This window comes from Cervus canadensis, chromosome 30, assembly GCF_019320065.1.
Source record: "Cervus canadensis isolate Bull #8, Minnesota chromosome 30, ASM1932006v1, whole genome shotgun sequence".
Classification (NCBI taxonomy): Eukaryota; Metazoa; Chordata; class Mammalia; order Artiodactyla; family Cervidae; genus Cervus; species Cervus canadensis.
Genome location: NC_057415.1, coordinates 5223137 through 5367315, shown reverse-complemented (window position 1 = coordinate 5367315; position 144179 = coordinate 5223137). Strand labels below are relative to the sequence as shown.

The 144179-nt window shown below is 38.5% G+C and overlaps 2 protein-coding genes and 1 pseudogene across 2 annotated transcripts in view; 1 reads left to right on the top strand and 2 right to left on the bottom strand.

Moving 5' to 3' along the window:
* The window catches only part of ADAMDEC1 (ADAM like decysin 1), a 22012-nt gene extending 3017 nt beyond the window's left edge, over positions 1 to 18995 (bottom strand). Inside the window, exons 1-13 of the mRNA XM_043453766.1 lie at positions 18835 to 18995; positions 18484 to 18602; positions 17612 to 17688; positions 16132 to 16210; positions 13930 to 14006; positions 12530 to 12716; positions 12242 to 12304; positions 11496 to 11567; positions 10311 to 10480; positions 9867 to 9948; positions 8753 to 8883; positions 7782 to 7956; positions 2641 to 2724 (exon numbers count right to left, since the gene is read on the bottom strand). Of these exons, the coding sequence (XP_043309701.1) occupies positions 2644 to 2724; positions 7782 to 7956; positions 8753 to 8883; positions 9867 to 9948; positions 10311 to 10480; positions 11496 to 11567; positions 12242 to 12304; positions 12530 to 12716; positions 13930 to 14006; positions 16132 to 16210; positions 17612 to 17688; positions 18484 to 18602; positions 18835 to 18883 (1362 nt within the window). The 5' untranslated portion in view covers positions 18884 to 18995 and the 3' untranslated portion in view covers positions 2641 to 2643. The remainder of the gene's footprint in view (positions 1 to 2640; positions 2725 to 7781; positions 7957 to 8752; positions 8884 to 9866; positions 9949 to 10310; positions 10481 to 11495; positions 11568 to 12241; positions 12305 to 12529; positions 12717 to 13929; positions 14007 to 16131; positions 16211 to 17611; positions 17689 to 18483; positions 18603 to 18834) is intronic.
* A 17124-nt stretch (positions 18996 to 36119) lies between these two features.
* Positions 36120 to 36195, top strand: LOC122432142 (annotated as a pseudogene).
* A 9730-nt stretch (positions 36196 to 45925) lies between these two features.
* Positions 45926 to 118324, bottom strand: ADAM28 (ADAM metallopeptidase domain 28). Its single transcript, XM_043453489.1, has 21 exons — positions 118206 to 118324; positions 110342 to 110445; positions 104848 to 104924; positions 103344 to 103422; positions 101754 to 101830; positions 99805 to 99994; positions 95366 to 95437; positions 94037 to 94108; positions 88758 to 88927; positions 86327 to 86411; positions 81085 to 81215; positions 77694 to 77871; positions 75836 to 75925; positions 65888 to 66083; positions 63905 to 64007; positions 61329 to 61488; positions 60311 to 60391; positions 59431 to 59509; positions 51129 to 51237; positions 50104 to 50182; positions 45926 to 46158 (listed from the first exon to the last, which is right to left on the bottom strand). The coding sequence occupies exons 1-21, from the start codon at positions 118255 to 118257 to the stop codon at positions 46138 to 46140; spliced, it is 2205 nt and encodes a 734-aa protein (XP_043309424.1). The 5' UTR covers positions 118258 to 118324; the 3' UTR covers positions 45926 to 46137.
* Between the last annotated feature and the right edge of the window lie 25855 nt (positions 118325 to 144179).

The window sequence follows — 144179 nt, the reverse complement described above, 5'->3', positions numbered from 1 at the left end:
AATCTTGAGAAAGAAGAATGGAACTGGAGGAATCAACCTGCCTGAGTTCAGGCTGTACTACAAAGCCACAGTCATCAAAACAGTTTGGTACTGGCACAAAGAGAGAAATATAGATCAGTGGAACAAAATAGAAAGCCCAGAGATAATTCCACGCACCTAATGGACACCTTATCTTTGACAAAAGAGGCAAGAATATACAATGGAGAAAAGACAATCTCTTTAAAAGTGGTGCTGGGAAAATTGGTCAACCACTTGTAAAAGAATGAAACCAGAACACTTTCTAACACCACACACACACACACACACACCTTAAAATGGATTAAAGATCTAAATGTAAGACCAGAAACTATAAAACTCCTGGAGGAGTTTACATAGGCAAAACACTCTCTGACATAAATCACAGAGGATCCTCTATGACCCACCTCCAAGCATAATGGAAATAAAAGCAAAAATAAACAAATGGGACCTAATTAAACTTAAAAGCTTTTGCATAATGAAGGAAAGTATAAGCAAGGTGAAAAGACAGCCCTCAGATTGGGAGAAAATAATAGCAAATGAAGCAACTGACAAAGAATTAATCTCAAAAATATACAAGCAACTCCTGCAGCTCAATTCCAGAAAAATAAACGATCCAATCGAGAAATGGGCCAAAGAACTAAACAGATATTTCTCCAAAGAAGACATACAGATGGCTAACAAACACATGAAAAGATGCTCAACATCACTCATTATCAGAGAAATGCAAATCAAAACCACAATGAGGTACCATTACACGCCAGTCAGGATGGCTGCTATCCAAAAGTCTACAAGCAATAAATGCTGGAGAGGGTGTGGAGAAAAGGGAACCCTCTTACTCTGCTGGTGGGAATGCAAACTAGTACAGCCACTATAGAGAACAGTGTGGAGATTCCTTAAAAAACTGGAAATGGAACTGCCATATGACCCAGTAATCCCACTGCTGGGTATACACACTGAGGAAACCAGAATTGAAAGAGACACGTGTACCCCAATGTTCATCACAGCACTGTTTACAATAGCCAGGACATGGAAGCAACCTAGATGTCCACCAGTAGATGAATGGATAAGAAAGCCACGGTACATATACAGAATGGAATATTACTCAGCTATTATAAAGAATGCATTTGAATCCATTCTAATGAGGTGGATGAAACTGGAGCCTATTATACAGAGCGAAGTATGTCAGAGAGAAAAACACCAATACAGTATACTAACGTATATATATGGAATTCAGAAAGATGGTAATGATGACCCTATAATATATGCAAGACAGCAAAAGAGACACAGATGTAAAGAACAGAATTTTGGACTCTGTGGGAGAAGGCGAGGGTGGGATGATTTGAGAGAATAGCATTGAAACATGTATATTATCATATATGAAATAGCTTTCCAGTCCAGGTTTGATGCATGAGACAGGGTGCTCAGGGCTGGTGCACTGGGATGACCCTGAGGGTTGGGATGGGGAGGGAGGTGGGAGGGAGGTTCAGGACAGGGAACACATGTACACCCATGGCTGATTCCTGTGAATATATGGCAAAAACCACCACAATATTGTAAAGGAATTAGCTTCCAATTAAAATAAATAATTTTTTTAAAAAAAATCCAAAAAAGATTCAGGAAATTCAGGAAAGGGTGGCAGTTGGTAAGAATAACTCCATTCATATATTAATAATTTGTCCAAGTCTTTCTCCTTTTCATAATTTTTGTTTGTTGCTGCCATTTTCAGATTTGGAGACTGGTTTTACTGAAAGGAATATATCAAAAACAATTAGGTCTCCTAGCCCAACTTATGTAGGAGTGTAAAATACAAAAATAATCCATGAATTATGCATTATTGAAGCGTTTTGTTTATTTCAAAAAAAAAAAAAAATCTTTTGGCCATGCCACACAGTTTATAGGACATTAGTTCCCAGACCAGAGTTTGAACCCAGGCCTATGGCAGTGAAAGTACTGTGTCTTAGCTACTGGACCACCAGGAAATTCCCTAGGCATTTTAAAAGGAATAAAATTGTCAAATCTTGTAGTGCATTGTTAAATTTTATCTTCTGACTACCTTTCAATTTCAATGATCAGCACTTAAACAAGAAGAGAATTTGCTCATCAATTGAGGTCTTTGCTTTCCTCATGGTTCAGCTGGTAAAGAATCCACCTGCAATGCAGGAGACCTGGGTTTGATCCCTGGGTCAGGAAGATCCCCTGGATCTACCCACGCCAATATTCTGTCTTGGAGAGAACTCCAGGGAGTGTATAGTCCATGGAGTTGCAAAGAGTTGGACACGACTGAGCAACTTTCCCTTTCACTTTTCTGTTTGTCATATTACTTTATATTAAACTCATTATTACCTTTCAGAATTTCATACAATTTTAGCACAGTTTTCAGAAGTCCTAGTTTCATGATGACAAAATAGCTACTTTTCTCCTTAGTGTATTAGTATATACACAACTCTGAGCTATTTATGTTCATAATGGTGACTTTTTTTAATTTCTGAATTTGAGTCATTTAAAAAATGTAAAATGAAATAAATTGAGTTTTAGCTTTGTTGAACTCAGTGTCATATCTATCTTGAATCACATAAAAATATGAAAATGTTTGAGAACAAAGAAAGAAAAATAAAATCTTACATGTTACTCGTCAGTCTCTTTTCCACAATTAACTTCATGTTTTAACATACAGGTCATGGCTTCACAGCAAGGATTGGTACATTCCTTTAAAACACACACACACAATGCAAAAGTGGGTTCAAGCATTTTTTCCCCTATAGACTAGGTGCACAGAATTCTGGTATAAGATGACAATGAAATTTCACTTTTTAAACTAAATTACTCTGCTATACAAATTCGAGTTGAAATGACCAAGGAAATTTAATGATAGAAAAAAAATGCTGAGTAATGAAAACCATCTCTTAAAAGTACAAAAATAGAATAATCCAAACACTTTCCCAAATAAATTCACCTGGATGGTATTACATGTATGTTAATTTAAAATTCAAGGGAGAATATTTCTATTCTCTTCAAACAGCTTGATGATAGAGAAAAAAAATTTTTTTTTAATCCTCAATTCATTTTACCAAGCCTGCATAATCCTGATAATGAGAACTGGTAATGAATATATACATCATACCATTCTCATTTGTGAGTATTAATACAAAAACTTGAGTAAAATATTAGTCAAACACTAGCCTATTAATATAATAATTCTCCATTACAAACTCTGCAGAATATTTTGTCACCAAAAATGCAAGGGTGTCTCAACAGTACAAAATAAAGTAACATTATCCATTATATTAAAAGACTGAGGGAAGAAAACAACTAATACTAATGTGATAGATGGCAAAAATTAGTACAAATTAGGCAAGCATTATTTAATTAACAAGTGTTAGTGAACTATGAACAGTGTTTTGATCATCATGATAAAGAAAATCTATCGGTGAATAGTAAAAGCACATTCAATAAAGTATAAAACAAGAATTATTTTTATGCTATATTATTATGTTAACTCTGATAAATGCTATAAGACAAAAATATATTAAAGCATAATAATCAGATATATAATAATTATTATCTATAAATAATAATAATTATGTTTTCACTGTTTATACATGATAAAATTCTTGAGCTAGAAAAAAAAAGAGGATCAATTTCCAAAAACATTCAGTTAGTCACTAAGATAGCTGTTTAAGATAATAATAAAATAATGTCAAGAACAGTAATAAATGAGAACCTAAATAAAAAGTAAACATTATATGTACTAACAGAAAAAAGAAAAAAGTTGAAAATATTTCAAAATAAACTTTCAAAATATGCAAGAACTGCATGCAGAATTTTTTATTTAACTTCTCTGAAAAACTTCAAAGGCAACTTATCTTTTAAGACAATACTTAATGTTGTGAAAATGCCAGTGGCCTTTAGAGTGAATTGTGAATTTTACAAATATCAAACTGTATTTGCAGGTAAATTGACAAAATAAATAAATAAATAAAACCAATATATTTATGGAAGAATGAACACTGAATAATTACTATGAAAACACAGCAAAAAAAATGCCAGTGAAGAAATTTTCCATTACTGATATTAAAGTGTGTTACATAGCTGGATTCATTAAAATAGCATTATGGTTGTTTGATAATATCTAGACAGAATGATTATTTTTACTAAAAATAATAAAATAGCATATAAGATCCTGGAAAATGGATTTTTCATTAAAGAATTCTGTATAAAGTAAATATACTACTTTTTAGGTAAAAAACAGCTATTTAAAAACTCACTTGTTCTTAAGTTTAGACTCTCTAGATCTCTAATTTTATTCAGCTACAGAAGAAGAAAATCAACAAGATATGGAAAGAATATGGGAACTGGATGATGTAGTTAAAGAAAAGAAGATATTAAACACCGTATAATAGTAGTTTCTCCTCTCCTGTTCTCTTCCCTCTCTCTCTTGTGTGTGTGTGTGTGTGTGTACTGAACACGCAGCATTTTACCTGTTGAAATTAGAAATACCAAGGATTGTGAACAACTTCAGTTATCCTCCACTTGAGAAACCATATGGGAATATAAGGAGTAAGAATGAGATAAACATAAATCTAAATTATTGTAAAGTGTCAAATCATTTGTATAATTTCATATCTCATTATAATTAACAGAATATTTACATTATTCTTTGTGAATAATTAAGTTGCACCATGTAAACTTATAATTAAATAACTTAAATTTTTTTTTGTTTTGTTTTTTCTTTTTTGATATACAGGCTTAGTTCCTTCATGGGATCTTCTCAGATCATGAATGGAACCCATATCTTCTGCATTGGCAGGCAAATTCTTTACCACTCAGCCACCAGGGAAGCCCTCAATAGCTTAAAATTTCTGAATAAATAAACAGCATAGAAAGATTATATGTCTTCCTCATTGTCACAAAGCCTCTTAAAGTAATGGATACATCTTGGGTTGCAACAGGTTTCACCAATTACTAGCTTTGTATCCTTGGATCTAGTTACTTAGCTTTTCTGAGTCTCACTTCTTTTCTAAATTGGGAAAATAAACCTGTTTTGTAGGTTTGTTGTGAGTAATAAAGGAGATTGTGATTATAAAAGCATTCAGCAGATTGACATGTAAAAAGTCTCTTCAAATCATAATTCATTTTTTTAAATAGAACACTTTCTTTTAGAAACCTACTCTGAGACTGCTAATGAACATTCTATCAGAGATATTCTTTAGGATACACTGATGTCTTGAAGGGATTAGATTTTTATGAAGATTTAGCCAGAAGTACCGTAATTATCTTAAATGTTCTATGTTAATCCATCTTCTACAGACTTGTGTGATTTTTCTTTTTCCTCTTTACGTTTTAATTTCTCCTTCTCATTTACACACTGCTTGATGACTGTCTCAATGGAGAGAATTTACTTCTGGATTTTCAATTGTTGCATCTGTGTGTAAGTACTTAGTCTCTCAGTTGTGTCTTACTCTTGGCAGCCCCATGGACTGTAGCCCACCAGGCTTCTCTCTCTCTTGCCTGAGATTTTCCAGGCAAGAATACTGGAGTGGGGTGCCATTTCCTCCTTCAGGGGCTCTTCCAGACCCAGAGATATAACCCACATCTCCTGCATTGGTAGGCAGATTCTTTACCACTGAGCCACACGGGAAACCCCTTTTAAATTGTTATTGTTCAACAAAACGATCAGCTGGGAGTTTATGTGATTTAGAAATCTGACTAATATATTTAAGAAATGTCATAAGTGACACGTATCATTAAGGATTTACTTTTTAAAAGGAAGTACACTTGCTTTATAGTGTGTTAGTTTCTACTGTACATCAAAGTAGAATATAGTAGAAACTATATGCTCATGTATATCCCCTTTTTATTGGATTTCCTTCCTATTTAGGACACCACAGAGCACTACAGAGTTCCCTGTGCTAGACAATAGGTTCTCAATAGTTATCTATTTTCTGGAGAAGGATATGGCAACCCACTCCAGTATTCTTGTCTGGAGAATCCTGTGGACGGAGGAGGCTGGTGGGCTGCTGTCCATAGGGTCGCACAGAGTCAGACATGACTGAAGTGACTTAGCATGTATGCATGCATTGGAGAAGGAAATAGCAACCCACTCCAGTATTCTTTCCTGGAGAATCCCAGGGACGGAAGAGCCTGATGGGCTGCCGTCTATGGGGTCACACAGAGTTGGACACGACTGAAGCGACTTAGCAGCAGCAGCAGCAGCAGTTATCTATTTTATATATAATATCAATCGTGTATATATGTCAGTCCCAATCTCCCAGTTCATCCTATACCCCTAGCCCCTAGAATCCATACATCCATTCTCTATGTCTGTGTCTCTATTTCTGCTTTACAAATAAGTTCATCTGTACCACTTTTCTAGATTCCACATGTAAGTGAAACCATATGATATTTGTTTTTCTCTTTCTGACTTACTTCACTTTGTATGACAGTCTTTAGGTTCATCCACATATCTGCAAATTGCACAATTTTGTTCCTTTTTGTGGCTGAGTAATATTCCATTGTATATATATGTACCACATTTTCTTTATTCCTCCACCAATGGACATTTAAGTTGCTTCCAAATCCTGGCTATTGTAAATAGGGCTGTAATCAACGTTATGATGCTTGTATCTTTTTGAATTATGGTTTTCTACAGATACATGCTCAGGAGTGGGATTGCTGGGGCATATGGTAGCTCTGGGGGCTTCCCAAGTGGTGCTAGTGGTAAAGAACCTGCCAACCAGTGCAGGAGACTAAAAGACACGGGTTCAATCTCTGGGTTGGGAAAATACCCTGAAGGTCATGGCAACCCACTCCAGTACTTTTGCCTGGAGAATTTCATGGACAGAGGAGCCTGGTGGACTATGGTCTATATGGTCGCAAAGGGTCAGACACCACTGAAGCGACTTAGCACACACACACTATACTATGTTTAGATTTTTAAGGAACCTCCATACTATGCTCGATAGTGACTGTACCAATTTACATTCTCACCATCAGTGTAGGAGGGTTACCTTTTTTCCACATCCTCTCCAGTATTTATTGTTTGTAGATTTTTTAATGATGACCATTCTGAGCAGTGTGAGGATAACTCATTATAGTTTTGATTTGCATTTCTCTAATATTAAGTGATGTTGAGCATCTTTTCATGTATTTTCTGGCCATCTCTATGTCTTCTTTGGAGAAATGTCTATTAAGGTCTCCTACCTATTTTTAGATTTTTTTTTTCTTTTTTTTACATTGAGCTGAATGAACTGTTTGTATCACAAGGGAGATTAGTCCCTTGTTACTTGTTTCTTTTGCAAGTATTTTTTGCCGTTCTGAGAGTTGTCTTTTCACCTTAATGATTTACTTCTTTTCATTGAAGTTCTTATAAAATCATATGATAAGCGTATCCTGGCTTTCAAAATGCTTTTCAAAAGATGACTAAAGTCAGTACTGAAAACAAATACAAGCCTACTTTTTACTAAGATGCCAAGTTTGTCTTTAGAAAGAACTTCCAAAAGTGCATTTTAAAAGAGAAAAAAAGAAAACATTACGAACAGCACAGGGAGCTCAGCCTGGTGCTCTGTAATGACCTAGAGGTGTGGGATGTGGCTGGGAGTGGAGGCAGGTGCAAGAGGGAAATGATATATGTACATGTCTAGCTGATTCACTTTGTACTTCAGAAACTGACACAACATTGTAAAGCAATTATACTCTAATTAAAACTAAAAAGAAAGCCACAGTAACTCTCTAGTAAATTTTTCAGACCACAGACATTTGCATACCTCAGGAGAGCCACAATCACAGTCTTCACCTACTTCCAAAAGTTGGTTCCCACACACTGGTTTTGTCATATTTTTAGGAACCAGTGCTTGCAGTAGGCATCTTGGCTTTTGAGATAGCATGTATTTTTTAAAATGTGAGCGACTGCGTGTACTGAAATCCTTTGGGAATTTTGAACTGCAACCAGAAGAAAAATGAGAAATACCATGTTATATACAGTGATGTTAACATAAGAATGTGACTTGTCTAACTAGTTCAACAAAAATTCCAAATTTAGTATAAATGAACCATGTTATATGTGGAGTGTGAAAGAGCATGAATACTACTGTCATTGGAAAATTCTTTTTCTAGATACCCAGTTGTAGGAGTTTGAAGAATTTCAATTCCTGTGCAGATTTAATTCTGCCCTAAATGGCAGCAGTGATAAGCTTCACCATTTGTTATCATTCACTCATCTCACTATTGAGGGCTGAGAGGTAAGTGATAATAACAATGAATAGTGAAAGGAAATAATCACAAACATAGAGGTTGAGGGGAGATACTTAACTTCCTATTTATGAACACTTCAACAGTAAGATATGTTTATTGATTTTTCTATCTCAAGTCCTTGCAAAGTGTTTAGAATTAAAAGGTAACATTAATAAAATAAAAATGAATGGATTGGTGATAGGGATTTATAAGGATGTTCTCATCTTAATTATATAAATATTTTTAGAAAAGACTGCTTTAAGCTAAAATTATTTTAAGTTAGAGTAACATGGTCACTATACTTATAAACTCTACCTTGGCATATTTGGAAATCTTAAATAATGAGTTCTGCTAGCTGGTAAATTCTGTGCATCAAGAAGCTAGAGCACGAATTAGTTGGAAACACAGCCATTACATTAAAAAATGTTCATCCAATTATACAGGCTGCATCTGAATTCTGTAAGGTTTAAGAATTTTTTTTTTCTCTAGAGTGACAAGGTCTCACCTTAGATATTCATTCATCACACAACTCCCAGAGGGACACTTGGTGTTATATGGAACATCAGGCATACCGAGGACATGACCCAATTCATGTGACATCACTCCTACAAGAGAGACACTGTTCTTTCTCTTACCCTGGTGAAAAAAAAAATAGAAATATCTATTATTTGTGAATTTATTCAATTATTTGTTCATTATCATTGATGTTTGGTATTACAAAGAATAATAGTTTGACATGAAAATTATTGAGTCATTGAGCTTCTTCCCCTGTCATTGGTTATTGTAAATTGTAGACATTTGAGACAACTGACAGGACATTGTAAACATTAAAAATGTTTACACTTCAAACATCGAAAATGACATTGTAAACATTTGAAATGATTTGCTATTGGAAATCTAACTGCTGAGCCAGTGCTCAATCAATATGGATTATTGATAAACCATGGTTAAATCATGATAATTCCGTTATTCATTGTTGTTGTTTAGTTGCTAAGTGGAGTCTGACTCTTGTGACTCCATGGACGGTAGCCTTCCAGGCTCCTCTGTCTATGGCATTTCCCAGACAAGAACACTGGAATGGGTTACCATTTCCTTCTCCAAGGGATCATCCCAACCCAGGGATAGAACCCTCATCTCCCACACTGGCGAGTGGATTCTTTACCAACAAGCCACCAGGGAAGCTCGTTCTGCATAGGAAGTACTAAAAGATATCACACTATGTACTCAATTCTAAAAAATATTGCTATGGTGACTATGACACTGGCAGTGTTGGGCCGTGTGACACTGACATGCACTTTGTCCAACCTCCCTGGCCATAGATACTAGCGACGATTAATTTGAAGTTACCTCAAATCCCACAGGGCACCTGGATTCTCTTTTTGTTCTGATCTTCCTCTTCTAACTCCCTAACATCAACTAAAGAGTGAAAGCTCTGGGAGGGTCAATGTAAAGAGATATTCTGTTTCATAATCCAAGGAATCCTCAGTGTAGTGATCTACTAATTCAGGTTCATTTCTACTTTTATTTACTGATTCAGCAAATGTACATTGTGCTAACTCTAAATAAGACATTGTGCTTGTCTTCATAGAGGTTGTAGAACCTCCTATATGTTTACAAACCTCAATAACAGCAACGGACGATGGGGTGCACAAGGAATTCGAGGCCGCCAGTCCTGTAATTCGATCTTTGAAGCCAATTCCACTGCGTGAAAATTACAGGTATGTTGTCACAATCTGAGTCTTTTGAACCATCAGCTTCTGTCAACTCTGTCTGAGACTTTCCTAGTTCCCCTACCCTTTTCCTATTCATGAGGTCCCAGAAAAGCCACTGCTATTCTATAGCATTAGAATGACCGCAGATGGTTATCCCACATCCAAGAGTCAATTTTAGTGATCTGACATGGGTCTGCAACAATCCCACAGGTGAGTTGCTAATAACAGAACTTTAGGCTCTCTGATCACTGAACAGGGAGGTAGAATTGAATAGGAATCTCTGCCAAGAAACCTTTGGGATAATTATCTTCTCTGTCAAAACAGTCCTGGCTCTGGCCAGTGTGTGCTTACCTGAGTAGCTGAGCATGGTCATGGGTCTTCATTTTTCCCAGGTTAGAACGATGCCAATTCATAAATTTGTTAAAGGTGGCACGTGTGTTGTGTACCACCTTTATCTTGTCACCATTAGACCATATTTCCATACCTACCAAGGACACTTGAACATCTATGGTATTGTAAATCTGAGGGAAGAACATTTTTCATCATGAAAATGTTTTATATTTCTTTTTTTAAAAAATTATTGAAGTATAGCCAATTTACAATGTTATGTTAATATCTGCTGTAGAGCAAAGTGACTGAGTTTTGTTTGTTTTCAGTTATACATATGTATATATATACATGTTAGGCAAGTGTACGCTCCTTGATTCTGTCTCGTCACAATAAAGATTTGGAGTGACAGACATTAAAGCCCTCAGCGCTTCACAGCTTTTGGGTCTTGGGCAGACTGTGTTATAGCTCTCAGGTCTCAAACAGACTGTGCTATAGCTCTTAGACAAATCAGTGTTACAGCTCCGTGTTACAGCTCTGATTTATTTAGATACTAGCAGGAAAATCCATCCTCGAGGTATGAGGGCCTGTCGACCCAAACACGCGAAGAGAAGAGCGCCCCAGCATGCGGGAGAGAGAGAGAGAGACCCTCCGCCCTTTGGCTTTTCTTTTTATATGTTTTCCCCACCCCCCACCCCCGGGCCTGCCCTATATAAATGGGGCTAGCCAGGAGTGTTGTTTGTTCTACCTGAGGTCCTCACCCCGGTCCTCGGACCTTCCTTTGTTGTATTTTCGTGGGCTTTTCCCTTCCTTATCTTCTAGCCACCACCATTCTGCACTCCTGTTTTCTATTCTAACTATCTAACACATATATGTTCTTTTTCATTCGTCTCCATTATGGTTTATCCTAGAATATTGTATGTAGTTCCCTGTGCTATACAGTAGGAAAGATTTATTTAGTTTTTTTTTAGATATTTCATCGATTGCAAGTGATGGATAAATGTAACCCGTTTTGAAAACAGAAAACCCAGAAGTTGCCTTTCCTACAGTATACAGTGATTTTTACCTTGATGTTAATCCTTGTCTACCAAATTTCCCCAAACTGCGGACTTTAAGCCATTGTAATTCTCCCAATTCTTATTTGCTTAAAATATAGAAAAGCCCTAAACTCCTATGTGGAAACGTATGTTTATAGAACAAATATCTTACCACATTGAGCAGGTTTATCACATCAAACACAAAGCTTCTTATCACAGTTATGTTCTCATTATACATCTTATACTGTAAAATACAAAATGCAAAGAGTAATTAAAATCACAAATTAAAGTGAGAAAGCTGATGGGGATTTTATAGTTTAAGAAAACTTACACATTTCGATGTAAATAAATGTCTGTTCATTCCACATCTACCTTATCTAAGAATCTGTTTCAACAAATTCTATTTCAAATGTAAGATGTTTTTGGCAAAAGAAAACTTAAGTATTCATATAAAATATCAATTCAAATTAAGTTGAATACATCATATTAGTTTTAATGTTTTCAAACCAATTTAATATTTTAAAAATTTGGTTATGAAGCATAAATTCTCATTTATTATAATATATGAATTAATAAATTATATATAATTTTATATCTATTTTATATTTACATGTTATAGTGAGAACTTTAAAAAGATATTAATAACCAACTCGTTTATGTTTCTAGTTATTGTGGTTGTTTTACTGTTGCTATCTGCCATTAAGTATATTTCCCATATCTGAATATTTTGGCTGCAGATGAATTTTAAAAGAGCGGGAGTGAATGAAAACTATTTCTGACATGGTAGGTAGAACAGATAAGACAATCATGTGGAGAGGCTTTGTATTTTTCATGAGAATAGTTTATTGTTTGCACCTGCTTGATAAGAAAACTGAAAAGTTGACTTAACTACCCAAGAAGAGCTCATTTCATACTCACAAAAGCATTATCCAGCACCAAAAGCAGATCAATGTATTTCTCAGCATGAAGAAACTCTTCTCCCTTAATGAAGAATGAAAGAACATTGTTAATAATATCTTCAACCTGAGAGATTAAAAAGCTCACAAAAAGATTTATTTATTTATTTTCCTTCAGAGGAAAAGTAAATTGAAGAATAAGTAAATAAGGGTTGGACTTGACTCACACAAGTGATTTCTGGATACACCAGTATTTCATGCATCATTACTGGGTCAGTTGAAATGAATGATGGTGGGAAACTGCACTCACCTCTGGACTTTTGAGTGACCTTGAGCTTCGAATAAGGTCCTGTTTCCTGCCAACGTTTCTTACACCACAGGTGTGATTAGCTGGGTTGAGCTCCTCCTGGTTGTATGTGACTACAGCGTGTTCTTCTTGGTCTGTGCTTTTCAGAGGCTTTATCATGTATCTTTGATCATGATGTGTGAAATAGCCCCTGTGAGACACAGAGGTTAGTATTTCAAGATTTTCTGCCAGAGTCACACTCGCTGGCCAGAGTGAAGGTATTCTTCTCCCTCAATGCCAAGTTCACACATGGTTTTCATTCATATGTCTTGCAGCTAACTTTTGCTAATTTAAGTTATAATCAGTGTTTGCCAATACAAAAATAGATCCTATTTTAATTACCCAGGGCATTCTGAACAAGAAGTACTAAGATGAAGCTATTCCCCCAAATTTGAAATTTACACCGTGAGCTCAGTAAATATTTGTCCATAGTTTATTTTCACATTTAGCAAATATTTCTTGGCAGATCCCAGGAATATAAGGGAGAATGTAGTAAAGGAGTAGATACCTTTCAAAGGATACCTTGCAAAGGAGTAGATATCTTATAGATACCAAGAACCCCAAAGAGAAAGATTGATGAGCAGATCAGCCAGAGGAACAAGTTGGAACTAGTAGTAACTTAAAGATTTTCTCTTCTTAGAAGGAAAATTAATTCAGAAATACATAGTGAAACTGTATGATGAAATATTAGAAAGCCAACACAGCTGTTAAAAAAATTACATCTACAAAAGCACTGTAAGATATGGGAAAAGGCTTTTGATGTCATGTGGTATGTCTCATGTTGGACAAAGAATCATGTATTTTATTTTACATTTCAATCATATAAATGATATTTTTGTTTATCTGTATAAAAGACTGAACCGTGATCAAAAACTAATAATAGTGATACTCAGAGGTAAAACTTTTTGGTGGTTATTTTCTTATTTGTGTTTTCTCACCCTTTACAAATTTTCCCTAACTGGCAAGAATCACCTTTGTAAACAGAAATACCACACAGATACACAAACACACTCATACACACAAACTTCCAAAAATTATGTTTAACGTGACAACTGCAGGGTAGCATCTTGGTTTCAGGGAATGAAGGATGGATGGATAATAGATATGAAAGTGAATCCAGATGTCATCATGCTCCCGAATATAGTACTTGTTTAAAAATTGCTAACTCTAACTTTGACTAGAAGTGCAGATAATGATAATTGCAAAGATGATACATTATTCTTCACTTTAACCATGTAGATTCAGCATTTTATCAATGGAAACAATTTTACCAAAATAGTAAGAAGACATGGTGTCCAGGAAGACTCAATATTGTGCAACAAAATAGTGCTTGATGTTTAATATTTTTACAAGTTGTAGCTCACCTCAATCCATCACAAGTACTAATGCTGGCAACAGAGTCCTTTTCATTTAGGATGTGTCCTTTATAGTAGCAGTGTTCCTAAGGTTGGAAAAAAATTTTTTAACTACAAAAATAAATATATCACAGTTGTATTGAAAACTTATCTTGAATATGTAGGAATGTTCTTCAAATAGTGGCTGTGACCAGACTAGCTCCCACAAACAAAAACATGGAGATTCTCAGTAGTTTTATGGACCTCTCCATCTATGACCTTGGGAACTCTCCATATTTGGTGGTTGAGCTGTCTTTGTGACACTAATTCACACTAAAGAAAAGTCCAGGAAATTTGAACCTAAATGGACTCATGGCAAGAGTAGACAATGCAATTGAGAAGTAACCAGTTGCTTTATGTAGTCTATAGCACTCCCCAGGAACTCTCATGTTCAAGTGCCAACTTTGGAGAATTTAGTATCTCTGTGCAAGCTCCACTATGCATTACATATCAATAAAATGAGGTATTCATTTTTCTAAATTCTAGAGTCCTCAAGAGGCCATACCACCATGTCTGAGACCCTGTGATTTACGGGTCAAATTCATTTTTTTTTTTTAACTGGTGTGTTAGTGGTAGCCCTTTATCAGCCTCGAAAGCCCAGAGAGTTTGTCTATAACTAGAGATTCAGACTGGCTTCCCGGGTGACTCAGAGGTAAAGAATCTGCCTGCCAAGCAGGGAACACAGATTGAATCCCTGGGTTGGGAAGATCCCCTGGAGAAGGAAATGGCATCCCACTCCAGTATTCTTGCTTGGGAAATATTATGGACAGAGGAGCTTGGTGGGCTAGAGTCCATGGGGTCACAAAGAGTCAGACACGACTGAGCGACTAAACCACCACACAGAGATTCAGATATGTTGGCACTTCATATAAGCAAAATAGGGGGTCACTTGTGTAGAACAGTCCAAGAAAGCTAATGAATAAACTCTTGTTCAAAACAAACTGACTTTCTTCAGGGTCTGACATTCCATCTGTGTCTTTCTTGCCTTTACAAGAAACCTTGTCATTATAACATTTTCATTATAAAAATGTCATTAACATTTTCTTGTAGACGAGCTGGAAAAGGTACCACATTAAGATGTCACTGGCCATTCACACTTAAGTATGAACTAATTTATCAGATACTTTCCCCACAGGTCAATGTTAGCAAAAATCCAGATGCCCTTGAAATAAGAAAGTAAGAAGGGAACAAAGGGCCATTCTGTGGCCAAAGTCTTGTTTGTTTTTTTACAGAGACATAGATGTATGGGACACCATGGAGGGTGGCTCTGAGAAATGCTCTAGCTTGATAATACTCATGACTGAACCTTTTTTAAAAATTAAATATATTTATTTTTAATTGAAGGATAATTGCTTTACAGTATTGTGTTGGTTTCTGCCAAATATCAACATGAATCAACCATAGGTATACATATGACTCAGCCTTTTTATGTTCTCTTCCTATTCTTTTCTTGGCCTTGATCCTCTATGTCTGACACCTACACCTTGGCATGATTTCTATGATGGTGGTTTAACCGGATAAAAATTTTTATTAGATAAATAATTGATATACCATTGTGAATCTCAGGATAAATGCATTTACCACTAGAAACTAGTAAATAGTGACATACATTTTGAGTACCTAGGAGAGAATATTTCTAACCTGGTGATAAAATGGTTTAAGGGAAAATAGATTTTTAGTTTCTTCTTAAAATGCAACACTTGAGGGACTTCCCTGGTGGTCCGGTGGTGAAGAATCTGCCTTGCAATGCAGAGGTTGTGGGTTCACTCCTTGGTCAGGGAACTAAGATCCCACATGCCGAGGAGCAACTAAGCCTGGACACCACAACTAGAGATTCCATGCACCACAACGAAATACTGAGCATGATGCAGTGAAGATCCTGTGTGTCACATTTAAGATCCAACACACTCAAATACATGAATATTTTAAAAAAAAATTCTTTAATGCAACACTTGAGAGCCTCCTACTACTTCTATCTTTTAAAAAAGATATAAAAAAATAAAAAATAAAAAAGATATAATTCTTTTTTTCACCTGTTGTCTCCTTGGTCTTAGATGAGCCCCTCGCTTTCAAGTCCTTTGATTTTTTTTTTTAAGTTGACCTTGGACTTATAAATCTCATGATGTAAGCAGCTGATCCAAGTTAAGAGTCCCAGAAAGCATTCAGACCTACCATGTTCTGAGGTCTTGTGGTGATTTCTTCTCCACCGGGTGAGTAATATGTTTCAGTGTAGTCTGGTCCCAGGAGATGCCTGTAGAGAGCAGAAAGTTGAATACTCTCATGGTGACAATTAAGACAATATCCCTGATCCAATCTTGAGCACTAAAGGAATGATAATGTTTATGGTGAGAAAGAGCTGATCTGATGCACTGATCTTTTTCCAATATTGTGAGTCTGCTCCTGAAGCAAATCAAACATTCAGTTATACCTCTTAGATCTGAGGAAAGAAATGTCTTCCAATATTTTACTAACACAAAAATCAGAGAGTGATTTTTCTAACTTCAAATATATTATTGGGATTCTTTGCACCAAGACCACAGCCTCTAAGCAATCTCAGAAGGATGTTGGGTCACAAGTACACATCAAGGACCACTGTATTCAGGGAGAAGTTTACTGGCTATTATAGAACTTGGTGGAACCCTATTCCCTGAGATCTATCTCAAGGCTGTGTGCCCCGAATGAGCCTTAGATATAAAAGCAGAGACTTTACTTTGCTGACAAAGGTTCATCTAGTCAAAGCTATGGTTTTTCCAGTAGTCATGTATGGAAGTGCTGAAGAATTGATGGTTTTGAACTGTGGTATTGGACTTCTCCCCTAGAGAGTCTCTTGGATTGTAAGGAGATCAAACCAGTCAATCCTAAAGGAAATCAGTCCTGAATATTCATTGGAAGGACTGATGCTGAAGCTAAAACTCCAATACTTTGGCCGCCTGATGTGAAGATCTGACTCATTTGAAAAGACCCTGATGCTGGGAAAGATTGGGGGCAGGAGGAGAAGGGGACGACAGAGGATGAGATGGCTGGATGGCATCACCAACTCGATGGACATGAGTTTGAGCAAGCTCTGGGAGTTGGTGATGGACAGAGAAGCCTGGTGTGCTGCAGTCCATGGGGTCACAAAGAGTTGGACATGACTGAGCGACTGAACAAATCTGAGCTGAAGTGATATATCAAATGGATAACTAATGAGAACCCACTCTATAGCACAGGGAACTCTACTCAATGCTCTGTGGTGACCTAAATGGGAAGGAAATTAAAGAAAGGGGTTATACATATACGTGTAGCTGATTCACTTTTCTGTACAGTAGAAACTAACATAATATTTCAAAGAAAATATACTCCAATTAAATAAAAGTACTGGAAAGTCACATCAAAGGTTTGAGTTTATCTGGGTAAAATATATTTGCAGCAAATTCCAAAATTACCAAGGAAGAAAGTTGTTTGTGCAGCTTCCTTTGTTTTATACTTTGCATATAATTTGCTAGAGAAACATCAAGCTTTTTCTATAACATTAATATAAACTATTAGCATCTAATGCTCAATATGTTTCATGTCTTCTTTGTGAAATTATACTATATAGAGTTTCAAGATTTATTTTCCTACATTTTTTTAGAATAATCCAGTGATTAGACTTGCAGAAAATACAACTTACTCAGCTTTTTGTAGGGAAAGAATGACTTCTTCTCCATTTAACATCATCTGATAGTGAAGTTCAGGTTCATATCTTTCCTAAAGATATTTAATAATATAATGATAATTTACATTTCTGAATCTATCTAAAATAATTATAATGATATAGGTAGCTGTACAGAATGATAATTACAAATGCATGTAAGATAAAAGCAGTTCTCATGCTTCTAAAATATGTAAAAGGAAACAAATTTTACACCAAAATAGATTTCCAAAAAGTACAATAACATGGTAATAATACAGATTACACTCACTCTAATATGTAAGATATGGACTTATCATTTGCTGTAACGTATGGTATACAGTGACTGACTGATGGTATACAGTTCTGTACCCTAATGGATCCTAATAGGGTAATAATAAGGCATATATTTTTACTGCTTTAAAGCTAAACCAAATATACTAAAAAAGCTCAAACAAAAGCATACTAAAAATTAAAATAAAAATTATAAAATGAAGAAAATATTTGCAAAAATGTAATAGTCAAAGAGTATCTTCAACACAGTAAAAAAAAATCTTGTAAATTAATGAGATAATTTTATCTCATAGAAATGGCTGCCATTCCTGTCTTCCTTTATTTTGTTCTTCCCACAAACTTGGAGAAATGTCCAAGCTGCTTTATTCTTTCTGATCCAGAGAGTCAGTTAACTTCCTTCCTGCTGCTTCAGGGCAAAAGCACTTAAAGAAAACCTATGCCCTCTCCAGGGCAAAGGGGAGCTTTTGTATAAATGGATTTCAAAATTAAACTATTAGATGTTGACTGTGACATCACTTCTACTAGTAAAAGGTCCTTACTCTCTCACTAGATGACACCATGATCAATCCACTGCTTACCTCTTTGCCATGCTTCTCTGTTTGGTTATTCTGTATCTCTCTTTTGTGTAAAATGTGTAGTTTCTTAGGATGAACTACTTCATACAGCTCTGATTCAAGTGTTTGTCTTATGGTCATTGCTAGAGAAAGAGACATAACATTGATATAAAATATGTAAATGTTTTTGTTGACTGGTTTGTTGAAATCGCATGGAAGACAATTCCCATTGAGAAGAGAAACACTGAGAAGAATAATTTCCTTCTACCTAAGCTTTGATAACAAAGAATTTTTCTTTAGCTTTCTCTCCCTATCCTGGAAAGACATGACAATGATGAAATAATTCTTTGAAATTGTCAGTATATTAGTGCTTACCTTGAGTCTGAATGATGAGCCAGAGGATGGAGAGCAGGACCAAAGACATGTTGGTACTGCAGGTAGCTGAGAAGTCCTACTCAGCACAAAGTTGTGATCTCCCCAGTTGTCCAGTTTTATCTCCCCTACTTCACTGTCCAGCTTTATCTGCCCCCTACTTCTCTTTACAAATTGAAAAAAAAAAAGTTTTAAAAACCTCAAGCCTTCTTTGGAAGTTTAGGGAATGTTTCCTAATGGCTTTGGAAAGTTGCCAAGACATTGCACTGTCAAGATCATGAGAATGTTCCTCATTTCTGAGAGGTATTTATGTCTGTGGTTACATCTTGTTAAGGACTCACATCTGGGCAACTGCTTGGCCCTGGTGCTCCAATAGCATGGGAAAGTACCTAATGAGACTGATATCTGTATATATATTTGCACACACATTTAATTCAGCCATCACTCATGCTTTTCAGTAATCTTATAGAAATTAATCTATATATTTAGAAAATCTATCAGTCTGTACATGTTTTGAAAAAGTGTGTTGATCTTCTGGACTAGCAAAAAGATATAAATGCTTATAGAGAAAACTTAAATTGAGGGAAAAATAGTTGGTCACCCAATGGCCCAACATTATGTTTATATTTCTTTGATTTCAGATGACTTCCTTTGGATAAAATGCTAGAAACAGTATTATTTAGCAAAAAAAGGTAAAACAAAGTGAGATTCTTGGTATCCATTGGCCTGGTATTTCTCAGAGTTAACTCTAAATTATATTCCTATTAGTAGAGTTTTCTCAATCTAAAAATCTATGCTCTTTACCTACTGAGTTTATTTTTTACTGATACATTTGGGAGTTTGCAAGCATCGGATTGGAAGTTTTATAGCAATCTCTCCATGTCTATGCTTCTCTTTGTTTTTCTACATTCTTTGGAGTCATTTAAGTTTTCTCTATAATTTTCTTTATCTTTTGCTGGTCTAGAAGATCAACATTCTATATGTATCCTATAGTATGCATGCATGCATGCTAAGTTGCTCCAGTTGTGACCGACTCTGTGTGACCCCATGGAGAGCAGCCCATCAAGCTCCTCTGTCTATGGGACTTTCCAGGCAAGAATACTGGAGTGGGTTGACATTTCCTTCTCTGATTTAATCGCTAAGTCATGTCCAACTCTTTGGAACCCCATGGACCTTAGCCCACTAGGCCCCTCTGTCCATGGGATTTTCCAGGCAAGAATATCAGAGTGGGTTGCCATTTCCTTCTCCCATATCCTATAGTAGTTACCACTAAAATTTAGCAAAATGAAATCTTAATAACATCTAACTACCATCAAATAATACAAGACCCTGAAACGGTGTAGCCCTTCTCAGCATCCCGTCCGTAGCCACCTTACATGTTGTAAGGTGTTTTAATTCCACCATGATTTCATCCCCTGGTCATTATAGTTAGTTCTGTGTTTTATACAGATGCTATTTGAAATTATTTGTAAGAATACCATCTTCTTTTCTCCAAGATTCTTTTTTGTAAAACATATTTTCTAACAAATCATCTCTTAGAGTAAACAGTACTGTGTTTTAAAATTCTTTAAAATTCCCAGGAGACTATATTTATTTCACTATATTCTTTAATGGTAGTTAGGTGGGAATACAGTTTTAGGATGACAATAAATGTATCAGCATTTGGGAACTATTTTACTGTTTTTTGGGGGGGGGCAATTCATATTACTGTTGAAAATTCTTTGACTATTAAATAACAAATTATTATTATTATTATTACTAATTTTTCTATTTATGCAAATAATAGGGCTTCCCAGGTGGCGCTAGTGGTAAAAGTACTTGCCTACCAATGCAGAAGACATAAGACATGCAGGTTCGATCCCTGGGTTGGGAAGAGCCTCTGGAGGAGGGCATGACAATCCACTCCAGTATTCTTGCCTGAAGAATCCCATGGACAGAGCAGCCTGGTGGGCTACAGTCCATAGGGTTGCAAAGAGTCGGACTCGACTGAAGCAACTTAGCAGCAGCAGCATACTGCTAATATTTCAAGATAAATTAGATATTTATTGAGATCACGTTAATTTGAGTTTACACTAAATTAATACTACATTTCTGGGCATTTCAAGATGACCCTGATACTATCCTTGAAAATGAAAGCGTAAGTTGTTCAGTGGTTTCCAATTGAACACCAGTTCTCCCGGATTGTCTGAGCCACCAGGGAAGCCCAAAAATACTGGAGTGGGTAGCCTACTCCTTCTCCAGCAGCTCTTCCTGATCCAGGAGTTGAACCAGGTCTCCTTCATTGCAGGTGGATTCTTTACCAGCTGAGCTACCAGGGAAGCCCAATGGTATCCTTAGTATTCCTATAATAAAGTCTAATAATAGAGATTAATCTACAAATAGATACAGTTTATGCAAATGGTAAATATTGTGACCGAGGCTTGTGCATTACATTCAGGTAGATTTTAGAATACATCATTTGGTGTGGGTGCAGGTTGGGGGAGAGAGTCAGAATATTATTAGCTAGAAAAGAAATAGTGGAAGGAGTATTCTGGTAAGAGAAAACTAAGTGAGAAAAGCCAATGGATATGTAGAAAACACAAATGTTTGTGTAACTACAGTCCGTTTCCATGACTTGAATACAGCATACAAAGTAAGTATTCACCCCACTCTGGCATTCTTGCCTGGGAAATCCCATGAACAGAGGAGCCTGGCAGGCTATGATCTACAGGATTGAAAAGAGTTGGAAACAACTTAGCGACTAACCAACAAAAAGCTTATGGAGAGACAAATATTAAAGGCCTTAAAGACAGTGGTGCATATTCGTACATATCTTAGAAATAGTTAGCTCATAAAATGATCACATTTGCTAAATGATTGGATGTAGCAACTAAGGGTATAGAAAAATCTTCAATGATTTTTTTTTTTTTTTTGGTCCATGGAATTCTTTTATTTTATTTTATATTGTAGTGGTTTTTGCCATACTTTGACATGAACCAGCCATGGATTTTTAAGGTGAAATTTGAGCAACTGTATGAATTTTACAGATGTCATCTTCCAATTTGGTTAGTTAGTGGGAGTTGCAGTTTAGTTAAAACTCTTAAAGGCAGGATATATAAATCCTGGTGTGTCCTTCAGGAGCACAGTACCCTGAAGATAACAGATGTTTGAAAATATGGATGTTCAGTGAAAGAAGTTTGTTAACTGCACTATCTGCCCGAGATACTGGAGAAGGCAATGGCACCCCACTCCAGTACTCTTGCCTGGAAAATCCCATGGACCAAGGAGGTTGGTGGGCTGCAGTCCATGGGGTCGCTAAGAGTCTGACACGACTGAGCAACTTCACTTTCAGTTTTCACTTTCATGCATTGGAGAAGGAAATGACAACCCACTCCAGTGTTCTTGCCTGGAGAATCCCAGGGACGGCGGGGCCTGGTGGGCTGCCGTCTACGGGGTCGCACTGAGTCGGACACGACTGAAGTGACTTAGCGAGATATTGATGCTGTTTGTTAAGAGAGTTGAGTATCAGTCTATAAATTAAAGCTGGGGAAATAACAGTGAAGGGGTTGTTTACTTAATGCATCTGGAGGGAATGAGGAATGATATATACATGTACCATTCTGAATAAAATATCCAAGGAATTACTAAACATAGGGCTTAATTTATGATGATAAAACTAAGAAATCATGGCAAATATCCCGACCACAGAGAATTTCGTTCCCATAAAAATCAACAACTTAACAGTAATTGGAAAGTTTCATGATAAAGTATACTTGATGATTAGGGAAGTTGTTTAAATACTGTTTAACTAGAAATAAAACAGCAACATGAATAAAAATGACAAAAATCCTTTAAAATGTAAGTATTTTGCATGCATTCTTTTATTTGGTAATTGTAATAGATTTAAGTCATTGTTTCAAAGGTTATGATTCCCAATTTATAGATGACTCAAAGATACTTAGTACAAATCATCCAGAAGGTATGTAATATCTGTCTCTTAAGTCACTGACATAGAAGAGTTGCTTGATATGAGAACTAAAGTATTTCAAATATTTTATTGAGGGAGATATCCATGATGGCTTCAATTGTTTCAAAGAAGAAGCCTATTTTAAAAATATGAGAGGATAGTAATTAGTGGGTTGTGTGAGAGGTTTGAGATGAGAAGAGAGGGTTTAGAATAATTAAACATAGGGGTTGATACGTATACACTATGGATATTATGTGTGAAATAGATAACTAATGACAATATACTGTATAGCACAGGGACCTCTACTTAGTGCACTCTGGTGTCCTGAATGGGAAGGAAGTACAAAAGGAGGGGATATATGTATATGTGTACGCACATGTATGGGCTTCCCAGGTGGTGCTAGTGGTAAAGAACCCACCTGCGAATGCAGGAGATGTGAGAGACCCAGGGAGATTCAATCCCTGGGTCAGGAAGATCCCCTGGAGGAGTGCAGGGTAGCCCACTCAAGTCTTCTTGCTATAATTAAAACCTATTCATACTCATCAACAAAATTACAACTATTTCTCCCCCAAATATAAGTATTCACTTGACTCTCATTTTCCTTACTCTTTCCCAAGTCCTACATTGTGTTGATAGTACCTAGACTTCAGTTCAGTTCAGTTCAGTCTCTCAGTCATATCTGACTCTTTGCGACCCCATGGACTGCAGCACACCAGGCCTCCCTGTCCATTGCCAACTCCTGGAGTTTACTCAAACTCATGTCCATTGAGTTGGTGATGCCATCCAACCATCTCATTCTCTGTCATCCCCTTCTCCTCCTGCCTTCCATCTTTCCCAGCATCAGGGGCTTTTCCAATGAGTCAGTAATTCACATCAGGTGACCAAAGTATTGGAGTTTCAGCTTTAGCATCAGTCCTTATAAGGAATATTCAGGACTGATTTCCTTTAAGATTGACTGGTTAGATCTCCTTGCTGTCCAAGGGACTCTCAAGAGTCTTCTCCAACACCATAGTTCAAAAGCATCAATTCTTTGGTGCTCAGTTTTCTTTATAGTCCAACTCTCACATCCATACATGACTAGTGGAAAAACCATAGCTTGACTAGATGGATCTTTGTTGTCAAAGTAATGTCTCTGCTTTTTAATATGCTGTCTAGGTTGATCATAATTTTTCTTCCAAGGAGCAAATGTCTTTTAATTTCATGGCTGCAGTCACCATCTGCAGTGATTTTGGATCCGAAGAAAATAAAGTCTGTCACTGTTTCCACTGTTTCCCCATATATTTACCATGATCATGAATCAAGGCAAAGTGGAAGTGGTCAAACAGGAGATGGCAAGAGTAAGCATTGATGATTTAGGAATCAGCGAGCTAAAATGGACTGGAATGGGTGAATTTAACTCAGATAATCATTATATCTACTGTTGTAGGCAAGAATCCCTTCAAAGAAATGGAGTAGCCATCATAGTCAACAAAAGAGTCCAAAATGCAGTACTTGGATGCAATCTCAAAAACAACAGAATGATCATTGTTCATTTCCAAGGCAAACCATTCAATATCACAGTAATCCAAGTCTGTGTCCTGACCAGTGATGCTGAAGAAGTTGAACGGTTCTTTGAAGAACTACAAGACCTTCTAGAATTAACAAATTAACACTCAAAAAAAGATGTCCTTTTCATTACAGCGACTGGAATGCAAAAGTAGGGAGTCAAGAAATGCCTGGAGTAACAGGCAAGTTTTACCTTGGAGTACGGAATGAAGCAGGGCAAAGGCTAACAGTGTTTTGCCAAGACAATACACTGGTCATAGCAAACACCCTCTTCCAACAACACAAGAGAAGACTCTACACATGGACAGCACCAGATGGCCAACACTGAAATCAGATTGATTAAATTCTTTGCAGCCAAAGGTGGAGAAGCTCTATACAGTCATCAAAAACAAGACCAGGAGCAGACTATGGCTCAGATCATGAACTCCTTATTGCCAAATTCAGACTTAAACTGAAGAAAATAGGGAAAACCACTAGACCATTCAGGTATAACCTAAATCAAATCCTTTATGACTATACAGTGGAAGTGACAAATAGATTCAAGGGATTAGATCTGATAGACAGAGTGCCTAATGAACTATGAATGGAGGTTTGTGACTTTGTACAAGAGACAGGGATCAAGACCATCTCCAAGAAAAAGAAATGCAAAAAGTCAAAATGGCTGTCTGAGGAGACCTTACAAATAGCTGTGAAAAGAAGAGAAGTGAAAAGCAAAGGAGAAAAGGAAAGATATACCCATTTGAATGCAGAGTTCCAAAGAATATCAAGGAGACATAAGAAAGCCTTCCTCAGCAATCAATGCAAAGAAATAGAGGAAGACAATAGAACGGGAAAGTCTAGAGATCTCATCATGAAAATTAGAGATACCAACGGAACATTTCATGCAAAGATGGGCACAATAAAGGACAGAAATGGTATGGACCTAATAGAAGCAGAAGATATTAAGAAGAGGTGGCCAGAATACACAGAAGAACTGTACAAAAAAGACCTTCGTGACTCAGATTACCACGATGGTGTGATCACCAACCTAGAGCTAGACATTGTGGAATGCATGTGAAGTCAAGTGGGCCTTAGGAGGCATCACTACGAACAAAGATAGCAGAGGTGATAGAATTCTAGTTGAGCTATTTTAAGTCATAAAACATGATGCTGTGAAAGTACTACCTAGAGTTACACTGTCTAAAAAATAGTCACTAGCCACACGTGACTGTTAAGGTTAACATTAATTAAACTAAATACAATTTAGACATTCAGTTCCTCTGTCACAGAAGTCATATTTCAAGTACTCAATAACTGTGTTGCTGGTGACTCCTGTGTTGCAGGGTAATGATATAGAAGACGTCCATCAAAGCAGAAAGTTTTCTTGGATAGAATTACCTAGATTTTCAATACAGGGAAATTATGAATACACTTTTTGGGGGGAGCTATAATAATTTTGTTTTAGGATACATACATTTTATCGAGGTATTTGATCATCTCTGTTTTATACATCTCTTGTGGTATACTCTGGATTTTCTTTTTTCTTATTTATTAATTTATATAAAAGGCTTTAAAGTGGGTCTTTATGTCATTAATTTTTATAACCTCTAATGCTTGAGAATATTTTTGAATCAAACTCTGATAATTGAATAAAGAGTTCAGTTGTGCATAAAATCATAGTTCTAAGTTCTTTTCCTTCAATATTTTAAAATTGCTATTGTATTTCCTTCTTGCATCTATTACAGCTGTTGGAAAATATGGTATCAATATAATCTTGGTTGTTTTCTGTGTGATATACTATTTCTCTTGGACTCATTGGATTTTTTTTTCTTTGTTTTAATGTTCCTAAATTTTCTATAACTAGATAGGGACACAATTTTTTTTTTAATGTTTTGCTTCTCTTCTTCTTTTCATTCTCCATGGTTTTTCTCACACCATGCTCTTTTCTCTTTCTTAACTCTGGGAAATTCATTTCCATTATTCAAGTTATTTCTTTATTTCTACTTTTTTGAATTTTCTGTCTTTGGGGGATTTCTATTATTTGAATTTTAACATTCCTACTTCTGCCCTCCATAATTTTTGGCTCTTCCTTTTTTTTTTTTTTTCCATTTATTTTTATTAGTTGGAGGCTAATTATTTTACAATATTGGCTCTTTCTTTTTTTAAAAAAAGATATCTTTTGTTACTTTTTAGTTCTTTCTGGAAAAATTCTTTATTGATCTCTGCAATTTACTGATTTGTTTCTCTATTCTATCTATGTTATTCAGTATTTCAACCATTAAGTTTACCTATGTTTCATATTTCCCCTGATTCATTTATTTATGTTTTCCTGTTCTAGTTTCATATTTGAACTATCTTCCCTCCTGCCTATTATTAATAGTATGTTTATTATTATTTTTGTCCCCTTTCTTCTAATATTTCTGTCTAGGTTGAAATCTGTAGTCCAACATATCATTTACCTTCAGAAATGTTTGCTTTCTTAATGTGTTATTTTGGGGTCAGCTATCTCATTTTTACATGACTCTGTTGCTTATTCTACTAAGCAATACATGTAGAAATGGACAGCCTCAGATATTGTCAGCTAGAAAAGCTAGAAAGTGGGAAGCTTATGAGTCTCCCGCAGGCTGAAAAACCTCAAAGACCAGGAAACAAGTCAATTACTCAACACTCACAGACAGTTCTCAGATCTTCACCTTTTGCACCTAGAGAAATAGCACTAGTAAGAAAAAGTCGTTAGTTGTTAACTTCCTCTGTCAGTTTAGAGCTGGTGGAGTGAGAAAACAACTTTCAGGGATTAGTCTCATTTCCTCTGAATCCTTACTGTTCATGGTTTCTCTTTTGCCCTGATTTTATCCCTGAGTCTGCCAGGACTTATCCCAGCTGTGGTAGGTATAGTAGACAACACTGCGTAGTCAAGGCAAAGCTAGCAAACAGCCAGAGGAGCACGATACATCCTGTTCCTCTCTTATTTACCCTCTCACAGACTTGCCCAAGCTGCCTCCTGATCCAAGCCAAAACCACACACAGAAAACTAAAAACAAGCCCACAGTCACTCCCACATTATCCAAGGAAGTCTTCCAGTTGTCTTAAGTTCTTCTTGTACTAAAGAAATAGTCAGCTGGGCCACATCAGCTCTTTGCTCTAAATCCCTAGATGATTTTTAAATATAAGCAAGATAGGCATATTTTCTTTCCTCACTAAATTTGCTTAGAATTAGATCATTCTGTTGAATGAGTCCCTCAAAACCCCTTTCTAGTTATAAAACCGATTCGTATTAGTGTCACGTCTTTTTTCCTATTTGCTTCTCTATTTAGTGTTTCAAGAAAAAAGCAGAAGCCTAAACCAAACAGCTCATGTATCTTTAGTTGTGGGACCCACACATTGCTAATGGAGGTATTATTTGAGGTCACTTGAGCCACTGCATGTGGAAGATTTACCATCTCAAGAGAAATTAGAAGACTCAAATGTGAGTTTGATTATGGCATTATCTTCAGTTACAACAAAATAAAAGGTGCCTGGATGAGTTCAAAAGACCATGTCTGGCAAATAAGCATATGAAAATACTCAACATCATACATATATCATTAGGATTTGCAAATTTAATCAACAATAAGATACCACAGTTTTTGAATGTTGAGTTTTAAGCCAGCTTTTTCACTCTCTTCTAGACTGTCTAGTCCAAGCTATGTTTTTTCCAGTAGTCATGTATGGATGTTTGAGTTGGACAATAAATAAAGCTGAGCACTGAAGAAGTGATGCTTTTGAACTATGGTGTTGAAGACTCTTGAGAGTCCCTCGGACTGCAAGGAAATCCAACCAGTCCATCCTAAAGGAAATCAGTCCTGAATATTCATTGGAAGGACTGATGCTGAAGCTGAAGCTCCAATACTTTGGCCACCTGATGCAAAGAACTGACTCACTGGAAAAGACCTTGATGCTGGGAAAGATGGAAGGCAAAAGGGAAAGGGGCGGCAGAGGGTGAGATGGTTGAACAGCATCACCAACTTGATGGACATGAGTTTGAGCAAGCTCTGGGTGTTGGTGATGGGCAGGGAAGCCTGGCGTGCTGCAGTCCATGGGGTCGCAACAATTCAGACACGACTGAGTGACTGAAATGAACTGGAAATATCACTACACACCTATTAGAATGGCCAAAATCCAGAGCACTGACAGCATCAAATGCTGGGGAGGATGTAAAGCAATAGGAGCTCTCATTATATGCTAGTGGGAAAGCAAAATGTTTCAACCACTTTGGAAGACAGTTTAGCATAACCATACAGTCCAGCAATCACATTCCTTGGTATTTAGCCAAATGAATGAAAACTTAAGGTTGTGAAAATACCTGGATATGAACAATTAGGCAGCTTTCTCATAACTGCCATAAATTGGAAGTAACTAAGATATCCTTTAGTAGTTGAATGGATAAATAAATAGCAGTATATCTAGAAATGGAATTTTATTCAACAGTAAAAATAAATGAACTACTGAGAATGAAAAGACATGGAAGAAGCAAATGCATATGGCCACGTGACAGAAGCCAATACGAGAAAAGTTACAAGCCTTTTGATTTCAACTGTATGACATTCTGGAAAAAAGAAAACTTTGGAGACAATAAAAGGATCAATGGTTTCCAGGGGCTAGTGTGTGGGAGGAAAGAATCTGCAGAAAAAAAAGGCAAGTACCTTACAAATGCTTCCCAGGTGGCTCAGTGGTCAAGAATCTGCCTGCCAATGCAGGAGATGCAGGTTTGATCCCTGGCTCAGTTTGATCCCTGGGTCAGGAAGATTGCTTGAAGAAGGAAATGGCAACCCAGCAACCCACTCCAGTATTCTTGCCTGGGAAGTCCCATGGAAAGAGGAGCCTGGGGGCTACAGTCCATGGGGTTCCAAAAGAGTCGGACATGACTTAGAGACTAAACAATAACAACCATACAAATACTTTGTCTAGTACTCTAATGGTGGATATATGGCATCATTGTGTGTTTGTCCAATCCCTAGAACACATAACACTAAAAATGGACCCTAATGCGAATTAAGGCTTTTGAACTGTCATGATATGTCAATGTGGTTTCATCTACTATGACAAATGTACAGCTCCAATGGGGAATGTTGATAACGGGGAAGGTTGTGCATGTGAGGGGCAGGGGGTATATGGTAAATCTCTGTACCTTCCACTCAATTTTACTATGAATCTAAAACTGCTCTAGAAAATAAAATCTTTGTCTCTTCTCTTCAGTCATGGGAATGAACCAAAATAAAATGAGTGAACCATGAGTGTTTGCTACAGCTAATCAGATCATCCCAATTGCTTTGGTTTCTGCTATAGTTGCATGTAGGCGTCCCTGGCTGTTTAGTGGTAAAGAATCTGCCTGCAATGTAGGAGTTAGATTCCTGGGTCAGGAAGATTCCCTGGAGGATGGCATGACAGCCCACTGCAGTATTCTTGTCTGGAGAAACCCATGAAGAGAGAAGTCTGGTGGGCTGCAGTTCATTGGTTCACAGACTGAAGTAACCCAGCACACATGCACACATGCATAGTTGCATATATTTTGTTGCTTATACTTGATATCCTTATACAAACTTCTTTTTCAGCAATTAGCAAGATAAATACAAGCATCTCAGATACAAATATTGCTTGTTCTTGATTCTTTACAAGTTGTTTCTATGAATTTTTATAGTCCATGCTGTGTACTCAGTAGCATCAGTCATGTCCGACTCTTTGTGGCCCAGTGGATTGCAGCCCACCAAGATCCTCTGTCCATGGGCTTCTCCAGGCAAGACTACTGAAGTAGGCTGTCATGCCCTTCTTCAGGGGATCTTCCCTACCCAGGGATCCAAACTGCATCTCCTGCATTGCAGGTGGATTCTTGACTGCTGACCTGCCAGGGAAGCATTTGTATGGCACTAGCCTATTTATTCTGCAGATTCATCCCTCCCACACCCCTAGCCAAGCAGGAAGAATTGTGTTCCTTCTGAATCACTGATTTTTTTTATTTGGTTGGCTGGTTTGTTTTCCCAGTAGTCATGTATGGATGTGAGAATTGGACCATAAAGAAGGCTAAGCGCCAAAGAATTGATGCTTTTGAACTGTGGTGCTGGAGAAGACTCTTGAGAGTCCCTTTGACTGCAAAGAGATCCAACCAGTCCATCCTGAAGGAAATCAATCCTGAATATTCATTGGAAGGACTGATGCTGAAGCTGATGCCCCAGTACTTTGGCCCCCTGCTGAGAAGGGTGACTCATTAGAAAAGACCCTGATACTGGGAAAGATTAAAGACAGGAAGAGAAGGGGACAACAGAGGACAAGATGGCTGTGGCATCACCGACCTGATGGACATGAGTTTGAACTAGCTCTGGAAGTTGGTGATGGACAGGGAAGCCTGGCATGCTGCAGTCCATGCAGTCACAAAGGACTGAGCAACTGAACTGAACTTAGCTGGCTGGCTTTGTTCTGTTTATGTAATTTTATTATCCTTGTTGATAGTACATTAATTTTACTTTATGGATGCTATAAATCTCCTATTAATCTTGTTTACTTCTCTTGTTTGTTTGCTTTTCTGTTTTGGAAGAGAACTTGGAGCACATACTTATCAACCATGTAGGCTGTTATGTTTTATATTTCACTGATCTCATCTTACCCATGGCTTTATGGTTTCTGGAACATTCTTCCTTTTTTTCCCTTGGTGAGATTTTTATTTTTTTTTTAACTTTTTTATTTTGTATTGAGATATAGCCAAGTAACACACAATGTTGTGAGAGTTTCAGGTAAACAGAGAAAGGACTCAGCCATATATACTCATGTATCCAGTCTCCCCCAAAATCCCCTCCCACCCAGACTGCCACTTAACATTGAACAGAGTTCCCTGTGCTATACAGTAGGTCCTTTTTGGTCACCCATTCTAAATATAGCAGTGTGTCCATGTCCATCCCCAAATCCCTAACTATCCCTTCCCTCCATCCTTTCCCTGGGCAACCATTGAAATATCTTGTTTGGCTTTCTAATTCTCTTGTTCCTTTTATGCTTTTTGAAACCTGCTCAATTTGTGTGTGCAATATATATAAATATATAAAAAGATTAAAAAATAAGTAAATAAAATGCTTTATTTCAGTCTAACCTTGATAAAGTTGCTGAACCATGACTTTTTACATGCTATCATTGAATTTCATTATCTTCCTAGAATGTCCCTTTCTTTTTATTTCCTTTATAGGCCTGACAAAGCTACTATTTTAAGGTTTAAATGGCAGCTTCCTGAGAAACTTCTCATTCTCTTCTTTGACAAATATTTCCCATGAGCTCCCTTATGCTGTTATTTTAGCAAAGATTGTATTTCCACATTTATTTATGTCATTTTTTAGAATGAGGCTGTGAGCCCTGGGACAGCATGGAAAGAGGTCAATCTTTCTATCCTCAAGGTCAGCATAATATAAATAAACTGACATTTTTCTAAATGTTTTAATTAAAGAACAAAAAACACAGGTAAGTGTAAGTTGCATAATGCATAAATCTAGAATCTGGACAGAAGACTTCTGTTAAGGACTTGTTGAGTATATAACATTTTCCAGACCCTTTGCTAATCACTAGTGGCCAGAATGGAGAGAAAAAGTAAAAGGTTATTTTCAGAAGTAGTGGACAGCCAAGAGACATAAGATTTGACTTCAACATCAGATAAATTTTCACTAGTAATATTGTAGAAAAGAAATGATAGCTGGAGATAAAATGAAATTTCCATACTTAGTACTGTAACATTAAATGTGCTTTCCTATGCAAGATAGTTTTGCTATAGACAGTTCGTGTAGAAGGAACTAAAATCTTAGAGTCAGAAGAGTTGGGTTTGAGTCCCGATTTCAACACTTCTTAGCTTAGTAATCTAGAGAAAAATAATCTATTCTCATTTTATCTTTGTTTTCTCATCTGTAAAATGCATGCTTGCATGCTTAGTTGCTTAGTTATGTCTGATTCTTTGTGACCCCATGGGCTGTAGTCCACCAGGCTCTTCTGTCCATGGGATTCTCCAGGCAAGAATACTGGAATGGGTTGCCATTTCCTTCTCCAGAGATTATTCATGACCCAGGGGTTGAACCCAGGTCTCCTGCATTGTAGGCAGATTCTTCACCATCTGAGCTACCAGGGAAGCCCCAATGAAGAGAATGTTAGAAGAATTAAATGAAGACATCTGTGCACACATATATACACAGACTTGTATAAATCATATTGCATTCTACAACTGTAGATTTTTACACTACCCTATGGTATTCTAACCTTTAAAAAAAAATCATCAAATTTACAGTAAGTTTTAATTTTGCTTTTTTATAAACGTTTTATGCATTCAGTGCTTGTTGATTTCCCCCAACTATCATTTCAGGGTCATTTCACATGGCAGCCCCGAAACTAGGACAGTGTTCAGTTTAACCCAGAAGTTTTGGCTGAGATTTAGATGTACTGGAAGAAGAGGAATATGAATGAGGATATGAAGCGAATTCTAAAAGCACTTCATAGGCAGAATAAGCACAAAGAAAAATAGAGTCTTACTGATGAAATATCTACAAATAATAAGTAACTCGGCCCCACTTCCTTCTCAAAAACATGTGAAACAGTAGCCTGTACAGAGAGGGCCACACCTTTGACAAAGCCAAGAATGCAATTATCTTATGGGTAGATACTTGACATATGGACATTATCTGCCCTTCTACACAATGGACATTTCTCTTCTTTTCTCTTTTTCTTTTTATGTCTTCATAGAAAAACACATGTCCCCCCCCCCCCCAAAAAAAAAAGAAGAAGAAAAACACATGTCTTAGAAAATCCTATTTAGATATTGGCAATTTATGAATTGTTCATTGCATTTCATAGGTGTGGAAATTTAAAATGCCCACAGAGTTCAAGTGATTTACTAAGTCTAAAAGCTTAGTTAATTGTAGAACCAGGGGAACTGTCTCTGCTTTTATCCCTGTGTGTTGTATATTTCCCCCACATAGCATTTTTGTTGTTATTGTTGTTCAGTCACTAAGTTGCATCCTCTTTTTGTGACCCCATGGACTGCAGCATGCCAGGCTTCCCTGTCCTTCACCATCTCCTGGAGTTTGCTCAAACTCATGTTCATTGAACTGGTGATGCCATCCAACCATCTCATCCTCTGTTGTCCCCTTCTCCCTCTGCCTTCAATCTTTCCCAGCATCAGGGTCTTTTCCAATGAGTTGGTTCTTTGCATCAGGTGGCCAAAGTATTGGAGTTTCAGCATCAGCCCTTCCAATGAATATTCAGGGTTGATTTTATTTAGGATTTACTGAGTCTGATCTCCTTGCTGTCCAAGGGACTCTCAAGAGTCCATACCAGCACCACAATTCAAAAGCATAAATTCGTTTTTAAAAAATTTTTCCTGATTCTTTTCTGTACATTTTCATTCAATTTTCTCTTGACTTTCTCCAGTTCCCCATCTGACACTTCAGCTTTCCACTAGATCTGCTCAGCCTGCTATTGGAAAATAGGACCAAAGGAATGTCTGCCTAGAACTGACTCCTGTGGACACCATTCCAGTTATAGTTACAACGAGTCCCCAGAGACACACAAATCACAGTGAGCTACTTCACAGTAGTTGAGTTTACAAAGCCAGACTGGTGACGGCGCTTTGACTTAGACGGGAAAATGTTATGAGCTGAGTCGTAACACTTGGCCTGTGACTCAGGGTCCTTGTCTATGAAAGTGTTAGTCACTCAGTCATGTCCGACTCTTTGCAACCCCATGGACTGTAGCCCTCCTGCCAGGCTCCTCTTATCATAGAATTCTCCAGGCAAGAATACTGGAGTGGGTGGCCATTCCCTTCTCTGGAGATCTTCTCAACCCAGGGATCGAACCCAGGATTCCTATATTGCAGGCAGATTCTTTAACATCTCAGCCACCAGGGAAGCCCCTTCTCTATGAGAAATGCAACAATTTTTTTGCAGTCGAGGGGCTGAGAGCCCATTCCTCAGAAGTTACTAGGATGACCAGATGGAGACAATTATCTATAGTCAGATTATTATCCTGTTTTTAATTTAGACAAACTTACGGGCTTTCTTTATTTCCCCATTAGGATTTCGACACTAAGTTCACATGAATGCTTGGTAAGGCTAAGAAAACAACCTGAGTTATGGTTCTTACTAAGAAAAGACTAGCAAGAACTTTGCTTTAAAACAAGGTTCTCAAATACTAAGACTAAAGTGAGTAAAATTATCACTTAAAAGCACAGTCACCAAGAAGCAAAATGTAAAAAGCATGACTGGGTTAGGAAATGAGAAAGTCTGAACACAATGATAGTGTGCATGAGGATGTGGACACCCAGAGTTTGTCTCCAGTGGTTTTAAACAGAAAATATATTTAAATGATATTAGGGGACTTCCCTGGCAGTGCAGTGGTTAAGACTTCACTGATCATCAGGGAAATGCAAATCAAAATCACAATGAAATATCACCTCATACCTGTTAGGAGGGCTAGTATTGAAAAGGCCGGAGACAATGTGAGTTGGCAAGGGTGTGGAGAAAAGGGAAACTGCACTGTTACTGGGACTGTAAATTGGGACACCACTATGGAAAACAGTACAAAGATTTCTCAGAGAAATTAAAAATGGAACTACCATATGTTTCAGCACTTCCATCTCTGGATATTTATACAAAAGAAGTGAAATCAGGATCTCAAAGAGTTATCTGCAATTCCTTGTTCATTGCAGGATGCTTCATAATACCCAAAATGTGAAACAATGCAAATGCCCATCAATAAATGAATGAATTTTTAAAAATAAGGTATATACATACAATGGAATATTACTTAATCTTTAAAAAGGAAGGAAATCCTGTCATAGGCAATAGCATGGGTGAATTTGGAGGAAATTATGTTAAATAAAATAAATGAATCACAGAAGGACAAATATTGCATGATTCCATCTATATGAGGTATATAAAATAGGCAAACTTATGGAAGGAAAGCACAAAATTGTGGTTGCCAGGTACTAGGGGTGGATGGGGAATGGCAAATTGCTAATCAATAGGTATGAAATTTCCATTTTGAAAGATGAATAAAAATAGAGAGCTGCTATATAATATTATACTTATATTAATAGATAACTATTTTATTGTACATTTAAATATCTGTCAAGAGGACAGACGTTATGTCAAATGTTCTTACCACAATACATTTTTAAAATTTTATTTAAAAAAAAGAGTATGGATGAAAGTGCAAGATGGTGGAGGAATAGGACGGGGAGACCACTTTCTCCCCTACAAATTCACTGAAAGAACATTTGAACGCTGAGCAAACTCCACAAAACAACTTCTGATCGCTAGCAGAGGACATCAGGTACCCAGAAAAGCAGCCCACTGTCTTCAAAAGGAGGTAGGACAAAATATAAAAGATAAAAAGAGAGACAAAAGAGTTAGGGATGGAGACCCGCCCCATGAAGAGAGTCTTAATAGAGGCAGTTTTTAAACACCAGGAAACCCTCTTACTGGTGGGTCTGGGGGAAGTTTTTGAATCTCAGAGGAGGAAAAATAAATAAAACCCACAGATTACATGCCTAAAAGCAACTACCAGCAGAAAAGTACCCCAGACGCTCACGTCCACCACCAGCAAGTGGGGACTGAATGGAGAGAAGCGGGCGGCATTGCTTAGGGTAAGGACCAGGCCCGAATGCCCTGAGGGCAATTGGAGGGAGCTATCCTGAGATAGCAACTTAAACTGTGGGATAGCAAGAGAGAGAGAGAGAGAAAATTAACCTGCGAAAAGCCCTAACCGAACAACACTGCCGGCCCGCCCGTTTGCAGAACAAAGGAAGGACTGAGAAATTCCATGGTCGATGATGACGTGACCACTGCGCAATCTGGGAACTAGGTGATGGAGCGTGTTCTGAGAACGGACTGAGACCGGGTGAAAAAAAAAAAGGAAGGACTGAGAAATTCCAGAGAATAGCTAGCTGGCTGCGGACAGGTCCATCCCCCGCCAGAGGCAGGAAGAAGCGGGGAGGGGAAAGGGGCAAACTCGGCCCCAGAGATGGCATCCCCTACCAAACTGCAAACAGGCTTCCAGTTTCTAACCAAAGACTTCCTGAGATTCTGGACAGTTGACATCTGCCAGGAGGGTCGCGGCTAGAGACCAGCTCCCCAGAACAGACACAAGGCGCACCCGACCGGCGGGCGCAGAAACTGAGGCTGGGACCACGGAGGGGGTAAGCCGCACCCCACCCTGGGAGACTGCGCCCGTCAAGCTCCTGGCTGCCTGAGCTGCTCGGCCGGGGAAGGCACAAAATGCAGCCCAACCGAGTCTGCGCTTTTGTGGAGTATCTGAAAACTGGAACCGCAAGCAACTCAGGGCCCGCTCCCTATAGAGCAGCCTGGAGCCTGAGCAGTGTAGATGGGGAAAGCACACATGCTGTGAGCAGGGACAAACCCAGTGTGGCCGGAACACTGCGAGTGCTCCCCACACACGCCAGTGACATTTGTCTGCAGCGCCCCTCCCTCCCTGCAGCAGGACTGAACAAGCGAACCTGAACAAGAGACCACCTCCGCCCGCCTGTGTCAGGGCGGAAATTAGGCACTGAAGAGACCAGCAAACAGAAGCCAAATAAACAAAGGGAACCGCTTCAGAAGTGACAGGTGCAACAGATTAAAATCCCTGTAGTTAACACCGGCTACACCAAAGGGGTCTATAGATATCGAGAAGTGTAAGCTGGAACAAGGAGCTATCTGAAACTGAACAGAACCCACACTACCTACAACAGCTCCAGAGAAATTCCTAGATATATTTTTACTACTATTTTTAAAAAAATATTTTTTTTCTTTTATTTTTTTAAAGCCCTCTATTATTCCTCTATTACTCCTTAATTTTCATTTTCATAACCCATTATAACCTTGCAAAAAAAAAAAAAGACCCTATTTTTAAAGCGAACTTCATATATATTTCTTAAATTTTTTGTGTTTTTGTTTTTAATATTATATTTTCAAGAGTCTAACCTCTACTCAAGATTTTTAATCTTTGTTTTTCAGTATTTGATATCAATTTTGGGCATTTAAGAATCCAACTTTCAGTACCCATTTTTACTCAGGAGTGTGATGATTACTCTCTCCCCCTTTTGACTCTCCTTTTTCTCCCCCAGATCACCCCCTATTTCCTCCCTCCCCCTTCTCTTCTCAATCCAATTCTGTGAATCTCTGTGGGTGTTCTGGGCTACAGAGAACACTTAGGGAACAGAGTACTGCGTAGATCTGTCTCTCCCCGCAAGTCCCCCTTTTCCTCCTCCTGCTCATCTCTATCTCCTTCCTCCCTCTCCTCTTCTTCATGTAACTCTGTGAACCTCTCTGGGTGTCCCTCACTGTGCAGACTCTTTTCACCATTAACCTAGAAGTTTTATTATCAGTGCTGTATAGTTGGAGAAGTCTTGAGGCTACTGGAAGAATAAGACTGAAATCCAGAGGCAAGAGGCTTAAGCCCAAAACCTGAGAACACCAGAGAACTCCTGACTACAGGGAACATTAAGTAATAAGAGACCATCCAAAAGCCTCCATACCTACATTGAAACCAACCACCACCCAAGAGCCAATAAGTTCCAGAGCAAGACATACCACACAAATTCTCCAGCAACGCAGGAACATAGCCCTGAGCGTCAACATACAGGCTGCCCAAAGTCACACCAAACACACAGACCCATCTGAAAACTCACTACTGGACACTCCATTGCACTCCAGAGAGAAGAAATCCAGCTCCATGCACAAGAACACTGATGCAAGCTTCCTCAACCAGGAAACCTGACAAGCCAATTGTCCAACCCCAACCACTGGGAGAAACCTCCACAATAGGAAGGAACCACAGACCACCAGAATACAGAAAGGCCACCCCAAACACAGCAATCTAAACAAGATGAAAAGGCAGAGAAATACCCAGCAGGTAAAGGAACATGGAAAATGCCCACCAAGCCAAACAAAAGAGAAGGAGATAGGGAATCCACCTGAAAAAGAATTTAGAATAATGATAATAAAAATGATCCAAAATCTTGAAAACAAAATGGAGTTACAGATAAATAGCCTGGAGACAAGGATTCAGAAGATGCAAGAAATGTTTAACAAGGATCTAGAAGAAATAAAAAAGAGTCAATTAAAAATGAATAATGCAATAAATTATATCAAAAACTCTCTGGAGGGAACTAACAGTAGAATAACAGAGGCAGAAGATAGGATAAGTGAGGTAGAAGATAAAATGGTGGAAATAAACGAAGCAGAGAGGAAAAAAGAATCAAAAGAAATAAGGACAACCTCAGGGACCTCTAGGACAATGTGAAGCGCCCCAACATTTGAATCATAAGAGTCCAAGAAGAAGAAGACAAAAAGAAAGGCCATGAGAAAATACTCGAGGAGATAATAGCTGAAAACTTCCCTAAAATGGGAAGGAAATAGTCACACAGGTCCAAGAAACCCAGAGAGTCCCAAACAGGATAAACCCAAGGTGAAACACCCCAAGACACATATTAATCAAATTAACAAAGATCAAACACAAAGAACAAATATTAAAAGCAGCAAGGGAGAAACAACAAATAACACACAAAGGGATTCCCATAAGGATAACAGCTGATCTATCAATAGAAACTCTTCAGGCCAGAAGGGAATGGCAGGACATACTTCAAGTAATGAAAGAGAATAACCTACAACCCAGATTACTGTACCCAGCAAGGATCTCATTCAGATATGAAGGAGAATTCAAAAGCTTTACAGACAAGCAAAAGCTGAGAGAATTCAGCACCACCAAACCAGCTCTTCAACAAATGCTAAAGGATCTTCTCTAGACAGGAAACACAGAAAGGTTGTATGAACGTGAACCCAAAACAACAAAGCAAATGGCAACGGGACCATTCTTATCAATAATTACCTTAAACATAAATGGGTTGAATGTCCCAACCAAAAGACAAAGACTGGCTGAATGGATACAAAAGCAAGACCCCTATATATGCTGTCTACAAGAGACCCACCTTAAAGCAAGGGACACATACAGACTGAAAGTGAAGGGCTGGAAAAAAGCATTCCACACAAATGGAGACCAGAAGAAAGCAGGAGTCGCAATACTTATATCACATAAAATAGACTTCAAAATAAAGGCTGTGAAAAGAGACAAAGAAGGACACTACATAATGATCAAAGGATCAATACAAGAAGAAGATATAATAATTATAAATATATATGCACCCAACATAGGAGCACCGCAATATGTAAGGCAAATGCTAACAAGAATGAAGGGGGAAATTAACAATAACACAATAATAGTGGGAGACTTTAATACCCCACTCACACCTATGGACAGATCAACTAAACAGAAAATTAACAAGGAAACACAAACTTTAAATGACACAATGGACCAGCTAGACCTAATTGATATCTATAGGACATTTCACCCCAAAACAATCAACTTCACCTTTTTCTCAAGTGCACACGGAACCTTCTCCAGAATAGATCACATCCTGGGCCATAAATCTAGTCTTGGAAAATTCAAAAAAATTGAAATCATTCCAGTCATCTTTTCTGACCACAATGCAGTAAGATTAGATCTCAATTACAGGAAAAAAATTGTTAAAAATTCAAACATATGGAGGCTAAATAACACGCTTCTGAATAACCAACAAATCATAGAAGAAATCAAAAAAGAAATCAAAATATGTATAGAAATGAATGAAAATGAAAACACAACAACCCAAAACCTATGGGACACTGTAAAAGCAGTGCTAAGGGGAAGGTTCATAGCATTACAGGCTTACATCAAGAAACAAGAAAAAAGCCAAATAAATAACCTAACTCTACACCTAAAGCAATTAGAGAAGGAAGAAATGAAGAACTCCAGGGTTAGCAGAAGGAAAGAAATCTTAAAAATTAGGGCAGAAATAAATGCAAAAGAAACAAAAGAGACCATAGCAAAAATCAACAAAGCTAAAAGTTGGTTTTTTGAAAAGATAAACAAAATTGACAAACTGTTAGCAAGACTCATTAAGAAACAAAGGGAGAAGAACCAAATCAACAAAATTAGAAATGAAAATGGAGAGATCACAACAGACAACACTGAAATACAAAGGATCATAAGAGACTACTACCAGCAGCTCTATGCCAATAAAATAGACAACTTGGATGAAATGGACAAATTCTTAGAAAAGTATAACTTTCCAAAACTGAACCAGGAAGAAACAGAAGATCTTAACAGACCCATCACAAGCAAGGAAATCGAAACTGTAATCAAAAATCTTCCAGCAAACAAAAGCCCAGGACCTGATGGCTTCACAGCTGAATTCTACCAAAAATTTAGAGACGAGCTAACACCTATCTTACTCAAACTCTTCCAGAAAATTGCAGAAGGTAAACTTCCAAACTCATTCTATGAGGCCACCATCACCCTAATTCCAAAACCAGACAAAGCTGCCACAAAAAAAGAAAACTACAGGCCAATATCACTGATGAACATAGATGCAAAAATCCATAACAAAATTCTAGCAAACAGCACCCAACAACATATTAAAAAGATCATACATCATGACCAAGTGGGCTTTATCCCAGGAATGCAAGGATTCTTTAATATCCACAAATCAATCAATGTAATACACCACATTAACAAATTGAAAGATAAAACCATATGATTATCTCAATAGATGCAGAGAAAGCCCTTTACAAAATTCAACACCCATTTATGATAAAAACCCTCCAGAGCAGGAATAGAAGGAACATACCTCAACATAATAAAAGCTGTATATGACAAACCCACAGCAAGCATCACCTTCAATGGTGAAAAATGGAAAGCATTTCCCCTCAAGTCAGGAACAAGACAAGGGTGCCCACTCTCACCACTACTATTCAACATAGTTTTGGCCACAGCAATCAGAGCAGAAAAAGATGTAAAAGGAACCCAGATTGGAAAAGAAGAAGTAAAACTCTCACTGCTTGCAGATGACATGATCCTCTACATAGAAAACCCTAAAGACTCTACCAGAAAATTACAAGAGCTAATCAATGAATATAGGAAAGTTGCAGGATACAAAATTAACACACAGAAATCCCTTGCATTCCTATACACTAACAAGGAGAAAACAGAAAGAGAAATTAAGGAAACAATACCACTCACTATTGCAACAAAAAGAATAAAATACTTAGGAGTATATCTACTTAAAGGAACAAAGGACCTATACATAGAAAACTATAAAACACTGATGAAAGAAATCAAAGAGGACACAAATTGTTGGAGAAATATACCGAGTTCATGGATTGGAAGAATCAATATTGTGAAAATGAGTATACTATGCAAAGCAATCTATAGATTCAATGCAATCCCTATCAAATTACCAATGGTATTCTTCACAGAACTAGAACAAATAATTTCACAATTTGTATGGAAATACAAAAAACCTTGAATAGCCAAAGCAATCATGAGAAAGAAGAGGAATTAACCTGCCTGACTTCAGGCTCTACTACAAAGCCACAGTCATCAAGACAGTATGGTACTGGCACAAAGACAGAAATATAGATCAATGGAACAAAATAGAAAGCCCAGAGATAAATCCACTTACCTATGGACACCTTATCTTTGAGAAAGGAGGCAAGAATATACAATGGAAAAAAGACAACCTCTTTAACAAGTGGTGCTGGGGAAACTGGTCAACCACTTGTAAAAGAATGAAACTAGAACACTTTCTAACACCATACACAAAAATAAACTCAAAATGGATTAAAGATCTAAATGTAAGATCAGAAACTATAAAACCCCCAGAGGAGAACATAGGCAAAACACTCTCCGACATAAACCACAGCAAGATCCTCTATGATCCACCTCCCAGAATATTGGAAATAAAAGCAAAAATAAACAAATGGGACCTAATTAAACTTAAAAGCTTTTGCACAACAAAGGAATCTATAAGCAAGGTGAAAAGACAGCCTTTATAATGGGAGAAAATAATAGCAAATGAAGAAACAGACAAAGGATTAATCTCAAAAATATACAAGCAGCTCCTGCAGCTCAATTCCAGAAAAATAAATGACCCAATCAAAAAATGAGCCAAAGAAGTAAACAGACATTTCTCCAAAGAAGACATACAGATGGCTAACAAACACATGAAAAGATGCTCAACATCACTCAGTATCAGAGAAATGCAAATCAAAACCACAATGAGGTACCATTACATGCCAGTTAGGATGGCTGCTATCCAAAAGTCTACAAGCAATAGATGCTGGAGAGGGTGTGGAGAAAAGGGAACCCTCTTACACTGTTGGTGGGAATGCAAACTAGAACAGCCGCTATGGAGAACAGTGTGGAGATTCCTTAAAAAACTGGAAATAGAAGTGCCATATGACCCAGCAATACTACTCCTGAGCATACACACCGAGGAAACCAGATCTGAAAGAGACACATGCACCCCAATGTTCATCGCAGCACTATTTATAATAGCCAGGACATGGAAGCAACCTAGATGCCCAGCAGACGAATGGATAAGGAAACTATGGTACATATACACCTGGAATATTACTCAGCCATTAAAAAGAATTCATTTGAACCAGTTCTAATGAGATGGATGAAACTGGAGCCCATTATACAGAGTGAAGTAAGCCAGAAAGATAAAGACCAATATAGTATAGTAACGCATATATATGGAATTTAAAAAGATGGTAACGATAACCCTATATGCAAGACAGAAAAAGAGACATAGATATATAGAACAGACTTTTGGACTCTATGGGAGAAGGCGAGGGTGGGATGTTCTGAGAGAACAACATCAAAACATGTATATTATCAAGTGTGAAACAGACCACCAGTCCAGGTTGGATGCATGAGACAAGTGCTCAGGGCTGGTGCACTGGCATGACCCAGAGGGATGGGATGGGGAGGGAGGTGGGAGGGGGGGTTCAGGATGGGGAACACATGTAAATCAATGACTGATTCATGTCAGTGTATGGCAAAAACCACTACAATATTGTAAAGTACTTAGCCTCCAACTAATAAAAATAATTGGGAAAAAAATAAAAAAGAGATGAAAAAGAAAAAAGAAAAAATGAGAAAATAAAATAAAATGGATAACCAAAAAATAAAATAAATAAACAAATAAAGAGTATGGACTTCAACACTATGTGTGATAGAGAAAAGAGCTAAATTTTTTTTTAAGATTTTTTTTCATATGAACTATTTTTAAAAGTCTTTATTGAATTTGTTACAATATTACTTGTCTTATGTTTTAGCTTTTTAGCTATGGGGGATCTGGCATTTTAGCTCCCAGACCAGAGATTGAACCTGCACCTCCTGCATTGCAAGGTGAAATCTTAACCACCGGACGGCCAGGGAAGTCCCAAGAGTTAAATTTTAACAAGAGATGCTTTCATAGTAAATTGCATACCATAATTTTCTCCTGCTTAGGGATTTAGAGGTTTTTAAATCCAGGGCTAATTGTTAAGCAATGTCTAAATTTGTCATTGGCAAAGCAAGGTCTTTTCCTGAAAGCAGTATGTGGCAGTGATGATGAAGAGGAAAGCATGTATCCTAATAATAGAAGCAGTTACTTTATTAATCAGGATGGCCTCTGTGGCAAGTAAGAGGAAATCTAACTTGACAAATTTTATTGGTCATAAACAGAGGTCCCAAGAAAGTGCACGATGACTCAGGCAGTTATTAATCTACCCTTCTATGACAGCATTAAAAGACCAGGTTGTTTTCTTTTCATCTTTCTGCTCTATCTTATCAAGTCTATCATGTCCTGAAAGAACTAGGATACCTTTCTTAGAAGTTCCCTAACATATCTCTAGACTTGTCCCATCAGCAAAAAAAGGTGCCGTGTTTGTTTTGTTTTTAACATTCCTTGGTCCAAAGCCTGCTTCAATGCAGCTACCTCAAAAAGAAGGATAAGAAGACAATAATAAAAAAAAAAAAAAGAGTAAATGATTAAATGGAATTAAACCACTAAGAAAAACACAGTTTTTGTTTTAGGAAACTCTGCATATAAAAATCCTTAATAAATGCTTTTCAAGAGTGATGTCAGCATCATGACAATGTGAGATGTTCCCTTTGTCTATTTCCTTCAATCTACAAACAGTGAAACATCCATAACTCAAAGGTGTCTTTGTCCAGAGCATTCCACATAGCTGTCTTTCTAAAAGGTGGGTGGACTAGAAGACAGAGGAGGCGAAACCAGGGAAATAGCAGATGCAGTGCCTGCCATCCTGGATCCCTCCAGCTGAGCCTACAGCTTCAGAGAACCAGGAAGAATCAGGAGAGGCAGTTCTATACATTACTGGCCTCCTGGCTTCAGGAGATGTTTGTGGCCAAGGGAACCAGATAGCAGTGGGACATGCAATCTCAGCCCTCCAACTGTGGATGCACCTGTAACTCTACCTCCTCCACCTGCAGTAATGGTACCCACACCTCCAAATCAATCAACCACTGCTGGTAAGGAAATGAGATTATCATGATTGATTTAGTGTGACAGAAATTTAATCAGGAGATGGAGTTAGGATTACCATTAATTTTGTTTAAACTTTATATTGGAATATAGTTGATTTACAATGTTGTGTTAATTTTAGGTATACAGTATAAGTGATCTAATTATACACACTGAGATGGTTGGATAGCATCACCGACTCAATTTATATGAGTTTGAGCAATTCTGGAAGATGGTAAAAGACAGGGAAGCCTGGCGTACTACAGTCCATTATGTCGCAAACAGTTGGACACGACTGAATGACTGAACAACAACATATATCTATTCCTTTCTAGGTTCTTTTTCCATAGAGGTTATCACAGAGATTTTTTTTTTTTAATATGAGAAACTGAAAAAAAAAATTGAGTTCTGAAAGGGAAGAAAGTTTTAGTAGGCAGTCTACCAACTCTGTTCCATCCCTAGTCAACTAAGCTAATGGTTACTGTGGGCAATGTGATTGCAGTGTTGACAAACCATTTGATTACTTTTAAAATGCTGGTGATCTGGATGTTTATGCAAGATTTCTCAATTTTTAAATATTGGCATTACATTCAAAACATTTGAAAATACTTTTTTGGCCAAAATCATTCAGGCCAAATAAAATAAATCTGTAGTCCAAAAACATCCTGCAAATCACCAATTTACAAACTCTGGTTTATGTTAGTAATTTATTTCTGGTTTATGTTATTAATTTATTTAACTAAAACTTTTCTACTTAGTAATGTTCACTTTATGCTTGCCAGTAACTGAATTAAACAAATTTCTATAAAAATTTAATTAATAAATTCTTAATCAATTATAGTGAACTTCCAATTACACAGCTAATAAGGACTACTGAAGATAATGTAGGAAAAAGATATATAAACCAGAGAAGATTTATATAATTTTTTTTTGTAACTAAAGGTTCTAATTTGACAGTTTCATGGTTCAAACAGTTAAGATGTTGCTATCTAATGATGACTGTGCAATTTTCTCCTAGTTTCCTGTGATTTCTTATCTTCATTAGAGGGTGAATTAATTCCTAGTGAGTGAGAAAATAAAGGTGCATAAGTCCTTTAACAAATATTAGCCAGCATCATGGTAAAAAAATGGGGTGTGGAAAAGATTAGGAAATTCACCTAATTAGAGATATCAGAGAATCATAGCTCATTCTTTAGAATCATCCTCTTTCCTGTAAGTATGGAGAGGAGAAAATTTTAATTCATACAAAGATTATTAAGAGTATGTCTCTCTTGAAATGTTGTGTCATTAAAGTATAATCAAGAAATAGTAGCCTTGCTGGGTATAGATGGCAAAAAATAGTGTGGAAGTAAGTACATTTCTCTTCCATCCAGATTGTCCAGTCTTCCAAGCTGATCATTTACCCGGCAACACTTGCTTAGGTGTTACTTCAGATTTTTGGATTGGAGTCCTAAAGAAAGAGAAAACTCTTAAATAATGAATTTTTCCTAAAAATGTAGATATTCTATAACCTTTAACTATTAGGAAGTTAAAATGAATTATTTGTAGTCACACATCGTTTTCTATAGATTCTGTGATACTTCACAATGAAGGAGTGGAAACATGGGAGGGTAGAGAAAGAAAAAGAGAAAAACATCACACTGGGATCCAACTATCCATATGGGTACTTATAGGAAAGAAGGTGGGGATCAGGAGAACAGTGATGTCATGCTGAGTGTTTTTCTGTGGGAAATTTTCTCCATCTCATGATCCCTGGGTAATATTTCTGAGAAAACAAAGAATATTGGGGTCATCACTTTCTAGTAAAGACCCTTACATCTTCTTTCTCTTGGTTATTGTCCAAACTAGAGGGTGGACAGATGCTAAAGCCTATTGCACAGTTATAGAGATACTGTCCTCATTGAACATCCTCTTGGAAGACATGGTTAGAATTTCTGTCCTTGATTGCTACAAGATTGTAAAGTTTGACTATGTGTCACTAATCTTAGGTTTAGACACTGGATTATCCTTGAAAACAGTAGAAGAAAGTCTTATGTTTCTATGCTATAATAGAAACAAAAATAACGGTCGGCATTAAAAATGCTATTCAATTCTCGTCTTTACTCATTTCCTTATTTTAGTCTTTCCTTACCTCCTTGTCACTTACTTTTTAAAAAAAATTTTTTTTTTTTTTATGTGGACCATTTTTAGAGACTACTGAATTTGTTACAATATTGCTTCTTTTTTTTGTTTGTTTGTTTTGTTTTTATGTTTTGTTTCTTTGGTCATGAGGCATGTGGGATCCTAGGACCCCAATCAGGGACTGAACCTGTACCCCTACATTGGAAGGTGAAGTCCCAACCCCTGGACCACTAGGGAAGTCTCGGCCACTTATTTTAATTTCTACCTGACTCTCAGGGTCCAGTACAGATTCCAACCACTTAGCGGATTTTCCTCTTACTGCACCATTTGTACCCCATTCCTTATCCCTTCACCATACTTTTCTCTGTAGTATCATCTACTTTGGCACCCATCACATATGAGGAGCTAGGTGTTCCAGGGGCTTCCCTAGTGGCTCAGACGGTAAAGAATCCGCCTGCAATGTGGGAGACCTGGGTTCAGTCTTTGAGTTAGGAAGATCCCTTGGAGGAGGGCATGGTAACCCAGCTCACTATTCTTGCCTGGAGAATCCCCATGGACAGAGGGTCACAAACAGTCAGACATGACTGAGCAACGAAGCACACACAACACAGGTGTTCCATGTGCATACGACTTGCTTTCCCAGCAAAAAATGTAAAAATCATTGAAAAAATGACCTTAAATTTTCGTTCCTTCTCATTTACTCACAATAGAGTCCCAAGTAGGAGGCAAGATTCTCAGCACCCAGTTGAGTGAATGACTCTACCTCTTCATGGGTGTTGGTTTTTATTCTGGATTTGTCTTTATGGACTCTTTTTCATACACTTCCTCCTCTAGAAAACTGTGACTAGTAGAAGCCTTATTCTATCTAGAATAAGGAAGCAAAATCTAATTTATAACACAGTTTTATGCCCTCCAAACTATGCATCTAGAGACTATCCTTTGAAGGAGACAATTCATCTTCTACAGCAGAATTATGTATCCCTTTTTAACAATTACACAACAGAACTATTTTTAACAGTCAAAAATAAAGCCATACTAATTTATAGATAGTGAGGAGGCCTTGATTTCTCCAATATTCCTTTGGGCTACCATCTCTCAAGTTAGCTTGCTGCTGCTGCTGCTGCTAAGTCGCTTCAGTTGTGTCAGACTCTGTGCGACCCCATAGACGGCAGCCCACTAGGCTCCCCTGTCCCTGGGATTCTCCAGGCAAGAACACTGGTGTGGGTTTAGAGTATCCTAAAATGGAACCCAGAGTTTGGAAGACATCATTCACATTGGGCACAACAGTTCTTTCAAACATTGCCAGTGACCATCTGATACTTACAAGAAAAGAGAATGATACAGATGTAGAAATCAGTGGTGGAGGAAAACTTGGATTTGTAGGTAGCTAGCAAGAAGGTAGGAGAAGGCAATGGCACCCCACTCCAGTACTCTTGCCTGGAAAATCCCATGGACAGAGGAGCCTGGTAGGCTACAGTCCATGGGGTCGCTAAGAGTTGGATACGACTGAGCGACTTCATTTTCACTTTTCACTTTCATGCATTGGAGAAGGAAATGGCAACCCACTCCAGTGTTCTTGCCTGGAGAATCCCAGGGACAGGGGAGCCTGGTGGGCTTCTGTCTATGGGGTTGCAGAGAGTCAAACACAACTGAAGTGACTTAGCAGCAGCAGCAAGAAGGTTAAAAAAAAAAAAATTAATTAAAAAATGGGGCCTTGAAAATAAGTGTGCTTAAAAGAAAGGCTTATGTAGCTCAGCTGGTAAAGAATCCACCTACAATGTGGGAGACCTTGGTTTGATCCCTGGATTGGAAAGATCCCCTGGGGAAGGGAAAGGCTACCCACTCCAGTGTTCTTGCCTGGAGAATTCCAGGGACTGTACAGTCCATGGGGTCACAAAGAGTCGGACACAACTGAGCGACTTTCACTAAATCATTTTCAGATATGGAAAACTAGGAATAATCTAAACCTGTATATTTACATATGGGCTTCCCAAGTCTTCTCAGGTGGTGCTAAGGGTAAAGAATTTGCCTGCCAGTGCAGGAGATGCAAGAGATGCAGGTTCAGTCCCTCAGTTGGGAAGATCCCCTGGAGGAGGGCATGGCAACCCCTTACAGTATTCTTGCCTGGAGAATCCCATGGACAGAAGAGCCAAACAGGCTAAGGTCCATGGAGTCGCAAAGAGTCAGACATGACAAAAGTGACTTAGCATGCATGCACATATGTTTCCTGCTTTCATTTAGATGTGGACATACAGTTCAGAAATAAACTCAATGCCTACAGACATAGAAAGTTATGTTCATCATATGTCCATAAAATAGTTATATGAAACTTTGAAAATTGTAAAGCACTATAGAATTTAAAGAATCTTTCATTTGATAAAAATATATAAATTTTTAAAAATGAAATAATAAGTTTCCCAATTTCAGCTTCCAAATAAGCATCTTTTCTGATAATGTGAGCTCAGAACTAAGCTGGCACCAAGAGACTAGAGGAACAATCATAGTGACCCAGTCTCTGCACTCTGCTGGGTACAGAGCTATCAGAGATGGTTATGTTTCCATCAAAAACATTGTAATCAATGTCATTATCCTTAAGCAATTGCTATCTAAGTTTCTAAACTTGCAGGACACAACTAGGGCATTAAGGATTATACATATTACATGTATTGTCATACAAGTGTACAAGTTGTTGCTGTTATAGTCATTAAGTCATGTCTGACTCTTTGAACTGTTGCCTGCCAGACTCTTTTTTGTCCATGGGACTCTCCAGGCAAGAATACTGGAGTGGGCTGCCATGCCCTCTTCCAGGGGATCTTCCTCACCCAGGGATCGAAACCTCGTCTGGTGTCTCCCGCATTGGCAGGCAGATTCTTTACCACTAGCACCACATGGGAAGCCACAAGTATACAAATTATTGTCATTATCAGGATATTGCAAAAGGAATAAGGAATCGACCTAGAATCACACAGAGAGAGACAAAGAGAGGGAGAGGAAGCTGGCATCTGCCTTTCTTTTTTTCCCTTATTCTCTTTGCCTTTTGTAAACCACAGCAAAGTGGCCTCTACATTTTAGAGAGATTCTTTTGCATTTAACAAAAGGCAAAGGCGAACTTTCTGAAAGTGTAGTTACAAAGTCTGTGGTCCTTGCTACATACTAGTACTACACACTAGTGAGATAGATTTGTAAAACATTGCTGACTAGAAATGACAATTAAAGAGAGAGAGAGGATCATAAGCTGGGTTCCCCAGCAAACACACTACAGACTATGGTTCACCTCTTGGGATTGAACAGTCTTCGCCATCTGTGGTTTCCTCTTCTGACTGTGTGGGCCGGCATCAGTGGTAGACAGTGGCCTGTATGTGAAAGCATAGCATTTACAGTGACTTAGCAGTGTCTTTACCACAAGAGGGAGATTTGAGAGAAGTCTGCTCGTTTCCTTTGCCCTTTTGTGTCCTTCTTGGTAAGTGACGGGCTTTTCATCTGCTCCCTAGGAGATCCTCTGGATTTCCCGTTTATGTAATTCATAATCATCACCACTGATTTTCTTTTTGATTCTCTACCGAGCCATGATATCTAGTAATGATGGTCTTGAGTCCAACTTTTATCTAAATTATGCCTTTTAAATAAATAGAGATTTATTTTATTCATTCAATATTTATCAGAAGCCCATTCTGAGTGAATAAGTCAGTCTTTTGAAAATGCTAGAAAGATACTGCAGTGTCAAGATTATGTTTGAAAGACTGACTGATGTAGGTGCAAATCTAGATTCCATTACTTAGGTTGTAAGACTTTAAACATAATTGCTTACCTCCCTGAGTTTCTGTTTCCACATCAGTAAAAATGTGAAGTCACTAACTTTGCAGGGTTACTGTGAGGATAAATATATAATACCTTTTCATCTATAAAGTGGAAATACTAACAAGTAAACCTTATTTCCTTGTGAAGATTAAATGTTCTTATGAAGATTAAATGACATAATATATGCAAAAGGGCTAAGCAAGGTGCTTGCCATAAAGCTGTCATCAATACATTTTAAAGACTGTATTTGTCTAATGAGTGTTAAAGTCTTTAATAATGAGAGTTCTTCTTATTATGAATTATAAACAGAGATGAACAGAAGAAAAAAAGCAGGTTTTCCTGTGAAAAATGTCCCAGTAAACAGAATACCAAGCATCTGGGCTGAGAATAATGTATCTGTACTTATTTCTGAGTATTTGAAGCAAACTAAAATGAAATGAAATTTGATAATTTGGGTCCTTACATTTACAGTGAATTAGCTGTCCCCAAAGCAGGGCCTACCTCTGGGTTAACTTCTGCTTTTCTCTGGAGCTTCGGCATCGGATTACCATAGCAACCACCACAAATATGACGGTCCCAGGGAAGAGCACCCCAACCACAATGGAGAAGTCTGCAGCAAGGAGAACAAGGGCCTCATGAAAATACGATCAATTCACAAACACACATCACACTGGTCCTGATTTCTTTATCACAAACATCATCGATCCTTTTTCCAAAGAACATGCATTCCCTGGAAAATCTCTCATAGCCAGTAAAATGAAAATGTATCTTAATAATGATTATCATAATGTTATTTACATGAAAGGGGCTAAAGAAGATATCTATGCAGAACATTTTACATGAGATTGGTAAAGCATCAAAATAACTGAGAATTCTTAGAAGGAATAAATTGAAAACAAAAGGCTGGAAGATCAGAAAGTATATGAAGTAAGGGGGATGGCAGAAGAGGAGAGAAACATTTTTGAAAATTCAGCCTTGGAATAAAGCAAGTAAAAGTAACCTGAAGTCTTGAATTCCTATTCCTCTCAGGAGCAAATAAGAAGCTGAGACATAAAAAAGAGAAAGATGGATAATTGATAACTGATAGATAGATGGGACATAAGTGAGTGTTCTTCTGATGTTTGCTCTATATTAGAATTATATTTGGTGGGTTATAAGATGTTTTCTATTTTATATACAGCCTAGTTAATGAATGCAACTTTAATCTTTTGTTATTTCATATATTAATTTCTCATGATAATCTGAAACCACAAAGACCAGGGGGTACAAGTTTGAAGAACAATGCCAACAGCTACTGACTGCTCTCTTATTACAGAGATCACTAAACCAATAATAAGAATGCTTTTTTTTTTTTTTTGCATAAATGCAAGAAAAGCTCACAAATGTGAACACACATGGATGCAGAAAGGTAGAGACCTCAGAAGTAGGATTCGAGGCAAGATAATAATTGTTCAAATACTGAATAGTCTCTACCCTCCATAAAAATTTTTATCCAAAAAACCAAAGGAAATACAATTCCAAGGCATTTGTGTTAGAAATAGTATAGATATGTTCAGAACTTTTTTTTAATGTACTTGCACTAAGAACAACATTGTAGCTAATTTCAAAAGAGTGACATGGTCCAGAGGAAATAAAGACGAACTCATAAAGACACCCATAATTTGAAAGGTCGTGATCTAGGGATAAAGCTGGGGCATAACAGATGGAGAGTATTATAACAGGAAGGAGCTTTATAGTTGAAGATGGCAGTGTCTGAACAGAAAACACAGCCTTTTCTATTTCTGGAAACGTAGGTCTAGGAAATTGGAACCAGCTCTCTCACTAAAAACGGCAAATTGAACTAAAAAAAAAAAAAAGCTTCCTAAAAACACAGAAGTGCTAAAGAATAGGGGGAAATTACTCTGGAGTGAGAGAAAATTAGTTTGGAGTGAGACAGCAGGAACCCAGAAAGACAGAAAGGAAAATGATTCTGGATGGAAGCCCAGAAATGCACAAAAGAATGAAGAGCAAATAAACCAAGACTGAACCTTAATGTAACTGTAGACTTTGGGTGATAATCGTGCCTCCATGTAGGTTCCTTAACTGTAACAAACATCCCACTCTGGTGGGGGATGTTAGTGGTGAGGATGACTGTGCACATGTAGGGCAGGATATATGGGAAACCTTTGTACTTTCTACTCAGTTTTCCTGTGGAGTTACAAACTGCTCTAAAAAGTAAAGTATATATTAAAAATAATAAAGTGGAAATTTTTATGATGGCCACTAAAAGAATACAAAATAAATGCAATGCATAATCTCCAAATTAATAAAAAGAAAACTGGAGTGATTAAAATCCTTATGATGCCCATAAGATAAGAAAGAAGAGAAAAAGGAAGAGACCAGATAGGAAGAATACACCCAAGTATATCAGTAATTACATTTAATTTGAATGGATCACGTTTTAAAAAAAAAATTATTATCAATCTAAAATTTTTAAACATATTTGTATTTTTAAAATGAGAGGCAGATGTAAAACATGAGGTTTCAGAAAGATGAAAATAAAAGTAAGAAAAAAGTTAAAGCAAAACAATATAGACCAAAATAAATATGATACAGCTCTATTTTTCTCCAGGATCTGTAGACTTTAAAAGGCAAGAAAACTAAAGATACACACAAGCATTTCATAATGACAAGAGTGTTAATACACTGGGAAGACATACAATTCTAAGTTTTTTTGAAGAGGATATCAAGGTCTCAAAATATATAGGCATTTATAGACCCAGAATTTTCTTGGGCTGCAAAATCACTGCAGATGGTGACTGCAGCCATGAAATTAAAAGATGCTTGCTCTTTGGAAGAAAAGCTGTGACAAACCTAGACAGCATATTAAAAAGCAGAGACATTACTTTACTGACAAAGGTCTGTCTAGTCAAAGTTATGATTGTTCCAGTAGTCATGTATGAATGTGTGAGTTGGACCATAAAGAAAGTGGAGTGCTGAAGAATTAATGCTTTTGAACTGTGATGCTGGAGAAGACTCTTGAGAGTCCTGAGAGTCCCTTGGACTGCAAGGAGATCCAATCAGTCAATCCTAAAGCAAATGAGTCCTGAATATTCATTGGAAGGACTGAAGCTGAAGCTGAAGCTCCAACACTTTGGTCAACTGATGCAAAGGGCTGACTCATTGGAAAAGATCCTGATGCTGGGAAAGATTGAAGGCAGGAAAAGGGGATGACAGAGGGTGAGATGGTCGAATGGCATCACCAACTCGATGGACATGAGTTTGAGCAAGCTCTGGGAGTTGGTGATAAACAGAGAAGCCTTCAGTCCATGGGGTCTCAAAAAGTCAGACATGACTGAGTGACTGGACTGAACTGAAATGAACTGAATAGAACCAGAAGTGATAGCCAAGTTCATGATTATAGTGGGGATTTTAATACTTGTGGCTCTGTAACTGATACAACAAACAAACAAGATATCAATAAGGATTAATATATTACACACAACTAACAAACATGGATTAAAAAACATGGAAAACACTGCACATAACTGCATAATACATATTTTTTTGTGCACAGACAGAACACCTACAATATGGGCATAGGCTGAGTCATAGAAAGTGTCAATAAATTTCAACACATTCCCAATACTGTAGATCTTCTGATCCCTATGGAATTATGCTGCATATAATGTTAACAATAGCTAGATAATCTGTATATGCATATACATTAAGAAATATACATGTAAACATTTCAAGGGCCAAAGAATAAAGCAAATGGAAAATTGAAAATGATTTGAATCAAATGATTATGAAAATATCAGTTGCCATATGGGCTACAAACTGAAAAGTAATGAGGCAAAGATTTCTTTCAAGAATTTTTTTTTAAGATGAAATAAGCTTAAGGAAAGGGGATTGTATAAAGCAGAAATTGAAATAGCAAAAAAAAAAAAAGTTTGAAAAAGAAAAAACAAACCATAAAGAATAATTAAAGTTTTAAAATTTTGTTAGGATAACACAAAAAAAGATAAAAATCATGCTACAGATCCTATAGATATTGCAAAGATAAGTAAGTATTATGAGGAATTTTAATTTTTTTCCCATTTATTTTTATTAGTTGGAGGCTTATTACTTTACAATATTGTAGTGGTGTTTGTCATACATTGACATGAATCAGCCATGGATTTACATGTATTCCCCATCCCAATCCCCGCTCCCACCTCCCTCTCCAGCCAATCTCTCTGGGTCTTCCCAGTGCACCAGACCCGAGCACTTGTCTCATGCATCCAACCTGGGCTGGTGATCTGTTTCACCCTTGATAATACATGTTTTGATGCTGTTCTCTCTGAACATCCCACCCTCGCCTTCTCCCACAGAGTCCAAAAGTCTGTTCTGTACATCTGTGTCTCTTTTTCTGTTTTGCATATAGGGTTATTGTTACCATCTTTTTAAATTCCATATGTATGCATTAGTATACTGTATTGGTGTTTATCTTTCTGGCTTACTTCACTCTGTATAATGGGCTCCAGTTTCATCCATCTCATTAGAACTGATTTAAATGAATTCTTTTTAATGGCTGAGTAATATTCGATTGTGTATATGTACCACAGCTTCCTTATCCATTCGTCTGCTAATGGGCATCTAGGTTGCTTCCATGTCCTGGCTATTATAAACAGTGCTGTGATGAACATTGGGGTACACGTGTCTCTTTCAGATCTGGTTTTCCTCAGTGTGTATGCCCAGGAGTGGGATTGCTGGGTCATATGGCACTTCTATTTCCAGTTTTTTAAGGAATCTCCACACTGTTCTCCATAGTGGCTGTACTAGTTTGCATTCCCACCAACAGTGTAAGAGGGTTCCCTTTTCTCCACACCCTCTCCAGCATTTATTGCTTGTGGACTTTTGGATGGCAGCCATCCTGACTGGCGTGTAATGGTACCTCATTGAGGTTTTGATTTGCATTTCTCTGATAATGAGTGATGTTGAGCATCTTTTCATGTGTTTGTTAGCCATCTGTATGTCTTCTTTGGAGAAATGTCTGTTTACTTCTTTGGCTCATTTTTTGATTGAGTCATTTATTTTTCTGGAATTGAGCTGTAGGAGTTGCTTGTATATTTTTGAGATTAAACCTTTGTTATGAGGAATTTTAAACTAAAACATTGAAGTTCAACTGAATGAGGAAAATGTCTAGTAAAATATAATAAAACTTGTATAAGAAGATATAAAAAACCTGAAGGTTCTTATAACTACTAAAGATGGATCTTTAATTAAAATATTGTGCAGAACTATACAGGCCCACTTGGCTTACTGACAAGTTCTAACCAGATGTTTAAGGAGAGTCTTCCATTCTTATACAGATTCTTCCAGGGAATTTAAGTAAATGAAAACACTCCACTTTGTTTAACATGACTAGCATAATCTTGTACTCAGATTTAGCAAGGATGCTATGAGAAAATTATAGGCATCACCCATGAACACAGAGTAATGGCAAACATCACCCATCAGTATCTATAAGAGCTATTAAATATTTCCATGTTGGGTTTATGCAAGGAATGCAAAATTAGATAAATGTTCAAATATCAATCAGTTTATTTAGCAATACCAACAGAGTAGAGTTAAAAATCTTAACCAGTAAATAAAAATTATTTGACACAATTCTTCAGTTCAGTTCTGTTCAGTTGCTCATTCATGTCCAACTCTTTGTAGCCCCATGAACCGCAGCACACCAGGCCTCCCTGTCCATCACCAACTCCTGGAGTCCACCCAAACCCATGTCCATCAAGTCGGTGATGCCATCCAGCCATCTCATCCTCTGTCGTCCCCTTCTCCTCCTGCCCTCAATCTTTCCCAGCATCAGGGTCTTTTCAAATGAGTCAGCTCTTCACATCAGGTGGCCAAAGTATTGGAGTTTCAGCTTCAACATCAGTTCTTCCAATGAACACCCAGCACTGATCTCCTTTAGGATGGACTGGTTGGATTTCCTTTCGGTCCAAGGGACTCAAGAGTCTTCTATTAAACTAGGAATAGAAGTGAATTTTCTTAGATGAAGAGGATCTAATATGAAAGAATAACTTTAGATAACAGGGCAAAATACTGAAAGTCTTTCCTAAGATTGGGAAAGAAATAAAGAGGCTTGCTGTCTCTTGCTACTTCTGTTCAACATTGCACAAGGAAAAAAAGTACAAGAAATTAAAATTGTGAATATTAGAGAGGAAGTAGCAAAACTGTCATTTTTCTCAAAGAGTATGATTGAATATGTAGAAAATGTAAAAGAATTTATAAGTTACTAAAATTATTGACAGGTTAGCAGAGGTGCTTCATATAAAAATAAATATATAAAAATTAGTTGAAGTTCTATATTCTAGTCATAGTTAAAATATTTTTTAAAAAAATACCATTCAAAATATACAATATAAATTAATTTCTTATAAATCCAGTTAAACAATATATATTGTATATAAAAATTCTATAGTGAAAATCATTGAATATTATTTGGCAAAATTAAAAAATGCTAAGTAAATGGATACTTATTTCATGTAATGGGTTTGGAATTCAATATTTTATATATGCTCATTCTTCCCCAAGTGAATCTATAGATACAGTTTGGACTAACTTTAAATTCCAACAGGAATTGTGTGTGTAACTTGAGAGGTAAAATATATGTGGAAGTACAAAAGCTAATAGCCAACACATTCTTGAAGAACAAAATTAAAGGACTGCCTCTAAGATAACAAACTTATCTTAAAGATACAATAATAAAAGGATATTATATTGGCGTGTGTGTGGTCAGTCATGTCAGACTCTTTGTGACCCCATGGACTGTAGCCTGCCAGGCTCCTCTGTCCATGGGATCCTCCAGGCAAGAATACTGGAGTGAGTTGTCATTTCCTCCTCCAGAGGATCTTCCCAATCCAGGGACACACATCTCCTGCAATGGCAGGAGGATTCTTTATCACTGAGTCACCTAGGAAGGCCTTATACTGGCATATGGATAGTCAAATAGAACCCCCAGAAAAGTAGAAATATCCCAGAAAGACACACATGCAGACACACATGCTTTATTAGAAAACTGGCCATATCAATGTATGACAAAATCCACTGAAATGTTGTGAAGTAATTAGCCTCCAACTAATAAAATAATAATAATAATAATAATAAAATAAATAAATTAATTAAAAAAAAAAGAAAGAAAGAAAATTGGCACTATAAAGCATTAAGGAAGGATGATCTATTACATGGGTTTCCCAGGTGGTGCTAGTGGTAAGGAACCCACTTGCCAGTTCAGGAGACACAAGAGACAAGGGATTGATCCCTGGGCCAGGAAGATCCTCTGGAGAAGGGCATGGCAACCCACTCCAGTATTCTTGCCTGGAGAATCTCATGGACAGAGGAGCCTGGTGGATTACAATCCATGGGGTCACAAAGAGTTGGATACTACTGAAATGATTTAGCATAGCACAGATCTATTACATAAATGATGGTGTGACAATTGAATACCTATCTGGGATAAAAGTGAAATTGAATACTTGCATCATACACAGAATAATTCTAGATACATTACAGATTTAAATTTGAAAAAGCAATACAATAATCCTTTTCAGAAGATCATATACGGATATACATTCATAACTTCAGGATAGAAACAAATTCCTTAAAAAGGACACAAAAAGGAAAAAAAAAACTAATCATCAAGGAAATGATAAACAAATTGACTACATTACAATTAAAAGCTTCTTTAATCACATGACATCACAAAGAGAGTGAGAAAACACAGAATGAAGGGAGTTATTTGTAGCACATATAACTGAAAAATAGCTTATATCAAGCATATTAAAACTTAAACAAGTTAACAGGGGGTCGGGGAGACACCCAATAGAAAAATACACAAAATGGCATGAACAAATATTTCATAAAAGAGAAAATACCAATGGCCAAAAAAAAAATTAAGAAAAGATTCTATCATTATTACTAGCTATAAAAAGAATTTAAACAAAAATTTCAATGTGTTATCACTACTGACCCACACGAGTTGCTAAAATATAACAATTCTATTTATGCCAAATGGCTTAAAGGTTGTAAAGCACTAGGAAGGGGTTCTGAGGAAGAGCAGCTGTTTCTAAAAGTAAATTATAATGAAGAGCTCTGTCCTCAGGGCAAGATATTCATCACCATGGCAACTGGAGGTGAGGCTCTCTACTCTGGCTATTTCCACATTGAATATCTGAGGTCTATAGGGAGATCTGCCTACTGATGGAGCTCTCAGCCAGATCTCCCATCAGGAGAGGTAAGGTCCAACAAGCATGAACACATGCCAAGAAACCCCTGTAAGCTAATTCAAGTCAACCTAATCCCACATTCAATGAAGGATCATATATCCTGAAGTAAAAATAGAAAAATGAAATATAAGAGAGGGTGAAAAAAAAAAAAACCTCAAAAGAAATAGAGGTAATCTGGAGAAGAGACTGAACCTGCAAAAATAATAAGTCATATTCTTAGAAAGTTTTATGAGGATATTATACCTAGTATACATTCAGTCAAGGCTGTTATGAAAACGGGACAATTGTAAAGCAAGAAAACTCAGAAAATTAAAATGAAATGACAAATATAAAATTTCAAGAATTTTGGTAAAATATAAAAACATAAGAAGGTGAGAAATATGATTTAAAAGTTGTTGGAGAGACTTTGGAGTTAATATCATGGATTCATTACCTACAGAACAGGAATTCCAAGGAGAGAGAGAAAAAGGCATGGAATCTTACATAATAGGAAATAAACGCCTGGAAGAGGTGAGCAGTTTTCTCTGGTTAGACATGTATAGTTTACGTACTGAAGACCGTGGAAGAACGAGAGCAGTCAGGAGGGGCCCATCCTTCTTTACACTGACACTGAAGCTCATGGTCACACACCTAGAGAAGCAATGGTTCTGTTAGTTTTCTCATTGGACTGACGCGCAACACACGGGCTTATTCGTCCATAATTAAGTACATTTCAGAAAAAAAAAAAAGAATAGCCCCCTCCTCTGCAGCCTTTCAACTACCTACATATTTTAAGCATCAATAATAGGAATTTCATAATGCCATCTGCAGCAACATGGATGAACTTAGAGAAACATCATCCTGAGTGAAGTAAGTCAGGCAGAGAAGGAGAAATATCATATGACATACTTATATGTGGAATCTAAAAGAATTGATACAAATGAACTTACAAAACAGAAAGAGACTCACAGGCTTAGAGAATGAAATTATGGTTCTTGGGGGGACTGGATAGTTAGGGAGTTTGGGATGGACATGTATACATTGCTATATTTAAAATGGATAACCAACAAAGACCTACCTACAGCATAGGAAACTCTGCTCAGTGTTATGTGGCAGGCTGGATGGGAGGAGAGTTTGGGGAGAATGGATACGTGTGTGTGTGTGTGTGTGTGACCGAGTCCCTTTGATATTTGCCTGAAACTATCAGAACATCATTTGTTAATTGGCTATATGCTAATATAAAATAAAAAGTTAAAAAACAAAACAAAAAACAGGAATTTTAGTACCAGGTTCTTTGAAGGAAGTTTTCATTGAATCAAAGTACCGAAGAGTTAGATAAACTTAGTTGTTTGAATCATTCAACACTGAAATATCACATTAATATCACCCAAACTGTTTGACCTAAAATGACATAAGATTTGGTACGCTTTGGGAAACACTGTCAAGACTTACAGCATGTCCTTTGCACTTAGAGGAGCAATTTGCTGATTTGTAAGTTCTTTCCAGGTCCACACATTCTGCGTTAATGCAAACCTGAAAGTGATGTGAAAAACACAAAGCCGACATGAATGTCCAAAGATATCACTTATGCACACTGATGACTCTTCAGGAGTTAATCTTCTATTTTTAGCTACTATTAATGCTATCAAGAGCTTCCCAGGTGGCTCAGTGGATAAAGAATCTGCCTGCAATGCAGGAGATGCAGGAGACGTGGGTTCAGTCCTGGATCTGGAAGATCCCCTGGAGGGGGAAATGGCAACCCACTCCAGTATTTTTGCCTGGGAAATCCCATGGACAGAGGAGCCTGGTGGGTTACAGTCCACAAGGTCACAAAGAATCGGAAAAGACTGAAGCGACTAAGCATACATGCACATATTGTTATCAAACTTGCTTTTTATTCGAGAAATCACAGCATCCCTTTGAAAATAGGAAGATGGAATCTAGGTAATTTTTGTAATAAAATATTTAGGAAGTCCTCTCTAAAGAAAATTTTCTTACTTCATTCCCTCATGGATTATTCTCTTAATCCACCTCTTTAGTCCAGCTCTACAGACTGATAGTTAGCACTGAGCTAAGCATTGCACATGATACAAGGTACTCATTCCAAGCAAAAATACTATGGAAAACAAGTTAATATCATATCATCTCTAAGATTAAAATAAAATTTTGTGTAAAAATAAGTAGTATTGCTATGATTATACTTATTATTATCAGTGGCTATCATTTGCTGAGAACCTACCAATTTAGGGGCAATAAAACTTGCCCGAATTTAACATCCTTGTGCTAAGCACATATTAGTTACTTATTAAATAACACTGAAGGGAACAACACAGTCATGTACACATGAATGGCGTAAACATTACTTTGAAAATTGTGCTCCATGAAACACAGAGAGGCCCGAGAAGAAAATAAACAAAACAAAAACCAAACGGAAAGAACGTTCTGAGTAAAAGCCGCAATTTCAACTCACCTTCTTATCTCCACATTTGGTTCCATTGATTACCATGCCAATTTCTTCACTGCTGTCTTCAGGATCAAATAGTCTACATGTCAGGGTTGTGACTATACGTCCCTTCCAGGGCAGATAATCTGAGCCACCATTACAGAACAACTTCCCACACATGGCATCTCTGAGGAAAAGCCAAAATTTGCTGCTGTTGAAGCACCAGGATCCAAACTGCCGTTTTATGCAAACGTAAATCGCCTCCTGGACTATCAATATTTAACTAATGGCATTTTTCCCTAAGGCAGAGACTCCTAGTTCTCCTTTGTACCAATTTCCCCCTTATTCTTAAGTAACAGAACCACCACATTCAATGGTTTCCAAGGCCCGGTGTTGCTAAAAAAACAAACGACAAGAACAAAAAACCCCTTGTCTCCCAGATTCCCTAATTTTGGCCAGTTACCTAAATTCTGGCCAGTGGGAAGGATGCAGAACCTTAACTTCAGATTCTTGAAAGTGGCCTTATGTGAGGGTATGTGTTGTTGTTGATGTTCAGTCACGAAGTTGTGTCTGACTCTTTGGGACCCCATGGACTGCAGCACGCTAGGCTCCCTTGTCCTGCACTATCTCCCATAGTTTGCTCAAATCCGTGTCCACTGAGTAGGTGATGCGGTTCGACCATCTCACCCTCTGCTGCCCCTTTCCCTTTTCCCTTCCATCTTTCCCAGCATCAGGGTCTTTTCCAGTGAGTCAGTTCTTTGCATCAGGTGACCAAAGTATTGGAGCTTCAGCTTCAACAATCAGTTCTTAACATCAAGGAGGGCACCTAGGAAGTCAGTTTCTGTCTTGTTTCAGCTAAGGTTATTTATTGCATGAATTGCAGCAGAATAATTCTCCTGACTATAGCTGTATCAGTATAAGGCTGAGCCTTGGATGACACTCCAAGGCATCATGTGAGTTCCTGAAAGAACCCTGCAAATTCAGATGAAACTGCTAGGGGCTCACTAAAGCCTTACATTCACTAGCAAGGGGAAGAAAGTCAACGCCAACAAAATTGGAATCAATAGCTTTTATGCAAAATTTAGAGGAAAGTTGTGAAAAAAGTCTTCTGAGAGTGTTAGAATCAGATTCTTCTGATTACTCTGGTGGCTTTTAGAAAAAAATACCACTGAGGAGCAGAGAAAGGCATGCATTCTTTCCAGACTTGAGAAGGTGTTTTTCTTGAATAATTTAGGTAGAGCTTTAACAGGAAGGCTCTAAAAAGGTGAAAGTTGCTCAGTCATATCTGACTCTGCAACCCCATGGACTGTAGCCTACCAGGTTTCTCTATCTGTGGAATCCTCCAGGCAAGAATACTGGAGTGGGTTGCCATTTCCTTCTCCAGGGCATCTTCCCAACCCAGAGACTGAACCCAGGTCTCCTGCATCACAGGCAGACTCTTGATCCTCTGAGCCACCAAGGAAGCCCTAGGAAGGCTCTAGGACCCAGGGAATTTCAGGCTTACTTCTCACTACAAGCAAAAATTATTAAGAAGTGATCAGAAGGCCAGTCTGTGGGAAGAAATGAAATGCTTATGCCTTTGGTTGCAGAAATTATCCAGTATTCACACAAGCATTTATACAGAACAAGGGTGTGTGTACACTTTACAGAGGAAAGATGGAATTACCCTAGCCTCTTTTTCCTATCACAACCTCTCATACTAAATATTGCTACCCACTCACTCTACTCCCACACACACATAGCCTTTTATTAATATATTTTCCCCTGATTTCCTATAAAGGAGATCCCACAAGGCATGACCATCTTTGAGGCTCAAACTCCCCAAGAGATGATCTTCTGTCCAACATAGCTTGTTTGGTAATAACTATCATCAAGAAATATTAGTGTTATTTCAACAGAAAAAACTTGGAGAAATGCTGATGTTTTTCATTAAGTGTCTTGTTACACATTAGTTTGCCCATGCAAAGTTTGGAACAGGTATTTCATCTATTATCATTTAATTTTTAAAAATCATCTTAGAACTGTAGGATCCAAGGGAAATATATAGAAAGATCTCAAGTTCACTGATTACAGTATTTTATCTTTTCTTTTTTCAGACTATCAGTTTTTTTATGGAAAACAAATTCTTTAGGTCAGTTGTCAGTCTTTTCCCTTACTGTACTTTTTCTTTATGGAATGCCATGGCAAGTTCAAAAACCACCTGTACAATCATTGTGTTGCTTATTCCTCTGAGAAGATATGTACTTCTACCATAGAATCATCATGAAATGCAGTAGATGGAAAAGCATCTGAAGCATACTGGAGAATCAGTTCACACATTTCCAGCGAGGCCCATTTACTCTTGTATATTCCTTCTCAAACGTTCATTCTATTTAACAGCAGCTATACTTGGTGTCCTTTGAAGCACGCATTATGAGAAACTGAAAAATGGGAATCATTCCCTATTTACCTTTTTAACTCAGTGTCTAGCCTAAAATAAAGCAAGTAATAGTCACTCAATGAATGTTTATCAAATAAATGATGTCCAAATTACTTTCTCTTTAAATGGGATAAATCAACATGTGTGAAAATGAGCAGGAAGTTCAAATAGCAAGGCCACTTACTTTGCTTTACAGGGAATGCGTGTGTTGTTCACTTTTCGACAGTATCCATAAGTTGATCCACCTTCATTTTTTCTAAAACATGACTTATCTGCAACCTGGGATCCTAGGATCAAGCAAGGTCAGTAAGGTCATAGATGGAAAGAAGAGAAGTAAGTAGTTCAGTGCTACAAAGGATTCATGAAACAGAAAGACAGCATGAAGAATACGATTTTAGCATTATACCTCTTCTTGGAAATATAGTTTGATATGATATCAAGAGAGATGTCTGGAGTTAAAATAACATTTTGGATGGCCTATTTTTGAATGATGGCTATCTAAATATTTGGAAACATCTGCAAGATTGAAGACTTAGCTAGAAGAGCCATAGTTATCCTAGCAGCAGCCCACAGGCAGATCCTGGAATGCTGTCCTGTTGGAGGGTATACATGTGACAGGTACACCCTATGCTTAGTCAGACTTCTACTCTGCCAGGAAGTAATATGCATCACAAGTTTAATTTCTCATGCAATCTTCATCAGATGGGCAATCAGTGGTTAAGAGCTGTATGATATGGTTAGTTGCCTTAAACTTTCAATTTGCTCTGTGTGAAAATGATGACTCTATGATAGTATGCCCTTGTAATGTTATTATGAGGAATTTTTTTTTAAGTTTTTAGGATTATGTCTTTTTAAAAAACAAACTTTATTTATTTAAATGTTTGATCACTCCTGGAGTCATGTGAGATCTTAGTTTCCCTACCAGGGATCGAACCCACACCCTCTGCATTGGAAGACAGAGTCTTAACCATTGAACCACCAAGGAAGTCCACTATTAAGAAGATTAAATGAGTTAATCTATGTGAGCCACTGAGAAGAGTGCCTGGTCAGTAGAACATGGTGTAAAAATATTGCCCATTCTTATTAGCATTCTCATTTTGTTAATAAAGATACAGGGGGTAGTATTGGTTAAAGCCACAGAGATGAAAAATCAGACTTCAAATCAAGTTCTATTGAGTCAAATGACTCTATCCTTCTTTTTCTAATGCCTCTACTCCTTCTCTCTCCCCAACCTTAAAGATCAATATGAAGACCTGGAAAATATGAATCCAACCTTTGAAAAAACAATAATGAAGTTAAAAATAATAAAAAGCCTATGGAATCTAGGACTAGGAGATACAAAGTACTATAGGATGGTTAAGAAATAAGGTCCCGTCGTATAGCTCAGGGAACTACATTCAATATCCTGTAATAAACCATAATGGAAAGAAATACAAAAAACTGTCACTATTTGCAGATGACATGATTCTATATAGAAAATCCTAAAGATGCTACCAGAAAACTACTCATCAATGAATTTGAGCTCATCAATGAATTTGAAAACTACTAGAGCTCATCAATGAATTTGGGAAAGTTGCAGGATACAAAACTAATACACAGAAATCTTGCATACCTATACACTCACAGCAAAAGATCAGAATGAAAGATTAATCAGTGGAGCAGAATAGAAAGTCCGGAGATAAACTCACACACCTATGGTCACCTAATCTATGACCAAAGAGGTAAGAATACACAGTGGAGAAAAGACAGTCTCTTCAGTAAGTAGTGCTGGGAAAACTGGACAGCTACATGCAAAAGAATGAAATTAGAACACTTCCTAACACCACACACAAAAATAAACTCAAAATGGATTACAGACCTAAATGTAAGACCAGATATTTAAAACTCTTAAAGGAAAATACAGGCAGTTCACACTATGACATAAATCACAGGATCTTTTTGACCCCCCTCCTAGAGTGATGAAAATAGAAACGAAATAAACAAACGAAACCTAATTAAAGGTAAAAGCTTTTGCACAGCAAAGGAAACCATAAAGGAAAGACAGACGGATGGGACAGAATGCTACTTCAGCCACAACGAAACACTGTCCCTTGGGATGATAGGGTTTTCCTGCGTGTGAACATGGAAAGAGGCAGACGTGCCAGTGACCCTGGGCTTGTCCTCCTACCTGGTCCCCAGAGGTCAGTGCACTGCTTCTCCAGGGTGGGGCACGTTCCCATCCAGCAGTAGCCCGTCCCATTCTGGCAAGGGAAGCCATTGATTTGGTACCGATCACTGGGGCAAAGAGGAGATTTGCCATCACACAGGTCGGGCAGGTCACACTCATCTTTTGCTGGTCTGCACACCTCACCAGCCTTTTTTAACTGTAGGGAAATAAAAATGTAGACATGAGCTTTTTCCACCTGACCTACCATAGTATCTCAAATTGATGCAAATTATATTTTCCCTGTGGCCTTTAACTAGCAATGCGTACCTAGAGGCATCGTTCTATTTTAGTTTACAGTTGTATAAGCCAAAACCATCTCCTATAATGTCACTTCTACTGACTTTGGCCGAACCCTGAGTCGTTAAAGCAATCACTACTTCTGAATTTGTAGAGCAACTGCTATAAAAATAACAATGAAAAAATACTTTAGAACACCAAGCAATATTATAGATGCGAAGAAGGAAGTTAACTCTCCCTTTGTTAAATGCATTTTTCTCAAGCTTTTCAAGGAGATTTAAATCTGCAGCTCCAGAAATTTACTGGTGAAGTGAATCTTCTGTAATAAGGAAGATAAGCTTCGAAGCCCCGATCAGCATGCTCTGAGATTTTCCCAGGCATCGAGTTTCCTAAACCTGAATTCCTTTTAATGTAATTTTAGATATTTCTTTTTTCACTCACATCTTCCTATGGAGTGATTTATTAAGAGGGAGAAACAAACCAAAAATGTTCATTTGCTGTGTTAATTCCATTAAAATCTGTTACTGCAAATCTTGCTCTTATTTGCTCAGAGAAATGTTAGTCAAAGAAATCCTGCCATTCAGGCAGATCTAAAGAGGCCTGTGTGGATACTGGAAGCAACTCCTTCCTTAGCTGAAGCAACTAGGTGTGTTCTCACGCCAGTGTTCTTGCCTGAGAAATCCCGCAGACAGAGAGGGCTTGCGGGCTATAGTCCATGGGGTCACAAAGAGTCAGATATGACTCTGACTAAACCACCACCACTTCACATCATCAAGACACTTTTTAATATCTTTACATTAGTGAGAGATATATATTTTATAAATAGATATAAATAGAGATATCTATTTTATATTCTGTAAAAATCTTTACAAAATTTTCACTGGGGCCTATGAGACCCTGCAAAGCTCCTCTGCTCCAGTCAGACTAACTTTCTTATCAGATGTCACACAAACCATGCTTTACCTTCTGTTTATTCTTTCCTCATTTGGAATTTTTTTTCTTTCTGTTTATATAAAATCTGCTCTACTTCCCAAACTATTTGAAAGCCTAATTTTTCCATGAAAACTCCTCTGATCCCTTCAATGTGGATCACTGCTCCTCTTTTCCACACGTAGTAGGAAAACAGTCCAGAATTTGGATATGAAAGACACATACTTTGGATATGAAAGATACATACTTGGCTCTGCCAGTGGTTAGATGTGTACCCTTAGCAACTGAGTTTAATCTTAACTTTATAAGCCATTATGAAAATTAAGTGAAAAAATATGTGGAAAGTAATATTACCCAAAGGTCATATATCATTATAATATCTACCTGGCATTTAATCATGTATTGTATTTTAATCCATATGTATGAATATATCCTCACCCTAAGGAAACAGCAAATATTTTGAGGAAAAATACCACTTTTGTATGTGTGTGTGTGTATGTGTGTGCAATGCAAGAGACACAGGAGCTGTGGGTTTGATCCCTGGGTCAGGAAGATTCCCTGAAGGAGGAAAATGGCAACCCACTCCAGTATTTTTGCATGAAAAATCCTATGGACATGTTAGGTAGTTAGAATAGGAAAAAGGAGTCCAAAATGGTGGTGTCTAAAAGACAAAGAAAGGGAAAAGCCTGCAAAAACGGTTCAAAAGAAAACCCATGGACTGGAGTGAGAACTTCAGGTAAAAAAAACATACCCACTTCTTGGCTAGCCCAATTTTCATAGGGCAGGCTCAGTGGGGAGGAAACAAATGTATAAAAAGGGGAAGCCAAGACGGATTAAGGCCTCTCCTTTGAGGTCAGCCCACCCTCACGCCTTGAGGGTATACTATCCTTTGCTTGCCAAATAAAACAGCTGTAACTGAACTGTAACACTGATCCACCATTTCAAATCTTTGTTGCAGAGAGACAGAACCAAGAAAATTACACAATCCCCCGACATATCTGGTGCCGTGACCCAGATGTAACCTGGCTGAAACAACCTCAGCTCATCCTCAGCGAGGCAGACAGCAAGCACAGCAGAAGGCTGACTTAGTGGAAGCTCACATGCTGGAAGCTGAACGTGAAGGAAACCCAGTGCAGTGGAAATGACAAGAAGCCCGTGTGCTGGAAACTGGGATAGCAAAAACAAACTCAGATGAAAGCTCATGATGCTCAGTCTCAGATTCCAGAAGACCTCCAGTTTAGGTAGGAGGTCCTCGCCCCTTTGGCTGGATGGACATATGGCTAACAGAATCTTAATTCCTTTACAGTCTCTTGTGTCTTATTTCCTTGAACCCCCTGTGAACAGATGAATGGCCGTGGGTGCAACTGAGGGACTCTGACTGGGGCTACTCCCAAGTGTGTCCTGAAGGCTCCACTATCTGCTGTGCCCTAGTAGCTGTTGCCCAGGTGGGTGAGGGTTCTTTGGTCCTTAATCTCCTTTGTGCCTAGGATCAGGCCAATGAAAACTGTGGGCACAGGTCAGGCATTTAGCAGTTTTTCCAGCAAGTTATGAAAGGGGTTCCTTGGCATGTTTTTCCCACTGCTTTTTTCTCCTGTCCTTTAGCTCCTCTCTCCATCTATGCCTCTGTTTACAAAGTATTGGGCAGGTGATCATCTTTCCATTTCTGAAAGTTGTGTTTGAAACTGTTTACCTAAGATTGGGACTCAAACCCATGTGGCATGGACTCTGCGCTATGCTTAGTTACTCAGTCGTGTCCAGTCAGGACTAGAGCCCGGCCAAAACCCACAGTGCCTGGTTTCAGCACCTAATGAAGCTCAGGTTCTTGATGTCTCATTGCAAAAAAGTTCAGTGAGAGACACAGCGATAAGTAAGAGGTAGATTTGTTTGAATTCACAGAGAAGCACAGTCCACTGAGTGTGTGCCATCACAGAGGGTATATACGGTGCCCATGAAATGTGGTGTGGTTAGTTTTTACTGGCTGGGTGATTTCATACACTAATGAGTGGGAGGATCATTCCAACATTTGGGGAAACTCTCACTCCTTGGTCTTTTGATAGTGCCTTGGAACTGTCATGGGGCCTTCAGGTGTGTCATTTAGCTTGCAGATTGAAGGCTTATAGTTGATTTTGACTTGTCTGCATCTTGGACCCATTTGATTTTAATTGGCTTATGTTATGCCCTTGGGCTATATCAGTCTTTCAAAAGTTGTGCCCTGCCTGCTTCAGTCCTGATTCATACTCTTTTCATGAACCCTGTCCAGGCCCACAATGTTGCCTCTACAATCTTCTGGCAGGACAACCAGAAAACAGCTAGCCCTTGGGAGGGAAATACTATATAATATCCAATCCCTCTAGAGGTTCACACCTTCATCTTCCATGTTTCCCACAACATGTGCAACAACAGCACCTCTCAGTGAACCTGCTAGGGTGGGTGACAGGCACAAATGCCTGCTAGAAGTTAATCTGTTGGTGGCATCCCTTCAAGGGCAACTGGGCTTCCAGGGACAATGTTTGCCACTTTGGGAGTTAACCCTGCAGGTTGTTTGGGCCCAAACCCTTACCACCCTTCTCCTAAAGCTACAGACATACCCCTGGATCAAATCTCCACTCCACTTTTATGGAACATCTGATCTGTTGCCTCTTATCATTTTGTCCTTAAGCCACTTACTAATTCCTACAACCATAAACCTGCCCCTACTGCAGGCAACATTGCTCCACCCTGCTTATTATTAAAGTGCTCTTAATGCCCCTAACAGGACCAGATAACCCACTCCTTTGTCACTACTTCTGTTATTACCTAAAGTGGGTCTATGACAATGAAATGTTTACCATTGGAGACACCCTAAACTGCCCTGGTGGCTCAGAAGTTAAAGCGTCTGCCTGCAATGCAGCAGACCTGGGTTTGACCCCTGGGTCGGGAAGATCCCCTGGAGAAGGAAATGGCAACCCACTCCAGTATTCTTGCCTGGAGAATCCCATGGATGGAGGAGCCTGTCCTCCATACAGTCCACAGGGTCGCAAAGAGTTGGACACGACTGAGTGACTTAACTTTAACTTAACTTAGGGGAGGAAATCAGTGACTTACATTCCCTCAGAGAAATAAGAGGATAAGGTTTATGGCTATTTCCTCAGGTTCCCAGTCTCAGGGCACAGGCTTGGATTACTTTACATCATGGTATCTATTCCCATCTGTGGTGGACAAAAGAGCAATGAGTTAAGATTACAGCCCCTTAATCCTAACCAGCACTAGTCACACTGGAGTCATTGGGAATTCCCAACTCCAGCCTGTGGGTCCCAAGAGGTCGACCTGCCCGAACCTGCCTAGGGATCTGTCCCCGGGAGGTTGTCATGCCTCAGCCTGCTTGGGGATCCACCAGCCCGGGGTCCCAGGAGGTCGACCTACCTTGACCCGCCTAGGAATCTGGTCCTTGGGAGGTTGTCATGTCTCCACCTGCCCAGGGATTCAATCTCCAGGAAGTTGTCACACCTCAACCTGCCTGGGGATCTGCACCCTGACCCAGATACACCTAGCTCTCAGGTTGCAACAGTATTGAGTAGGATAAGCTTCAGATAGGCTCACCCCTAAGGAAGTCCACCCAAGGAAATAGAAGGAAGCCTATTAGTTGTGGGACCATGCCCGGTCTCAGCAATAACTCGGGAGTCCAACGAGAACCCCACTGCCTTTCTGGAAAGTCTAAAAGAGGCCCTCCAAAAGTTTACTAACTTAGACTCTTACAAGGAACAGGTGATCTTAAAGGACAAATTCTTGTCCCAGTGTACATCAGACATCAGGATACAGTTGCAACAGCTACAGCACCAGGACCCTGCTGCCTCTTTAGATGAGATTGTCCAGACAGCCATCAATTCCTTTTATAACAGAGAACAGGAGAGAGAGGCCAAGGCCCAGGAAAGGGAAAGAAGGAAAGAAATAAGGCATGCTCAGATGCTGGCCACCTTCCAGGGAAGCCCTATGGCAAACTCCGAGTCCTTGAAGGACAAGGCACGAAGCAAATGCCTAATCTGTAGACAGGCAGGGCATTGGGCCAAAGAGTGTCCAAACTGTGACAAGTCTGCTAAAACGTCTTGCTACAAACGCCATCAACTGGGACACTGGGCGGCACTCTGCCCTTGGGACCCGAGAGCCTCAAGGTCAAGTGCCAAGCCTTCCCTCCTGATGGTTCAACAGGACTGAAGTGGCCTGCTCCAGCCAGCCCACCCGTCACAGATAACCATCATGGAGCTGGAGCCAAGGGTGCAACCGGATGTGGCAGGTAGGTCCAAGAATTTCTTGGTTGATACAGGGGCTACCTACTCTGTCCTGACCTCCTACTCTGGAGCAGTCTCCTCCCAAACCTGTGCCATTTTTGTTGCTACAGGAAAAGCCATAACAAAAAGATTCATCCGAGCACTTCTTTGTTGCTGGGACGGACAATTATTTTCCCACCAGTTTCTGGTGGTCCTTGTGTGTCCTACTTCTTTATTGGGAAGAGATCTTTCCCTGCTTTCAAAATCTTGCAGCTACTGCAGTCCTGGTAGAAGATGCTTTAAAACTCTCTTTTGGGGGCAAACTAGCTATTTTGACCAGCCACCAAATGAAACAACTCCTGAATGGGAGAGGCCATTTATGGATGTCTGATCAAAGGATCCTCAGATATCAAGTAGTTCTGATGGAAAATCCAGGCCTGACTATATCACTTTGTGAGGTTCTTAACCCAGCTATGTTCCTGCCTACCCTCGAGGGCTCTCTCCCTTTCCACTCTTACCTAGAAACCTTGGATCACTGGACAAAACCCCAAGAGGGATTGTTGGAAGATCCTCTGACCAATCCTGAGGAAATCTGGTACACTGATGGAAGCAGCTTTGTCTTGGATGGAAAAAGAAGAGCTGGATCTGCAATAGTCTCCAATTTTGAGACCATAGAGGCTAACCCTTTGCCACCAGGTATTTCAGCACAATTGGCTGAGCTCATAGCCCTGACTCAAGCTCTACAGCTGGGGAAAGGAAAAAGAGTAGCCATTTACAGTGACTCCAAGTATGCCTTTCTGGTGCTACATGCACATGCTGCTGTTTTAGGAAGATCATATGGGGTGGCTCCAAAAGGAGGGACTCTTTTTCCTGCCTGGGAACCTCCAGTGGTAGTTGGTTAACTCCTTATATGCCACCACTCATTTAGAGGAGAAGGCCCTCCAAAGATTAATAGAAAGGTCCTTCAGAGGAACAGGCTTCCAAACGACTATAAGGCAAGTGGTCTCTGGTCCCACTTTCCAATTAAACAACCCCCAAGGAGCTCAAGGATCCCACCTGGCCCAGCCTGTCCAATGGTGTGGGACCTACCTAGGAGAGGACTGGCAGATCGACTTCCCCCAGATGCCAATTTCTCAAGGGTATAAATACCTACTAGTCATGATAGATACACTCACAGGATGGATTGAAGGCTTTCCTACCTGCACTGAGAAGCCTGAGGAGGTGGTTAAAAAAAAAACAAACAAAAAACTATTCCATGAAATCATTTCAAGATTTGGTCTGCCCAGCTCATTACAAGTGACAATGGGACATCATTTACTTCTAAAGTCACCCAAGGGGTCTCTAAAGCATTGGGCATTACTTATTACCTTCATTGTGCCTGGAGCCCTCAGTCTTCAGGAAAAGTAGAAAGAGCCAACCAATTCTTAAAATCAGTGATAAAAAAAGATAACCTAGGAGACCTCCCTGGGTTGGAAGGAGGCTTTACCAATATCTCTCCTCTGTACCCATACTGCCCCTAAGGAACAGGTTTGTCTTAGTCCTTATGAGATGCTGTATGGGAGACTTTTTGTTTATGTCAATGACCTCTTCCTAGATCCAGAAGTTCAGACCCTCCAGCCTTAATCCATGGCCTTTGGGAAATTCCAACAAGATATACGTTTGTGGGTTGTCAACCAGGACCCAAAAGATTCTAAAGGCCTACCACAATATGCTTCAGAGACTCAAGTTCAAATTAAAGTCTGGAAAGATGGGTCCGCAAAGGCTCAACTCCAGCCTAAATGGAAGGGCCCCCTATCCTGTAATCCTTTCTACCCCCACAACAGTCAAGGTACCAGGACACAACTCCTGGATTTACTACTCATGAGTCAAGCTGTGGAAGAAAACAGAAGAGGACACTCAGTACACCTGTGAGACCCTGGGAGATCTCAGATACCTATTCGGGACTACAGATGAGTGCCATTCTAATGAACACCCCCAAAATTAAGTTTCTGGGGATAAGATTTCTCAGGATAGCTCTAAAGAGCCAACACAGCTTGGCGGGGGTTATACTCCAAAATACAGAAAAATCCAGAAGATAGATTTCCTGATTGCTGAACAAGAAGGGACTTGAGCCATCTTGAATGAGATGTGTTGTTTCTGGGTAAATACCTCCAGCTAAGTTAAAGTCTCACAGTCCTCAAGAAAAACATTCAAATCCTACGGGATCTAAAAGAACGAGCTCAAAGAACAAGCTGGAGGGTTCTCAGGGTGATTACAATCTCTCTTTGGGGCTCTTTCTCTTGGCAAAGGGGGATTTGGAGTTGGCTAATGCCCCTACTAATCCCTGTTATCAGCATATAGATGCTGCTTATGATTGTTTCATGTGTTATCAATTGTTTAACCAATTTTGTCTCTGCCCGGGCAACAAGCTACAAAATGCAGTGCTAGTTCAATAAGGATATATGAAACTACATCCAACCATGAAAAATATCACTCACCCTTAGATGGACACCGCTATAAGGACTCTGAGGCTTGAGACTAGAAAGAGGGGGAGGTCCAATGCACCTCACTGTCCCAGCTCAGCAGAAAGTAGCCAGAGAGACTCTGACGCCCCTATTCCCAAAGAATTGGGCCTCCCATCTCTTGAGGGGGGTAGTGTTAGGTAGTTAGAATAGGAAAAAAGAGTCCAAAATGGCAGTGGCTAAAAAAGAAAGGGAAAAGCCTGCAAATATGGAACAACAGAAACCCTGTGGACTGGAGTGAGAACTTCTGGTGAAACAAACATACCGGCTTCTTGGCTAGCCCAATTTGCATAGGGCACGCTCAGCGGGGAGGAAACAAAAGAATAAAAGGAGGAAGTCAAGACAGATTGAGGCCTCTCCTTTGGGGTCGGCCTGCCCTCACCCCTTGAGGGTGTACTATCCTTTGCTTGCTGAATAAGCTGAGCTGTAACAGAGGTGTAACACTGGTCAGCCATTTCAAATTGTTGTTGTGGTGAGACAGAACTGAGGAAATTACACACTCCCCTGACAGATGGAGGAGCCTGGCAGGCTACAGTCCAAAGGATTACAAAGAAGCAGACACTGCTGAGTGACTAAGCACTGCACACACAGCTTGTTAGAGACAAGCTACATTTTTTTTTTTAATCACCCATAATCTCTAACAAATGGGACTTAATAAATACTTGCTGAATACTACTTACATTCTCCAATTTTCTTCCTTTTGGCTTTCTTTATTTCTTTCCTCTCCCTCCAACATCAAAACAAAACAAAACCAAAAGCAAAAAAAAAAAAAAAAAAATCTATCCCAAACACTACCTATAACCCAGCATGCCATCTGCATATTCCTTTTCCACATGATCACCATGTATTTAAAATGTATGCAATTCTTTGTCAAGTGAGCATGAATCAGAACCTGGACCTTAACAATCAGTCTAATTAAGAAAACAGATAAATAATCATAATACAGAATTCTGTGCCATAGTAGAATGTAACATGCTGAACTCTTCACTGGAAGAGAAGTTCAAAAAAGCCCCACAGAGAAATTGACAGAGCATCCTCATCCTAAGTCTTTTTTCCTAAGAATTTCACCCGGAAGTCACTTCAAAGGATGAAGATGAAGGAACCCCTATATTATTCAAAATAAACTTTCCCACTAAGCCATTATTAAACTGTGAAATAAAATTCATATTTTATGGCAAGACAAGAAAAATTTAAACATAAAAAAGTATCTCTGCCCTATGGCCTCCTCTCTCCCCTGACTGTGCATTGTACATCTGCATCAGGATGAACCAAACCTCCCCATGGGCAGAAACACCTGCTCAACCACAAAGAGCAACATCCTCCCAGCACCAACAAGAAAACTCCTTAAAAACAACAGTCCTTCTTGAGCTTGTAAGGGACCATGATGGCACTTAGATCTGGATTGTATAAATTATCGATAATATGTTATTTAATGTACTTGTCTTGAAAAACTTACACAACTGTGTTTTGACTCCTAATGGGCTCACTGGTTTCCAGAGCATTCTGAGATGCTCTTCCCCAGTTATGATCCTCAATTTGATTAGAATAAAATTCTCCATTTCTTTCTTAGATCAACGGATTCATTTTTTGTTGACAAAGGATATATGTAAACAGTTACTGGACTTGGTCCAAGAAGATCCCATGGCATCAGAAGAAACAGGAGGTAGGAATAACCAAACATTGGCTTTAGAACTGGTCATATTTGGAGTTTGCCATTGGTTGTATTATTTTGTACATTCTCAGTTCTGAGACTCTGTTCCCTCAAAAACAAAATTAAATATAATATCTACCTCAAAGGGCTGTCAGAGAATTAAAGAGCCCATGTTTTCAAAGTGTTTAGTGAGAACTTGAGAGATGGTAGCTAACATTATTTTACAGACAGAAAAATATTACTTTGCCTATTTCATTTAACATAATCTCTAAGATAAGATTTTAGTACAGAAAAGAAAACAAAAAGCAAACATAATTATTAAGTTATAAATAAATAATAATCTTACCTGGCACTTTTCACAGCATTCTCCTAATGCACATTGAATATTTTCTTTCACTTTACATGTTTTTGCATCACAGCAAATGTTGGTACATTCCTAAGAAATCCAAAAACAAATGTAAATGCCAGGTTAGCTTTTGGTCTCATTTTGGCACTATTCATAATATAATTTATTCATCACACAGACATTCCTTTGATATGGTCTGGAAATAATTTGGGGGGGAGAAACACAAGCTTAACATTAGAAATATTGAGTTTATCTGAATTCTATTTACATCTTTTTTTTTTTAAATATCTTTTCTAACTTCTCCAATTTACCAGATTAATACTGAGCATGGTCTATTTTTGGTGAAATATGAAAGAAAACAAAAGAAAGGGATAGTTTTTGAAAATCAAATTCTTCTAACTAATGAACATAATTAGTTCAGCTCATCAGTTTTGTATCTATCCAGCAGTAAGTTTAACCTTTAGAGCATGTACAGAAAATCTAAAAATAGAGTTCTTTATTCAAGTTTGACATTTAATTCAATTCTCTGTAAGGCACTATTCTTTGTCTTCTTCTCTCCTCCTTGTTTCTGGGAAATCAGGCACCTACACGAGGCATGGGGGGAAAACCTACTCGGGAAACTCCCCTTGCGGCTGTTCAGATTTGGCCAAAAGGTGGGATGTATTTAGAGTCACAAATTTTTAGTGTTGAAACTCTTAACCTTATTTCAAACAAACATCATCTGGGAAAGTTTCCTTTTTCCTACAGAAAAGATAAATGTGTAATCCTATTTTGAAGTTAGGCTTCTCGGGTGGTGCAGTGGTAAAGAATCCACCTGCTGGTGCAGGAGACACAGGAGACAGAGTTGGATCTCTGGGTCGGGAAGATCCCCTGGAGGAGGAAATGGCAACCCATTCCAGTATCCTTGCCTGGAAAGTCCCATGGACAGAGGAGCCTGGTGGGCTATAGTCCATGGGGTTGAAGAGTTGGACACTGAGCAAGCATGCACGGTTTTCAAGTTACTTAAAGGCTCACACCTTAAGGGCTTGGCGTGGTACTCACTTGAATGTTAATAAGATAGGGGCAAAGGTCCCATTCAGAGTCCTGGCTGCCCTGTCAAGAGGGTGGGACCAAGCCAGGCACTTCGAGCGATAACAATTTCTGAGTCCCAAAGCAGTAAGAAATGATTGAATCCCAGGGCAGGGAGGCTCCACGGTTGCTAAAACAAACACACCTAATACCTAACACCTGAATCCAGATCTTGGCTCCTCCATTTACCAGCCCAGTGACCCTAAGCAAGCTATTTCCACTCTCTGAGACCTATCATAGGGCTAGGTCTAAAGTAACTGCCAAGTAAGTCTCAGGCACATAAGAAATGTGAGGTATTTCTCCCAAAAAAGGAGGGTTGAGGATATGAAGCCCAAGCTGGTGGGTGGAACTTATAAAACAGAAGATGGGGAAGGAATGTTGAGAAGGAAACAAGGAAGATCTTAAGCAATTCAGGGTTTTTTGTGAGAAAGGTTGACCTGACCACTGTCTACAAACACAAATTTACAAAATTACAGGAAATGCAAGGTTCATTTGGGCTTCCCAGGTGGGGCCAGTGGTAAAGAACCAGCTGCCAATGCAGGAGATGTAAGAGACTCTGGTTCAATCCCTGGATGGGGAAGATCCCCTGGAGGAGGGCATGGCAATCCACTCCAGTATTCTTGCCTGGAGAATCATATGGACAGAGACATCTGGCAGGCTACGATCCATGGGGTCCCAAAGAGTCGGACATGACTGAAGCGACTTAGCATGCACACACATGTTCTTTTATAGTTCATCTCTTAAGGAATTGAAAAACAAACTAGATCATTTTAAAAAGAGCTGGTGGTACCTCAGGGGTCCCACAGTCACAGTCTTCTCCCATTTCTACCAACTTGTTCCCACAGATCGGGGTGGATATGATTTCTGTAGGCAGTGGAACATTAAAGAGGCAATTGGATAATTTATCTTCAAAGAACTTTTCAAAGCTGGTCCGGCTGCAGGAACTGAAGTCTGTAGGTACATTTTTGCTGTAAAGGTAAGGAAAGAGAAACCAATACAATCACACTGAGTAGATAGGGAGAAATATCAGATGCTGAGTGTGATGTACTCAAAACACAACCCGAAAGAATGAATGGAATCCACTCAACAGCTGCTAAATCATCAGCTCATTTTTTTGTGCCTGTATTAGCTCACCTGGGCAAGTATATACACCTCCAGCTTTATGAGCAAGTATGGCCACATCTCAAAGTAGAGCATCCAAGCTGCTGTTTAATAAACTGAAAATTCTTCTAATTTATCCTGATAATCTCATTCATTCAGCCTTAGGTCATTTTGGTTGTGAAACCATAAAGGCACTAAAATTATGTTTACTTATATGTTTAAGAATTCACTTTCCTTCAGAGAAAGTTAAATTGATAGCCCCTCTTCATTCCACAAATAAGGATGAGATTTCAAAAGGCAGTGGTGGGAGGAGAGGAGGGAAGGAATGGGGGTTTTGGGATTAACAGAGGCAAACTCTCATATATAGAATGGATAAAAAACAAGGTCTTACTGTACGGCACAGGAAACTATATTCAATATTCTGTGACAAACCATAATGGAAAAGAATATGAAAAATAATATATATACATTCATGTGCATATACATACATGTGCATATACATACATATGTATATACATATATATATATATATATATATATATATATATATGAGTCACTTTGCTGTACAGAAGAATACAGCATTGTAAATCAACTGTAAATAAAAATTTTAAAAAATTTTAAAAAATGCAGTGATATCTGGAAGAGATAGCATAAGATATGTAACTGGCCTGCAAGCCATATTCTATTTTGTGGAAGGCATGGGAGATTTAACTTTAGCTTAGGTGAACTGAGAGAGGGAAATACAAGAGAAAGTGAACACATCAAAGGAATTGTGGGGTTTTTAAAGATAAAATTCCAGAGCAGTTTTGCCTCAGAGATTACACACAAAGGAGTGTGTAATCTCTTTTCAAAGACTTCCTCATCTCCTGTGGGAACATTCTTTTTTAAAAAAATTCCGTTATAGAGTATGGTTGATGCATAATGCTGTGTTAGTTTCAGGCATACAGCAAAGTGAATCAGCTCTATATATAAGTCCATTCTTTTTAAGATTCTATTCCCATATTGGCAATTACAGAGTACTGAGTGGAGTTCCCTGTGGTCTACAGTAGGTCCTTATCAGTTATCTATTTTATACATAGTAGAGTGTATATGTCAAAAACGATCTCCCAATGTATTCCCCACCTAAACCCCTGATAACGTAAGTTTGTTTTCTACATCTGTAACTTTATTTCTGTTTTATAGACAAGTTCATTTATACCCTATTTTTAGATTCCATGTATAAGTGATATTATATATTTGTCTTTGTCTGACTTCACTCAATATGACAATCTCTAGATCCCTCTATGTTACTGCAAATGCCATTATTTCATTCTTTTTATGGTTAAGTAATATTTCATATGAACCACATCTTCTTTATCCACTCCTCTGTCAATGGACATTTAAGTTGCTTCCATATCCTGGCTATTGTAAATAATGGTGCAATAAACATTAGGGTACATGTATGCTTCTGAATTATGATTTTCTCCATATATATACCCAAGAGAGGGATTGCTGGATGGTATGATAGCTCTAATTTTATTGTTTTAAGGAACTTCCATACTGTTCTCCATAGTGACTGCACCAATTTATGTTCCCACCAACAGTGGAGGAGGGTTCCCTTTTCTTCATACTCTCTTCAGCATTTACTGTTTGTAGTTATTTTTTTAAATAAATGCATTCTTTTTTATAATTGTTTTACTTATTTATTTTTGGTTGTGCTGTGTCTTCACCGCTGGATGCGGATTTTCTCTAGTTATGGCATGTAGGGGCTATTCTTTATTGCTGTGGCCTCTCTTGCTATGGAGCACAGTCTCTAGGTGTCAGTAGCTGTGGCTTGCAGACTCTAGAGGGGCTTAGTATTTGTGGCGCACGGCCTTAGTTGCTCCATAGCATGTGGGATCTTCCCGGTCCAGTGACAGAACTGCTGTTGCCTGCATTGCAAAGCAGACTTCTAGCCACTGAACCACCAGGGAAGCCCTATTTGTAGATTCTTTGATGTTGGCCATTCTGAGCAGTGTGAGGTGACACCGCATTGTAGTTTTGATTTGCTTTTCTCTGATAATGAGTGAGTCGAGCACCTTTCCATGTGCGTTATAGCTGTCTGTATGTCTTCTTTGGAAAAATATGTATTTAGATCTTCTGCCCATTTTTTGATTGGATTGTCTGTTTTTTTTTTTTTTTTGATGTTAAGCTACATGAGCTGTTTGTATATCTTTGGAGGTTAATCCCTTGTCAGTTGTTTCATTTGCAAATACTTTTTCCCATTCTGAGGGTTGTCTTTTCATTTTATGGTTTCCTTTGCTGTGCAAAAGCTTCTAAGTTTAATTAGATCCCATTTGTTTATTTTTGTTTTTATTTTCAATCCTCTAGGAGGTGGATAGAAAAAGATCCTGCTGTGATTTATGTCAGGAGTGTTCTACCTATATTTTCCTCTAAGAGTTCTATAGTATTACACTTTACATTTAGGTCTTTAGTCCAGTTTTAGTTTATTTTTGTGTATGGTGTTAGGAAGTGTTCTAATTTCCTTCTTCTTTAATTAGATTTTTCTTCTAAAACTTTTCCCTTATGAGCAACCAATCTGAATTCATTGAAACTGTGGTAAATGCTAATGATCTTCTGAACCCAGATCTTGTGCAGCTAAGATGAGGATAGAGTGACATGTCACCCCAACAGCAAAGAGACAATATGTTTAAACTATGTCTCAGTTAATGAAAAACATTACATGATATAGATAGTACCGTGTGATGGTATGGGGCTTCCTTAATGGCTCAGATGATAAAAAGTCTGCCTGCAATGCAGGAGACCTGGGTTTGATACCTGGGTAGGGAAGATCCCTTGGAGAAGGAAATGGCAATTCACTCCAGTATTCTTGCCTGGAGAATTCCAAGGACAGAGGAGCTTGGTGGGCTACAGTCCTTGGCATCACAAAGAGTGTGACAGTATAGGTAGATTGGTGTAGACCCACATCCATGATCATGTCGTGATGCCACTATTTAATAATTTGAAAGTTTGAACAGGTTGCTGAAGATGACAGAAAAGAGTAGCATAGCCCAGAGTGAACCCAAAACAAGAATAAGTATCATCTCCCCAGAAAGGCTCACCTTAATGATCCGTCCATCACACATTCTATAGACGGGCACTTGCAATTGTAGTTGTCATGAAACATCCCGAAGTTATGGCCCATTTCATGGGCCATGGTTCCTGCAACCTGAAGTGCATTGGGACCGTGATCCTGAGGATAAGAATAGAGAGACAGATCCTCTGGTTTGCAAACTGAATTATCATTCAGGAAATAATTAAATATTTTTACTGTCAAGTGGAGTAGAGAGTCTGATTTTAGCTTCAGCCTCCTCACCTTGTCAACGTGGTCTACTGGAGAAGGAAATGACAAACCACTTGAATATTCTTGCCTTGAGAACCCCATGAACAGTATGAAAAGGCAAAAGATATGATGCCAGAAGATGAGGCCCCCCACCTCATCTTCTGTAGGTGTCCAATATGCTACTGGGGAAGAGCAGAGAAATAGCTTCAGAAAGAGTGAAGAGGCTGGGCCGAAGCAGAAATGCATCGTGCATTTGTGCAGATGCAGTTGTGCATGCATCTGGTGGTGAAAGTGAAGTCCAATGTTATAAAGAACAAAATTGCGCAGGAGCCTGGAATGCTGGGTCCATGAATCAAGATAAACTGGAAGTGGTCAAACAGATGGCAGAGTGAACATCAACATTTTAGGAAATCAGTGAACTAAATTGGATGGGAATAGGCGAATTTAATTCAGATGCTCATTATATCTACTACTGTGGGTGAGAATCCTTTAGAAGAATGGAGTAGCTTTCACAGTCAACAAGAGTCCGAAATGCAGTACTTGGCTGCAGTCTCAAAAATGACAGAATGATCTCGGTTCATTTCCAAGGCAAACCATTCAACATCACAGTAATCCAAGCCTATGCCCCTAATGCTGAAGAAGCTGAAGTCAAACGGTTCTATGAAGACCTACAAGACCTTTTAGAACTAACACCAAAAAAAGATGTCTTTTTCATCATAGGGGATTGGAATACAAAAGTAGGGAGTCAAGAGATACCTGGAGTAACAGGCAAGTTTGGCCTTGAAGTACAAAATGAAGCAGTGTGTGTGTGTGTGTGTGTGTGTGTGAGTTGCTCAGTCATGTCTGACTCTGCAACCCCATGGACTCTAACCTGCCAGGCTCCTCTGTCCAAGGGATTCTCCAGGCAAGAGTACTGAAATGGATTGCCATTTCCTTCTCCAAAATGAAGCAGAGCAAAGGCTAACAGAGTTTTGCCAAGAGAATGCCAAGAGAATACCCTCTGCCAACAACACAAGAGATGACTCTACACATGGACTTCATCAGATGGTGGAATACAAAAATCAGATTGATTATATTCTTTGCAGACAAAGATGGAGAGGTTCTACACAGTCAGCAAAAATGGGACCTAGAGCTGACTGTGACTCAGATCATGAGCTCCTTATTGCAAAATCCAGACTTAAGTTGAGGAAAGTAGGGAAAACCACTAAGCCATTCAGATATGACCTAAATCAAATTCCTTATGATTATACAATGGATATGACAAATAGATTCAAGGGATTAGATCTGATAGACAGAGTGCCTGAAGAACTATAGACAGGGGTTCATAACATTGTACAGGAGGCAGTGATCAAAACCATCCCAAAGAAAAAGAAATGCAAGAAGCAAAATAATTGTCTGAGGAGGCCTTACAAATAGCTGAAAAAAGAAGAGAAGTGAAAGGCAAAGGAGAAAGGGAAAGATATACCCAAATGAATGTAGAGTTCCAGAGAATAGCAAGGAGAGGTAATAAAGCCTTCTTAAGTGAACAATGCAAGGAAACAGAGGAAAAACAAAGGGAAGCCTGGTGTGCTGCAGTCCTTGGGATTGCAAAGAGTCAGACACAACTGAGTGACAGAACAACAGCAATAACAAAGGTAAAACAGATAAGTATAATAAATCCCAGCAGCCATTAAAAAGAAAAGTCAATAAAAAGCTAATAATGGAGGTAAATGAAATTATTTTTTGAATACTCAATTCTAAAAAGGCAGAAAAAATAGAAGAGATGGTATAGGAAACATCTAGCAAGATGACAGATTTTAGTTCAACAGTATCAGTAATGTATTACATATAAATTACTTAAGCATACAATGTAAAATACAGATTGGCAGACTAGATTAAAAAAAAAAACCCATGTGTATAATGTCTAGCAGAAATCTTCTTTAAATGGAAAGAAATCTATATGTTAAAAATTAAAGGAAGGAAAATGTTGTATCAAGTAAACTGTCCACAAAGTATTATACTCATATTGGATAAAGTAAACTTTACAACAGGAATAACTCAGGAAAAAGAGGAACATAATATGATAAATGGATCAAATCTAAACTGACCTGAATATCTAAGTAATACGTGAACCCAAAAAGAAATAAAAATGAAGATTAGAGGAATCAACCTGCCTGACTTCAGGCTCTACTACAAAGCCACAGTCATCAAGACAGTATGGTACTGGCACAAAGACAGAAATATAGATCAATGGAACAAAACAGAAAGCCCAGAGATAAATCCACTTACCTATGGACACCTTATCTTCGACAAAGGAGGCAAGGATATACAATGGAAAAAAGACAACCTCTTTAAGAAGTGGTGCTGGGAAAACTGGTCAACCACTTGTAAAAGAATGAAACTAGAACACCTCCTAACACCATACACAAAAATAAACTCAAAATGGATTAAAGATCTAAATGTAAGATCAGAAACTATAAAACTCCTAGAGGAGAACATAGGCAAAACACTCTCCGACACAAATCACAGCAGGATCCTCTATGACCCACCTCCCAGAATATTGGAAATAAAAGCAAAAATAAAGAAATGGGACCTAATTAAACTTAAAAGCTTTTGCACAACAAAGGAAACTATAAGCAAGGTGAAAAGACAGCCCTCAGATTGGGAGAAAATAATAGCAAACGAAGCAACAGACAAAGGGTTAATCTCAGAAATATACAAGCAGCTCCTGCAGCTCAATTCCAGAAAAATAAATGACCCAATCAAAAAATGGGTCAAAGAACTAAACAGACATTTCTCCAAAGAAGACATACAGATGGCTAACAAACACATGAAAAGATGCTCAACATCACTCATCATCAGAGAAATGCAAATCAAAACCTCAATGAGGTACCATTACACGCCAGTCAGAATGGCTGCTATTCAAAAGTCTACAAGCAATAAATGCTGGAGAGGGTGTGGAGAAAAGGAACCCTCTTACACTGTTGGTGGGAATGCAAACTAGAACAGCCACTATGGAGAACAGTGTGGAGATTCCTTAAAAAACTGGAAATAGAACTGCCATATGACCCAGCAATCCCACTCCTGGGCATACACACTGAGGAAACCAGATCTGAAAGAGACACGTGCACCCCAATGTTCATCGCAGCACTGTTTATAATAGCCAGGACATGGAAGCAACCTAGATGCCCATCAGCAGACGAATGGATAAGGAAGCTGTGGTACATATACACCATGGAATATTACTCAGCCATTAAAAAGAATTCATTTGAAATCAGTTCTAATGAGATGGATGAAACTGGAGCCCATTATACAGAGTGAAGTAAGCCAGAAAGATAAAGACCAATACAGTATACTAACACATATATATGGAATTTAGAAAGATGGTAAGATAACCCTATATGCAAAACAGAAAAAGAGACACAGATGTACAGAACAGACTTTTGGACTCTGTGGGAGAAGGCGAGGGTGGGATGTTCTGAGAGAACAGCATTGAAACATGTATACTATCAAGGGTGAAACAGATCACCAGCCCAGGTTGGATGCATGAGACGGTGCTCAGGGCTGGTGCACTGGGAAGACCCAGAGGGATGGGATGGGGAGGGAGGCAGGAGGGGGGATCGGGATGGGGAACACATGTAAATCCATGGCTGATTCATGTCAGTGTATGGCAAAAACCACTACAATATTGTAAAGTAATTAGCCTCCAACTAATAAAACTAAATGAAAAAAAAAATGAAGATTAGAAAAAAATTTGTTAATAAAAATGAAAATACACATATCCAAATATCTCAGGTGCAGCTAAAGCAGTGCATAGTAAGAAATTAATAGCATTAAATTATCATATTTGAAAAGAATAAAAGTATCAAGTTCATGATTTAAAATTCTTCCTTACTTAACTAAAAAAAGAACAAATTAAATACAGAGAAAGCAAGAAAAGAATCAATAGTCAAGACAGGAACTGAAATCAATGAAATAGAAATCAGAAAAACCATAGGAGCATCAGTAAAGCTAAAACTGTTTCTCTGAGATCAATAAAATTGATACACCCTAGCCAAATTGATCATGGGGAAACCCTCCCCCGATCCACACACACACAAATTACTAATATCATGAATGACAGAGGGGAAATCACTATAAATGCTTCATACATTAAAAAGATAGTAAGGGAATATCATCAACAAATTTATGCCAACTTAAATGAAATGGACAACTTTCCTTGAAACACAAACTACCATGGCTTACTTAAGAAAAGATAAATAAGCTGAATAGCTCTATATTTATTGAAGAATTGATTGCATGCTTAAAAACCTTGCAACAAAAAATATCAGGCCTGTATGATTTTACTGATGAATTGTACTGAACATTTTACTATGTTATAGTACTGATTTGGGGCTTCCCTGGTGGCTCAGTGGTAAAGAATCTACCTGCCAATGCAGGAGATGTAAGAGATGTAGGTTTGATCCCTGGGTCGGAAACATCCCCTGGAGGAGGAAATGGCAACCTTCTCCACTATTCTTGCCTGGGAAATCCCATGGACACAGAAGCCTGGCAGGCTATAGTCTATGGTGTGGCAAAAGAGTCAGACACGACTTAGTGACTAAACAACAATAATACTGATTTTACTCAAATATTCCAGAAAAAAACAAACTGATTTTATTCAAATATTCCAGAAAATTGAAAATTGCACATCATTACATATGGTCAAGTTTATACTGATATTTGCCCTAAGAGTAAAACCTGAAAAATACACATTATAGGAAAAGACAACTACAGACTAATATCCCTTCTGAATATAGATGCAAAAATCTTCATGATATGTTAACATGTTGAATTTAGTAATATATACAAGATATAATACATTATGACCATGCTGGGTTTATGGTGAATGTGCAAGATTGAGGCAATATTTGAAATTCCATCAATGTTATTTCCCACATCAACAGATTAAAGGAGAAAAACAATATTTTCTCCATAGATTCAGCACAACAGCCCTTGACAGACTTGAACTGTAGAACCAACAATTTTATCTTTAAACAAACCTTAATGATGCCAGCAGAAAAATCAGGAGAGCACATTGTAGACATGTAAGCGAGGCCCACAGTTGCTCCAGAAAATTCTACTGTCCTGTGAAAAAGAAAGAAATTGATACAACTTATGATTCTAATTGGGCATCCCAGGTGGGGCTGCTGCTGCTGCTGCTAAGTCACATCAGTCGTGTCTGACTCTTAGCGACCCCATGGACTGCAGCCTACCAGGCTCCTCCATCCATGGGATTTTCCAGGCAAGAGTACTGGAGTGGGGTGCCATTGCCTTCTCCGCAGGTGGGGCTCGTGGTAAATAATTTGACTGCCAATACAGGATACATAAGAGACTCCGATTCCTGGGTGGGAAAGATCCCCTGGAGGAGGAAATGGCAACCAACTCCTGTATTCTTGCCTGGAGAATCCCATGAACAGAGAATCCCATGAAATGGGCTATGGTCCACGGGTTTGCAAAAAGTCGGACACAACTGAAACAACTTGGCAGGCACTCATGATTCTAATAATAGACATTTTTCTATAGACAATTCCTCTAGAATGCTGATTAGCAGAGAAACTCATGACACTTTTTTTTATATGATGGTTGTCATACCATCTAAATCCAGGCATCTGGATGTAATCACTGTTAATATTTTTGCTTTATAAATATAAATTAAATTATAAATGCATATAAATATATATATTAAAGTGAAATATCTTTCATTTTTAAAATATCTTTCATTTTAATTTATATTTTCCTCATATATTTTTATATATGTTTGCTTTGATTTTCTTTTAGCACTGTGAATCTGGGCCCATTCTGAAAGCTTTTGTATTATTGAAGTACTTATGCAATTGAAATATCTGTCCTGTTTAAGAGATATTTTAACTACTTGCATTTGTTCACATAGATAATATATTTGGTCTTCAGTCATTTTAGTTTCTTTTTAAAATTTTATTCCATTTTGTTTTCCTTCCAATTTGTAATTATTCCACGTGCTTTTTTGGTTATTCCTATTGTGCTATCTGTTCAAGAAGGTCACTCTGGTCTGTCTCCAGAAATTTGCAAAGTATGTATTATTTTCCAAATTCCCTTAGTAGATGCATTTACATAAAAAGTTGAACCTATGTTTTCCCACTTATCAACATCAAGAATGGAGAGAGTACATTTTGCCATAAAAAATGAAGAAATTAGAGAACTTCCTTCCACTTTCCATTCCTTATGGAGTTATCTGTTATTTTGAAATGATACTTTGTGTCACACATGATACTCTAAAGATTTACGGCATTTGTATTGTCTTTTAAAATTATATTAGAAAATTTTTATATTCAAGTCTACATTTTTGTGGATTTAATCTTTGCTCCTAGCTCATTTATAAAAAATAAAATTCACCTCCATTATAGAGTTCACTATTTTGCTTTCTCTTTCCAGTGGAGAGAGTTCATTTGGAATCTTAGAGTCCATATTAGATGCCTACCTGATGATGCCCAAGTATAGATGTATTTTGTCAATTTGTCAGAGAAATGGTAAGACTTTCAATTTACACATGATAGCACAGTTCTTTCCTCTGCCATTATCTTTTTAGTCCTTTTATCCTGTTTATTCTTGTCTATTCAGGAAATCTACTCTTGATATTGGATTACCATGCCTTATCTGTACAATCTGTCATCCTGGTCATGATTTATATCTCTCTACCTTAATTATTTCACAACACTAGATTCTACTGCAATTTGAGCATGGTCCTGGAGCCATTCTAGTAAAAGTTTAATTCCCATATTCTTATGTTTGTAGCTCAGTCATTAAGTTTAATTCCTATACTGCTGTTCAAATGAGGTATGTTTTGTGCTGAGTCCCTCAGTCTGGAACTCATCTTTCCAAACGAAGAAACTGTGGGTGGCTATCCTTCAAAGATAACCCCAGTGAACCAGCTTTGCAATATTCATATCCTGTGTAGCTGCTGCTGCTGTCGTCCAGTCACTAAGTCGTATCCAACTCTTTGTGACCTTACGGACTATAGCCCACCAGGCTCCTCTATCCTTGGGATTTTCAAGGCAAGAATACTGGAGTGGGTTGCTGTTTCCTCCTCCAGGGGATCTTCCCAACCCAGGGATCAAAACTGCATCTCCTGCACTGGCAGGCAGGTTCTTTACTGCGGAGACACCAGGGAAGCCCCCATTATCTAAACCCTGTCTTTCTGTTCTGTTATAGACCAAGTAACAGTCAAAAAAGCTTCTGATGAATCATTGCTCCCGTACAGCTTCTCTCTCTTTTAAAAAAAAAAAGAAAAGAAGACCATGTGCAACGTAAGATCCAAAAGAATATTTTGTAAACTTTTAGCGCCCTATGTGTAAACCTGTAATGCTTTGAGATACCATTTACTTTGTCAAGACTTTGAAAGATGTCTATGCCAAATACCACAGAATGCAAAAAAGGGGGAAAATCTATACATACGTGAGTAGCTGAGCAACATCATGGTGCTTTCTCTTCAGGAGGACATTTGCCCTCCACTTAGAAAAATTTTCTAAAGTGACGCTTGCATTGGAAGATATATATATCTTATCCTCGTCATTCCAGAGCTCCATCCCAATTAAGGCCACGTAAGTATTGAGCTTTTTATAAAGCTGTTAAAAAAGAAAAAAATGGCAAAGCAACTATTCATAATGGTGCTATTATCTTTTAATATTTTCTATGTACTCCAGATTTTCAAACTTCTTTACAATTACACTGTAAAAACCTTATTTCCAAACATACTTGTGTAATGGAAGTCACCATCTCTTTTGCCAGACGCTAGCATCCCCATTTGTAGGCAAGACACGCACTCTTAGTTCAGGTTTATAAACTCCTTTTTTCTGTGACAAAGGGTCTATTGAAACAAATTTTTCCTGCTTGCAACCTCAAGAAATATTATAATATCCTGCTAGTAGTTCATGACTATGACTTCACTATAAATGTATTTCCTCAATTGCTATGTAACTTTCTCAGAGTCATAATTTTTCAGAATCAACAAGCTTGGCTATATTTAAAATGGATAACCAACAAGGACCTACTGTATAGCACAGAGAACTCTGTTCAGGGTTATGTAGCAGCCTGAATGGGAGAGGAGTTTGGAGGAGAATGGATACATGTATAGGTATGGCTGAGTCCCTTCACTGTCCCCCTGAAACTATTACCATATTGTTCATTGGCTATACTCCAACACAAAATAAAAAGTTAAAAAAAATCTTGCTATGGAAAATAAATAAAGTTTTAAAAAGAATTAGCAAGCTTGACTTGGTGCTGATTTGAACATCAGAAAAGGAAAAGGTTACATGGAAAAGTCCTGCATATATGAGTTACAATAAAGTAAGGGACTCTGTTATCGAACTGGATTGAACCAAAGAATCTACAGCACACATAGGATACCTTTAGAAATAACCAGTTAAGCTTATGAGATAATACACTTACTTTACAGATAAAAACTTATATTGCTACTATAGTTTGTAAAACTGCACAGTGTTGGTCAAAGAGTACAAACTTCCAGTTAGAAGATAAGTAAGTTCTGGGGATCTAATGTACAATACGGGGATTACAGTTAATGATACTGTATTCTATGCTTCAAAATTGCAAAAAGGGTAGATCTCTAAATGTTCTCATCACAAAAAAAAAAAAAAAAAACCTGATGGAATCATGTGACATGATGGAGGTGTTAGCCAACCCATCAGGTTAGCAAAACTAATCATTTTGCAATATATAAGTACACCAAATCAACATATTGAATGCCTTAAATCTGTCCAATATAATATGTCAAATATATCTCAATAAAGCTGGGGGGAAACCGCAGTTAAGACTTTCTCTTGGGGAAACTTCCTGCTAAGAAATTTGAGAAGACATTTTTTAAAAAAGAAAACAAGAAAAGTGTTGAGGTATGCAGTTATCATCAAAAGGTAAGTAAAAATCTAACCAGATTAAAATCTTGCTTTGATTGTTTTCCAACTTTCTTATTTCTCTCTTCCTTTTATTTCACCCACCTGACAAAACTTCAGCCCTGGTTAAAACAAACTGTCCTTTCTGTTTCTCCTCTGTCAAGCTCTGGTTTCAGACAGGGGAAAGCAAATGATGTTGACTGCTTTCACTCAGAAGACATGACTACTAACCTCAAGTGGTCTGAACCACCCTCCAGCAAACCTGCTGTATTTCCAAAGTCCATTCACTCTCACAGCTTTCTGCACATGCCTCTCTTTCTTAAACATTCTGGCACTTTCTTTCAAGTCCTCACTTTGAGCAGATTCATTGAAGAGTACAGATGCAACCAGAAGAGAATTTCCACAAGCTCCACCCATCCACCCACACTGGTCTACACCTATTCAAACAACCTATACTTCCCCTTCTTCACTGTATGAATGACAGGTCTGTGAGCCCAAGGCCAGCTTCCTCACTTATGCACCGGACCTGCCATCTCAGCCCATATCAAAGAGATTCCTCTAGCAATTCTCCCATCTTCTTTGCATTGTCAGTGTTGAGCCTTCTGTGCAATCATTCTCATCAGCATCAAAAGGATGCCTCATTGTGGCGGGGAGAATTTCTCTTTGTGATTTTTCCTCCTTTGAGTTATGCCCCATTTCTCTGCTCCCATTTATAACAAAAACTTCCAGAAAAAACAAATCTGTATTTGCTGTTTCTAAATTCATGTCTCTCATGGTCTCTGGACTCCCTAAAGTCATGATTTTCACAGTCTGTTGCTTCATCCAGGAGATCAATAATTTCTCCTTTGTTAAAGCCAATGGCCAGTCCCTGGTCTTCAGAAGCATCTCACATCATTGATTATGTCTTTCTTTGATAGATGTTTGTTTCAAGTAGCTTCCACAACCACAACTTTTCCTTTTCTTTTCTTTATTGTCTACTCCTTGGTCTCACCTCCACTCTCACCTCCTCCCCTCTTACTCATCCTCAAAGAAGTGTTTCAAGGATATATTTTTGTGTCTTTTTCCTGCTTACCTACACCCATTTCCCTGGTGATTTTACAAATATTTTCTGTAAAGATCCAGATAGAAAATATTTTAGGCTTTAAGGCCACATGGTCTTGGCTGCAATCAAAGCAACCATAGACAATGTAAACAAATGGGCATGGCTATGTTTGAATAAAACTTTATTTTATAAAGAGGCAACAGGCCACAGTTGGTCCACATGGCACGGTTTGCTGACCCATCTTATGCCACCTATGTGTGCTACACATATAGCTAATTCACACTGTTGTAGAAATTAACACAGCATTGTAAAGCAATTAGAATCAAATTAAAAAATAAATTAAAAATAAATAAATAATGCCCAAGTTTAAAAAAAGGTATAGATTTATATCTCCACTCAGACCTTGCCCTGAACTCCAATCTTCAGGATTTCCACCTAGAAGTCTTTGTACAAAAAGATACCTCAAAGTTGATGTGTCCAAAATGGAAAGCCTAATCTCTTCTCTGAAACATTCCCATTGTTCCCCCACCATTGCTTCACATTCTTGAAGTTGCTCAGGTCAAAACCCTTGATGTCACCTGACTTCTTTCTTTTTTTATGTTTCTCATATCCCATGCACCTTATAAACTCAAGTCACTCTATCCAGAGATCAGACCTTCCCAGTAGGTCACCCATCACTGATTTCTCTCAAGCCACCACCATCTCTTAGCCTGAATTATGACACAATTCCTCTACCTGGCCTTGTTTCTGCTCTTGCGCTCCTTCAGTTTATCTTCAACAGAACAGCCAAAGTCATCTTTTAAGAACCCAGATCTAAACATATCACATCTCAGGTTAGGCTTTCTAATGTCTTCCTCACTCATTAAGAAAAACAAAATCCTAAATACCATCTGTGATCACTTATCTGTGAGATCTAAAATATAACATAAATGAACTGACTCATGAAACAGAAACAGACTCTCAGACATAGAGAACTGACCTGTAGTTGCCAAGGGGGAGAGGGTGGTGTGGGGGGGATGGATTAGGAGTTTGAGATGAGCTGATGCAAGCTATTATTTATAGGATGGATAAACAACAAGGTCCTACTGTATAGCACAAGGAACATACTTTGCAATGGTTTATCCTGTGATAACATAATGAGAAAGAATATAAAAGAATGTACGTAAATGTATAACTGAATCACTGCTATACAGCAGAAATTAATACAACATTGTCAATCAACTATGTTTTATTAAAAAAAAAAATAGCAAAGTCCTTACACAGGCTCACTAGGGCCTTCAAGTTTTGGCCACCACTACCTTTAGATGTCATCTCCCTCTCTTGGCCCTGGCTTTCCACTTACTCCTCAAGCAAGGCAATCTAGGTTCGACACTCAGGTCATTTTTTCTTCCTAGTGTTAGATCTGTCTCTTTTCTACAAGTCTCTGCTCAAATATTACCCTATTTGAGATGACTTCCCTATTAACACAGCACCCAAGACATCTCATTGCAGAACTTCACTGGTGGTTCTCTGGTAAAGAAACCATCTTCCAATGTAGGGGGATTGGAGTTTGATCCCTGATCAGGGAACTAAGATCCCACATGCTGCAGGGCAACGAAGCCCTCACACCATAACCAGAGGGCCCATGCATTGCAACTAGAGTAGGGTGCATGCCACGACGAAGAACCTAAGTGCTGCAACAAAGAATTAACATAGCCAAAAAAGAAGAAAAACAAAACAAAACAAAACCACCAAACCACAGTGCATACACGTAAATCTTTCTCTTCCTTTCTCTTTCTCTCTCTTTTTTAAGACTGTTTTATTATTCTTTATAGTACATATCATCATCTTACACACTCTTTATTTGACTTGTTTGCCTCTTTGAACAAGAATGCTAACTTCCTGAAGGGAAGAATAATGCCTTGAAGAAAGAGATATTTGTCAGTTTTGTTCCCCTTTTTATTTCCATAATCTAGAAAAATACTTGGCACAAAGTAAGTGCTCAATAAACATGGCCACTTCTTGAGGTCTCTTAAGAGGAGTCAGCATACTCTCTGTGGTGAGAAAATGAGATGTGACCTTGGTCACTGAGTCCGCCTTCATTTCATTTCTATTGTTACAGTAATTGCAGGACCACAGGTGACTCCGCCATTTCAACTAAGTAGGCTAACTATATGTTCAACTAACAAGGTTTGAATAGAAGGGATATAAATATAATTTTAATGGAAATTAGATGATAAAATCATGTTTAAAGACTGAATCAACAGTTGTACAATGAAAATAGGCTTGGAAATCTAACCAATCTAAGATAAAATCTTCTCTCTATTGTTATCTAACTTTGTGATTTTAGGCAAGTTATTTTGTGTCTTAGAAGCTAATTCATTAGCTATAAATTAGATTTAATAATATGTTAGAGTTGTTCAAGGTTTAAATGAGATAATGTATCAAAAGCTGCTATTGTACCAGAGTTTGGCTTATCTCATTTGTTGGTTAGTTGGTTTTTCCATTTGGTTTTCTATTGGGATTTGTATGTCAGCATTTTCTTACTGGGCTTTAGAAAAACAAAGACCATGAAACAAAACCACCTTCTAAATCTTGATGGACCTACGAATAATGTGGCAAGTAGGTGACATACTTCTCTATCATGTAATATTAATATTCAATGAAGTAGCCAAAGTTATGGTCACCTTTCAAGAGACAGTTAGCCATATTCTTAGAAGCATTGGTTTTTCTTCCCTGTCTCATGAAATGACCAGTGACACCACCTAACAAATTGTTAAAACAACACTCAATAAAATATATCATACCATGTTGATGTAATTGACCATCTCAAATACCGTCTTTCTTATTTCTTCTAGATCTTGACTGTATTTTTTAAACTAAAAAACAACACAGACAAAATACAGACATTGATAGAAATGAATGAAATTAGAAGGTTAAAAATAGCAATTTCACTAATTTTACTTATTATAGTTAATGATCAATTATAAAAGCTAGCCCTTAAACATTAAAAACAAAACACTTCTTTATTTCTCTAGCTAAATGAAAGCACTTTAGAAGATGATGTTTCATCCCATAAAGTACTATCTCAGTGTAAAGCTCTAAGGAACTATTCCTGAAGTATTTTCAGTTAAATACCATGGCTTCTTAAACTGTGTAGAATTAGTGCAAGGAAGAGTCTATTCATTTAAAGAAATATGAGCAGTAAATGAATTTAGTATAATAAGAAAGGTCAAAACTTTATGTAATAAGTATATATATATATAACTTTATATAATAAGGGGTCAAACTTTATATAAAAAGAGAGGTCAAAAATGAATTAACTTATATTATCATAACATAAGTTTTCCTTTGTGATCACATATGTGGAATTCAGGTTTAGAACAATCAATATATTAAAATGCATTCAAAACTGTAACCAAAGCTCCATGTGTTATATAACTAAATGAAAAATTCTTTACAGAGTTTTCTATCAGAGTCCTTGTCTTCTTTTCTTTGTGATGAACATTTTTCCAAGTTAAGAATCTAGGCTTTTATCAGTCACACATGCTACAAATGATTTTTCTCAGTTTGTGGTCCTAATTCTTTTATAGGCTAGTTTTGCCAAACGAATAGCTTTAACTTTCACTTTGGATTCTGGCTTTTAGGTCAGGCATCTGCAAACTAAGAACCCAATGTGGCCCATGACATGCTTTTGTAAATAAAGCTTTATTTCAAATTTTTTTAAAAAAGATTAAGAATGAACATTACCCAAAAGTGCCTTTTTCAGAAAATTCTATTAGCTCTTTTAAAAATTTACCACTCCCTGATAAGCATAAACTTCAATTTACCAATGATTTAACTATTTAACATAAAACAAGTGACTAAAGAATTTAATTAGAAAATAAGTTTGGAGTTCTTGAGACAATAAGAAAGGAGCATTATAGTGCAAAAAGATCAGTTTAGGCATATTACGTTAGGTACTCATTCCTTAAAAGGCAAAATCATATCAGCCTAAATGCATGTCAAATTTCTAAATTTATAAAAAAGAATAGCTCATATTCATTATTTTAAGAACATATCCATTATTTAATATCTTGCATAATAAACTTATGCAGTATAGCATTTTAAAAGACTCATTTATCTGATATAATTACCTCACCATGGTCCAGGACCAAATAATATTCTACATATTTCTTTTTTTCCCAAGCTTTCTGGTCTTTGGATGTCTGTAAAAAAAAATAAATAAAAAGGAAAATTACTAAGGCAATGTCTCTCTCTGCAAGAATCATTCTTAAATTTGAAATGTGTAATTTAATAAGAGTTGGTTGGTACCTGGGAAAGAAGGAAGACAATACTGCCATTTTGACTCTAACTAACCACCAAAATCACCTTATACTAGACTCAGAATGTCATAGGTAAAAGAGACATTGGTGATATTCTAATCTGGGCCCTTCATTTTTACCAGAGTGTAAAGGATTGCATAACTAATTAATCAGTTCAGTTCAGTCACTCAGTCGTGTCCGACTCTGTGACCCCATGGACTGCAGCATGCCAGGCTTCCCTGTCCATCACCAACTCCCAGAGCTTGCTCAAACTCATGCCCATCAAGCCAGTGACTCCATCCAACTATGTCATCCTCTGTCGTTCCCTTCTCCTCCTGCCTTAAATCTTTCCCAGCATCAGGGTCTTTGCAAATGAGTCAGTTCTTCCCATCAGATGGCTAAGGTATTGGAGCTTCAACTACAGCATCAGTCCTTCTGTTGAATATTCAGGACTGATTTCCTTTAGGATGGACTGGTTGGATCTCCTTGCAGTTCAGGGTACTCTCAAGAGTCTTCTCCAACACCACAGTTCAAAAGCATCAATTCTTTGGCACTCTGCTTTCTTTATAATCCAACTCTCACATCTATACATGACCACTGGAAAAATCATAGCTTTGACTAGATGGACTTTTGTTGGTAAAGTAATGTCTCTGCTTTTTAATATGCTGTCTAGGTTGGTTTTTATTCCAAGGAGCAAATGTCTTTTAATTTCATGGCTGCAATCACCACCTGCAGTGATTTTGCAGCCCAAGAAAATAAAGTCTGTCACTGTTTCCAATGTTTCACCATCTATTTGCCATGAAGTGATGGGACCAGATACCATGTTGTTATTTTCCAAATGTAGGGTTTTAAGCCAACTTTTTCACTCTCCACTTTCATCAAGAGACTCTTCCTTGCTTTCTGCCACAAGGGTGGTGTCATCTACATCTCTGACGTGATTGATATTTCTCCCGGCAATCTTTTTTTTTTTTTTCTCCTGGCAATCTTGATTCCAGCTTGTGCTTCATCCAGCCCAGCATTTCGCATGATGTACTCTGCATATAAATTAAATAAGCAGAGTGACAACATACAGCCTTTACGTACTCCTTTTCCTATTTGGAACCAGTCTGTTGTTCCATGTCCAGGACTAACTGTTGCTTCCTGACCCACATACAGATTTCTCAAGAGGCAAGTCAGGTGGTCTGGTATTCCCATCTCTTTAAGAATTTTCCACAGTTTATTGTGATATACAGTCAAAGGCTTTGGCATAGTCAATAAAGCAGAAGTAGATATTTTTCTGGAACTTTCTTGCTTTTTCAATGATCCAGTGGATGTTGGCAATTTGATCTCTGGTTCCTCTGCCTTTTCTAAAACCAGCTTGAACATCTAGAAGTTCACGGTTCACATAGTATTGAAGCCTGGCTTGGAGAATTTTGAGCATTCCTTGACTATCATGTGAGATAAGTGCAATTGTGCAGTAGTTTGAGCATTCTTTGGCATTGCCTTTCTTTGGGATTGGAATGAAAACTGATCTTTTCCAGTCCTGTGGCCACTGCTGAGTTTTCCAAATATGCTGGCATATTGAGTGCAGCACTTTCACAGCATCATCTTTTAGGATTTGAAATAGCTCAACTGAATTCCATCACCTCCACTAGCTTTGTTCATGGTGATGCTTCCTAAGACCCACTTGACTTCCTATGCTAGAATGTCTGGCTCTAGGTTGGTGATCACACCATCGTGATTATCTGGGTCATGAAGATCTTTTTTGTATAGTTCTTCTGTGTATTCTTGCCACCTCTTCTTAATATCTTCTGCTTCTGTGAGGTCCATACCATTTCTGTCCTTTATTGTGCCCATCTTTGCATGAAATGTTCTGGTTCCTCTGCCTTTTCTAAAATGAGGCTTCCCTTTTGGCTCATCTGGTAAAGAATCCACCTGCAATGCAGTAGACCTGGGTTCATCCCTGGGTTGGGAAGATCCCCCGGAAAAGGGAAAGGCTACCCAGTCCAGTATTCTGGCCTGGAATATTCCATGGACTCTATAGTCCATGGGGTCGCAAAAAGTCAGACACGACTGAGCGACTTTCACTTATCACTTATATACGCACACACAATAATTAATAGAAATGCTAAAAATAAAACTAAAGTCTTCAGATTTTTTGAACAGTGGACTTTCTCCACTAGTCTGCCATGAAATAGACATGTTAACTTCAGCATTCTCTTAGGGCCTGGTTTTGTTTTGGTTTCCTTGTATTCCTATCCCAATAAGTAGCCCCTCCTTTACCAAGGGTTCAAAGCCAGGAGTCACCACAGCACCTAGTCTGTCCTTTGCTTCTCAAACAGAGCTGCATCTCTGCACATTCCAAGCTTCCCTCATTTCAGTTTCTTTCTCTCCACAAAACAAAGTAAAAACCATGTTTCACAGTAGATTTGTTACTGACCTGAGTTCTTGAACTCTGTGTGTGTGTGTGTGTGTGTGTGTGTGTGTGTGGTATGCAGTATGCAGTGTCTTAATTCTCTGACCAGGGGTTGAACCCATGCCTCTTGTCTTGGGAGCAAGGAGTCTTAACCACTGGCCACCAGGGAAGTCCTTGAACTCTTTAATCAGTAGTAATTGATAAGAGGCCAGATGAAAAATTCAGACAAGAGTTAGATGCAACAAGTAGGCAGTTACTTGTAACAGTCTGGCCTCTTAAGGCCAAAGCTAGAGATATGCATTTGATGGTAATTAGTGCAAAGTTCCTATTTAAATAAGACATAGCACTGGATGAGATTATCCAGGAAGGATATGTAGATAAAGCAAAGAATGGGATGCAGGATTGAGCTACATGAGGCCTCTAATATTTAGTGGTCCAGCAGAGGTGGGATAACAGTGAGAGGACCTGAAGAGGAGTACCAAAATGAAACAGTAAAATGTCATGAGAGTGAGGATATTTGCACATGATTAGCAAGGAATTGAGACAGAAAGACTAGGGACCTGTATCAAGCTTAACCAGAAGATCAATGTTCACGGAAATTTATGGCTCAGAGTGATTCTCCTGGGCCCTTAGATATCATAGCACTGGTAGGACGTAGTGCTCAGTACCCAGTCTCTCAGTCGTGTCCTTTTGGTGACCTCATGGACTGCAGCCCGACAGGCTCTTCTGTCGATGGGGTTTTTCAAGCAAGAATACTGCAGTGGGTTGCCATTTTCTCCTCCAGGGGATCTTCCCAACCCAGGGATCAAACGCGTGTCTCCTGCAATAGCAGGTGGATTCTTTACTGCTGAACCACCTGGGAAGCCTGGTAGAATTTAAACCCACAGAAAATTGAATCCAACAGAGATTCTATTTTATTCAGACCTCTTCTGTCCAGGTCTTATGGATTCTGAGAACATGTATAAGAGATGATTGGATGTGAAATATATCCTGAAGAAAATGAAGGTAATGATGAAAAAGTTTTTGTGTATACATTTTATAGTTTCCATGCTGGCTTCATGGTGACTCAGAAGATAAAGAATCTGCCTGAAAAGTGGGAAACCCGGGTTCATTCCCCGGGTTGGACTCATCCTCTGGTACTGACTACCCACTCCAGTATTTTTGCCTGGAGAATTCCATGGACAGAAGAGCATGGCAGGCAATAGTACATAGGGTCAAATAGAGCTGGACACAACTGAGCAACTAACACTTCCAACACAAGCCACGTTCATTTTCTTGTGTGACCAGAAGCTGAATTCCAGGTATAACAGAATATTCTAAGCTGCAGATCCCATATTTATTTTGCTCACTGCCATATCCCCAAGACTTACAGCAGTAGTTTAAGAAAGATCTGTTGAATAAATTCATTCATGGAGACAACAGGGTATTTTATCTCAAAGCAATAATAATACTTTATCCCATTGTTGTATGATGCAGCATTGTGAAAGTTGTCTGCTTCTAGGAGACCAGCATTACATCTATGCATCTTTTTAACCCTTGAACACAACAGATTGTTAATAACAGTCATTTTTGTTGTTTATTCGCTAAGTCATGTCCAACTCTTTGCGACCCCATGAACTGTAGCCCACCAGGCTCTTCTGTCCACGGGATTTCCCAGGTAACAATACTGGAGTGGGTTGCCATTTCCTTCTCCAGATCCATATGTACCTATTAAATAAATCATCAATGTACAATGAGGTTTTAATGTCTCTGTAACCTGCTAGTTTCAACAATGACTGTAAAGTTTCAGTCAGTTGGATTTAATAGGACTGGAACCCAGAGCAACCAGGATGAGATATATAAGAACACTGAAAATAAAAAATAAAAGTAGGCATACAGCCAGACTGGTAGATGGTATTGCCTTCAGATGAGTCCCAGGTGCCCAGATTGTGTCAGTCATCCCACAGGAGCTGTTAGTCTTCTGCTCTTCAGGATTGTGCTTGAAGAGTGCGTGTTCCTGTTCATCCTGGTTTGTGAGGCTTAACGGTTCGATGAAGTACTTTTGATCTCCCTGACTGAAGTAACCCCTGAAAAACAGAAGAGTCTAAGCTTCCTAAAAATATTCCAGTTTTGAGTGTTAAAGACTTGTAGACTCTAAAAAGTGACTGTCACCAAAGGATTCCAAACTCAGGGCAGTGGAATATAGTATAACATTACAGCTGAAGACACCTTTAGAGACCACGTAAACTTGTTTTCTCTATGAGGAAACTGGACCTGTTGGGGAGAAGTGACTACTGCAGTCAGACTGCTATGTCAGAGCTGGTGCTATAAGGAAATTTTGTGACCCTCAGTCCAATGGTCTTCCAATTCCCATGCGTTGTCTGCTCTAGAGGTACACTGACAATGAAAGAGACTTTGGAGTCTTATAGCAAGGGTTAAAATTCTGGGTCTATGACTTAAAGTTGCATAACCTCAGTTTCTCCATCTACAAAATGGGAATGATAATATCTACTGAAGAGTATAGTTGTAAAGGCTGAAGGAGATAAGATGCAAAGCACACAGTCAATGAATATTATCATTTTCTTCTCACTTCTCTCTGCTGAAGTCCTGAGCTAGGATTCACTTAACCATTATTTAGGGAGCACCCATTATTCACTAGACATTGGAGCAAGGGCAAAAGGTAAAAAGGAAAAGAGTCAAACTCTCTCATCTCAATGAGCTTATATTAAAATGAGGAAGACGGAAGTGAATCAAATGATCACATTGGATCTACAAATACACATATGATGTATATGTAATATATACAATTACAGCAGATAATTGCTAAGAAGGAAAAGTCTAAGAACATACAGTAGTAGGGAGACTGGACTAAGTGTACATGGAATTAGAAGAGTGGGTGTAGAGAGATAAGTTAGACGATTTCAATATTTATCCACCCTGTTGATTTAACTGTGCCAGGTCTTAGTTGTGGCATGTGAGATTTTTAGTGTGGCTTGTGGGATCTAGTTTACTGACCAAGGATCAAACCTGGGTGCCCTGCCTTAGAAACAGGGAATCTGAGGCACTGGACCATCAGGGAAGTTCCACTTAGGTGATTTCTTGCAGTGGTCTGCATAAAGGATTATGGCAGTTGGGACTAGGATGTGGCAGCAGAGAGAGACTATAGTGAATAATCTCAGGGAATATTTAGAACATATAATCAACAGGGTTCATTAAATTAATTGAAAATGTGTATTTGAAAGGCAAGAAGTCATCAAAGAACCTAGGTTTCCGGATTAGGCAAGTGGTTGGTTGACTGTAACATTCACTGAGATGGAAATCACTGGAAAAATACCACATTAGGGAGAAAACCATTTGTAGTATATTAAGATTGAGATTTCCTTGAAATCTCCAGATGTGGAGAGATATAGAGTTATGGAAGAGGAAATGAGAGAATCAAGTCTGGGCATCGGAAGAGATATCTTATTGTAGACAGATACATGGCAAGTCATAAACATCCAGAAAGAAATGGATGTCATAGGAATGGATAGAACACACTAGAAAGAGTTTAGAGTGAAGAGAGGTTTCATTCCCTATAGGCTCTGACTCTAAAACTAGGACTCCATAACCTATATTTTGAAAGCAAGCAGACAAACAAAAACAACTCTGCAAGCAATTCAGGGATGTAATTTATAAACTGCTATCAAGAAAAGCCATGTTTCCTTCAAATTTCAAAATTTTTGAGTCTTTAGAATTCAAACTCAACTATAGTACAATTCATTATATTTGAGATTCTTTATATTATTCACACATATCATCATCATCATCATCACAGGAACACACAAACCATCAGGAAGACTTCCTTACCTTAGACCTCTACATGTGCTGATGCTAGCATCAGAAACTTTTTCATTAACGATGTGTCCTTGGTAATAACAGTTATCCTAGGAAAAAGGGGAAAGGGGGTTGACAAGGGACAAGTGTGCATGATTTTAGACCAGCAACTAAATTTGAGTTTGAAATCTTGAAATGGTATCAAAACTGTTTTCAAACCATTTTATGCTAAACAGCAGTCAATTAGAGCTGTAAAAAAATTTTTTTAACCAGCCTTTTGTGGATAAAATTTTCATCATTTAGTTGATGATCCCAAATGCCTAGGAGGCATTAACTATACCTTGTTGCAAATTTTATTGTTGCAGAAGAAGAATGCCAGGGATGAATAGGGTCTGGGAAAAAACAAACTCATAGATGTAAGTTTAAAACCTGAGTCCCTGAAATACCAGACATTCATTCTTTCCCTGGATAATTAATTGTTCATTGAGTTTTCCTAACACCAACAAGCTCTTTCCAATGAATGGATTATTCAGATTGTGTTGTTGTTTCTTGATTTATCCAAAGAGTGCCACCAGGCTAACTGGATTAATATTAACACAACAACTCTGTCTCCACTTGAAGCAAATGCTCAACCTTAATGCTTTTTCATGTGGATGTCCAGTCAAATTCACCTTTCTACTTTGGGACAGGCAGCGTGTTGGCCAACATAAACCTCTGCATTGCTATGGAAGAGAATTCTTGAAGAGCTTTCTCAGAAAAGATGGCAAAGATAAAACATCCCTCATACCTCTCCATCCTGTCTTCTCTGAATAAGAGTCCAAAGTGGAAATTATTTAGGGAAAACACAGAATTCTGCAATTCTAACGTTGAGGATATAGGATTGAGTTTGAGAGGCTACATGACACGGAGAGGTGATTGGCGTTGACTGAAAACACCAGACACACGTAATTCTTTACTTTTCTAATGAAAACAAGAGGCTCCTTCTGCCTGCTCTCCTATAGGGAGTGCTTGAAGGCTGGAAAGCCTTACCAAGGTGGTCAAGGGATGGGTTTGTTCTTGTCCAACTGTAAAAATGTTGGAGGGTCTATTAAGAATTACTACTGCTCCTGTTTTGTAAGTTCATTTGAATCATTTTTATTTAGATTCCACAAAGTGATATCATATGATATTTATCTTTGTCTGCCTTACTTCACTTAATCTCTAGGTCCATCCATATCCTGCAATTAGAATAATTTAATTCTTTTAATGGTTGAGTAATATTCCATTATATATATGTACCACATCTTATACCTACTACTATATATATAATAATAATCAACTATAGCACAGGGAACTCTACTTAATAATCTGTAACAACCTATATGTGAAAAGAATCTGGAAAACAACAGATACATGTATATGAATGACTGAATCACTTCTGTTATACACCTGAAAGTTGCTGTGCAACTTTACAATGTTCTAAATCAACTCTACTCCAGTAAAAAAAATTAAAAAATTATGAATTATTACAGCTGAAAAAAGCAACATATATTTCACTTTCACTACTTGTCTGGCAAAGACACTGCCTCTGGGTATGTGGGTCACACCCCCAATTAACAGTGAATCTAGGATACTCTGCTTTACCATGATCTGTGGGCTCGTGGTGACTGCCTTTCCACTGGAATTATAATATGTTTCTGTGTAGCCTGGTGCAAGGAGATTCCTGGGGGAGAAAAAGAAATGTCATTTTTATTCACGCTAACTGCGAAGTCCAGTGATTCAACTGAGAGATTTTCCTGGATGTGGTGAGCTTTTCCTCCTAGTCCCCCAAGACAAATCCAACATGAAAGAGGTACTTAAACAGGAGGGAGTGAGAAGGGCAGGGAAATTCCTGAGTAGTGTGCAAAAATGTCTGTTTCCTCATCAAACTTTGCATGCTTGTCAGAGGGGTGATTAGAGGCAAAAATAGAACTGAAATGGGCAAGGTTGATAAAAATGACTGAGAAGAGCAAGGTTCACCCCACCACCAGCTTCGGATGACTGCCCTTTTTCACCCAGTCCTTGTCAGTTACCAGTAACAGTTAACAATTGCAGCAGTGGAAAGTGTATTGAAAATTGACTTGCACTTGGCAGTTAGGGACCTTTCAGCATTTCCACTGAGCTTCTTAAAATTCTTTCAAGGCCTCACCAGCAAATAGGAGTCTGAATATTTTTTTTTAAGAGGCAGGGCAAGGAGAAAAGGGAGTAACTAATATGTATTAGATACTGTCTCTATCCTGGCCGCTGGAATAGATAAATTATGTGTAATGTTTAATCATTTCAACAGTCCGAACAAGTTAAGTATTACCTTCCTTATATTTCAGATGAGATTAAATAGTGACAAAGAATCTATCCAGGTCTGCCTGAATTCAAAGCCTGTACAATTTCCGTTGCATCAAACTATTTCCATACTCTAGTCAGTTGTGACTTTTTGTAAAATATTTGAGGGAGGGAAAGCATCTCACTGTTCCTATATTGAACAGTTTAGGGATTAAAAAAGCTTGAAGGAATAGGACTAGGAAAAACTACTTTGGAAATAGTGTAGACATAGGATGATCAAGATCTGGATGGGAGCTGAGGCAGTGAAGTTTGAAAAGCAATGTTGAATTTAGATGAACTGACTGAAGGAATCAGAGACAATGAAATGTTTGAGAATATGGAAGGTTGGTGGATGTGGGTAGAAAGCAAATTGGTGTTGCAATTAGGGGATCCCGATTTTTATTTTACCACTGACTCGAATTTTGGCTCTAGAATTTAACACATATATGTCTTTTTTCTAATCTTTCAGTGTTAAAATAATAAAATGCAATAATGCATGGGAAGATTTAAAACTCTATGCTATTTCATAGAAGTTGCTAAAATATATGTCTGCTTGCATTGTGTTTTATGACTCCAACTATCAGAACACTAGTCAACTGTGGTTTTACTCAATGTGTCTCTACTACTTCAGTAGGAACAAATATTCAAGGAACCCATTGGGTCAATTGAGAGTAAAAGCTGAATATCCAAGATTTCCAGGAGCCCCTAGGTAGTAACAGACTCAATTAGTACACTTTCCATATGCTAACTGGTTGTCGGTGAGAATAACATCAGAAGTATAGGCACTTACTTGTTTTTTTTCAAGTAAAGCACTGCAATTTTTCCATTAACCGTCATTTCATACTTCAATTCAGTTTCAAAATTTTCCTGCAAAAATACACAAACATTTATTGGCAATTAAAAACATACATACACAAATTCATCTGGCTATGTTCATCACTAGAAACAATGCCTGCTTTTTTCCCCCAGTAATTGCTGTAATCCCAAACGTCTACTTCTGTTGCTTTGAACAAATCAAACGACTGCCAATTGAAAAGACAAATTATCTGAGATCTTTATGCCAAGTCATCTATCCATCCATCCGGTTGCTCATTCTACAAAGACTAAGTGCAGTTTACATGCCAGACACCGTTTGATTCTGGGAATGGGCTTCTAAGCAGGAAAAATTGGTACCTACTATCAGAAAACTTATAGCCTTGTGAAAAAGACACAATAAAAGTGAGTTGCCTGTGATAAGGGGCATAAATATGGAAGCAGGGTAGGATGTCTGATATCTTAAGGGCAGGAAAGGCTTTCCTGAGGAAATAATGAAAGCTAAGATATGAATTGAACAGGTGACACAGCATGGGGAAGTGGTTTGAGAAGAAAAACTTGTACGCACACAGACCCAAAGACCTGGAAGCCTGTCACTGACGTCTTTTCTTGATAGTGCTGTGTCTTTGTTGCTGTGCACGCTTTGTCTAGTTGTGGTGAGTGGGGGCTACTCTTCATTGCGGTGCACAAGATTCTCATTGGGGTGATTTCTCTTGTTGAGGAGCATGGGCTCCATGGCACCTAGGCTTCAGTAGTTGCAGCCCAAGGGCTCTGGAGAATGGGATCAGTAGTTGTGGTGCACATGGCATGTGGAACCATCCCAACCAGGGATAGAACGAACCCCTATCTCCTGCGTTGGTAGGCAGATTCTTCTTACTGTACCACCAAGAAAGTCCTCACTAATGTGGTCTACAGGTCTTCTCAAGGCTAAGTGGAGGACAGAATATGGGAAAAATAACACAAATTTGTACTTGAGGGCAGGAGGAGGTCATCAGGAAGAAAATACAGTCTCAGGTGTTCAGAAAGAGAAGACAATGTCACTTCCAGTACACTGTGTAGAAAAGAACTATTTTAAGTTTAGATTTATGTATACAGGAGGAGACAGGTGTCTATCAAAGGATTTTAAAAAGATGTTATCATGTACTGAATTCTTACTTTGTTCTACAAAGCAGGGTTATAAGCCATGGTGGCATATAATATCTACCAATTCTCTGGGAAGTGCCAGGACACTGTTATTATTAAAGAGATCCAATATGGCAGACCAAATGCAATGGAGCACCACTTATGGCTGAGAGTTGTTTCCACTGCTGTGTTGCACTTAAGGTCAAGCTTTCCTGTCTCTTCCCTCTCCTGAGAAAGGGAATAGGACCTGAGCTCATCCAAGGACAACAGAAAGTTAGAGCCATCTAGACCTCCCTGGTGGCAAAGTGGATAAGAATCCACCTGCCAATGCAGGGGACGCGGGTTCGATCCCTGCTTCGAGAAGTTTCCATATGCTGTAGCTGCAACTATGCCCATGAGTCACAGCTACTGAGCCCATGATGTCACAGCTCCTGAAGCTCACAAGCCTTATAGCCCATGCTTTACAACAAGAGAAGCTACTGCAGTGAGAAGCCTGTGCACTGCAACAAAGACCGAGCGCAGCCAAAATAATAATAATAAATAAAATAAATAAAACTTTTTTTAAAAAAAGAAAGGGCCATCCATTCAAAATATTGTACAGGGATTTGCCATCTCCAAAGTCAGTTATTTCAGCCCAAATTTCCTTTAAGCGATCAGCTTTTGAAGGCTCATCTGGTGTTAAAAAGCCAGGACCATAAATATCCTACACTGTGGGTCTAAATGAGGGGAAGCTGTTGCTATTCAGTTCATTTTCATGAATAACAGGAGCTGCAAAAAGCCTGAAGGTTGAAAACAAATGTCATGGGGAATCATTGTCACCACTTTTTGTTCAGGTTTAAGAAAGGCCAGATAGAATGAAAATATCAGGAGAATGCTAGATTTGACCTTCCATACAAAAGAGCCTTCTCAAATATCTATTTTCTGTCATGAAAGGTTTGTGGTGGATAGTAAGCTAAAATATTGGGTTGACCAAAATGTTTGTTTGGGTTTTTCTGATATAAACACAAAAGAACCTTTTGGCCAACCCAATATTAGTTGGAGGTTATTTCAGAAAGGATAATTGTGGAATGGAAGTTTTAGCTGACATTAGCATCAAGGGTATAGATGAAAGGAAACAGCAAAGAAGAAAACCAGAGACTATGAGAAAGAGGGCTTCCCTGGTGGTTCAGTGGTAAAGAATCACCTGCCAAGGCAGAAGACACGGTAGACACGGGGTTGATCCCTGGGTCAGGAAGATCCCCTAGAGAAGGAAATGGCACCCACTCCATTTTCTTGCCTGGAAAATCCCATGGACAAAGGAGCCTGATGGGCTACCAACCATGGGGTTGCAAAGAATCAGACACGACTGAGTTGACTGAGCGCTAGACGGTGAGGACTGGGCAACATTGCAACTGCACTTCTCAAGTAGAAGTTCATGGTGAAGGACAAGGCCTGCTAGTAAGAAGTGTGTCTGAATTAGGAGTTGGGAGAGGAAGTGGGCACCTTGATTTGGAGAGATTCTACTAGAAGGAAATGACTTGGAGCCCACAGAGTAAGATTAGCTGGGCCCAGGGATATATAAATAAAATTTCCCTCTAGGAAACACCATGGGTAAGGACTACTGGGTGGATTGGGAAGGTCATGGTTCTGGATGCTTCTGGGATGGCAAGTGATCACACCAAGGAAACTCCAGAAGTCCAGGGAGTTAATTCTAGTAGCACAACTGTGATCACAACATATGGTAATCTTAGCTCTAGAAACCCTGTTGGACCGAGTTAAGGTCTGAAATTGTTTGCACTGTAGGGGAGGCATTGTGGTGCCAGGCTTCCCAGGAGGCTCAGTTTGTAAAGAATCCGCCTGCAATACGGGAGACCTGGGTTCAATCCCGGTAGGGAAGATCCCCTGGAGGAGGGCATGGCAACCCACTCCAGTACCCTTGCCTGGAGAATCCCCGTGGACAGAGGAGCCTGGTGGGCTACAGTCCGCGGGGTCACGCAGAGTGGGACACGCCTGAGTGACTAAGCACAGCACAGTGTGGTAACCAGATATCCTACTCTGGGTCACAGGCTGACAGCAGGATGGGTTTGGCCTCTAAGGAAGTGTGTGATCTGAAGGCAGAATCCTAGGAAGAATAGTGATCAACTTCAGAATGTAAGTTTCAACATCAGGGACCTTGACTAAGTATTTGCTGAATATGCATCTATGGAGGTATATAGGAAATGTATTCCACTTATTCATTCATCTATTTGTTTACTTATTTGCTCACTTATCCCACAAAAGCTTATTCAAACCTCTTTATGCCATGTATGTAACATACAATCAAGAATACAATCATGAATAAAATCTTCAAAATTCTACCTTGGCTATTAGTGCCTCCTCCAGAAAAGTTTTCAAAGGATTACTTCACTCCAGCTCAAATCTTAAGTGACTTGAACAAGTGTGATGAAGTCAGAGAGATGGGGCCATGTTCTTGGCACACCTGACAGGTAATGCTCGTGCCTTAGTGCTCTGGTCCAGCAGGGGGCACAGTTGTATAATAATAAGTACAAGAGTCCTCTATTTTACCTTAAGTGAGTGAGTGCTCAGTTGTGTCTGACTCTTTGCAAAGTCACAGACCGTAGCCCATGAGGCCCCTCTGTCTGTGAGACTTTCCTGGCAAGAATACTGTAATTGGGTTGCCATCTCCTCCTCTGGGGGATTATTTTGACACAAGGATCAAGCCCATGTCTCCTGCGTCTCCTGCACTGCACGCAGATTGCCTTGAGAAGTGATCAGTTCAGATTGAGATCTATGTAGGTCCCCTAAGTCAGGCATTAGAAATTCTCAATGTTTCAAGTAGTTGCTAATTAATTATTTGCACAAGGAAGACCAAAAGTCTCAATATAGAAATCACCAAGATCATTTCCAAGAACTTGGTTTCCACCTCAAAATACTCAGTAAGAAAGGTAGCTGGCATTTTTTTAGATACTGCCAGAGAGCTTTTGAAGAAAGTAATATTGACTCAAAAGCCAGTACATATGGGTCCTATATAAATTTAGCAGAAATGTTTTGTTGAGAGACTATTATTTTGGGAAACAGAGTCTTCTCTGACTTCAGTTGTTATACATGTGCTTGCGTCAGAAAGAATAACCTGTGAGGAACTTTGTCCAGTTGGGGAATAGGAACTTCCCATGAGTTTCATCTTACAGTAGGTAGATGTAAAAGTTATTTCCATCTCATATATTTGTATTTTCCTGGCTCTCAGCAGAAGAATTGCAGGTGTAGGTAATTAGAAAATTTCTGTGGAGTGAATCATCATGTTTCAGCTTCCGTTTTTTGACTGAGAATGTTTTTTCGTCAAGTGCTAAGAATTCTACAAACTTTAATAACCACTTCTTTTGAAAAAAGCAGGGTAAGTTTTGTGTTTAATTACAGTAATTAATACTAATTTACTACATATCTATGCATGCATTCACCCACAATATTTTATTTTTTTACTTAAATTTTAGTGTTCACAGTTTTGTTTCTATGTGGAGCCTGGCAGGGGTCCATGGGGTCGCAAGAGTTGGACACAACTTACTGACTAAACCACCACCACCGTGTATCTAAAGATGATGATAGATAGAGATAAAAAATACTGTATAAAATTCTTTAAAAGTAACAGACTGAATTATGAATTGCCATAAGTAATTAAAGTTTACTCTCTGTGTGACCTTGGATAGTTTATTTCAACTGTCAGAATTTTAGCATCAAAATAAAGCTAATAATAGAATGTTGGGTTATCATGAAGATTAATAAAGATATTGGTCAAAAACATACACAAATGTGTATATGTCTATCTAGAAAAAATGTATATACTTATATATGAAATATATTTATATATATATGAAAGTGAAAGTGAAGTTGCTCAGTCATGTCCGACTCTTTGTGACCCCATGGACTGTAGCCTACCAGGTTTCTGCGTCCATGGGATTTTCCAGGCAAGGGTACTGGGGATTGAACCCACATCTCCCATATTGCAGGCAGACGCTTTACCCTCTGAGCCACCAGGGAAGTGTGTATATCTATATCTATATCTATATCTATATTATAGAGAGAGAGAGATACATGGGCATGCTCAGTTGCTAAGTCATATCTGACTATTTGCAACCCCATGGACTAAAGCTCACCAGGCTCTTCTGTCCATGGAATTTCCCAGGCAAAAATACTAGAGTGGGGTGCCATTTCCTCTTCCGGGGATCTTCCCAACCCAGGGCTAGAACCAGAATCTTCTGCATTGGTAGGTGGATTCTTCACCTCTGAAACACCTGGGAAGCCCATATATTTGTGTGTGCTTATATATATATATATATACATATATTCAAAATTCTTTATTAAATCAAAAGTTGTACCTGTTGACCTGGATCCTTGACTTCTCTTTTACGTAGCGGATGAAGTCTTTTGGGATAAACAACTTCATAGTTTTTCATTCCTGGAAGCTCTTTTATAGAATTTACTGAAAAAAAAAAAAAAAGTTGGAGAAGATTCAGCCAAGCAGAACTAACATAGGCTACTTGGTAATGGCCTTGCTGATGGCATTGCTAATGAATGATGCCACATGCAGGGGCTTTAACTGAGTTATATGAGAGAGTTATACAAGTGCCACCCTTAGAAACAACCAACAAAATCAGAAACCCGCTCCTTTTCTCATATCTTTAACCTATATCTTCAGATATTTTTTCCACTGAAAGTTTAGCATAATTTCTCAGCTTAGTAAATATGTTTCTTTGGAATTTCCCCACTTCTCTTTGTCGCTAAGATCCCCTAGAGGAATGGAGCAAACAGTACAGACAAAAACCAGGACAGGAGAGAAGGAATCAAACTAATGCTCCAGAAAGCTAATCAGTGTCAGAATAATCAAATCGAAGCACTCTGAAATTACACGGTATTATAAAAATTAAATAATGAATGGATGCCATTTCAGATTCAAGTATATCTCTGTTGGGTTTTCCAACAGCAATATTTTTTTTACTAGTGAAAGAAACTGAATCAGTAGGAAAAGTCTCCAGTACCAGCTCCATGGATTGGGCCAGCTTTTGCAGTACAGACAAACCTTCATGTTTTTGCAAACAAATACCAAAAAAGAAAAAGAAAATTGGAGAAGGAGACAATTGGAACACTAGGACTGGTCAGGAAGGGAAATTTTTGAGCCTGCAGTTATGTTGAAAGAGAATTGGAAGGCTTCAACTTTCTATCTGCATCTTGAGATCTCATATCAATGTTGCTTCTAGAAGTTTTCATGTTTTTTGGTTTTTTTTGGAGAAATTCAGATTTCCCAAAGCTAACACAAGAATTTTCTATTTTCTTTTTTATTTGCCCATATGGTTCATCACAGAATGTAGGCACAGGGAAATAAAGGTATACAACTTGGTTTCAAACTTCTGGCCAACCCAGAGTTAGGTCCTAACTGTGACTGCAAAGGCTTTAAATGACTAGAGGGTATTCTTAGCTTATTAAAATAGGTAAATCTAGGGCCTTCCCTGGTGATCCAGTGGTTAAGAATCAGCCTGCCAATGCAGGAGACAAGGGTTTCATCCCTGGCCTGGGAACTAAGATCACATGTGCTGAGAGCCTGTGTACTAGGAAAAAGACGCAAGGCAGCCAGAAATTTAAAAATTATAATAATAAAAATAAATAAAATAGGCAAACCTAAATTCTATGATAATACAAGTTTATGTGACTGTGGTTGATCTTATAGCAAAGAAAACAGTATTTTTCATTAATCAACTTGCATGAATGTATACCTGTCCCAGTGATGCTACAGAGAAGAAAAATGTTTATTTTCTCAAAGTCTCTTCAGAAACTAAAGTAGAAACTTTCCAAAATTGCCTAATGATGTTGATTTTGTTTTATCATTTTAGGATGGTTTTCATTCATCTGACCATTCTTACAGCCATTTGCATTTAACTCTGAAGGATAGAAAAAGTGATTAAATTGTCAAAGAGCTCATTGGGTTCAAAATGGAGTGCTTAAGTAACAAAATGGCTTTTCTTTCACTGACTGAAGATTTACCTTTAAAAACATTCCCAAAACACTTAAAGCCATGACATCAACACTTACGTTAACTTTGGGTTTAGTTTGGGTTTTTTAATTGTTCAGAAAATGTGGTCAAATTAAATGATTTCTAAGGACAGTTCAAGCAGTCTGGGCATCTTCTATTTTTATCTAGTTAATTTTTGGTAAAGGAAAATAATAGCATTAGTTTTAGAAGTTCATAACTGAAGTTCAAAATCTTAAAGGAATATTAAATCAATCATTTTCTTTCCATCTGGTGAAAACTGTCATTGTTGTTGTTGTTCAGTCCCTCAGTCGCTAAGTCACATCCAACTTTTTGTGACCCCAGGACTGCAGAACACCAGGCTTGTTCAAGTTCATGTCCATTGAGTCAGTGATGCCATCCAACCATCTTGTCCTCTGTTGTCCGCTTCTCCTCCTGCCTTCAGTCTTTCCCAGCATCAGGGTCATTTCTAATGAGTCGGCTCTTCTCATCAGGTGGCCAAAGTATTGGCTACTTCAGCATCAGTCCTTCAAGTGAATATTCAGGACTTATTTCCTTTAGGATTGATCTCCTTGCAGGTTTGATTTCCTTGCAGTCCAAGGGACTCTGGAGCATCTTCTCCAGCACCACATTCAAAGGCATCAGTTCTCTGGCATTCACTCTTCTTTACGGTCCAGTTCTCACATCCATACATGACGACTAGAAAAACCATAGCTTTGACTATATGGACCTTTGTCAGCAAAGTAATGTCTCTGCTTTTTAATATGCTTGTTCCTTGGAAGAAAATCTATGACAAATCTAGACAGCTTATTAAAAATCAGAGACATTACTCTGCTCAGAAATTAAATGATGGTAGAAACACAATTCCCTATAGCCTCCCATTACTCTGTGTATAAATACACCAAAGGCACCCATGTGCTATCTGGTGATTGTGTCCAATAGACACAATTAGTCCCATTTACGTGGAGCTCATGAAGCCATACATTCCACCAATGCTGCAACCAAAGTAACTCTTCTAAAAATGCTGCATGAAAAATGGCTTTCATTCATAATACACATTATTCTGATGGGGAATATTAGTCCAAGCTGCCCTCAGGTCATAAAAAAATAACTATTCAATTAATTTTATTTTATAAAAGCAGAGGGTGATAATGCTCACATGCTCCCCACCAGAGGTGGTGAGTGGAAACAGGCAAATCCACCCAAGACAAGTTTTCTCTGATGTCCACATTGATCTCCATGCACCCAGTTCATAATCCAAATTCTAACATTTCATGAAATCAGAAATCACCAACTGACTCTTAAATGTGAAGTCTAAATATGTAAATCTGTGGAGAAATGTCTTTGCAACTCTTTGTTTGATGGCCAAACACTTCCAATGGACAACCAAATTAAATCAATGAATAAACCAAACTAGCTGAGTTTTTCTAAAGCTTCCAGCAACCTCTCGTATTTTCTTCAGTTTGAAGTGAACAGATTTCCAGCTCTTCATGCTCTTAGAACACAGGACAGCTCTAAGGAAAACAGATAGAATTTCCCTTAACAGCCCTTCTTTTTCTGAAACCCAGAAAGCCCCCGAAAGAATGAGACTTGAGATATAACTGATTATACAGCAGGAAAAGAGAGCCAATGGACCCAAATGCTATTTGGCTCATTCATACTTAAGTGTGATGGAGATACTGCAGTCTCCTCCCAGCTGGAGAACATCAGGCTAATTACTCTGAAGCCTGTGGAATGATCACAACTAACTGCTATCCAGGGAGTCCACAAATCTGAGACAAAACACAATATGTTTCCACCAATTCATTTCAACACTTGATTTTTTCTCCCCCACAGAACTCACAAACTAGATTAGTTCTAACTAGCAGAACTGGATCAAAAAAGAAAATTGTTATTTGGGTTTGGATTGGATCATTATTTTCAGTGTTTAATAGTTCTAGAAAAGTTAAATCTTTCATTTTTGGACTGTTAAGCACTTTTTATTTGGAAATAAATTCAAATGTACATGAGAGTTGCAAGAATAGGAATAGTACAAACAACATCTTTATATCCTTTGCCCAGATTTACCTGATTCACAGATTCACCCTTTTCGAAACATCCTGATGAGGGAGAAATAAAGTATTCTTGTAAGCCACATTGTTGTAAAACAACAATGTTTTAAGGTTGTTCTTACTGAAATTTTGCATATTCTCAGTCTCTCACATATATAAATATGTTATATACATGTGTGTATATATACATATACACACAACTTTTTTTCTAAACATTTGAGGATGAGTAGTTACATTAGATACACCATAATTCTTTACTCCTACAAACTTCAATATTTCCTAAGTATAAGAATATTCTCTTATACCACCATAGCCCAGCAATCAAATTTAAGAAATTTAACACTGACCCAAGACTTTACCATCTATATTTCAATTTTTTCAATTGACCCAGTCATATCCTTTTTGGTATTTTATTCATTCCATTGTAGGGTCCAGTGTAGGATCAGGTATTTTATTTAATTTTCGTGTCTCTCTACCTTTTTTAATCTAGAATCTTCCCTCCCTTCCTTCTTCCTTCCTGTTTCTGTCTCTCTTTTACTTCCTCTCTCTGTCTTTACTTGTGTGCATGCTAAGTCACTTCAGTCATGTCTGAGTGTTTTCCACACTATAGACTGTAGCCTGCCAGGCTCCTCTATCCATGGGATTCTCCAGCAAGAATACTGAAGCGGACTGCCACACCCTCCTCCCGGGGATCTTCCCAACACGGGGGTCAAAGCCCCGTCTTGTCCCCTACACTTGCAGGTTGGTTCTTTACCACTAGCACCGCCTGGGAAGCTCTTCTCTGTCTCTAGAAAAAGTTAAATCTTGTTTACAAGATTAATAAAACTGACATTAATCTGGAAGGCTACTTTATTTTTTAATATGCATGGAGCATTTTGGAGTTTAGCCCTTTTGTATGTAATAGTGATATTTTCATTTTATTTTCAAAGATACTGTTTAAAGAAGTATCTTTCCAAACTAAACACATGATGTTGAGCCCCAAATCAGGGTTTATGCAATGACATTGACTTAAGTTCTGGAATTCTCTGTACCCCATCAAACTATCTGATGATTTTAAACTTTATGTAATAAAAAAAAAGTACAGACACTAAGGGAAAAAACACATCTTAATTAAGTCTATCATTTTGGTTATTAAGATTAAAATACAGATATTCTTCTTAGTCTTCTAGTTACCTGATGAAAGCAATAAGAAATTGCTAATTTGAAGTAAAGTGATTTCAAAAGGTACTATATTCCCTGGGTATTCTGCTGAAATAAAGACCTTTTTCCTTGGTCTCAGTTCTTCACCCCCAAGCACCTGCCACATTCTTTAAATTTTTTCCCCCTTTCCACAAGGAAATCTCATAAGTTATTTTTCTTGAGGGATTGTAAAGCTCATTACAAACAGTTGGCCTGGTTTATCTCATCTTTTAAATTTCACATATTTAAGAACTGGGCAAAAGTATGCTGGGAGTGGCTCTTGTTTATTCTCTGGGTGATGAGGGCAGACAAAAAAAAAAGGGAGATGGGAAAGTGAAAATTGTTCTACTTCTTACATTTGTCTGGAAAAGAAATTAATATGGGAATGATATCAGGGTATTTCAGTGACCATAGAAACACTCTTGAAAATACACATTGGAAGGTAAGAAGAGAGGGAGCTTTCTGTCCCAGATGGAAGATGGGGGGCAGGTGAGCTTTCTGTAAGGACTCTCCTCCCCATCCTCACAAAAGCCACTTCAGAACCTTGGTCCCCCACCACCAAGCATTCAGAGATATCGTACTTTTAGACACAACTTCTAAAAATATTGTCTCTCTTGGGGCAATAGTTGTGAATGCAAAGACAGGGGAACAGAACTGGTTGGTATGCCCAATTTCATCAAAAAGGCTATAATGTGGGTGGCACCCAGTGTCAGCTATGCTATTCTGTCAATGGATCCAGCTTGAACTTTATGCTGTTGGATAAGGCTAGTACACAAACAATTCTTATGTTTCAACCAAGCAAAGGGCCTCAGAGAGTTTTTAGTGATTGTATTTTCAGAAAATGTGGGAAAAGAAGGTGTCTAGTAAGTTTGATTTTTAAAAAATAGGAATTCTAAGTCAATAATTTAAATATCTAGCACAATTATTTTTTTAAATTAATTTTTATTGGAGCATAGTTACTTTATAATGTGTTAGCTTCTGCTTCACAGCAAGGTGAATCAGCTATATGTATAAATATATGCCCTCTTTTTAAAATTTCTTTCCTTCTTTTTTTTTTCCTTGCCTAACACTGTTGTATACTGAAAGATGTAATATAAAACCTTCCCAGGTCTATAGAAGAAATCAGAAACCAGGGTAAAAGGAAAATCATTTTTAGTGACAAATACTGAGTGGGTGCAAGGGGTAAGAGAGTCTTTCCCTTCCTAACCTCATCCTTCTTGTTGATAAGTTAGTCTCATTTCTAGGTCCCAACAAACATTCTAAAACCCAAGAAAATGTTTACCAGGGAAGGAGTCTTAGGCACTGAAGCTAATGTGCTGACTTCAATAAGGTCTAGAAGCAGAAATAATCAAAGGAAATGTGTTATCCAATCTAACATACAAGGGCTTCCCAGGTGGTTCTAGTGGTAAAGAATCTGCCTGCCAATGCCAGAGATGTAAGAGACTTGGGCTCAACCCCTGGGTCAGGAAGATCCCCTGGAAGAGGTCACAGCAACTCATTCCAGTATTCTTGCCTGGAGAATCTCATGGACTGAAGCAACTTAGCACGCATGCACATATATTTATAAATATATTTATTTGGCTGTGCTAGGTCCTATTTGTAGCACTCAGGATCTCTAGTTGCAGCATCCCAACTTCTTACTTTTAGCATGTGGGATCCAGTTCCCTGACCAGGGTCCCCTACGTTGAGAGTGTAGAGTCTTAGCCACTGTACCACCAGGGAAGTCCCTACTTTTGAATTCTTAAACTAAAGATTGTTGCTTGCCATCTGGTACTACAAGAACGAAGTCACTAGCCACTGTAGTAACTGATCTTCAATACACAGCTTGAAACAAGAGTTCAGGGCAAACTTGAGAAATGAGACACTTGGCTCTGGGAGAACCTAGCAGAACAGACCATCAGATAGTTAGATACTTTTAGGAGAAGATATTATAAGCCTAATTTCTTGCATTTTCCCATATCTAGAAAAGCACTAAAATCATTAATGGAGACATCCAGCAGCAACTTTCTTGTGATCAACCTTCTGCCCAAATGTATGGTTGATTGCATGCATCCCCTTTAACAAGATCACTTATATGCTGATCTCCCTGCCCCACCTCTTGAGAGCAATTCCTCAGTTATCTGAGAGGCTGTCTCCCACACTATAGTCCTCATTTTGTCCCAATTAAGCTTGATTCACAAATTTCATATTGCGCCTTTTTTTCAATCAACAAATGTTTGATCTAACCAGAAAAATGGAAGTGAATGATCAACTTAAGCTTAATGGCAGCATTGTTTTGATCAAATAATATTATAGTGCTTTATAAATATGAAATGTTTATTTCTAATGCATTATATTTATTTCTAATTCAATGTCTTTATTATCACCAGTAATGAGAGGACTAAATATAAAAAGGGGTAAGAAGGCAAGAGGAGAAGGGGCGAAAGAGAATGAGATGGTTGGATGCCCTCACTGACTCAATGGACATGAGTTGGAGCAAACCCTGGGAGATGGTGAAGGACAGGAAAGCCTGACCTGCTGCAGTCCATGTGGTCACAAAGAGTCGGGGACATGACTGAACAACTGAACAACAAATACAAAAATGTGATCAAAATGAATAGAGTCAAACCGGCCCCAACAATAATACAGATACCTTCTGAAGCCTCCTGCACTGTAATAACCAGTCAAATCTGCCTCATCGTTAACTACTCTAAAAATGACAAGGTTGATTTTGAGGCCTTCCATTCTTTGACTCAAAGATCATATTCATTGGTTAAATAATGGTGAATGAAGTCTCCCCTCTGACTTCCCTATTCTTAGATCAGATGTGTAAATAGTGGTCAAGAAGTCTCTTTGTTTCTCCTTTATACTATTTATATCGGTCAGAGCCCCCCAAAACAACAGATGAAGCCTGCCAAACTGTTAGTAAAGCTGGTGAAAAAAACTATTGGGAGAAGATGAAAAGCAGGCAGGTATTTAACAGAATCTGTAAAGGAGTTAAATGCCTACCTGGAAGTGGAGCAAGGAGTAAGGTAGCTGTCAGAAGAAGCCGTTGCCACATGCTGGGTGCTCCCAGGAGCCTGGGATCCACTCTTCTCACTCAAGCAGACTGCCCTCCTGGTCTGCCCCTTCCTCCTCTTAAGTGAGACAGACCGAAACCCCAGGGTTCATTCTTGTCTCCGTTTCAGGAAGTGTTTATTAAAGGTGTTGCACAACCTTGGAGCTGTGGTTCTGTGACAACGGCGCAGCAGGGGGAAGTTCTGGCTGATGCCTGGCTCCAAGATCCCTTTATCCTCTGCTATTGTTTCTCTGTCCTTCCCCATGTCCCCCACTCAAAAGCCGTCCATGTCCAATAAAATTCTATATTCCCAGAAGCCACCAGGAGAACGGCTTCAATGTAGATTGATAAATATGTGTATTTATTACCTGTATAAGAAATATACTCATAAGTACACTCTACTATATATAAAATAGATAACCAGCAAGGACCTATTGTACCGGACAGAGAACTCTCCTCAATATTTTGTAATAACCTGTAAGGGACAAGAATATGAAAAAGAAGTAGGTCATGATATAGCAGTTTCCTTCCCATTTAGGGTACCATGGAGCACCTACAGTGTGAATTTATGTAAAATTCTCTTTTCCATTATCTAATATCCTTAGCCTCTTCTTCCACAATAGTGATCTCGGGGAACTTAAACTATCATGAAATAAGAATGTGTGACTCTATAAGCTCAAGGCTTTTGAGCTCCCCAAGGGTATTCATATCATCCATAACAACCAGGAAAGAGGGATTAGGGGAAGGCTTTAAGACTCAAAGAATGTAATTTCCAGAAAAATATCAGGAGTTATCACAGGTGGTAGTGAGTCCAAGTTGGCATGTCCAGCTCTCACACTGTATAGCTAATTAAACAGCTAACACTTATTAGAGCCGCTTACTAAATTCCAGGTCCTTTATGTTAATTATCATATTGATTTTTATAATATCCCTGTTTAATAAATATCTTACCTCTATTTTGTATAAGAAAAAAAATGGGGTTTAAAAGTTTAAAAATTCAAGAGATTGAGACTCAGTTTTCCTTACTTTATAGAATAAAAAGATTAATTAAGCAGCTTGCCCAAAGTCACCTATCTAGTAAGGGGCAGAAGTGGGATTTGAACTTGTGTTGTCTGATCACTTACTTACATGCTTTCTGACTTATACTGATTTAAACACCCAGTTATATTTCTGTTGAGAAATAAATATACAATTCCTATTTTTTAAAAATCCTGAAGTATTATTACAAAACCATTTCTGGTCCACTAAAAATATACATCATTTTATGGATTCTGAAGCACATGCTTATACTAGTGATTGCAATGAAAAAAGACATGTCCAAATGATCATACACTTATTGGCTAGCAACCATAAGGGGATTTTCTTTTTTAACTTACTTACTTGGCTGTGCTGCATCTCAACTGCAGTACATTGTGAGATGTGAGATGTCATGTGTCCTGTGAGATCTTTCAGAGCCCTTGGACTCAGTAGTTGCAATCCCCAGGCTTGGTTGCTCTGTGGCATGTGGGATCCTAGTTCCCCGACCAGTGATCGAACCCACATGCCCTGCATTGTAAGGTGGGTTCTTGACCATCAGGTCACCAGGGAAGCCCACCATAAGGGAATTTTTGAATCTAGTTATTGAATATGTCAGCCATCAGGATCAGGAGTCTCTGTTCTCAACACCTTCAGTGTACAGGTGCTGTGCAGATGAGTCCTCATGTGGTTCAAAAGATGCTTGCCCTGTGGAATTTCTGGGACAGGGGTGAGTCTTCTGAATCCTCAGGATAAGCACTGGCAAGCATGCTTATTCCACATGTCACCTTTACCTTCAGGGCTGCCCTGGTGGCTCAGACAGTAAAGAATCTGCCTGCAGTGAAGGAGACGTGGGTTCAATCCCTAGATCAGGACGATCCTCTGAAGAAGGGAATGGCTACACACGCAAGTATTCTTGCCTGGAAAATTCCATGGACAGAGGAGCCTCGCGGTCTAGAGTTCATGGGGTCACAAGAGTCAGACATGACTGAGTGACTAACACTTTCACTTTCTTTCACTTTACCTTATTCACTTTAATCAATTATAAAGAAGCTGTTTTAGTCTGTATATGCCTTAGCTTTACCTTCTTTCTCAGATGGCTCAGAAGTCTCACTGGTCTATTTTAAAGTCCAGCCTACAGGAATTGATTCAGGAGGTAACATAACGATGAGAACCCAGGCATGGAAAAATATGAGGGGAGAATATTTTGGCAGAAGGAAGAGACAATGCAAAAGGATTCAAGCTGAAGCACAGCTGACACATCCAAGGAAAAAAAGTGAGCTGACGTAGCTGGAGGAACCGAAAGAGGGGAAAAGAGGAAATTGGGTATGTGGGCCAAGGGCCAAATAATGTTGGGCTTTTAAGTATCTTATTTCAAGTGCAAAGGGAAGATCTTGGTGGTGTTTGAGCAGAGGGCAATATATGTTACTGCACGTTTCTAAAAGATTATTCATACAGCAAAGAGAGTAATGGAATCAGAAAGACATCAGGAAATGGAAGAAGAAATAATTACGAAGTGACTAAGACATGTTAGTGAAAGTAAAGTAGTTCAGTCATGTCCAACTCTTTGCGACCCCATGGACGGTAGCCTGCCAGGCTCCTCCATCCATGGGATTTTCCAGGCAAGAATACTGGAATGGGTTGCCATTTCTTTCTCCAGGGGATCTTCCCAACCCAGGGATCGAACCCATGTCTCCTGCACTGCAGGCAGACGCTTTACTGTCTGAGCCACCAGGGAAACTCAGACGCAGAATATCCAATTGTTAATTCAAAAAATAGATTCAGATTTCAGACTAGAGATCTATTTCAGAAAATAATAGATTACATATACTGAACTTTCATATGTGAATCAACACTTTTTATCTTCACATTGTTCCTACGGACTAGGTAATAGTTTCATTATCATTTTAAAGAATAGTGTGTGCCCCTCAGGAGCACAGTTCACTGGGAGATGACTGCCAGAAAAAGAAAATCCTTTAGGCATGCTGGCTGGGAACAGATCGATAGTGAGAGGATCTAGCACCAAGCAGGAAACAGTGAGGATCAATGCACCAGGGAGCATCTGTCTTGAGCTCTGGCTTTTCATTGGCGCTTTGGATGAGTATTTTGGAGCAGAGTATCTGTATCATAGTAGGATACCCTTTCTTCTTATTCTCCACCCTGCTGCTGCTGCTGCTGCTGAGTCACTTCAGTCGTGTCCGACTTTGTGCAACCCCATAGACAGCAGCCTACCAGGCTCCGCCATCCCTGCTGCACACCTCAAAAAAGAAACTCCTGGAACAGACACAGATAAATGGGTTGGAGAGGTGTTCAAGGTTTCAAACATCTTATCCTTACCTCTTAGGAGTAGATGGACCTAAAACTGGGAGTGGAATGATGGGGAAAATAAGGACCCAATTATGGGTAGGTTACTAAGACTCTTAAGATTGTATCTGATTAAATAATCATAATAGTTGTGCTGTGTTCTCTGTATGCTTATGTCATTCAAAGCCTTCAAAATATCTTCAAAAATAATTATTTAGAACCATCAAGATTAGCCCACCAGGCTTCTCCTTCCATGGGATTCTGCAGGCAAGAACACTGGAATAGATTGCCATGCCCTCCTCCAAGGGATCTCCCTACCCAAGGATGGAACCCACGTCTTCTGCATCTCCTGCATTGGCAGGTGGGTTCTTTACCACTAGCGCCACGTAGGAAGCCCATCAAGATATGTGAATGAGAAATCATGTCCTGAACTCTGTCCCCTTGGGTAGAGTTGAGGTGGGCATGTTCTCACTGAAGCTCTAGGAGGACCTTATCATCACAGTGTCATCTCTCTGGACCATTATAGCTTTGTTCCTATTCACTTTGGGGTGAAAGAGAAATAGTACACATGGAAGACTGTATTCTTCCTCAAAGCGAATTCACAAAAATCCTTTCAGTCCAGAATTCTCACTATTCTTTCTGCTTTCCATACTGATTATTTCAAAGAATATCACATCAAAAGAAAAGCAAATGATGTTAGTATCGGAACTGGGAAAAAAGGATGATTTAGTCACCACCTATTTGACCCCACTCAAGGGGATGCAAAGTCTTCTTAGTAGGAAGAGAGAAGGGTGCAAAAACTTCCTGGGTGATTAGAATGCACCAGTTGCTTTATATCAAATGTATCATCTTCATCACAACCTAGAGAAGGAAGTGTCATTAAAATATCAAAAACCTGACACTGATCTTTTCTAAGCATGTGTGGCAGATCTTGGGACCACTGGGTATAGGATCTTCAGTGTGTTTTTATTTAATTAAAATATTCTTAAGCTTCTACACTCTTACAGTTAGTTGCTTTTGGAACAGACAGAAAAGTACCATTCCTTTAACCCAGAGACAGACTGTAGGGTCATCAAACACTGAGGCACGTTTGTTTTCCCTGTGCCCAGAAATGAACTACACAGATTTGGCTCTGAGTAAATAAATAGCTTCCAGAGATGCTATTAAAGGTATGTGGTAGGGCATAAGGAACTCAGGTTTTAAGGTGGCTGAACGCATTCCTTGTGTCTGCTCTGTAGACACGCTGTACCTACGCTGTTCACTCACTCAGTCGTGTCCGACTCTTTGTCGCCCTTTGGACTGTAGCCCGTCAGGCTCCTCTGTCCATGGGATTGTTCAGGCAAGTATACTGCATACATGTTGAAAATTTATCAGATCACATCTCTAGAAAAGAACAAACAAAAATACAAGCTTAGAGGTTTAGACAGCTTGGTCGTCAAATTCAAGATTTTAAAATATTTTCTATATTTTAAACAAATAATTTCTTAGAGTGAGAATCACTCTAAGAAAATTGCCTGAAATATAATTCATATATGCATCAAGATGCTAATTGCAGTATCTATAAAGGATAAAACTAAAACTAAATATCCAAAAGTAAAATGATAGGTATATAGTCAATGACATACTTAACTTTTTTTACATACTTAATTAATGAACTATTAAACCACTTAAAACAACATTTAATATTATGGGAAATCTTAACATTATAATATTGGAATAAAAATGAGGCCATAAATGTATATACAAAATGGTTACAACTAAATAAAAACTTTAAAAACTTATTTGGAGTTTAAAAAAAAAGAAGAAGCAAAAAAATTCCCAAATATTTAGAGAGGCATTTCTGTATATGCTGGGAAAGTGAGTGTTTTTACTACTGTTCTTTTTTGTATTTTTAAATTATTGTTTGTTTTTTTTTTACTATTATTCTTGTAATTTAAAAATTACATAAAGTAAACACAAAAATCAGATTATTTTCCAAAAACCATAGACAGACCTTTTCTCCTCTAAACTGAGCTCTCCTTTAGGATACACATTAGTCATCATTGCACCTCCAAAACCCCAACACAGTGCTTGGAAAGTAGTAGCTACTGATACCTAATTAGGGATTTGAAGGAGGATCATTCAAAAAATAAGCAGAGCCCCTGAACCACAAGTAAGGAGCAGCTGAGGCTTAGAAGAAAAGAGATAAAAGAGCTGTTAGTTTGTCAAAACCAGAACAAAGCCAAAGCCTTAAACGTGTCCTGTTCTAACTTATCATGTTCCCACTTGTGGTGACCTAGAGTGTGGCTCAAAGGAAAGAAAGCCGTTTGCTTTCAGCTCTGTAAATATATCTTTACATAAGAAAGCCAAGAGATTGTGTTATCTCTTTTCAGGTACTATATTTACAGAGGATTTTATTTTCTTGCTTAGGCTTTACTATTATAATCAGCCAATACCCCTCTCACCATGAATCAGTTCAGTTCAGTGGCTCAGTCGTATCTGACTGTGTGACTCCATGGACTGCAGCACACCAGGCCTCCCTGTCCATCACCAGCTCCCGGAGTTTACCCAAACTCATGTCCATTAAGTTGGTGATGCCATCCAACCATCTCATCCTCTGTGGTTCCCTTTTTCTCCTGCCTTCAATCTTTCCCAGAATCAGGGGCTTTTCAAATAAGTCAGTTCTTTGCATCAGGTGGCAACATATTGGGGTTTCAGCTTCAGCATCAGTCCTTCCAATGGATATTCAGGACTGATTTCCTTTAGGTTGGACTGGTTTGATCTCCTTGCAGTCCAAGGGACTCTCAAGAGTCTTCTCCAACACTACAGTTCAAACGCATCAATTCTTCAGCGCTCAGCTTTCTTTATGGTCCAACACTCACCATGAAGTATTCCCTGAGTTCCCTAATCAAACCAGTCCATCCTAAAGGAAATCAATCCTGAATATTCATTGGAAAGACTGACGCTGAAGCTGAAGCTCCAATAACTCGGACACCTGATACAAAGAGTTGATTCATTAGTAAAGACCCTGATGCTAGTAAAGATTGAGGGCAGGAGGAGGCTTTTTCACAAGCCTGCTGGCCATATGCTGAACATAGAGATTGGAATTTGATTCTTTCCTTCCAGAGAATCCAGGGCTTTAAATTTAAATTTTATTTATTTATTTCCTTCCAGAAAAACCTACAGAGATGTATTTGTGCATGTCAAGTGGGTGTTGCAGGTTTTTAATTATTATTATTTTTTAAAACAGAACCAGCTATACACTAATCCTCTAATCCCAGAAAAAAAATGTGTTCCTGCTAGCCCTCTATCTGCATATCAAAGAAGGCTCTCCAAGGGATCCTTTGCCAGACAAAGAAGATCAACCCAGGATTAGAAATCTTGGACTTCTTGGACAAAGAAGGGATACCCACAAAAGTAACAATGCCCCAAACGGTGACAGGTTAATTAGAATGAACTTTAAAAACCAGAGGTGAAAGCTGATTGCAAGTTCTGAGTAAATGTCTTCTGAGTATGTTCTCAGACTCATTCATCTTTTAACCTGATATAAACCAGAACCAACCCCCGCCCCCCGCCGAGACTGAAGGCATTGACCTTACTTTCGTACAAACTACATGGAAAAACATTGTTCCAGGAGAGTGTGTGTGCTCAGTCACTCAGTTGTGTCCGACTCTTGCAACCCCACGAACTATAGCCTGCCGGGCTCCTCTGTCCATGGGATTTTCCAGGCAAGAATACTAGAGTGGGTTGCTATTTCCTTCTCCAGGAATAACATTCAACAAATTTATTTATAACTGAGTCATTCTACAAACTCTAGTCCTATGTCACATGTTTCTGGGTTGATAAGAAGTGCTCTGTAAGGTCGATAGGATAAAAATATATGATTGAATGATCCTTTCTGATTGACCAAGCAAAGCTGCTAACCATGCTCTTATAAACGTGTGATCACTTAGGCACTACATGTATGAATGAAAATCACCTAATTATTCACAGATTAAATTAATATTGTATTAAACAGATCTGCTTAATAGGTAAAGAATAAAACCATTTCTGAGTGTGGTTTAAGAAAAGATAAATGCAACTGAATGTTAAAGAAATGCGAAAAGAGAGCTTGAAGAAATTAAGATTTAGAATTTAGCTGTCAACTACAAATTGGCATTTGCCAAGAGCATTTGCGAGGGACTGAACAACAAGGGCATTTGTCATCTGCCCCTGCAGGGATTGAACCCTCTGCTATTGCAGCTGCAGACCTTCAACATCCCCTGAGCGGAATTCAGGGTCGACAGTGAGGCACTCTGTGCTCTAGGGAAAGTGGTGGAACAGGTCTTTAGATAGATATTTTCAGGAGCCAGTTTTATGATCCCAATCCTTGCATCTCCTCATATCTAGAAAAGCATTAAATCCTTTCATGGTGACATCAGTTCCTCGTGACTAGCAGAAAACCTTTTGTAAAGTAAGTACTTGATTACATTGAGCACCCCCTTCACTGAAATCTTATATATTGACCTTCCCTCACTGCATCTTTGGAGCAGTCTCTCAGAGTTATCTGAGGTGCTGTCTCCTGGACTGCAGTCCTCACTTCACCCCAAATAAAACTTAACTGACAATTCTCACATTGACCATCTTTTTAATTGACATAACTCATGATGATTAATGTTATGATGCAACCTGACTAAGCCATGATACCTTACCCAGATATTTGATCAAATATTATTCTGGATGTTTCTATGATGGTATTTTGATGAGATTAACATTTAAATCATCAAACTCTTTTTTAAAACCATTTTGTTAAGGTACAATTGATAGTAAAAGGCTGTGCAAACTCACTGTATATAAGCTGATGAGTCTGGGAGTAAGAAGCCATCACCATTATCAAGGCCATAGATATATCTAAGTTCTCCTAAGGCTTCCTCCCACTTCTTTTTAAGTTATTGTTTTACTTTCACTATCATTATTATTTTGTGTGGTAAAACCACTTAACCTAAGACCTACGCTCTTAGTAAATTTTAAGCTTATAATACAGCATTATTAGCTCTAGGCACTGTTCTGTACAATAGATTTCTAGAACTTATTTACCTCCAATAACTGAAACTTTGGGATTCCCAGGTGGCCCAGTGGTAAAGAATCCACCTGCTGACACAGTAGACATGGGTATATTTAGGCATTTAGGAGACATATGTTGCCCCCAACAAAATACATGTATTTTTAATTTCCGTATAACAGGTGAAGAAAGCCATGAAAATGAAACACACTTAATGTGCAAAGAGAGCTACCTGTAATGAAAAAACAAACAAACAAAAAAGTATATAGAAGAATGTCTCTATCAGATGGCCATGTGAGTTTAGGAATCTAATATTTCTGCTCCAGGAACTACAAGTCCCCTGGAGATACACAGAACACAGTGAAACCTGCATGTCTTGCAGGACAGTTGCTGCACTGTTGTTGGTCATATTATTCACGATTATTTAAGAGCTATAGGGAGTTAAAGAGGTCTTCTCTTTAGACGAGGAGAGGCAATAAGGCTGAAACTGTATTGCTTCTTGCTCAAATTGGCTTGAATCACAATGTGATGACTTTGAGAATTCATCCACACAGACATATTTTCAGGGCATGTGCATATTCATAACAGTCTGAGCCAGAATGGGTTTCACTTGCCAATTCATGCAGACATAGAAAAAAATATATATATATGCCGGGAGCCAACACACGAGACCGTACCCATGACAAGGCCATAAGGGAGAACACCCGACAGGCAAGGCGGATCAGGTTTTCGGGGGTTTCGAAAAGGCCAGCTCATGAGATCCCACCCATGACAAGGTCACGAGGAGAAAGCCTGACAGGCAAGGCAGACCAGGTTTTCAGGGATTTCGAAAAGCTGCCCCCGGCACTCACCTTAAAGATGATATCTGTCTTTCTGATGCCTGCCTCAATGGACTACTCCCTAATTTCTCTGACACAGGCAGGAAGGCCTTCCCTGATCTCTTCCCAAATAAGAATCAATTTAGAACTTTAATCAATAAGTTTCCCAGGTGGTGGTATTTTATGAGATTATTCAGGGTGAAAGGAGTGTTTTAATTTAAACTCCTTTGCTGGTAGTTTGTTAGCCAAATGCATTTATGCCCTTGGTACTAATATGCATGATTGCTTATAATATCCTAATCATCAAATAGCATAAAGAACCTGATTATATAAAAGCCTTAATAGATATAGAGCCCTTTTAAGGGGTAAAGGAGTCCTATTAGAAAACATAAGAAAAATTATTCTATAGGCGGTTATTGGGTTGTGATTTGCTTGCTGTGTTTTTGCTTGCTGTATTTTTGCCTTTAATGTGCTAAGGTTGTGTTATAGAAACCATTGTTAATATAGTTAAAGATCTAGAGAAATAAGAACTTAGCCCTAGTGTGATAACAATGAGATGGTTGTTAATTGTCAGTCAGGAGTGCTAGGCAGAAGCTGCCTCACCAAAGTCGCAGAGTCAGTATGGGGTAAACTTCTTAGATAAACGCAACTGACAACTTTTGCAGAAAGATTAATTTTTGTATTAACAAGAATATAATTCTACTCTGTACTATTTCCCTATGAGACTGTTACCTTTCAGTTAAGGTCACCATAAAAACGGAAAATAGGTTTACAATCACCTGACCTGCATAAAATGTTAATAGCCCCAAGGCCAGAAGATCATGTGCTAAGAATTACTATAGAATTAGAAAGCAAAAAAATCCTGCTTTTCCTAAAAATCAAAATGATGTAATGCTAATCCTGTGTAATCATGTGTAAGCATCTTGTACCTTGAAAACGTTCTGTGAAAGGGTATAAGACCAGTTGTCAAAAAGTAAAACACAGACTTGGCCCTATCAAGGCTAGTCTCATGTGTCTTCTCTCTCTCACCGACGCCGTCCATCCTGAGGGTACCCCCTGGATCCTGTCGAGGCTGGACCCCGGCATATATACATATACATATACATATATATATATATATATATACACACATATACACTGGCATTAGCTTGTGTGTTAAGTGTTGCTGTGTGGCTGAGGGTTTTCATTAATTTTTAAATATTTATTTATGTATTTGACTGCGTGGGATCTTAGCTTCGGCATGTGGGGTCTCTGTTGCAGCATGCGGGGTCTTTCATTGCAGTGCACAGGCTTCTCTAGTTGCTGTGCGCAGGCTCCTCTCTAGATGCGGCACTCGGGCTTAGTTACCCCGCAGCATGCGGAATCTTAGTTCCTTGACCAGGGATTGAACTTATGTCCCTCACTGGAAGGTGGACTCTTAGCCACTAGACTACCAGGGAAGTCCCTGGCTAAGGGTTTGAAGAGGGAGAATTATAGATCAATAACTATCTACTAGATGAACTAGCTAGCTAGATAACGTGCATATTATTGTTGTTCAGTTGCTCAGCTGTGTCTGACTCTCTGCAACCCTATGGACCGCAGCACGTCAGACTTCCCTGCCTTTCACTACCTCCCAGAGTCTACTCAAACCCATGTCCATTGAGTCACTAATGTCATCCAAACACCTCATCCTCTGTTGACATTCTCCTTCTGCCCTCAATCTTTCCCAGCATCAGGGTCTTTTCTAGTGAGTCAGCTCTTCGCATCAGGTCCATATGATAGACAAAAAATAGATAGATAGATAGCTGGATGATAGATAGATAGATAGATATGGAGATAGATAGATACAGAGATAGATATGTAACACACAAATCACCAATATCATGGGCTTACTGGTGAGTTGTATATTTTTTTATTCTTAAAATCTCTCAAAATTTTTCTAAAGAGCATATGATTAATTTAATAAAATAAATTAGAAATCAAAAACCTTTTAATGTTTCAAAACCGGAAAATTTTAGGATAATAAACAGGTCGAGGATGAAGCTATTTCTGAGAATGACATAAGGAGAAGATAAATACAACAGAATGTCAAGGAACTGAGACATAAGTTGAGATACTTCTATCAGATCTTATGAATGTGTTTACTTGGGACTATGGCAGAAACTAGGGTTTGAAAGAGGAAAACCTGTGAAATGTGTACTAACTTCTAGATGAAAATGGAATAGTTTGGAGGCTAAGCAAATACAGAACTTCATAGGAAAAAAGATGTCACACATGTAGAAGAGGAGAGATGCAAAGAACAGTGAGAAACTTAGGAAAACGAAACACTACTTGCATTCTTAGGAGGTAATTGAATGAAGACTGTCTAATAAAAAGCTACAGATATGCACTATCCTTGCTAAAGCTGAATGATTTTAAAAGTGACACAGGTTTTGTAAACAATAACACAGTCATTCTGGAAGGCACAATGGAAAGTCTGAAAGAGAGAGCACTGCTATGGTGACAAGCTGGCAAAGGAAGCACAGAGAAATTCTGAGATGAGACTATAGAAAAAAATCAACCAGGGTAGTTTTCATTTGGAAGATGTCCAAGGATGGCAGGACTTGAAAAAAGTTACAGTTCTATGATTAACAAGGACCTACTGCATACCACAGGGAACTCTACTCAATATTCTCTAATTACCTACATGAGAAAAGAATATGAAAAGGAGAGTATATATGTGTATGTATAACTGAATTTCTTTGCTGTATACCTGAAAGTAATACAACATTCTAAGTCAACTCAACTCCATTATAAAACAAAAACTAAAATTTTCTAAAAAGGTACAGTTCTAGGAGAAAATACTTGAAAGGATAAAAAGAATGCAGAAATGGGAGATGAGACCTTCATGCAGTGTCTTGAACTATCTTCATAGATCACAGAGATTTACAAAAACAATCTCCAATGTCTCCAGCATAATCATCTAATGAATCACAGCCAGAGTTGCTTGACCTACCAGAGCTCTTGGGTACAGACCTTAGCAGGTGCCTTACTGTATGTAGGAAAGGTATTTATCAGGAACAGTGACCCCTTGTGAATGGGGTCAGGGGAGTAGGATGAATAGAATGATATATGACCCACAGAACTCAAGTTGCTGTATGAAGTTTCTACATTGTTGTTCCTTGTCCCTAGGAAAGAAACTGGGTGGCAAGGAGTAAGAAAATTTATAGTAGAAAAGCTGATTAGAAGTACTGATGGGCACATGAAACCTGTCTATGCATATAAACAAGTCAGAGTGAAATCACTTACCCAGATATCTAGAGAAATATACCACCAATTTATCTGTCAAAACTTTGTAAAGGGGGGACTTGCCTGCTGGTCCAGTGGTTGAGAATCCATCTTCCAATTCAGGGGATGAGGATTCAATCTCTGGTCAGGGAACTAAGATCCCACATACTACAAAGCAACTAAAAGATCGAGATGCAACTAGAGAAAGTGGCCTGCTGCAGGGAAGATCCAGCATAACCAAAAAAAAAAAAGCCAAAATAACAAAAACAAAACAAAGAACTTTGTAAAGGGCCCCCAAATAGTCCTATTCATGTTCTTGAGCTTCTTGATTAATAGTTCTCTATTTTAGTAAACAAACTTTCATTAAATTGATGACAAGGAGGGGCAAATTTTCACCAGAGTTAAATCATGAAGCTACAATACTTAAAGGTCTTGTCCAGGCAGAGTAATAGCCTGTTAAATGAGATAAACTAGGTAATCCAGAAATAGACAGAAATATATCTATAAAATTTAGTATATAATAAGGTTAAATTTTCATACCAGCTTATGGTCCTCTAATACATGGTAATAATTAGTAGGTTTACTAATTAGTAAGTCTAATTAATTACATAGAAAAAAATCAACTTAGAATGCCTGTCTGATATATTAATTCCACATTGCTTAAAAATTAATATATAAAATATAAATATAAATAAACACCTCTTATCACCCATCAAATTGGCATAAATTTTTTAAATGATATTGCTTAATATTGCCAAAAATACCACTGCTGAAGGGCAGGGAAATTAGTCCAATATTTGAATACGTTGTATACATTGCTAATCATTTTCATATGTTATATTCCAAAGTATAAAAATTTTCTTATGCTGAGGGCATGATGATTCTTGGGCTTTAATATATATGGCCAAATAGCCATCCTGAAAGTGTTTCTCCTTATTATCATGTTAACTCATGCTGAGTATAGATAAGCAGAAAGTACCAAGAAGCAACAAAGGAAAAAAACCTAGTTTTAAATTTCTAACTTCCTCACAAGAGAGACAAGTTCTCACTCCAGGGTATAATCATTTAGGAAATTTTCTACACATTTGTATGTGTGTTACTTTTTCCAAAATGAGATCATGATATTAAGATTTATAGCTTTCCTTTTCATTTAAAAATTTGCCATGAAAATCTTTTAAATTAATAGGTACAGTTTTGAAGCATTTGCATTGCTGCCCAGCACCCCACTGGATGGATATACAACAATTTAACTAATGCACTTTTGTTGGGATTGCTTCCAATATTTTTTTCTCACAGAGTTATAGAACATACCCATGCAGAAACATGTGAATATTCTCACAGTTTGCAGGTAGATATACAAGTTTATTAGAACATCTTTTGGTATTTCAGCCATTTTTTTTTTATACTGGCAAATCGGAATGCAGGCTTGAATAACTGGGCTATTTATTGGGAGAGTATATTGCTGTTCAGTCTTTCAGTTGTGTCTTACACTTTTGCAACCCTGTGGTATGTAGCCCACCAGGCTCCTCTGTCCATGGGATTTTCCAGGCAAGAATACTGGAGTGGATTGCCATTTCCTTCCCCAGGGGATCTTCCTGACCCAGGGATTGAATCCATGTCTCCTCCATTGCAGGTGGGTTTTTTACCACTGAGTCACCCGTATGTAAATACATAACAGAAATTAGTGATTTATTAATTTGTTCTACTTTTGCCAAAATGGGCAACGCCTTTCACTGGAAACAAAAATAAACCTGCTCTTGGCAAATCTCACGCTATTGAGTATAGTGTGCTCACAAAGTCTCTATCAACTAAGAATTAATAGTCATAGTCACTTGAAAATTTGAACAACTAATTGTTCACACAGGGGCATTTTCCTGGAACCATGCTTTATTTTATTTACATTTAAAGACCTTAAAATACACCTTCTAAGAAGATGTGGAGCTTGGAAAATTCTGAAATAAATTGGGACTTCCCTGGTGGTTCAGATGGTAAAGCATCTGCCTACAATGCAGGAGATCCATGTTCAATCTCTGGGTCGAAGGAAATGGCAACCCACTCCAGTACTAGTAAGCTACAGTCCATGGGGTTGCAAAGAGTTGGACATGAAAAATGGGAGCTACCAAAAAAATCTCATTGAATTTTTTAAAACTTTGGCTTTTCCTTCTTAAGTATAATGCACTTAGTAAGTGCATGTGTTTCTCTGTTATATTTACTAATAGAAATGACAACCCACTGATTTATTTTAACTACTTTCATTCATTCATTCCATAAGTGACTAATCATTACCTTCTTTATATATTCACATTTCCACTCACTCTCTCTCTGTCACAGACACACACACAGCAGACACTAAAGAAAGTACCTGCAGAAGGCTCACATAAGCTCCTAATGGGAGCATTTCTGAGAAAAAAAAAAAAGTAGAGCAAAGGAAGAAAGCAATTCATTTACTGCATGATGACATGCTGAGATCATGAGATAGGTCTTAACATGAACTTGCATTTATCACACAGCAGTCCCTTGCCAAAGATCACACAGCAAATAAAATAAGCATGAGAATTTTGTTCTCCCATCCCCACTGCTCAAGTACAGAACAGTTTCTTCTTTGAGAATTTATAATCAAGAACTGGAGACCTGAATATCATGAAATCAATGGCTAAATAGCACACAGCATATAAGAGAAGATGGCAGGGAAGAGGCGGAAATTTCACTGGTCTTGGTTTATTTATTCTTTCTGTCCAGGCAGAACAACTTCTTGTAAGGATAAACTAGACTTCCCAGGTGGCTCAGTGGGTAAAGAATCCACCTGCAATGCAAGAGACACAGGAGATGTGGGTTCGATCCCTGGGTCGGGGAAAAGATCCCCTGGAGGAGGAAATGGCAACCCACTCTAGTATTCTTGCCTGGGGAATTCCATGGACAGAGAAGTCTGGCGGGCTACAGTTCATGGGGTCACAAAGAGGCAGACAGGACTGAGGTGACTGAGTATGCATGCATGCAGAGAGGAAGAAACTGGAACACATAAAGGGAACAATTGCAATGATTGTTAATGACTTGGATATGAGAGTGAAGGCTGAGAGAGAGGAGTCTGGGAGGAAATGAGGAGAAGACATCTAGAATTTGAACTAATGGAAGGTATAAGGGACAGGAAGGCTGGGGATGCTATCTGAGGCATCCATTCATTATCAGTGAATGGATAATGTTCGTGGTGAGAAGATTAATTTGAAGAAGAGGGAGAAAACAGAACCAGACAAAGGAAAGACTGAGCTGTGAAAATCAACCCTGCTTACACAACACACCATTCTTAACCCTAACACAAATGAAACTGAATGCATCAGGGATCTGAGCTACAGAAGATCTTATTAGATGGGCCTTCTACCCAAACCTACCTCTACTCAAACATTCCATTCCTCATAAGAAAGCTGGGATCAAGACTTCCCTGGTGGCCCAGTGGCTAAAACTCCATGTCCCAATGCAGAGGACTCAGATTTGACCTCTGGTCAGAGAACTAGATCCCAAAAGCTGCAAATAAAAGACCCCACATGCTGAAACTAAGACTCAGCAAAGTCAAATAAATAAATAAACATTAAAACAACAACAACAAAAGAAAAAGAAAGCTGGGATCAACAAGACTAAGTCACTTTTTAAGAACAATCCCAGTATCACTTCATACCAAAGTGGGAAATAAAGTTAGTTCTCTCTCTCAGTCAAATGTTGTTTTGGCTGCAAACCTTGTCTCCAGTTACAGCATTTCTCGTGAATTCATTTAGGCAGAAATGGACCAGTGCCAGGGCAAGAGATTTGTTAGCATGAACTGAGAGAAGCTGGCATTCTCCACAGCCTGATAAAAAATAAAGAACTTGATGACCTTGTGTTTGGAGGTGAGGATCGTGAAAAAAAAAAAAAAAAACCCACTAGGCCCTTCAGAAACTCATCTTGCAAAACAGATTTTTCCAAAGCCATTTTTTCTACCATTTCTGGAGGTGAACAGGGACCTGTTTGCACACCAGAGGATGTGTTTTGTACCAAATGACAAAGTGAGTCATAATTACTTTCTCCTTCTCTTTATCATGTCCCATTAATACTTGATCCCTGAGTAAATGGTGTAACACTTAAGTCTTACCCCAAAGCCCTATGTGCATATTAATCTCGGCTCTGCGCTCTTTACTGTTGCACTAGTTTTTCTCAACCCGTTCATGTTTACTTCAGGAAAACTTCAGATGGAATTTAAGCAAACATGATCTTCTAGATCAGAATGAGACACTCAGGAGATACAAGGTAGGTAATTTGAGCTCCTCTTTCATGGATCACAGCCTTGTCGTGGCAAAGGGGCTTGAAACAACTCGACATTAAAAAAAAAATTAAAATTGTGGCATCCAGTCTCATCATTTTATGGCAAAAGTGGAAGCAGTGACAGATTTTATCTTCTTGGGCTCCAAAAACTCACCGCTGATCATGACTGAAGCCATGAAATTAAGAGACGCTTGCTCCTTGGAAGGAAAGATATGACAAACCTGGACAGTGTATTGAAAAGCAGAGTGACATCACTTTGCTGAGAAAGGTCCCTATAATTAAAGCTATGGTTTTTCCAATAATCATGAATGAATGTGAGAGTTTGACTGTAAAGAAGGCTGAGCACCGAAGAACTGGCGCTTTCAAATTGTGGTGTTGGAGAAGACTCTTGAGAGTCCCTTGGACTGCAAGGAGAACAAACTAGTCAATCCTAAAGGAAATCAACCCTGAATATTCACAGGAAAGAGTGATGCTGAAGCGCCAACATTTTGATGATGGGAAAGGATGGGAAAGATTGAAGGCAAGAGGAGAAGGGGACGACAGAGGATAGGATGGTTAAATAACATCTCCAACTCAATGGACATGAATCTGAGCAAACTCTCGGAGATAGTGGAGAACAGAGGAGCCTGGCATTCTACTATCCATGAGATCACAATAAGTTAGACACAACTTAGCTACTAAACAACAACAAAATTTGAGCTCAGTTTACCAAGAAACCTGAGTTTTATTCCATTCCAGCCTAATAAGCTGTTTTATCATCCCTGGGTTCTGTCTAGCCCATTTGTTTTCATATTGAAGTATAGTTGATTCACACTGTTGTGTTAGTTCAGGTGTATAGCAAAGAAGTGTCTATTCTTTTTCAGATTCTTTATCCATATAGGCTATTACAGAGTATTGAGTAGAGTGCCTTAGTACACTAAGTACTGAGTAGTGCCTGAGTACAGTAGGTCTTTATTAGTTATCTGTTTTATATATGGCAATGTGCATATGTTAACCTCAACCTCCTAATTTACCCCTCTCTTCCACCTTTCCCTTTTGGTAATCATAAATTTGTTTTCTAAGTCTGTGACTCTGTGTCTGTTTTGTACACAAGTTCTCAAATATCATTTTCCTTTTTGGATTCCACATATAAGTGATATCATATGATATTTGTCTTTCTCTGTCTGACTTACTTCACTTAGTATGATCATCTCTAGGCCCATCCATGTTGCTGCAGACACATTGTTTCACTCTTTTTTATTGTCTAGCCCATTCTTGAAATGATGATCTTTACTGGCCAGAAAGGACATTGGATAGCTTGGAGCAAAAGGTTTTATTCAATTGCACAGAATTCATTTTAGCAAAATTAGAAAGATAGCAATGCACCTAAAAGCAAAAATTTAGCTCCTAGTGAGACACTTCAGCAACAATTTAAAATATCTAGTAGAAATACAGAGTTTTCTAGGTGGTTTTTTATACTCTCAATACAGTCTCTGATACACTGTGAATTTTTTTTAGATATTAAAAGCTATTTCTATCAGAAAAAGTGGGGATGCAGGGTTTCCTTGTGGCTCAGTGGTAAAAAATGTGCCTGCCAGTGCAAGTGACATGGATTCGATCGGTGATCTGGGAAGATCCCACAAGCTGTGGAGCAACTGAGCCTGTGAGCCAGAACTACAGAGCTTGCGCCTTAGAGCCGGGGAACAGCAGCTACTGAGTCCAGGTGCCTCAAGGACCAAAGCCCGAGTGCTCTAAAGCCAGTGTTCCGCCACAAGAGGAGCCCCTTCAATGAGAAGCACACACGCTGAGACCAGAGAGTAGCCACGACTCATCACAACCAGCACAGCAAAGAAGACCCGCAGAGCCAAAAATAAAAATGAATAAATAAATCAATAAAATGTTGGATAAAATAAAAAGAAGTGGGGTGGGGATGTTCGTTGACTTCACGGGTTAGGCAATGACAAACTATTCTTACTGTAAGACGTATCAGAAACCATACCACCCCTGATGACATGACGAGACACTGTAGAATTGCCAGAAGATATTTATCACTGAGATAGTTTTGGTGGAAGAATGATTACTATCTGTTCTAGTAATTTGTTTGTTGTTCAGTTGCTAAGTTGTGTCTGACTCTTTTGTGACCCCATGGACTGTAGCCCGCCAGGCTCCTCTGTCCATGGGATTTCCAGGCAAGGTTACTGAAGTGGGTTGCCATTTCCCTCCTCCAGCGGATCCTTCCTACCCAGGGGTGGAACACATGTCTCCTGCATCTATTGCATTGGCAAGCAGGCTTTTTACCACTGAGCCACCTGGGAAGCCCAGTTGATGCATACCTTATCACCCCACACGTTTTAGTACTTGTAAAACTACCATAGACAAATCTTTTCAAACCATAGACAAATATTTCTCCTATTTCTGGAATTTGCCTGGGCTAGGTTGTTCTTGAGATATCTGTCAGTGGCTGGATCTTGAGACACCTGGAGATACATCCTTTCATGTGCCTGGAGGTGAGCACTGGCTTTGCACAGGATCCAAACCAGACAGCAACTGATCAGTCATATGGTCTCTCCACATGACTAGGCACCCCTCAGAGCAAGTCATCTCAGTTCCAAAACAGAACAAAAACAAGTGTCCCAAGAGAGCCTCAGGAGGTGGAAGTTCAAAAATCTAGCCTTAAAAATCACACAGAACAATTTCCACCAACTTCTAATCATTAGAAACAAGTCACTAAGGGGAGGAGAATTAGATTTCTCTTCATGGAAGGAGAATCATCTGAGGACAAGTTTTAAAACCATCACATTATTTCAAGCAATGTTTCTTAGAATATGGTTTGGGAAACTGTCTTTTAGATATTTCCTGAGCTAGTTTTGATGCATCCAAAGCCTGGAGCATTACCATACTGAGGACATCACATACTAGACATAAAAATTGTTAAAACAAAATGAGTCTGAAAAAGGAGAAAATAGCATGTATTTGAAGATTTTTTGGCCTTCTTTGATGGCTCAGTGGTAAAGAATCTGCCTGCAATGCAGAAGACCTGGGTTCAATCCCTGGGTGGGGAAAATCCCCTGGAGAAGAGACCAGCAGCCTCCTCCAGTCTTCTTACCTGGAGAATCCCATGAACAGAGGAATCAGACAGGCTTCAGTCCATGGGTTGCAAAGAGTCAGACATGACTTACTGATTAAACAACAACAACAGAAGATTTATTACACCCTGTAATCTCATATCATACAAAGAGTGAATGAAAGCAAAGAGCTACTTCCCTGTAGTCCTTTTCATTATAGGGGACTGGAATGCAAAAATCAAGAAACACCTGGAGTAACAGGCAAATTTGACCTTGGAGTATGGAATGAAGCAGGGCAAAGGTTAATAGAGTTTTGCCAAGAGAATGCATTGGTCATAGCAAACACCCTCTTCCAATAACACAAGAGAAGACTCTACACATGGACATCACCAGATGGTCAACACCAAAATCAGATTGATTAGATGCTTTGCAGCCAAAGACGGAGGAGTTCTATACAGTCAGCAAGAACAAGACCGGGAGCTCACTGTGGCTCAGATCATGAACTCCTTATTGCCAAATTGACACTTAAATTGAAAAAAGTAGGGAAAACCAATAGACCATTCAGGTATGACCTATTCAAATCCCTTATGATTATACAGTGGAAGTGAGAAATAGATTTAAGGGACTAAATCTGATAGACAGAGTGCCTGATGAACTATGCATGGAGGTTGGTGACATTGTACAGGAGACAGGGATCAAGATCATCCCCATGGAAAAGAAATGCAAAAAAGCAAAATGGTTGTCTGAGGAGGGCTTACAAATAGCTGTGAAAAGAAGAGAAGTGAAAAGCAAAGGAGAAAAGAAAAGATATTCCCATTTGAATGCAGAGTTCCAAAGAATAGCCAGGAGAGATAAAAAAGCCTTCCTCAGTGATCAACGTAAAAGCAATAGAGGAAAACAACAGAATGGGAAAGACTAGAGATCTCTTCAAGAAAATTAGAGATACCAAGGGAACATTTAATGCAAAGATGGGCTTGATAAAGGACAGAAATGCTATGGACCTAACAGAAGCAGAAGATATTAAGCAGAGGTGGCAAGAATACACAGAAGAACTGTACAAAAAAGATCTTCATGACCCAGATAATCATGAAGATGTGCTCACTCACTTAAAGCCAGACATCCTTGAATATGAAGTCAAGTGGGCCTTAGAAAGCATCACTATGAACAAAGCTAATAGAAGTGATGGAATTGCAGTTGAGCTACTTCAAATCCTGAAAGATGATGCTGTGAAAGTGCTGCATTCAGTATGCCAGCAAATTTGGAAAGCTCAGCAATGGCCACAGGACTGGAAAAGGTCAGTTTTCATTCCAATCCCAAAGAAAGGCAATGCCAAAGAATTCTCAAACTACCGCACAACTGCACTCATCTCACATGCTAGCAAAGTAATGCTTAAAACTCTCCAAGCCAGGCTTCAATAGTGAACTTCTAGATGTTCAAACTGGTTTTAGAAAAGGCAGAGGAACCAGAAATCAAATTGCCAACATCCCCTGGATTGTAAAAAAAGCAAGAGAGTTCCAAAAAAATAAAGCAAGAGAGTTCCAGAAAAACATCTATTTCTGCTTTATTGACTATGCCAAAGCCTTTGCCTGTGTGGATCATAATAAACTGTGGGAAATTCTTAAAGAGATAGGAATATCAGACCACCTGACCTGCCTCTTGAGAAACCTATATACAGGTCAGGAAGTAACAGTTAGAACTGGACATGAAACAACAGATTGGTTCCAAATAGGAAAAGGAGTATGTCAAGGCTGTATATTGTCACCTTGCTTATTTAGCTTATATGCAGAGTACATCAGGAGAAACACTGGGCTAGAAGAAGCACAAGCTGGAATCAAGATTGCTGGGAAAAATATCAATAACTTCAGATATGCAGATGACACCACCCTTATGGCAGAAAGTGAGGAGGAACTAAAAAGCCTCTTGATGAAAGTGAAAGAGGAGAGTGAAAAAGCTCAACATTCAGAAAACTAAGATCATGGCACCTGGTCCCATCACTTCATGGGAAATATGATGGGCAAACAGTGGAAACAGTGACTGACTTTATTTTGGGGGGCTCCAAAATCACTGCAAATGGTGATTGCAGCCATGAAATTAAAAGACGCTTATTCCTTGGAAGGAAAATTATGACGAACCTAGATAGCATATTAAAAAGCAGAGACATTACTTTGCCAACAAAGTTTCATCTAGTCAAGGCTATGGTTTTTCCAGTGGTCATGTATGGATGTGAGAGTTGGACTGTGAAGAAAGCTGAGCACCGAAAAATTGATGCCTTTGAACTGTGGTGTTGGAGAAGACTCTTGAGAGTCCCTTGGGCTGCAAGGAGATCCAACCAGTCCGTACTAAAGGAGATCAGTCCTGGGTGTTCATTGGAAGGACTGATGTTGAAGCTGAAACTCCAATACTTTGGCCACCTCATGCAAAGAGTTGACTCATTGGAAAAGATCCTGATGCTGGGAGGCATTGGGGGCAGGAGGAGAAGGGGACGACAGAGGATGAGATGTCTGGATGGCATCACTGACTCAATGGACATGAGTTTGAGTAAACTCCGGGAGTTGGTGATGGACAGGGAGGCCTGGTGTGCTGCGATTCATGGGGTCGCAAAGAGTCGGACACGACTGAGTGACTGAACTGAACTGAACCTCCCTGTAGGCTGAGTGGAAGTTTCCCTTGGGCTGATCAAATCTGAGAATTCACTTGGACTCCTTCTTTTGCCTGGATTCCATACCCAAGGTGACCATCCATCTCAGCTTGCCTGGGACAACCCTAGTTTACTCCTGTTGTTCTAGCCTAACTATTGCTCTTTCACTCTCAGATATGTCTTGATTTGGATGATAAATCCCATACTAACTTGCCTATAACCAAGCCCTCAATCTGGTACCTGCTAGACTTTCAATCACCTGCAGTTTTTATATCATGTTTACCATCCCCTTCTCAATTACCATTACCACACCTGAACTTCTGTAATATTTGTTGTTGTTGTTCAGTCACTAAGTTGTGTCTGACTCTTTGAGAGTCTGCAAGGTTCCTCTGTCCATGGGATTTCCCAGGCAAGAATACTGGAGTGGGTTGCCATTTCCTCTGCAACCCTTTTGTTAATGCAGAGCTTTGCAATCCCAGAAAAGAGTTCTAGATACAAGTTGTACGATTGATATAATTCCTTCTCCAGTCTGACCAAAATGTTGACCTAGCCTATTATTCTGTGTCTTCGATCTAGGGCTGTGTCCATTCAAGTTTGTGAATGTGCAAGTGTGTGTATGTGTGTGCACAATTGTGTTTGTAGAGAGAGATCCTGATGTGGCTCATAGTCCCACCTTAAGTTTTGAGCTCTATACTCAACCCAAGTCAGTGTGAAGAACCTCGCCATCCATGAAGAATTCTCACAAATAGCAACTACTTCGTGACCTTCCTGCTGAAATCTGAAAACTAACCTCTGCCTAAATTCCCTACTGTTTTGTTCTGAATACCTGATTCACTGGTCACCTAAATTATTTTCCAAATCTTACACTGTCCCCTCCACCCATCTGCACCTGTAGGGTCACTCTTGCAGGTAAGTCACTTTCCTGAGCATCTTTTTTTTTTTGCCATAAGTCCCCACAAAGAGAACATGTTCCATACTAAATCTGTAAAGATAATACTATTCAAATTCCTCATAGAATAGAAAACCCTACATAAGTTATCTTCTGGTAGGTGCTCAGCCTTACTTCCTATAATTCCCAAAGCAAATCCTTTCTCTTTAGGCTAGCCCAGCAGTCCTTTCTTCAAGTATAAATGGAATCTTTAAAAAACCAAGTCAAACTCAGAGTAGTAGAGAATAGAATGATAGAAAACAGAGAATGGGGGTGAAAGGGAAGAGGGGAGAAATTCATCAAATGGTACTGTCAGCTATAAAATGAATACATTCTGGAGATCTGAGGTAAAACATGGTAGTCAGAGTTAATATTGATGAATGTGTGCCTGTATGCTAAGTCATTTCGGTCATGTCCGACTCCATAGACTGTAGCCCGTCAGGATTCTTTGCCGTGGGATTCTCCTGGCAATAATACTGGAGGGAGTTGCCACTGCCTCCTCCAAGGGATCTTCCTGACCCAGGGATTGAACCTGCTTCTCTTATGTCTCCTGAATTTACAGGCTGGTTCTTTATCACTAGGGCCACCTGGGAACCCTGATGCCTTGTATGCTTTTTTTTTTTTAAATCCTTTTTGAAATAGAGTTGCTTTACAATGCTGTGTTAGTTTCTGCTGTCCAGCAGCAGGACTCCACTGTGCACATACAGATGTCCCCTCTTTTTTGGATTTTCTTCCCGTTTAGGTCACCGCAGAGCATGGAGTGGAGTTCCTTGTGGTATCCAGAAGGTTTTCATTAGCTGTCTGTTTTATACACAGTAGTACATACATGCCAATCCCAATCTCCCAATCCACCCCATCCTCCTCTCCCACCCCTCTTTTGGTACACATATGTCTGTCCTCTACATCTGTGTCTCTGTCTTGGTATTGCAAATCTCCTTGCAAGTCTCCTCAAGAACATGGAGTTTTGTTCTTGAAATGATTAACAATACATCATTATTGTATACTTTAGATTTGCCAAGATAGCAGACCTCACACACACAGAGAATGATAACTATGGAAGATGATTGGATATATTAATGAGTTTGATTTTGGTAATCATTTCACAAAAAACTCCATGTTCTTTAGAAGATTAAATTGATAAACACAAGAAAAGAATTATATCCCACCTAGAACCATTAAGGAGAAGGCAATGCACCCCACTCCAGTCCTCTTGCCTGGAAAATCCCATGGATGGAGGAGCCTGGTAGGCTGCAGTCCATGGGGTCACAAAGAGTCGGACACGACTGAACGACTTCACTTTCACTTTTCACTTTCATGCATTGGAGAAGGAAATGGCAACCCACTCCAGTGTTCTTGCCTGGAGAATCCCAGGGACTGGGGAGCCTGGTGGGCTGCCGTCTATGGGGTCACACAGAGTTGGACATGACTGAAGCGACTTAGCAGCAGCAGCAGCAGAACCATTAAAGTTGGTCTGACAAAGAGGATGGCAAATAGCCAAGGAATGTCGAGGACATCCTCTCATTACCAAAGCAGAAAGTGGCTGGACACCCTTAAACCTCCAGTAACTAAACAGGAGAGAGTGGATGAATGCTAACCTTATGGTTACAAACATCACAGTGGGGAGTAAAGAGTTTTGAATTTTTTTTCCTTAAAGACAGTCTTTGAAAGTGGGGGTGGGGGGAGTACCATAAGAACAGAGTACTGAAACAGCAGAGAATGACTGGAACAGAATATTGTTAATGAAGGCAAAATATTACAGAAAAAAAAGAGGCTGGAAACACGAAACATAAAAGCATCAACTTCGCAGTTTTAGAGTGAGATTTAGTTTCTTTGACAATCTAGGTCAGTAATTTTTATATCTTCTTCGGTTCACAAAATCCTTAGATGATATGAGGAAATCTCTGGACTTTACCCTTGATAAGTGCAAAAAAAATTAACAAAATTTGGCATAGATTTTCAGGAGAGGTACTGAGCTTGTGAAGTCCATTGATAGATTCATTTTCAAAGTCAGTGTTCTAGAACGTACACCAGTTCCTGATATCAAAGATAAGCTGTAATAACGTTGGCAAGGAGGTTGCCCCAACTCTGTTACAATTGCCATCATCACCCACTCAAACTCATCAGCCAGGAAAAAGTGAGGTTTGGCCTCTAAGAAGCCTCTTATATCTATTTCCTTTGTCAGGATGACACCCTCTAGGGAGCTGGCCCTGAAACATTTTACCCATTTCCGAGAACACAACATCCCTAAGCTGTATTTATTGGTCGTTTTCAAAGCCTGAGAAATTCACTAAAGATGGTGAGGAAGTGAGGAAAATGAAGTTGACTTGGACTTGAAGATTTGCATTCTGGCTTTAGAACAACAGACTGTGACTTTAGGCAATTCACTTCACCTCTCCCCACCTCAGTCCTCTAGCCTGTAAAATAACACAGTCAAATAAGATGGCTTTTAATTTTCCTTTCTGCAGAGTGGGTGTCTCCATTGGTGAGACCTGGGATTGGAGGGTCTGTTAGGATTAATGAACAGACAAAAGTGAAAATGTTAATTGCTCAGTCATGTCTGATTTTTTGTGACCACATAGACACAAGTTCCTCTGCCCCCATCAGGCTCCTCTGTCCATGGGAT

What these genes read in the sequence shown, in the direction of transcription:
- ADAM28 (XM_043453489.1), bottom strand. Translation starts at nt 118,257, where the DNA reads ATGTGGCAACGGCTTCTTCTGACAGCTACCTTACTCCTTGCTCCACTT. An exon ending in TGGTCAATTACATCAACATG is followed by an intron (nt 88,928 to 94,036) that starts GTATGATATATT and finishes CTTTTTTAACAG; the next exon opens with CTTTATAAAAAGCTCAATAC. An exon ending in GTGACTGTGGGACCCCTGAG is followed by an intron (nt 75,926 to 77,693) that starts GTACCACCAGCT and finishes TGGATTTCTTAG; the next exon opens with GAATGTACCAACATTTGCTG.